This window comes from Thermobia domestica, chromosome 18 (genome assembly GCF_964235325.1).
Source record: "Thermobia domestica chromosome 18, izTheDome1.hap1.1, whole genome shotgun sequence".
NCBI lineage: Eukaryota > Metazoa > Arthropoda > Insecta > Zygentoma > Lepismatidae > Thermobia > Thermobia domestica.
Genome location: NC_137471.1, coordinates 116,782,806 through 116,926,984, shown reverse-complemented (window position 1 = coordinate 116,926,984; position 144,179 = coordinate 116,782,806). Strand labels below are relative to the sequence as shown.

The following is a 144,179-nucleotide window of genomic DNA, read 5'->3' as shown; positions in this document are numbered from 1 at the left end:
GTTCTTCCTGCGTTTAATGTCTTCTCAACTTCAATAGGGTGGATGGTTTCCAGTAATTCATCAACGGAGGAGGGTGGTTATCAACAAGTTCAGGAGATTTCAGGTCTTTATGAGTGGCTATAATGGTCTTAATGGTATGGGCGACTTCCTCAATAATATTCTGTTCTTGTGTGATAAACCGGGGTTACTGAAACTGGATGGATAAAATATTAGCTAAATGTTGAATATTATCTTGTTCAGTTGGTTGATGGACGTTATCGATGATGGTTTGTAGTTTTAGTCTATTCGTGATTTTATGTATTTTTTAAATTTCCAACTAGAACTTGGTGATGTCCTTTTGTAGTTGATTCAATTTCGCAGAAAACGGATTGAGTTGTTCTTCCATGAATACTTTAATCATAATTATAATGGTTCAATTTAGTTTAGTTCAGTGGTGAAACAGTTGAAATTTACAAGAGAATTTATGTTTTCTCCCTAATGGTTCTTTCCAGTTAGTCTTCTTGCTTTTTTATGCTTTTTGTATTTGTCGCTGGCGCCATCGGCATCTGATTGCATATCTCTAACATCGTCCTTCAAATCTGGGTGACGACCAGGTGCAGAAGGCAGCGTGAATGGCTGGGCAGAGCCCTTCATCATTCTTTGTTCAGAAGGAGGTTGATCCCTTGGATAGGTTCCTGGCATAGAAATGTGTCTTTGCGGAGGAATAGCTTCTAATCCTGTGTATTCATACTGTAGATCAGCAGTCGTCATGTTGGATGCAGCAGTTTTGCCAGAGACTAGGATTCATCGTGAAGCTCAATCCCTCCGGGGGCAAATAAGCAGGATAACAAGCTTGATTTGACGAAATAGCGTCAATTTTGATGTCACAGTCCAAGTTACGTGTCTCCGAAACTTGATTAAGATCTAGGTTATTACTTATTTTTTGATGCTAATTCGTAAGAAGTTGCACTTGCCCAAGCGCAGCAAAATCTAGCAGAGTACGGAACAGATAAGTTTGGCACGACTCAGCTTCCCCGATGATGTGAGACCGAAGGCTTGTCTTGATAACGGCGATGTTCTGAGTTCCAGGTTTTTTTTGTGGTCGTTTTGGCTAGCAACGGTGGTGTTCTAGCTGAAGTTAGCCCTAGATGTTGTTATGATCACTGTGGGGGCTGTGGGCGAGCGTAGACCTATCGTATTGCTGGTAGAGTGACGATTTGGCGGAGGATATCATGCTCTGCGTTTTGAAGTTTCTGCCAGAATCGTCGCGAATGGATAGTCATTATCATGTCTAGATGTGGTGTTCCGGTATCTTCATGAAGCTGTGCTACTCTAGTATCACGACTGTGTCCTGTAATGATGCGTAAAGCGTAATTTTGCACTCTCTGTAGCTCTAGAAGGTGAGTTTTCGCTGCATGTCTCCATGCAGGGTGAGCGTATAAGCGCCCAGGGTGGATGATCTGCTTGTAGACAAGAAGCTTTGAGTTGAGGCTAAGTGCTGGCGATCCAAGGAGACAGGTAAGTGCGTGAAGTCGCTGGAGCGTTTTCTTGGCCACAGTCTGTATATGCGGTCCTAGAATGAGCTTTCTGTCCAGTTGCGCACCTAAATAGGTTACGTTGTCACTTTGCGGTAAGTAATGTTGTGCGTAGAATACCGTAACTGACGGTGGTCGATATGCTTTCGTAAAGTGGATCACAGAGGATTTCTGTGGGTTGATTTTGATGCGCCACTCCGTAGCCCAGTATTCGAGGAGATGTAGATGTCGCTTAAGTCGGTGAGTTGCGAAACGGAGATTATGGTGAAAAGCAAAGAGAGCTGTATCATCTGCAAAGGTTCTGACAGTCGTAGTTGTAGTAGTGGGGAGATCAGTGGTGTATAAGTTGTAAAGCACAGGTGATAAACAAGAACCTTGCGGGACACCAGCTGTCATGCGATAAGGATCGGATAACGCTGAGTCTTGACGTACTTGAAAACTTCGTGCATCTAAAAGGGAGGCGATTAATGCCGTGAAATATGTAGGTAAACCCATATGGTATAGTTTGTACATCAGACTCGCGTGCCAGACGCGGTCAAACGCTTTTTCCACGTCCAAAAAGCTGCTAGTGCATGCGATTTGTTGTTAAGTTGCTGAACGATAGCTTCCACTAATCTGGTGAGTTGGGCCGTCATGCCGAAATCTGGTCTGAAGCCAAACTGATGCACAGACAGCAGATTGTGGTCCAGAGTGAAAGTGAGAATTCGACGGTATAGTAGTCTCTCCAGAACATTGCTTAGATGATAGAGTAGGCTTATGGGTCGGTAATATTGGGGAAAGAGATTATTTTTCCCCGGTTTCGGAAGCATACATATAATAGTCTTTTTTCAGGAAGTTGGAAAATGTGAATGTATAAGAAAGGCATTAAAAAGGCGACATAAGAGAACAACAAGTTTCCTGGCGGAGTTCTTTAAAGCGGCAGCAGGAATAAGATCCGGATCAGCAGCCTTTCCTGGGTGGAGGTGTTTGAGAACTAGATTAACTTCTCGTGGTGTGGAAAGAAGATGATGAAGTAATGGTGTTACTGGATGAGCGTGAGCGAGAAAGCGATGTACTCGACGGATTATGTCCTCATCACTGGGTTCTACATTAGGCTGGAATTGGACGCTCAGTTGTTCAGCAAAGACTGTTGCTTTCTTCTCATGTTCGTAAACAAGTCCCTGAGGGCCATGAAGAGGTTTAACAGAGCGGGTGGTATGTTTGGAAAGTGTGCGTACCAAGCACCAAAAGGCCCTAGTAGATGCCTGGATGAATCGAAGTTTGTCATCCCATTGTTGGCATTTGATTCTTTGTAGCCTCTTCTTGAGTTTCTGATGAATGTGGTTATATAGCGTCTTGAAGGCTGGTATACGGAGACGTTGCCAAATTTTGCGCGCCCAGTTCTTGAGATAAATAAGAGCAGAAGTACGTTTGGCATCAAGAGATCCCTGTGAAGAAGAAGTTCTTCCGGTGGCTTGGCAGTAAGCGCTTTGAAGAGAAGCAGTAACTTGAAGAACAGCGTGGTCGATATCAGCGAAATTTTGAAGTGGCATCTGGGTGTTAAGCATATCGTGAAGTAGCCGACGATAATAATTCCAGTCTGTAATGGAGGTCTGTGGGATCTGCGTTGCAGGCAAGAGATGATGAGCTTGGATGGAGAAGGTAACAAGGTTATGATCAAAGTTCAAGGCTGAAACGAAGATCGGAGCTTCAGTGAGCGTGACGTTGGCGAATAAACCCATATCGAGTACAACCGGACGACCCCAGTATTTGGGGAAGTATGTGGGATCCCTAGGTGTGGTGGCGAAGAAATCTAATCTTTCCAAGTGAGCTTCCAATGTCTGGCCGGCGGTGTTGGGGATTTTCGAGTGCCAGGCATGATGTTTGGCATTGAGATCACCAGCGATAAGAACTCGGTCTCCTAGTTGCCGTAATTTGTGAAGGTCATCTGTCACTAAGGTCTTCGGAGGTTGCTTGTAGGGTGAAATAAGACAGATAGGTTCGTTAACCGTTAGTACTTTGATTGTGGTAGCTTCTAAGGAGTTCATTGCCGGGGTCCTTATATCTTCATAGGGGAGATGTCTCTTGATGGCTATTGCTATGCCGCCTTTCGGTGTATGACGGTCGGAGCGGATGATGTTGTAGTTTCTGAGTTTTCAGGAAAGATGTGGCATGAGAAAGGTTTCTTGAAGCAGAGCAATATCAATGTGATGCGAGTCTAAGAAATGTTGAAATTCATTGGTTTGTGCAAGTATACCGTCAGCATTCCATGTTAAAATTTTGAGGTGTCTGCTGATGCGTTTAGTCGCAGCCATTATCTATGAGATCAACAATGAGTTCATCAGCTATTGTTAACTTAGTGAATGTATCCTGTGCTTGTTTGAATTTGTGAAGGCCGGTTTTTAATTTCTCTAGAAATTTGGCAGCTGAAGACCTTTAAAAATTTATAGGACTTCCTTGAATGTGATGCCAAAGTCTGATGTAGAATTTTCAGTAGACGGAGTAGAAGATGGATCAGCGGTCTGTTTCAGTCTTGATGCATAATTACTTGGTGAAGTCAAATCAGCCTGGCGATTGGGAGCGGTTTCTTTCTCAGGAGGATCAGTTGGTAACGTCGGTGTAGGCGGAGTTGGAGATTTTTGTTTTTGTCTTCTTTCTTTTACGCGAAGGAAGACCGGGCAGCCTCTGAAATTAGCTTGATGGTCTCCAGAGCAATTAGCACAGCGAGCTGGTTGAGTTTGGTCGGTTTTGGGGTAATTTCTTGTATGATGTTGACCTGAGCATTTGACACATCTTGGAGCCGCATGACATTGCGATTGTGAATGACCCAATCTCTGACAGTTGTAGCACTGTAGAAATTCTGCTGGGCGATATTGATCCACCTGAATCCTATAGCTGAGAAGATATGATGTTTGAAAGATGGTTTGACTCTTTTCGTTGCGAGTGAAGGTGGCTAAAAACAAAGGAAGAGGTGCTTTGTCTTCAGAGAGTTTTGTTTTCCCCCGAAGTTGAACTACAGATGAAACAGGAAAGTCATGATGACGGAGATCCTCTTTGATGTCTTCTTCTGGAGTGTCTAGGGGAAGTTTCCTAATGACAACCTTGAGAGGTTTGGCCTTGCGTGGAAGTTCAGTGGCATATTGATATTTTTCATGTTTGCAGAAGCTTTCAATTTTCTCATATGCTTCGGTGGTGGAACACTGGAACCGTATGTAGTCGCCTGTTTTTGATGCTTTAGGCCCAACTCAACATGCTTGAACCAGAGATTTTGTGAATGTGTATTCATCTCGCATGCCGTAAACGAAGATAGATTTGGGTCTGATCATCCCTTTCTTGCCAGTATCTTTCTGTGTAGGAGTGTCTTCCATTTGGATGTCCTTGGATGAAGAGTCATCACTAGTGAGAGCTGAATCTTGAGCGAGTGCAGCAAATCTGTTTTTATGTTGAAAACCCACTATAGATTGGATTCCCGAAGAAGCCGTAGACTTCCGACTGCGTTTAGCTTTTTTCGTTTTTGGTTTCTTAAAACTATTGTCTTCTGCGTTTGAAACAACGTCCATGTCACTTTCTGTACAATCTGAATGGTCAGTGTTGGAATCATGAGGAAGAGGCTTTCTAGATTAATCTGAAGACATGAGTGTCGTGGCTGAGGCAGACGAAGTTGAAGAAGCTTGCAGTTGCGTGATCCTTGAAAGAGCCGTTTGTCCTAGCTATTCAGGTTGACTTCCATCTGGAGTGAATGTATAAGTTACGAAGGTGGTACCCGTACTGGTAGTTCTGTATCCATGGTGGTAGATGACGTATCTATCTTGGTAGATGAGTTTGGAGCAATTAAATTGCCCGAATTTGCAATGTTAATACTTTGATTCCACAACGTGTGTGATTCCGAGTCGCAGATAATCTAGTTGGCTTCAGTTTAGACGAAAATCTTCGTAAATAGCTTGAAATCTTAACAAAGGAAGTGCGCGCGAAGTTAACGGAGCAACAATTATAGTGACTGCACTGTTCTAACTCAGCTCTTATTATCAGCAAAATCCAGCAGAGTACGGAACAGATAAGTCTGGCACTACTCAGCGTCTCTGATGATGTGAGACCGAAGGTTTGTCTTGATAATGGCGATGTTCTGAGTTCCAGGTTCTCTAGTTAGATCCCTTGTTTCTTAATTCAATGAATTAGTAATTGAATGATAAGCAATTGAAAAAATGAAATCAAATCTTTGAGTTTTACGTCCCACAGATATGCCGGTTAGGCTAAAGGAGACGGTGATGATGAGTAATGAATGAAATGAAGGATTGAAGAAAGTGGGAGGAGACGGAAGAACCCCGAGAAAATCCACGCACACGGTGTTTGTCCACCACAAAGTTCACATGGCGGGGGCTGGGATCGACCTCTACCACTGAGCCACCGCGGCCACCTGATGAGCAATTGAATGCAAAATTAGAGATGCAACTGTCGCAATCTCTGCTAAATATGATGATGGATCTAAAGAATTTATAGTGATGGATTTCTAGTAAGAAGAACAAGATTGGCTGGTTTGTATTCTTCGGAGAGAACGATTGGCTGGTAACTTGTCCAATTGGTGTTGTCCGGAGTGGCCCTCATAAGGGAGTGGTCTTGTACTTGATTTCATGTGTTAAGGTTTCAATGGCTGATTTCTTCTATTATCTCACAAATAATGAACAATTTTGTGAGAGTGTCTGATGCTTCCATGAGGAGACTAAGTCTGCTTTGGAGAGCTTGGAATAGTTGAAATATTTACGGTTCTTGAAGGACTGCCAAGGCGTCTTGGAGATTGGGTACGGTTGAATTTGGATCCGAAGTTGCTATAGAGTCATTTGTTTGGGTACTGGGTGGTAAAGCCTTCTTTCGAGAGTTAGTCTTCTTTGCATAGGTTTCAGCGGCAGGATTCGTAGTAGGCATAGTTGGCACTAGTTTTGATGGGTCAGAAATTAGGGCTGGAAATTCTGCAGCTGTTGGAATTTTCTTAGGTGGTGTCCGTCGGGACAGAACTTTGTATATATTCGGAGAACGGGAGTAGTTACCTGGGTGCCCTCCCCCACAGTTTGGCACTTCACTGCACTATCTTGAGTTTTCCTGGCACACTCCTATTTTAGATGACCAACAGCACATTTTACACACCGGGGATGAGCATGACACGAAGATTGAGTATGTTCTAAGCGTTGATATCGATAACATTGAATGTAAGGCTTGCCTTTGTATATTTCAATTTTGACTTTGTAAAATTCTAAAAATTCTAAGGAATAAATATATTTCACTTTATCTGTTTATTTACAAGATAGAGGGGTATAATGGAACCTCCTCTTCCTTTCATTTGTTGTACTGAGATAGTGGGATAACCACGATTTCCTAAGTCAGTTTTGATATTCACTAGTGATGTATCTCTAGGAAGTTTTCTAGTGACTGCTTTTAAGAATGAGTCTTTCTTGATTTTTTCAATGCATATTCTAGTCTATACTGTTCACAAAAATGAATCAAAGCATCGTAGTCCTCTTGATTGTTGCACTGAAATTTAATGCGATTTTGACAAACTGCAGAATACGGGATCTCCTTACAGACAGAAGTGGCACCGTGTGTCAGCTGATATCCTTTTTCTTTCGGGTAGTCATATATGGTAAGAGATTTTATAGTCCTGGTGAAGCCTTGAGTAGACTTTGTCTGAGAGGATGCTTCAGAGGTGGAAACACTCTTAACAGGGTCAGCTTGGGAAACTTCCATGTTCGAGACTGATTTGTCTTGTAGGTTAGCTGGAGAGTCAGTGAGTCCTAGTGGATGAAATCTGTTGGCTGTAGGTAAGGGTATGGAAGGAACAGATCTGGGTTTGAGGGTATTCTTTGCTGCTTTAAAAGGCGGTTCATCAGATGAGGAAGAACTGCCGCTGGCCATTTGATCGTGAAAAGAGCCTGAGGAGAGTTGGCAATTACTTTTGGAATCATTTTCTGTGTGTGTAGCATTATCTTCGTCCATATCAGATGCGTCCGGAAAATCATAGTCAAATCGGTGGTGGGAGCGATAATGAGGACCTGAACACCGTTCACATGTAACCGTAGATTTCATGAATATATTCGTATCCAGTAATACTGGATTATCTGGATAAGTAATTTTTGTTTTGATTTGACTACCGTCACTGATAGTAAATACAACTTGGTGTTTCTCTTGATTGTCTGCTACGTCGAGAACACAAGAAATATGCTTCCGCACTCTTTCGACTCAGCTCTTGTTCTAATTATTAATTAATTGATGTGAGACCAACCAACCAACCAGGTATGTGACATTTTGAATGCTGGAGTACCGTGTTTCAAATGAAACCCCTGCCTCGCATGGGAAATAAAAAGCATGTGACGTGGTAGGCATACGATGTAGAAACAGAGACGCAACTGTCGCAGCCTCGAACAGTATATGTGATGTAGGTGGGCTCTATTTGTACTGAGATGTTTCCAGAGCAAAGAAGAGGATTGGGTGCAGATTTGTAAGTGGGGGTTCCGATTGGTCGTCGTGCTTGTCAACGAAATTGTCCGAAGTGGCCCTCATAAGGGTGTGGTCCTGTACGGAGAGATTGAACTCAGTGAAAAAGTGCAGAGATCATGTCGATGAGAACTGACATTTTGGTAAAAACATCCATGGCTTGGGAACGTGCTGACGAACTATGTTCACAAATCTTGAAATATTAAATTCCTTCAGGAGTTGAAGCAGTTCTTTAAGGGTAATGAGATTGTCATCTGTAGGTGGTTGTGAAGGTTCTGCCGTCTCTGATTTAGGCAAGGAAGGAACGTCTGGTGAACTGGTAAGGTTGGCATCTGTTTTTGGCAATGGCTGCCATAGTCGCTGATCATTTGTGGGTCCTGGAGGTGTGGTCTTGGATGAAGAGGTGCGAGATGCAGGCGGCGAGGAAGTCCGTGTTTTGGTCCTGGTTTGTATGAGGCTCTGCATTCGCGGGCATCCAGCGTAGTTAGCAGGGTGATCCCCTTCGCAGTTGGCACATTTGGCAGGGGTTGTTTTATCTTTTTTCGGGTATTGAAAAGTCCAGTGTGAACTAGCGCATTTAACACAGCGTGGCTGAAGATGACAGGTGCTTTGGGCATGGCCCAGACGTTAGCATCGGTAACAAATTAGGTAGACCTTTTTGTGATAAGGTTCTACACGACTCTTCATTGAGAGCAACAGTTTCTTCCTTGAAAATAGTCGAGGCACGTAGCGTTTTGCGTAAAGTGACAAGAAACAATGGAAGAAAAGTTTTCCCTCGGCTTGAAGATCGATTGTTAGTATATAATTGAGTCACGTTAAGCACTGGGTAGTCCTTGTCTTGGAGTGCACTACTGATATCAGAAATCGAGGTATTAATTGGCAGGTTCCTGATGACTGCTTTGATGGTGTCAGTCTTCTTCCGAGTCTCTGTGGCGTATTGAAGGTTTTGAGCGGCACAGATGTTTTCAGTAACGACGTAGTCGTCTTGAAGTTCACATTTCACTTTAAGGTAAGTTCACATTTCACTTTCATGAATGAGAAGGTAGGTGACTTCTTGCATTTCTAACTGATGAGTTCGGTGAGAGCGTATCCCTTTTGGTAGGGACAGTCATAAATATAAAGCCATGTGTTAGAAACAGTAGGAGTTGCATCCATGGTATCTTCGAATAGATCGGCACTTGTAAGGGCCGAGTACTTGTTTGAATTAGGTACTGTAGGTGGGGGAGTAGAAGGAGCAGGTTTATACCTTCTTTTTGCAGGCTGCAATCCATCATCTGGAGGTTCCAGCACATGTTTATTGCCAGAAGTTGGAGGCACTGGAACCTGAGGGGGAGAAGATGCTGTAGATGTAGGCAGTGTAGCCGAGGGTGGATTTGAGGTTTTCAGCTGGCACACTAGTTGAAGAATAGCAAGTGCATCGGGTTGTGCAGGAATATCTTTAACAATATCTTCAAACGTCATCCCTCGAGAGGTGGCAATGAGTATGATGTCGGCAATCATTTTGACATCTTCATTCAACGAAGCTTGCTTGTAGGCAAGATGGATTGCATCTGGAGTGAGAAGGTCGTCCGGATTGATAGAAGACAGTGTCGTCGATTGGGTAATTACACTGTTCAACAACGAAATTGTAAATTGAACAAAATCAGCTAATTCTTATTGATTTTGTGGTGCTGATCACGAATTTGAAAATTATTTTCGAATATTAGCTCTACTTTTCGTTTTACAGCCATGTCTAATAATAACGCTTTAAAAATAAATATATTCGCTTCGTTTGGAATAAAATGTTACACTGATCTAGCAACACTGGAGAAACTATATGAACGCTTGGTTTCATTGTGTTCCTTATCTCAGTAGTGTTCTGCTATTGTTAGAAAAGACAGGTTTAGTGCAGTTATCAGCGTTTTGGGTGTGACGTTTGTGTAGTGCAGGACATAAAAATACAACTACAAGTAAGCAAAAATACTGGTATTTCGAATGTATATTTTTAAATAGTTGTCGGAACTATTTCAAGTGACATTTTGAGGATTTCAATAAACAAAAATGCCGCGAAATTGTGTAAATAGTGCGGATAGCTTTGCTATGTGTGCGGGGAAGTGACATTTTCCTCACAAAAGCAGACTATAACACCACCAGTAAGGAAAGCCTATCAATATTACTTTGGTTGTAAAATTGGAGACAAAGATAAATCTTGGGCACCCTACATTGTGTGTAACACTTGTGCCAGCAACTAAGAAATTGGATTAATGGGAAGGGGCGCTCAATGCCTTTTGCAGTGCCCATGATTTGGAAAGAGCCAAGCGACCACATCAGAGACTGTTATTTTTGTATGGTTCCTTCCGTCAAGAAGGGAATTTCCACGAAGAAGAAGCGGGCCTTGATCTATCCTAACATTCCTTCTGCAATGCGCCCTGTTCCACAAGGAGAAGAACTACCTGTTCCTGACCCACATAAATAATACGATCTTTTTTCTGATGACGATCAAGAAGTTGAAGCTCCTGAATCAAGTACTTCGAAGGACCCTACGTTTGTTGTAGAAGAACCTCCATGTGAACCACATAGACTTACTCAAGAGGAACTAAGTGATCTAATCAGAGACTTAGACCTCTCGAAAAGCAAAGCCGAAATTTAAGCGTCAATCTTAAAGCAATGGAATTTATTGCAGGAAAAAGTAAATATTTCAGTGTATCGGAATAGGGAGAAGATGTTCACTTCATTTTTTACTATGGAAGACACACTTGTGGCATGTAGAGATGTAAATGGTCTCATGAGGGCACTTAAAGTTAATTACGAACCTACGGAGTGGAGGCTCTTTATAGATTCGTCCAAGGTGAGTTTACAGGCAGTGCTTTTACATATTGGAAATGAACTTCCTTTAATTCCTGCTGGTTACGCAGTTCATATGAAGGAATCTTATGAAAACTTGAAACGTTTACTTCAAGCCATTAAATATTACGATTTTCAGTGGCTCATTTGTAGTGACCTTAAAGTAATAGCACTGTTGCTAGGTATACAGTTAGGGTATACAAAGTATTGTTGCTTTATATGTGAATGGGACAGTAGATATTTTGGATCTCATTACCGCAAAAGTGATTGGAGTACCAGATAAACTCTTCAGCTGGGAGTGAAAAATGTGCAGCATGAACCACTGGTAGATCGTAATCGAATTTTGCTTCCCCCTTTACATATTAAATTAGGTCTTATGAAAAGTTTTGTTAAGAGCATGAACCAAGAGGGTGAGTCCTATAAGTACCTAAGAGGACAATTCCCTCGATTAAGTGATGCCAAAGTTAAAGAGGGTGTTTTCATAGGGCCACAGATTAGGCAACTATTCAAAGATCACAAGTTCGACGAAATTATTCAAGGTGAGGAGAAAGCTGCGTGGGAAAGCTTGAAGAATGTTTGTTCACAGTTCTTGGGAAGACATCGAGCAACAAATTACAAACAACTGGTAGCAAAGTAGTTATTGTGCTACGAAAATCTTGGTTGCAATATGTCTCTGAAACTCCACTTTCTTCATTCACATCTAGACTTCTTTCCCGAAGATTGTGGAGCAGTGAGTGACGAACATGGTGAGCGTTTCCATCAAGATATTGCAGCAATGGAGAAGAGATATGAGGGAAAGTGGAGTTCTAACATATTGGCCGACTACTGTTGGACTATTGCAAGGGATGCTCCATATGTAACCTACAAAAGGCAAGCCGAGCGAAGACGCTCAAAATAAAATAAACATAATCCTGTACAAGGGATCACTTGAAACTTTTGTCTACATTGCAGTGTAGTTCTTGCACAAACAGGTATTTGTACGTATTTTTCATGTTTTGATGTTAATACTGAATTTTATTACGGAATTGTTAATGTTTAACCTGACCACGGTTACTTTATTTTCTGTATCGCTGTGAAAGTGGTATTTGCGCAATTTTGAAAAAGAAAGTACAAGGGTATAGAAAGCTATAATTTAGGGTACTTCTTAACTCCTCAGCTTATCACATCACAGTGAAATAGATTAAAAAAAAGAGAAATGTAGGTTTTTACAAGGATGTTGCTTAAATGTTCTATAAATATTAATAGATTTGTATATATACAGCTACTGTTGTACAAGGGTGTTTTTTCACAGCCTGAGCTAAGAAATTTTTTCTATTATCATTGCCTTTCATATTATGCTTAAATGAATGTAAAAATCGCAATTTCAAAGAATTTACATACTTTCGATCAAAATTTGTTGAATAGTGTTACCGGAGTAATATCTGCAGAAGCCATGATCTTTGAAGTTTTTTGTTCTTAGAAAAACGCGCAAAATTGCCGAGAGCGCTGGTACAAGACGTCAATCTCATACGAACTCAGCTCTTGTTCTATATTGATGTGAGACCAACCAACCAACCAAATAGGTATATGACAGTTTCAATGCTGGAGTACCGGGTTTCAAATGAAACCCCTGAAAGGCATACAATGTAGAAACAGAGACGCAACTGTCGCAGCCTCAAGCAGTAGATGAGATGAAGGTGGTCTACTATTTGTACTGAGATGTTTGCAGAAGGAGGAAGAGGATTGGGTGCTGATTTGAAAGTGAGGGTTCCGATTGGTCATCGTATTTGCCAATGAAGTTGTCCTTAATGGCCCTCATAAGGGTGTAGTCCTGTATAGTGATAGCTTGTTCGGTTAGTCTTGAAGAGCATTTAATATTTCGCAGAATATTATAAGTTTAGTGAAGATGTCATGAGCTGTCTTGATTTGTTGATAACGTTTCTGGATGGCTGGAAGCAGTCTGTGAAGTTGCAATTCTTGAAACAGTTGAAGTATATCGTGCCAGTTGGCCGCTGATTCCGGTGTGGGAGATGGTGGTTGAATTGGCGATTCCTTGGATGTTGCACTTGTTTTGTCAGCATATGAAGGTTGTGGCGTCTTCTTTGGTTCAGGTTCAGGTACAGAATCTGATGAGAGAGGGGGAAAGTCTTGAGTTGAAGGTAGCTTCTTCTGTGTGGATCGTCTTGATAATGCTCGGTGGTTGGTGGGGCATCTTGGATAATTGGCAGGATGGTTAAATCCGCAATTTGGGCACTTCACTTCACTGTCTGGAATTTTGCGCGTGCATTCGTAAGTGGCATGTCCTCCCGCGCAATTGACACAGCGGGAATTAGCGAAACATGACGATTGGGTATGCCCAAGACAGCGATAACATTGGACATAGGGTCTTACTTTGAACGGTTCATCTTGATTTTGTAGAATTCGAGATATTCCAGTTAAATATGCTTTTTTATAGTGGGCATCCTTTCTAAGGTCACAAGGAAGAGGGGAAAGAGGATTCCACCTCGCCCTTTCATCTGTTGTACAGAGATTGTGGGATAACCTCGATTTTCCAGATCCTGTTTAATGTTTTTCACTGAAGCATCAATGGGTAATGGTCTCATGACGACTTTCACCGTTTTTTCCCTTTTGACTGAGTCAAGCGCATATTGAAGTTTATGTTACTTGCAGAACTCTATCAGTGCAAGAGAACTGTCTTGGTATTGCATTGAAACTTGATTCTGTAGGGATAGACAGCAAAGGAGGGAATCTCTTTGCGAACGGTGCTTGCGTCATGTGTCAACTTATATCCCTTGTCATTAGGGTAGTCGTATATTGTTAACGATTTAATAGATCGTTGAATGTTAACGGTGGAATTAGGCCTACTTTTCTCTGACCGATTGGCAACGTTTGAACAATCAGGAGATGAAATATCCATAGTTTCGGCACCTGACGCCTCAGGGGCGTCAGGGGTTGCTAGTGGAGTGTAACTATTATTGATTTCAACTGTTGGAGGTGTCGCTGGTCTTGGTTTAACGGTACGTTTCGGTTTCTTGATGATTCGTTATTCTTGATTGGGGTTCGTGTGAGCCTGAGAAGGGTCAATGTCTTTAGTACTAGTATGCCGTAAAAATGAAGTAAAGAGGTTGGTATCAAAGTCTTGTCCAGTCATCTTTTTTAATTCATAGGAGAGATGAAACAGATCAACTTGAATTTTACGATAACGCGGAGTGAGAACCTGCGGAAAGTCTGCGACATAAGGACCGCATGGGCCAGGTATCTGTTTGAGAGTTCTGCATCTCGTACATTCCTGCCGTAACAGATCCTGTTGTTTTTCATGTAAGTCTTTGATATTTTTTACTTTATCCGACATTGGAGAACAGTTACACGACGTCTGTCTCCGTCAAACTCAGTTCTTGTTCTAGATAGATTTTCAAGGCTGTGCTCAAGAGAAATGCGATATGTTTTCCAGTCTGCATTATAAAATCGATGTGAGATCAAGTTCCAAGTTCCAAGTTTACTTGATAATTTTCAGTTTTGAGTTCCGAGTCTGAAGACTCTTGCCTCTTATGTGATTTGTGCATGGCTGACTATGTTACGGAGTATGAGTTGTACCGGACGCAACTGTCGCTGTCCTTTGATTTTATATATATATATATATATTGGATGAGGCATTTTGTAGGTGAGACGAGGTGGCTGAAGATGTCCCACTTTGATAAGAATGTTGTGCTGGGATGCTTCTAGACGATGCCAGAAGGTGCGGGAATGCTCGTTCATTACGTCTTGAAGATATGGAATATCCAGATCTTCGTGCAGTTGACAAATTTTTGTATCTCGGGAGTGACTTGGATGATTCGGGTGGCTTCATTTTGTACTCGTTGGATATAAGTTGATGTGATGGTGCTGCATGTTCCCACGCTGGGTGGGCGTAGAGAAGCTGCGAGCGGATGATCATATTGTATAGTCTGATGCGTAAGGTATGTAAAAAGAAGCGAGATCTGAGGAGACTTTGAATGCGGTGCAGTGTGTTTTTCCCCTTGGCTGCTTGACGCTGAAGATGAGTCTTAAATAAGAGTTTCTTGTCGAGATATACTCCGAGGTATTTAACTCCTTCTTGAGGTTGTAGCTGGTGTCCATCCAAGAAGATCTGAGGATGAGGAATACGATATTTTCTGGTGAAGTGGACAAAGACTGTAGTTTGTGCATTTTTTGCAATGCGCCATTTTGTTAACCAGGATTCCAGGGCATCTTTGTGTCTTTGGAGTGCAGTGGCAGCATAACGAAGATTTTTATCTTGTGAAAAGAGAGCAGTATCATCACCGAAGGTGGCTATTTTTGTGCGAGACATGGTAAGCATAGCAGCAGTATAGATGTTATATAGGATGGGAGATAAGCAGGAGCCTTGGGGAACACTTGCTGCAATTGGACGGAGTTGAGTAGTGGCTCTGTTAACTTTAACTTTAAAAGTGCGTCTGTGAAGATATGAAGCGATGGTGGAGATTATTGCTTGTGGAAACCGGTAGCTATGTAACTTATAAATAAGCCCGTTGTGCCACACACGATCAAAGGCCTTGGCCACGTCTATGAAAACTCCTAGAGTGTGAGCTCTTGAGCTGAAGCCGTATGTGATGTGTTCCACAAGGCGGGTTTGTTGGGAGACTGCACAGAAATCTGGCCGGAAAGCGAATTGGTGTTCTGGAATAAGATTTTGTGCTGCCATATGGTGTAGCATCTTTCGTTGTAGTATTCGTTCCAGGACTTTGCTGACACGCTTGAGTAGACTAATCGGTCTATAGTTTTGTGTAAATTGTTTGTCCTTCCCAGGTATGGGGATCAGAATGATGCAAGCTTCCTTCCATGGCTGTAGGAAGTGGTCGAGACGTAACATGGCATGATAGATGTTGCAGATGAAGATAGCAAGTTTCCTGGGTCCGTATTTGAGAGCTTGAGGACGAATTTTATCTGGGCCGGATGCTTTTCTTGGATGTAAATGATGAATAATTATTTCTCTCGGTGACGTGACCAGTGCAGGTGAGAGAGGTTCTTGTGGAGGTTGATGTTGTCGATTTTGAAGAAATCGGTGAACATGTTCAATGTGTTGGTCATCATAAGGTTCATGGTTGGTTTGAAATTGATCCACTAACATGTCGGCCAAAACATCTGCTATGTCTTCATCAGTGTATGCTAAGCCTTGTGGACTATGGAGAGGTGGCTGGCAAGTTGAATTTGAAGTCTTCAGAGATCTGACGAGATTCCAGAATTCGAAGGTTGGAGTGGTGAGTGATGCCAGTTTTTGATCCCATTGTTGAATTTGAAGACGAAGAATGCGTTTGCGGACTATTGTTGTGAGTTTGTTTAGGAGATCTCTGAAAGTAGGATGTCTGGTAATTTGCCAAATTTTCGAATCCAGCGTTTGAGGTGAACCAGTAGTCTTGTACGTGACGCTTGAGCCGGAGAGTTGTGATCAAGACCTTCTTGTTTTGTGGTTGTCAACTGATAAGCGCTGTCGATCTGTGCCGTTAAATTTCCTACTGCTTTGTCAAGAGCTTGTGGAGTATCCATTTTTGTACGGAGGTCAAGACTGTTAGTTAAAATTTGGCGGTAGGCATCCCAGTCGGTGGAGCACTTTCAACTGTGTGATCATGTCTAAACTCGACGTACACTGGATTGTAATCAGAATTTAAAGCATTTACTGATTCAGGTAATATGGTGAGTTGAACGTCCTAATAGAGGATCATGTCCAGCACATCGGGAGGACCTCCATTGTGTGGATAGTGAGTAGGTTCTTCTGGAACTAGTGGAATTAATTGGATACGTTGCAGGGCTGCTTCCGGAGCTTCTCCTGCACGGTTATTTCTCTTTGCATTCCATAGTGCGTGTTTGGCATTTAAGTCACCTCCGATGATGGTTTTGGAGTTCATTCTACGAAGAAGGATGAGATCGTCTGGATCGATAATCATTCTAGGTTTCTTGTAGGAAGAGATGAAGTGAATTGTGGCATGAGGCGCGTGGAGAGCAATTCCCATATCTTCTATGGATTGGAGTGGTGGTAGAGTTAGTAGGGTGTACGGAAGGTTTTTCTTAATGATCACAGCAAGACCTCCTCCTGGTGTGGGCCGATCTTGACGTAGAATATTGTAATTCTTGAGTTTGAAGTCGGTGGAAGGTTTTAATTTTGTTTCCTGGATGAGTGCTATGTCAATATCTCGTTCATGAAATAAATAGGATAAATCAGTTTTTTGTTTGATGATTCCATTTGCATTCCAGTAAAGTAAGTGTATATGACGATTGATTTTGGGCTTAGTCGCTGCCATCGTCAAAAATGTCAGCAACCATTTCTATGAGTATTTGAAATTTAGATAAAGCATCATTTGCAGATTTAAGTTTCTGAAGCCCTTTCTTCGCTTTTTGGATCATTGCAGCAAGATTCAAGCCTTTGAATAGTTGAATTAGTTTTTTAATGCCACTGAAGATGTCGCTGGGCAGTTTCTTCATTTGTGTCTGAAGTTTTTTGACTTTGCAGTCGTTGTACGTAGGTGTTGGTCCGTTTAGGCTTGGTTGAGAATGTATCCTCGGTGGAATTTTCAGCAGAGGACGGTGTTTCCTTGGAGTTACTACATTTGTTATTGTTTTTATTGGTTTCTCTACGAGCTTTCTCTTGCTGAAATAGAATGCAGCCTCTGAAGTTGGCCGGGTCATCCCCTTGGCAGTTACAGCATCAAGCAGGTTCTTCTTTTTGGGACACGTTTGGATGAGATGTTTGGCAGCGCATTTGAGACATCTTGGGTCAGCATTGAAGGATTCTTGGCTATGACCTAGCCGCTGGCAGCGGAAACATTGAAGGAATTCCTGTGGTTTGTAAGGTTCCACGGTGACACTGTAACTTAGGAAGTATTTCAGATCGTATATGGTTGGGGTTTTTGGAGTTTTGTCCAGGAGTACCAGAAATAATGGGAGAAAAATTCGTTCAGTAGAATTTTTCCTCTTGCCTTTAAGTTGTTTCAACTCCAGGGCAGGGTAGTCACAGGCTTTTAAGTCATCTAGAATGTCTTTGACTGGGGTGTCCATTGGTAATTTTCTGATAACGACTTTGAGTGGTAGATCTTTTTTGTTGGTTTCAGTGGCATACTGTAATTTTTGCTGTTGACAGTATGCTAGCACCGTGTCGTAGTCGGATGCATCCGTACTGGTGAATTTAATAGAGTCCTGAACCTGTTCAAGCTTGGCTTTTTTCAGTGAAGGAAGAAGAGATTTTGTGAAATTGAACTTCTTTTCAATCCCATAGATATAGATACATTTTGGTTTTTGATTTCGTGGTGAAGATCCCGAAGTAGGGTTTGATTCAGTATCTAGAGCCGCTTCATCTTGAAGTGGTGCTTATTTGTTCTTGTTTTTGTAGTCCACCAGGGAATAGATGTTGTCTCCTATGCTTCTTTTTGTAACTTTTTTCGGATAAGTAAAGTTCTCATGAGAACCAGCTGTGTTGTCTTCATACTGCATAGTGTCATCAGAGTAGTCGGAGTCTTGTTGGTTACTTAGCAAAGGGGCGGCTCCTGAGGGAGGGGTGTCCCGAAGAAGAGGTGTATTTGCAGCCGTTGTGTTCAAATTTGGTGAGAATTGCTGATGAATGCCTGAGGAGAAGGCTTAAGGATTGCTCAGTAGATGTGCTGGCCTCAGTGGTGTCGGATGTCCCAAGTTTGTGAAAATTGGTGGATAGGCTTGATCATCTTGCAATGGCGGCGGCGTTGGATTCGGCATGTTAGATTGTAACTTGTAGTTCAGAGGCTCTTCTGAGTGAATATTGGAAATTTGAGCGGCTGAATAAGCCGTATTCGTTGAAATTTCACTTGGATTTATCAACGTGCGTCTTTCTGAGAGCGAAATTGTGGAGAAATTTTTATTTTTAACTTTATTTTAGTGTTTTACAACACAATGAACGTTTTGGCGCGAATTTCCTAGCTGACTGACCCAGGGTCAGCCTCGGTTTAACTCAGCTCTTATTATGATGTGAGACCGTAGTCGCGGAATCTGTTTTGTTTTGGTAATTGCGTGTGTTACCGAAGGTGTGCGTAGCCGAGCTGGTCCTATGAAGTGAACCTGTACTTGTGGTCCCGCACTGAATGTGGGAGTCTGCCATGGATGTTATGTTGGATGTAAAATGGTGATATGTTTGAGGGTTATTATGAGTTATTTGCTTAGACGTAAGTGGTGGGAGAACGTGCCTAGGTGGTTGGAGGGCATTGATTGTATGTTTTTTTACATTGTTTGGATAGAATGTAGCGTATTTCGAGGGGATTCGTTAAGGTTTTTTCTTCGTTCGTGAAATTGTGGTTAATGAACTGTTTTTGCAAGATTCTGTCTCTGTATCTTCTTTTGAGTTGGACGATTACATTCTTGAGTGGTAGTAGTCGAAATTGTTCATAATACAGCTTGACATCATCTTGAAAATTGTTGGAGATTTTCCTAATCCAAAAGCGCTCTACTCTCGATACATCGGCTATATTATATCTGCAATACAAAGGATGTCCATAAAGGAGCATGGAACGAATGATCATTTTGAATAGATATATCTAGTTTTTAAGGTTCACGAGTGATTTATGCCATTTCTGTTGAAGCCTAAAATGCTGCGAATAGCTTGCCTTCTAACATCTTGTACTTGGGCGTTAAGAGTGAGTATTTTATCAAGCACAACTCCAAGATATCTGGTTCTAGTCGTGATTGGAATATCTTCGTTTTGAATTTCGATGCTATTAAAATGTCGATGGAATGAAGAAAATGAGTTGTGTATTTGGAGGATTAATTTGCAATTTCCATTTGAGAAACCATTTTGCAAATTGAGCAATTTGTTTCCGTAATCGGATAAGTACATTGCATGTAAGTAACGCGGTGGTCCCATATGCAGTGTCATCTGCGAAGAGGCCAAGTTCTGTTGTAAACTTCGGATTGATGGGTGTGTCGTTGAGATATAAGAGATAGATCAAAGGTGCGATTGGTGATTCTTGTGGAACGCCACGTTGGATGGAGATATTGTTGGAGTATTTGTTGTTAAGTTTAATCCCGGTGGTTCTATCAGAGAGAAAATTATGTATCCATCGAATAATTGTTGTATTTAAGTTGTAACTGGTTAGTTTGCAGAGCAGGCCATCGTGCCAGACGGAATCAAACGCATCCATGAGGTCTAGGAATGCTGCACCAGTGTTCTCTTTATAAAAGCTAATTCAATGTCATGGCAAATCCTCGTTAGTTGGTCGATGGTGCTGTGTTGAGGTCGAAAGCAAACTTTCTGTGGGATTAATAGGTTGATGCTGTTGAAGTATTGATGAAGCCGTTTGACCAGTATTTTTTCCATGATTTTTAAGTACTATTGGTCTAGGATTGCTGGAGAGATTAGCTAGTTTGCCGGATTTAGAAGGGAGAATGGTTTGTGATGTCTTCCAGGTTGAGGGTACATATGCAGTGTAGAGACTAGCGCGGTATAATTCAGCAAGTTTGACATGTAGAAGTGCTGGACAAGTTTGAAGATGGTAGGTGGTGATCTTGTTAATTCCTGGAGTTATGTTCTTCCTGCGTTTAATTTCTTCATCAACTTCAATAGGGTGGATGTTTTCCAGTAATTCAGCAACGGAGGGAGGATGGTTATCAACAAGGTCAGGAGCTTTCAGGTCTTATAAGAGTGGCTATAATGGTCTTAATGGTATGGGCGACTTCCTCAATAATATTCTGTTCTGATGTGATAAATCGTTGTTCCTGAAACTTGATGGAGAAGACATTAGCTAAATGTTGAATATTATCTTGTTCAGTTGGTTGATGGACGTTATCGATGATGGTTTGTAGTTTTAGTCTATTCGTGATTTTATGTATTTTTTTAATTTCTAACTAGAACTTGGAGATATCCTTTTGTAGTTGGTTCAATTTCGCATAAAAGGGATTGAATTGTTCTTCCTTGAATGTTTTAATCATAATTTTAATAGTTCAGTTTAGTTTGTTGAGTTCTAGTTTTGTAACGGGTGACCGATATTGATTATATGTTCTTTGGAGATAACGCTTATGGCGTATATGGTTGAGGATTTATTGTGGCATCCGATCCAATCCTGGAATAATTATTGTAATTGGAATGAAGTTCTGGTCTGCTTGGTGAAAGGTATTTGCGATTGTACTTGCAGCCTGTCGATGTATTGCTGAGTGTGTAAGATGTCAAAATTTTGAAGGTCCATAGTTAAGTTAGCTTTATTACTTTCCCAAATTGCATGTTTGAAGTCCTTAATTGTAAGATATTCAGCTGGATGTTTAGGATTGTGAAGAGTAATGTGTGCAGCTAGATGATAAGAGTAACTTTGTTCAGTATGAATGGTTGGTCTAAATCTCAATATTCCAGTGCAGCAGAAAATTTTGTCTGGTTTGATATCAATTTCTTCCGGTCGTTGGACAAGGCGTGCTGGTTCTGTTATTTTGAGCTGGATTAGAGAGCTACTGATGATACATTGGAGTAATTTTCTGCCGTTTGTATTAGTTGTTCGATCACCAAGGCGTTCGTGCCAATAGTTGAGGTCAAGAGCAAGAAGATTAGGTAGTGTAGCAAGGTAATTAAGTAAAGAGAATGAATTATTTACATCGGTACTGGGATTTTTATAAAAGGTGGCGATAATGATAGGAGTTTGGAATTGATTTTGATTACTAGCGATGTAGTCGTAGCATCTTGAAGTTTTGCAAGAAAAGTGCTCTCTGTATGTTTTCTTTTTTGCGAATTATTGCTCTTCCACCTGAAACAGTTATACAATCATGTCGGATGATATTATAACCTTGTAAATGGACATTGTAGGTTTTAGTAAAATTCGTTTCGTTGATAATAACAATATCTATCTTGTGATCCTGGATGTATGTCAATAATTCTACCAGTTTGGTACGAAGTCCTTGAATGTTAATATACATAACTTTAGTGATGGATGGTGTATGCGAGTCATTTCTAGTTCCTACTTTAGTCTTGCACATCTTGTCATGTTGCAATATATTTCGGAGTATTTATATAGGCGTAGCGCTGAGTTTCGAATATTGATTTTTTCGTGGAAGATGACAGCAGGGCTTTCTTGATGGATATATGTAGAACTTGATTTTCTGCTGGTTTTATTATCAATGTGAGAACTGCAGTGACCCAATGGATGATATTATGAATTATTTCTACGATAGCTTCCTTGGTTTCATTGGATGGAGTTGCCGATGAAGTGGTAGATGGTTCAGCTGTAGCGGTATCATGAGTCGGTTCATTCTGTTTAGCATGATCAGTTGAATCTTGAAGAGTCTTCAGAGGAGCTTGTCTGAGTTTGTCCGTGGGATATATACTGAGTGGAATGCAAGTATCATCGGTAGTGGCGCTTCGGGCAGGTGCTGCTTCCAGTTTCTGGCCTTTGGTTTTAAGGGTTGCACAAAAAGGTGAGTTCTCATTAATGCGACACTTGAGAGTAGGAGTGCGGTGTAACAGTGTTGCGTGGCGTTACAAATGGATGAAAAGTGCCGATATTGAAAGCATTTAGACCATGGCAGAGGTCTTCCCTGGCTCTTAGAGGCTTTGTCGATGATGATCCCATTGGTTATAAGGTGACTAATTTGTTCTGGTTTATATGAAAACAATCTAAGGAGGGATAGGGGTCCTCGATCAGACTTCATATGGATTACGTTGTAGAAATCAATATGCTCATTTGTGAGTTCTTCCTTGATTTTTCCAGTGAATAGCTGAGTCCGTCTTCTTCCGTCATTGGTGTGCCAAGATTTATCATAGCTGAAGTCCGAAGGTTCGTGGATGTGCAAGAAAGGTTCTTTATCTGATGGGGGCGAGCAGCAGGAGCGCTTCTCAATATATGATGGAATTTTTAAAGCGGAATGCCATTGGTGAAGTTAAATGAGGATGCTAAGTTGTAATGGTGCTCTAAGTAATCAATATACAGTATGCATCTTGTTTTTCCTTGTACATTCCTACGTTAAATGACCGCCAGCACATTTTACACACCGAAGATTGGTATAGCAAGACGATTGAGTGTGCCATAAACGTTGGCACCGATAACATTATACATAAGGTTTGCCTTTGTACGGTTCAATTTTAATTTTATAGAATTCGAATATTTCTAAATGGTATATGTCTTACTCTTGGCGTCTTTTGTAAGGTCACAAGAAAGATGGGTATAGGTGAACCACCTCATCATTACATTTGCTAAACAGAAAGAGTGGGGTAACCACTGTTTTCTATATCTGTTTTAATATTAGCTATTAATATATCGACTGGAAGTTGTCTGATAACCACTTTAATCACAGAATTCTTCTTGATCTTGTTCAAGACATATTGTAATTTAAACTCCTCACAAAAGAGAATCAGTGCCGCATAGTCTTCTTGGTCATTGCATTGAAATTTAATACAGTCTGGAATTATGTCGCAGTACGGAATCTTCTTACAAACCGAACCGGCTCCGTGTGTCAGTTGATAGCCTTTCCCTCTTAGATAGTCATAGATTGTAAGAGGTATGGTAATACTGTTTAATCCGTGAGTAGGCCTGAGCTTAGAGCACTCTTCTGAGGTGGGGCCAGTCTTAACAATGTCAATTTTGGATACCTCCGTAGCAGAAGCAGATGTATCTTGCATAGTCACCGTAGGCTCGGTGTGCTCAAGTGGATTAAATCTGTTGGTTATGGGTACAGATGATGACTGCACAGATCTTGGTTTCATAGTATTCTTTGCCAATTTGAAATACGGTTCGTCAGATAAGGAAGAACTGTCACTTTAGGTTTGGGCTTGAAAAGAACCAGATGTAGTCTGTGGATTATTTACTGTATCTTGAATTGCAGGTGTCTTGCAATGTGATTTTTATCAGATTTATCTAGAGATCCGTAAATAAATCTATAATGAGTTCTGGCGTGAGGCCAACAGCACAACTTGCATCTATCTTTAGCATTCGTGTTTACATTGGTATTCAATGATACCGGATCATCTGGGATTCGGTCGGTCGGTCACTCGGTGTATGACAGTTTTTATTTCTGGAGTTCCGGGTTTCAAATGAAGCCCGTGCCTCACATTTGCAGTATAGAGCATAGGAAGTTTTAAGCATGTGAAGTTAATATGGAGACGCTACTGTCGCAGTCTCGAACGGTGGAGTATTATTAGATGTGATGATGCACACTGCAACTAGACGAAACAAGTCACAACAGGTTTTTGTTCGGGAGTCTTCTTCTGCGTGTATTGCCGAAGTGGAGTGTTGCCGATGTATAAAGACTTCCATAAAGAAAAAAATGGTCCTCTACCGTGGGCTTGTACTGGGCTGTGGGAGTAAATTCTTGTTTCTGCAGTAATCTTGAGCTACTGATGTGGACTGTCTTGTTCTCGTTATGGATATCCGAGGAGAGCGCCAAAGCAAGAAGCGTACTATGTTCAAAAACATTGGTGACGTATTAATGCTGTTTGTTGTGGATGAGGTTGATCAATGTTTGAGTGTTGTGTTTATGTAATGGTAGATGAATTTTCTGGTGAGTTCCTCTGCATGGGTGGGAATAAGTTGTTGTGAGTAATGTAGATATTGCCGTGGGTAGTTGTAAGAATGTTGTTTGCAAAAAATTTGTCGAGTGGCTTTGGTGATGTCTTGGTGGAGTGTTTTTTGTCTAGGGGGTCGGTGACTACTGTGAAGATGAAGGCTACCCATTTCATGATTGAAGTAGTAGCTTGCTTATTGCTTCGTGATTTTTTCCTTCTAAGTCTGTACATTGGATGAACGGTTGAGTATTTGGTTCTGCTTTTTCTTTTTCATCTTCAACTATAGGGGTCTGGTTGTGAGTCTTGCAAGAGCTGGAGCTCTCGATTCTGGCAGAGCTGGAAAGTCAGCTGTATTTAAGATGTTTGGAATGCTCTGTCTGGTTTGTGTGTGACGGGGCCTCTGAGGGCAGTCGCTACTTCCTGTGCGATGTGCAATGGTCTTACAAGTGGCACAAAAACATCTATTGACCGGTTTTCCACAAGAGGAGCTGTGCTTTTCTCCACAACGGAAGCAGACTCTAGGCCGAGGACAAACATGTGTTGGGTGGTCGTAAGTATAGCATGGTGTAGGTCTTGCTATGGATCTTGAGGCTTCTACTCGATGCGTCTTGTTGTGAATGTAATTGCCATTAGCGACTGTTGATGGTGTCTGCACTGGTGGAGAAAATTCTGATCAGCGGTACTGGACCAGCTGAGTTTCAAATTCTGGTTATGTTGCAGAAGTCAATTTTTCTTCTTAAGAGTTCTTCTTCAATATCTTCGATTGCAATATTGACATCTACACCTTTAACTACACATGTGTAAGTATGTTTGCTGTCGTTCTTACGTTGCTTATGGCTGGATGATGGTAAGAGTCCGTCCGCTTTTGCAATGTCTTCGGCAGTCAAGATAGTTGTCATTCTGGTTTTGAGTCTAAAATCACTAGGTTTAACCTTGTTTTGAAATTCCTCAGTGCCTCCTGGGTTTCAATGATGATATGATATTCTTCGTTATTAGAGATTAGACGACCGCGGAAAGAGAGTTCGGATCCTGGTAGACCGTCTAAGATGTAATCATAGAAGACTTTCGGTTCATAGAAATGGGCAGCTAAATTGGTGAAAACGTAATGTTTTTTGAATGCGAACGTGGTAGTTGAGTATTTAGTATTCTTTTCTGTGTGGTGAAGAGGTTGTGCTGTGTTTGTGGTTGAGGTGTCTGTGTTCTTCTCCGTTTGTGCTAACTGACGTGAATCTGTATCTTCATGTGAGGTGGAAGTGTCTGGTTTCTTGCTGATAATTTTCTGTGAACGTTTACGCCCCATTATAGCAGAGTAAAATGAACGCGAGTCAAGTCAAGTACTGTTATTTCCTTCTCGTGATGAGAACGAAGGATTTCTAGCTATAGCTACTTTATCCAATAGAAAAAAAGTATATTTGTGTGTGACATGAAACAAGTCAGTAACGTTTTGTTGGCACTGTGTTTCTTGAGAAATTGTCTTTTTTTTGTATGTGTGAGAGAGTTTATATTTCAAATATATAAGGAATAGGTTTGTGAGGAAAGGAACGTTTGGGAATAAGGAAACACTATTCAAATTCTGCTAATCTTCTTAAAAGATGATGTTGATTGTGTCACGCCACATCTCCGGATTCCGGACCAGTCAGAGATCCGCCATTTAACCCAAAAACAGAGTTGAGAAGGTGTATTGGTTGCGTATTTATGCGTTTATGCGATCATAGTAATAGTTGGTCAACGCTTGTAGTATTGTCGTTGGGTTGTGTTCCTACTGCTTATCTTCAGCCGTAAATTGCTTTGTGCTAGAATTCCTTTAGTCGTAGTTTTTCAAAGTATTTAAAGTTTAGATTGTGTATTGTATGTTCAATCGGTATTAATCCTGCTTGTTCATAGAGGTTTTCAGTGTTGCCCTCAATTTTTAAAATTTGTCGGAGCCAAAATCGTCCCGTTTTAGCCACTTCTACAATGTTGTCCCTGTTATAGATAGGGTGTCCATAAAGTAGTATTGTTCGTATAATAAGTTTGTAAATGTGACTTTTAGCTTTTGGTGTTAAGGTTATTTGAGCGATTTTATGTTTTAGTTTAAACATAATAAGGAGTGCTCTTTTCTTGGCATTAGCTATATTATTTTTGAGATGCATTCGGTTATCCAGAGTGATGCCCCAATATTTTACAGTCTTTCTTGGAAATACACGTGTAGTATCTATAATAATTTATTTGTGACGATCTCTCCTTGTGCCTTTGCCATTAGGATAAGAGTATTTGAGTTTTTTGTGGGTTTAGTTGTAAAAACCATGGATTACACCATCTCTGAAATTGTTTGCCTTTACGTTTCAATCTATTTAATAGGAGTGTAGTGTTACTGCCATACGTCCAGTAGGCCGTGCCGTGAGAAAAAGTGCGAGGTTGCATGTGTTATTAGATAAAATTGGTGAGTCATTCACATATAGAATATATAATAAGGGAACAATGGTTGTGGCTTGTGGAACGCCACGATGGAGTTGAATTCTATCGGAAAGTTGTCCCTTCATCTTGATGCGTGTTTGACGGTGTTGGAGAAATTCCAAATACGAATAATGGTGGTAGTAGGAAGGTTGAGTTATAGCAACTTGGTTAGAAGACCGTCATGCCAAACGCAATCAAAAGTGGAGCTAAAATCGAGAAGCATTACTGCAGTTTTAAGTTTCTTCTTGATAGCTTTCTCAAGGTGGCTGTGAAGACGTAGGATTTGGTCTATACAGCTATGCTGGGGACGGAAGCCAGGATGGTTGGGTGTAATTTGTTGGGTAACTTGAAAATATCATTGGAGCCAGTCAACTAATAGTTTTTCTAATAATTTATACATAACAGAAGTGAGGGTAATGGGTCGTATTTAGAAGATAAGTAATTATCTTTTTCATGTTTTGGAAGTAGGATGGTGTAAGATTGTTTCCAGAATTCGGGTATATAGCCTGTGCTAAGGCTGTATGTCAATATTTGTGCTAATCCTTGGAGAATAGAATCAGGACCGTTTTGTATGCAAATATCGGGAAGTTCGTCAGGTCCGGGTGCTGTATTTTTCTTCTTTTTGGCTGCTTCTTTAATTTCGATGCGTAAGATATCTTGAAGTAATAATTCCACATTGCCAAGGTGTTCATATACAATATCTTGGGTTCACATATCTTGCTTATATTGGAGGAACATTTTCATTTTGTTTGCAAGGTTTTGTATAGGGTTTTGTTTCCGATTAGTAGTAGATGGCTGATGAAAGTGATGTTGTAGCTTTTTAAAAAAATATATATAATTTTTGTTCTGTGCTGAGAAAAATTTGTCCATCAATGTTGGTTGGAATATCCACACTGAAAGGTTGTTTGTATGTTGGTCTTAATTCTTTTCAGAATTTTGAGGATGTTTGCATATATACATTTTTAGGTGCTCACATTTGTTAGTTAATTGTTCTGCGAAGAGATTGATATTTTATTTCATGGTTTCATTTGTTGATTATTCTTTTAGTATCTTGAGTAGGATTTTTCCGGTAAAGTCTCTATAGAAATCTTTTATGATTTATTTTTTCAAGCAAACTTCGAGTTCTTTCTTCTAATGTGTTAACAGTTTTGGTGGGAATATGTTTGTTGAGTGCACATTTTATTATAGAAGTAATTCAGGGGTAAGCTTGTGAGATAGAAAGCTCATTGTTCTGAATTTCAATCTCTGATAAAACCGGTTTATGACGTCCCTGTATTCTTCCCAATAGGCTTTCTAATAATCCTTAAAAGTAATATTATGTTGAGCCAAAAAAGGAGTATTTGTAAAAGAAATTTCTATAGCTCCATTATCTGAGGGAAGGTCATATTTTATATGAGCCTCTTGTATAATTAGAAGTAACTTACTTGTAATCTAAATTTTATCAGGATTGGTATCCTGTTCAGTAGCTGTTTGTGCACGTCGTGTTGGTTTATCCGGTTTAACAAGGAAGAGCGAGCTGGTTGTAAGGTAAGTAAGAATAGTTTTCCCATTTTTATTGGTAATTGGGTCTCCAAGTAACTGATGTTGAGCAATTAATTCGACTAGTAGAACTGAATATTGAAATCTTGAAAAATGCGTTAATAGTGGTAAGCTTTAGGATAAGTCTTGGTCAGATTGATTATAAAGTGTGACCAACATGATCGGAATATGGAGATGGATAGTAATAGAAAGTGGAGTAGTGTTCTCATCTTGTAGTCGTTTTGGTATGTTGTAGATTGAGAATAAAAGTTGTGTTCTTATAAGAATAGCATTACTTCCTGATGGAGAGTTTCGATCGTGGACAACTGTCCTGTATTGTGCAATTTGAAGAACATTAAATTTGTTTAATTTGGTTTCGTTGATAACGATAATATCAATTTTGCGTTTTGTAGCATAAATGGGTAATTCCATTGTTTTCCTACGTAGACCATACATATTGATGAAAATAAATTTGAGATTGGTAGATTTGTTACGCTAACACAAGATAGTCTTCTTTTGAGATTGATCCATTATGAATCAGAGTTTGGTTGCGCTGTTGAGTTGGTTTGTCTTGATGTAACGCATGTATTTTTTCCTGTCCTATGTGTAGGTCTCATTCAGTTGAAATTAGTGTATTAATCCGTTCGTTGAAGAATGTTTCTGTAGCTTGTTTTATCGCACTCTGAACTACATCAAATTGCAATGTTTGTGCATCTGAAAAAACGGAGGTCATCCATTTGATCATTTTGTTTTTAAGCTCCTGAATTTTCTGATATGTGGTATCTTGACAGTACATATGAGTTGTGTAATTATCGTTACGGGGGCTGCGATTATCAATTTCGTAATGCTCATTGTAAAAAGTGTCTTCTTGTTGTAGTTGAATATGACTGACATTTGTGGTGGAAGGATGCTTTGGAAGTTCGGAGTCTTCAAAATATAGATTTCTTGTAAAATTGACTGTAGGTTCTGATCGTCGGAAGATACGAGTGATGTTTAGTGTCTCTTGAAATGATTTGTAAGGACGTTTTGGACATTTACTAGCCCCCGTCCGATGACTCATTATATGGCAAGTCAAGCAGAAGTTAGAGTTGGCCCTTTTTTGACAGTTTTTGTTTTCGTGGGCAGAGCCACATTCATAGTAAATAGACTTGTGTTTCATGTCGATAGTGAAAGCATGTATTTCATGAAGTTGGTCTTCCACGACTCTTAGATGGTTCCACTCTGAATCGCTGCATACCGATTGTAATGCCATTAGCAATAAGATGGCTGATTTGATCTGGATGTGATGAAAATAATCTGATGAGTGGAAGTGGTCTATTTTGGTTTTGAATCCTAATAATGTTAGGAAATATTACTGTGTTTTCTATAGGGTCCTGTTTAATTTCTTCAATCTTAGTTCTGAGCGGGATTCCCTTAATGACACAGGTGAAAACTTTCCGTCGTGAATTCATTGGTTGCGTAGGAGAGGAAGTTTTTTCATCATAAGTTTCCCATCGAGCATCTGGACCAAAATCTGAAAGTTTAAATTTATGCAAGAAGCGTGTTTTGTCTTCCTTAGCTCTAAAGTTAATTCTTAATCCATTTGTTCTCGGCAAAACATATGTAGTGAGTGCAATATTGGGTAGTTAGTCTCTTACCAACTTCTTAAATGAAATGGGATTGCAAAGATCGTTCTTTATATGGTTAATTACAATGGAATGAATGAAAAGTGAGTCTTCTTGGTTCCTAGTGTGTGGTTTATGATTATCTTCTGCTGGAGATTGTCTTAGTGTGTGTGGATGTTGACCTGGAGTATCTCAAGAAGCGAGCTTCCTGAGAGTCTGGTTAATAAATTCAAGAGAAGGAAAATCATCTTCAAATAAGCGCTGACATCTGGTATTAGTTCCACCCAAGTCTAATGGTCACGGCGTTGGGTTGTGGCTTCCCCATTGCCCGACTCCTTTTTCGGTTCGCAATCAGCCACTTGTCCTCCAGGTTGGGGGTTGGGTTGGGCCAATCACCCAATCTGTCAAACTATCGATCGCAGCAGCAACCACCATGCCTTGGATGACGCCGGACGGATTTTCTGAATTCATCCCTATGTGGATATGGACATGATATTTCGTTTCCCTTTTAGGACGGCGCCTGTACCCTGGATCGTCCGACCGAGGAGTGAAGCGTGTTTGCACCCAGCCGGACCGGACAAGGGAAAGCTGGGTGTTTGCAGCACGGGATCTCTGACGAATAATTGATCTCTTCCTCAGACACGGTATGATATGGTTGTTCTCCTAAGTACCCATCAGTCGGTGTTTCAAGTAGACCTGGCTCCTTGTCAATTTGACTCAGAGTCACAGCTCAGATTGTTGACAAGGGTGGAGCAGGAAGGATCTGCCCTCGAATGATGACGGGGAAGCCGTGAAGATCTTGGGTTTCATTTCTCCATGGATCTGCATCACTCACTTTCACCAGCACCTATTGAGCGAAGCAAAGTTACCACAATGCCGAGATATCTTGTCATTCAAGATAAGTCAGAAGCGACAGCTGGTTCTTTGCCTAAGTTATCACCGTTTGTTATTTTCAGATTTGCCATATTGCCACGGGCACTTTCCCGGATGGCCACATAAAGAAGCTACGAATTGGTTCGTTGTTACTGCACACCATTACCGATAAGCAGTCCACTCTTGTTTCGAAGTGTCACCAGTTTGGATCAGTTCCTGTTGTTCAACCCCACCGCCAGTTGAATATCAGTAAGGGTGTGATTACTTGCAGAGACTTGTACGATGTCCCGTTGGAGGACATCCTTGAATAGTTACGCGATTCCAACGTTACTGATGTGCATCGTATCTCTGTGAAGCGTGATGGGCAACTGGTAGCCACCCATTCCTACATTCTGACCTTCGATTTGCCTACATTGCCGCCCACTTTGCGTGCCGGCTATCTATAATTGACGATTCGACCGTATATACCATTGCCGTTGCGAAGTTTCAAGTATCAACGCTTTGGAAATTTTGCTCCCACTTGTAACGGCGCAGTCACTTGTGGTAACTGTGGCGTTCCTTCACATGGTTCTCATACGTACAATGTATCCTCTAAATGCGTTAATTGTACTGGCGTTCATCCTGCCTGATTAAGGGACTGTTCTAAGTTTACAGAGGAGAAGGAGATCAAGGAGCTTATCGTCATTGAAAAGATCTCTGCTGCTGAGACTCGACGTCATGTCATGCTCAAGACACCTGCTGGTAGCAGCTATACTTCCAGAGTGACTTTGCCCATGATTAGCACTCAAACCTGCCATGTAATTACCCATACTACCTTTGCTGCTACCTCTGCTGGCCGTACTTGTGGAGCGTCTAAACCATGTTCTCGCTCGACTAAGTCTACAGGTACTATGCCTCGTTCGCAGCCTTCTCCATCGCCATCCTCTCCTGCAGTATCTACATCACCTCGCTCTCGAAGCGAAAAATTTCTGAAACCTACGCCAACTGATACTTCTACACCTCCGAAGCACAAGAAAAAAAGGCTCTCAATCAACATCTGTTTCCGCAGGCTTCTCGAAGGCGGCTCGTCCGCTCTCTCTCAGTTCTTCTAACTCGGAGAAGCCTAAATCCTCTTGCAGTCCTTTCTGCTGATGATGTCTCTTCTATGGATGGGGTGGAGAAAGACGCCTGCGATGTTTTTCTCGATGTGACTCCACGACGCCATAAGAAGGGTAATGACAAGTTTCTTCTTATCGATTCTGTTTAAACCATGTTCTGCTTCAATGGAACCTCAATGGCTTTTTCCCTCACTACGAGGAATTTCGACAGCTTCTCTCGCTCTTGGATCAGCTTATCTTCTGTTTACAAGAAACTCATTTCCCCCTTATCACCAACTGTCTTCTTCGTCTGTCTATCGCCTGGATTAGCTGACAGATGGTCGTGCTGTTAGCGGTGTTGCCATTGGTGTCTCTGCGCTATATCATTCTCCTCTGCTCCATCTGACTACGACCCTGCAGACGGTTGCAGCAGGAGTGTTTCTCCAGCTTCGTCTATCTATCTCGATCCGAGACCTTTATTGTCGCTGATCTGGACAACCTCTATAGGCAGATTCCAGCGCCTGTCATTCTGGTTGGTGATTTGAACGCCTACCATGTCTTGTGGGGATCTCCCCGTAGTGAACCTTCTGGTCGAGCACTGGCTACTTTCATGGCAAACCGACACTTAATTCTTTTGAATGATGGCAGCCCAAGACACTTTGCCACTGCCACGGGGACCTTTTCACACATCGATCTGTCTTTGTGTAGCCCAGGCTTAGGAGCTCAGCTGGTGTGGCGAGTACATCCGGATCTTTGTAGCAGCGACCACTTCCTCATTGTACTCACTGGACTTCAGATCCCTCTGTCGAGACCGTCTTCTTGCTTCAACTTGCGTCAGGCTGACTGGCCAACTTTTTCTGCCAAATTTGCTTTCGCAACAGATCCTATGTAGTCTGTGAATACATATTGTGCGGCTCTTCAATCCAGCATCCAGACGGCAGCCGATGCGGCTATTCCTGTCCATCATGGTCTTCCTCGTCGCCGTGTTGTACTTTGGTGGTCAGCAGAATTTAGCCAGGCTATTTGTGCCCGCCGACGATCCTTACGTGCCTTTAGACGTACCCCTAGTGATGTCAATTTAGCTGAGTCCCGCCGCCTGCGTGCTCGAGCACGCTATTTGATCAAGCAGGCTAAACGACGTAGCTGGCGTATGTATGTCTCGTCGCTTTCTGTCCAGAGCACCATCTCTGAAGTGTGGTGTAAGGTTCTTCGTCTCAAGGGCATCTCTCATCTACTGATGTTCCAGCATTGTTTATAGATGGCCATCTTGTAACAGAGCAGGATTGCATTGTGGCGGACTTTGGCGGCCATTTTGCTGATGTATCCAGTTCTGGACTCTATCCTCATGCCTTCCTGCCTGTGAAACAGCGTGCGGAGCATAAGCCCTTAGCTTTTCGCTCTGATAACGAGAGCGACAATGCACCCTTTAGGGACGATGAACTGTCTTCCGTTCTACGCTCTACGAAGGATACTTCCCCAGGTCCAGTAATATTCACTATGCTATGCTTCGCCATCTCCCTCCATATGGTCTTCACCATCTTCTTGCTCTATAACCGGATCTGGACTGAAGAGGTTTTTCTACTGCCTGGCGTGAAGCCTATAACATCCCGATCCTGAAACCTGTCAAGCTAGCAACATCTTCTGCCAACTATCGGCCGATTGCTCTTACCAGCTGTCTTTGTAAACTTCTAGAAAAGATGATCAGTGCCCTGTTGGTTTGGTTTTTGAAGCATCAAAGCCTTATTTCAAATTTTCACTGTGGGTTTCGTCGGTATCGTTCCACCACCGATCATCTCGTTCATCTTGAGACTGATACCCAGGACGCCTTTCGACATCAGGAACATCTTGTCGCCATCCTTTTCGATCTCGAGATGGCCTACGATACCGCCTGGTGCTATGGCATCTTGCGCCAAGTGCACGCGTGGGGAGTGCGTAAACACATGGGACTTTTTCCAGCATTTCCTCCGCGAGCGCTCGTTTCGAGTCAAGCTTGGATCCACACTGCCTATACCTTTCTCTCAGGTCACTGGTGTACCGCAAAGCAGTGTGCTCAGTGTAACTATTTGCTGTAGCTGTGAACGGTGTCATGGCCGATCTTTCACCTTTTTGTGTATGGGCTGCTGTATGTGGACGACTTCACCATCTATTGTCAGTGAAATGACCTTCGCACCATTGCTCGTCAGCTATAACTGACGCTTAACCACTTTTACCATTGATCTTCCCACACAGGCTTTCAGTTCTCCTCATGAAGAAGAAATGTGTCCACTTCTGCCGTCTGAAGTACTGTGCTTTTAATCCGGATTTTTCCTTGGGCCATGTTCGTCTGTCTTATGTGGAGAGTGTTCGTTTTCTAGGTATGAGTTCGATCGCCGTCTTGCTTGGACTGCCCAAATTCGTCAGCTGAAATATAGTTGTCTCCGTGTGATGAATTTACTGCGCTTGGGCCCCATATCACTTGGGGTGCTGCACGTGTGCTGCATCGACTGTATCGGAGCTGCATTCGATCTAAGATGGGCTATAGATGTGTGGCGTATGGCTCTGCCCGTTTTTCTGTCCTCCGTCACCTGGACACTCTACACCATCTGGGCCTTCGCATTGCGATTGATCTTATATGTCGAAGCCAACGAACCATCCTTGGACCATCGTCGCCAGTTGTTGCAGCTACGATACTTGCTTCACCTGAGAGCTTCTGTTGACAACACGTCTAGTTTCACCCTGGAGGCTAGTGGTCGTCTTCAACGCTATCAAGCTCGTCCTACTTGCACCCGGCCTTTTGTGCATTCATGCCTTCGAGCTTTTAGCCGCGCTTGACGTCGATCTCCCTGCGCTTTTTCCGCTGGGTTTCCTGCCTCTTCTAACTTGGCAGCTTTTGAAACCTGTGATCAATTTCCACTTGTTGCGGTTCAAGAAGGCGGCTACTACCGATTTGGAATTTCGGCAACAGTTTTTGTCCCTCTTCGACTCTTATCGACGCCACCGTCTTATCTTTACTGGTGGCTCCAAGCAGGATGATGCTGTCGGAAGTGCTTTTGTCCTGAATGCTCACCGTTTCCGATTCCAGTTTCATCCATTCTGCACAGTCTTCACGGCCGAGCTGGTTGCCATCCTAGAGTCTCCACGATATCCGTCTTCGCCATCGTCGCCGTGCTGTGATCTGCTCTGATTGCAGCAGCGCCTTACATAGCCTTACTGACGTCACTTTTACGCATCCGCTACTCCAGCACGTCCTTCTTACTTGTTATGCACTACTTACTGAGGGCTATGTTGTCACGTTCTGTTGGTTGCCTTGCCATGTGGGAATCCCTGGCAATGAGTTTGCTAATGCTGCTGCGAGGAAGACTGCTGTTGCTGGTCGACACTTTCTTCTTCCTGTTCCTAGCTCTGATGTCTGCTCTGCGTTCACTCATGTTCTCCATCGGCGCTGGCAGTCCTCTTAAGATGAGTAGATTCACAATAAGTAATTCACAGTGAAGCCCCGTCTTGGAGTCTGGTCAACGAGCTCCCGCTATTCCCGCCTGGAAGAACAGACTTTGGTCCGCTTTCGGATTGGACATAGTCATCTCGCTCATGTACGTCTGCGACGTACGCCTCCGCCTATGTGTCGACATTGTGCTCAGCCCCTGAGTATCCGTCACCTATTTGTGTACTGTGTACTTCTTGCTGCTGCCAGAAATTTGTTTGGGCTGCAGGCCGCTCTTGCTACTGTTCTCGGCTATGGTAAAGCCACGGTGTTGAAGCTGTTCCACTATCGGCGGCATCTACATGTTTTGACTTCGCTTTGACTTTCCTCTGTTTTCCAGTGCTTGCGATCTGTGATTGTGCGCACGATCTTCACTCTTGTTACTTATTTCTTAGTTTTATATATTGTATTGTGTTTTTCTGTTCCCTTTTGTTGCTAGCGAGTGACAGTTTTACTATGTGATCTTCATGCACATGCAGTGACTAGTCTCTGCTTTTTGCACTGTCTGTGTTTTTGTAGTTCGTATAACTTCGCTTTTTACACGACCAGTGACGGGTGCAAAAGACCTTTGTTGTCCAGGCACCCTCTCCAACCCTTTTTTCCATTGCAAGTCTAATGGTTGTGTACTTTAAAAAATCTGGATTCTGCTCATCCGAAGATGCAGGCTAGGTAGATGGATGACCAACCCCATGAATGGGATGACGACTACTAGGATGATTAATAGTACGTTGTCCAAAATCTCCCTGATGAGCGTCGATGATGAAGTCGAAATCGTTAGAATCTTTGGATTCAAAATCGTTCCCTTGCGGTGATGGATGATCAGGATACTCTGTAGGAGATGAGCGATCACTCTGATTGGAAGAAGGTGAAATACTTGACGTGCGGTCGCTCTCAGCAATCTCCGGCGAAGGTTCAGGTGAATGATCATTGTGTCCGTCCATATTAGGCGACTGGAGTACCGGACATTCCTCTACTTTATCTTCTTCAGCTGAAGGAGGACGTGGTGGAGTAATCTTGCCGATCATAGTCATCTGAGGTAGCTGTATTAATTCTTGTACCGATGTATGTGCACGACGTGGTGCATGGACTTCTGCCCTGGTCACCGTGACGTGGAAAGAGTCTTCTTGCGATTGCTTGTGTGATGATAGCTCCTTCTTCTTTGTACAGCGGAGGGTCGGCTGAATATGCGGAGTTTAATTTTTCCACTCATCGTCTGTTTAACCATGGGAAGTACTGGATGGGTGTAGGATTATGAAACTGAATACGGCCGGTGGTAAGTGTATAGTGTGCGAATGAATAATGAAAATAGGTTAGATGTTAGAGTATTAGCAGACATTTGGTTAACACAGCAAGGTAGCCAGGTCGCCTTTGTTGTATCGTATGATGAAATGTATATGTAAATGAAGTGAGGGTCGCTAGTTCAACAGTCCCGTTGGGATTGATTGAGTCCAATCGTTTCCCGGCTGTCGGCAAGGCCTGTACAATCTAAAGTTCCTACTCAAAGCTCGAGAGCTCTAGAGGGCCAGGGAAACTTATTGTCTTAACCACGCGTCAGCAGTCACAGAGGAAATAATTTTAGCTCTGGCCCTAGAAAGAGCCAAATTCACTTAGTACAAAGCTATTCTAAAAGAACAGAGCACTAATTAGAGTCAGTCTATGTCTGGCCTTAAGAAACGTTTGCAACGATTAATACGATGGGTACGTGCAAACGTTCGAGTCAGTATGTAAAATGTATGGGCCATGTGGATAATTCCTTGTATGTATAGTAAGCTGTTCCTTCAGCGAAGAACGAGATTGGTCGCTGGCGAAAACTGAGTATCTTGATTGGTAATTATGATAGCAAATGGAGTTGTCTGGAGTGGCCCTAGTGAGGGATGTAGTCCTGTACTGAAAAACGGAACTTTATTGGAAAATGGAGATACTATGTCTGTAAAGATGGACATTTGGTGAAGTCGTGTGTGGCTTTCTTTATTTTCGGAACGTGTTGGCAAAAAATTCCATGAATCTGAAAATATTCATGTCCCTTACTAACTGGAGAAGTTCCTTAAGTGTATTGAGATTATCATCTGAAGTAGCTTTTGGAGACCCTTAAGTCCCTAATTCTGGCCATGAAGAACGTCTGGTAAAGTAGCAATGTTGTCGTCAGTTTTCTTCAATGGTGGTCAATGGCGTCGATCATCCTTAGACACAAGAGGAGTCTTTTGTGCTGAAGAGGTGCGTGTGTTGGCGGTGTGGAAGTGTGCTGTTTGGTCCTGGTCTGAAGGGGCTTCTGAATACGTGGGCAGCCGAATAATTGGCGGGTTGGTCCCCTTGACAGTTGGCACATTTGGCAGGTGTAAGTCGATCGGGTTTGTAACACTCATAAGTCCAATGTGGGCTAGAGAATTAAACACAGCAGGGATGGGTGTGGAAAGCACTTTGGGCATGATCCAAACGCTGGTACTTATAACATTGGAGATAAGCCTTCTTGTGGTAAGGTTCAACACGAATCTTCGTCGACAGTAAAAAATCTTCTTTAAAAAATAGTGGCCCGTAGGGTTTTCCGTAAGGTCACTACAAACAATGGAAGAAGTGTTTTCTACTGGCCTGATGATCGATTATACGTGTACAGTTGAGTGATGTTAAGTACTGGGAAGTCGTTTTCTTGAAGGGCTTTGCTGATATCAGAGATCTTTGTATCCAGAGGTAAGTTCCTGATGATCGCTTTAATAGTTTGTTTTATTTCTGATTTCAGTAGCGTACTGAAGGTTTTGAGCAACACAAATGTCCTGGATGATGGCGTAATTCTCTTGTTGAGTACGCTTGACCTTGATGTATCCTTTCATAAATGAGAATGTAGGTGGCTTGTAACATTTCTGATGTTGATCTCAGTGAGAGCATATCCCATGGACAGGTATGGACAGTCATAGATATAAATCCAATCAATCAATAAATCAATCAGGTATTTGACGGGTTTAAGTATAGAGTACCGGATTCTGAAAGAATCCTTGCCTCGTATTGGATGTCTTGGGTATGTGAATTTAGTGCATATGAAATATTATCAAAAGAGCGCGGCGCTGTTTCTATAGTATTTTTATCTTGACCTTGCGTGTAGATGATTGAGCAAGTCTAGTGATAGTAGGTAGCAGATGCAAACAGTTTGACAGATGTTGTAGATGTTCGCAGGTGGATGTGGGCAGGCATAGATGTTGCGGTGAGTTGTGATACTTGCTATTTGACGGAGTATGGATGATCTGAATATTGCAGCTGAGACCAAAAGCGTTTTGGGTAGATTTCCATCAGTTCATCAAGGTTGATGAGTCCAAAATCTTCTCGGAGTTGGGCGATGTGTGTGTCATAAGAGTGGCCTGTGATCACTCGAGCGGCATTACTTTGTATAATTTGAAGCTTTCTGGCGTGACAGTTAGCAGCATGTTGCCAAGCTGGATGTGCGTAAAGTGAAATGGGACGGACAAGTAATTTGTAAAGAAGCACTTTCGTAGAAATATTTAGCGCGAAGAAGACAGGTAGTCTGACGAAGTTGTCCAGCAGCTTTTCTAGTAGTGAGCTGAATGTTACTACTGAAGGTAAGTTTACGGTAAAGACAAACACCAAGGTATGTTGTGCTGGTTGCCTGGGGAGTAGTTGATCATCATAGTAAAGATGTACTACTGGTTGTCGATGCTTTTTGGAGCACGGCACAATGGTGGTCTTGTCCGAGTTAATTGTATTGCGCCACTGAGAAGTCCAATTTTCAAGTAGCCGCAAATATCGTTGTATCCACAAGGTGGCAAATTTGAGGTTCCGACTGGTAGCAAGTATAGCGGTGTCATCGGCAAAAGTGGCAACTGTAGTATTCCTGGTCAACGGAAGGTCTGCCATCTAGAGGTTATATAGTAATGGCGATAAACATGATCCTTGTGGAACACCAGCAAGGATAGCATGACATGAAGAGAGCATCTTGAGCTTTACTGCTTGAGGAAATGCTGTGAACGGTAAGTCTCGGAGTATTTGAATGAGTTCTTTCATGATAGAGCTGGAGTCATCAGAAGTGGAGTCCGATTTGTAAGTCGGTGATGTACGCCGAACTGTAGTTTTGCTTGCAAAAGTGGTCGACAATGGTGGTGTCGTGTTCGATTCTTTGACCTGCGGTGGAAAGTCCACTTGAGTGAGTTAAGGAGCCGGTGGTGCCCCTTTGGCCTGCAACTTTTTAATGATCGTAGAAACCCATAGTAATTAGCGCGATGACCTTGTCCACAGTTTGCACATTTAAGTGGAGTGTCTGTCTCTTGACGATTACATTGATAGGTGAAATGTTCGTCACCACATTTCATGCATCTTGGCTTGGCGTTATAAAAAGATTAGGTGTGCCCTAAACGCTGACATTTGATACATTTTATGAAGATCTTGGTTCTACATGACAACTCAGATCTTGTAAAATTCCAAGTAAGTAAGTTCGAATAAAGCCTGGAATGTCGGTGTCTTGGCTAAAGTAACTAAAAACAGAGGAAGTAAAATATTTTGTTTCTCTTTCATTTGTTGAATATTCTTGACTTCGTATCTTCTGTTTGTTAGGTCTGTTCTGATATTGTCCAGCTGCGTGTCTATGGGAAGGTGACGGATCACAACCTTGAAGTGGCGATCAACAAGTACTATTTCCAGTGAGCACGATAGGTTATATTCTTGACAGAAGTTGATCAACGAATAAGTCTTCCTCGGTGGTGCACTGGAACTTCATTCCGCTTTTAGTAATGGCACAGTAAGGTATCTCTTTGCAATAGGCAGTTGCTCTGTGGCTGAGATTATATTCTCTCTCAATCGGATAGTCATAGATACAAAGATGGTGAAGGGTTGGAGACGCATCAATCTTAGTTTGGGTATCCTCTGTGTGTCGAGACCAACGACCAACGATCATGACAATTTCTAGTTATGAGTACGTCGCATGGGAAGTAATAGTATATGACGTATTTGCATGTGCTGTTTGATGAATACGTGGAAGACGGACCTCTGAAGTCTTATGACTATGTACTGACTGACTCATTATGTAAAGATGATAGGTTGGAGATCTGTTTCTTGACGATGACGAAAGTAGATGCTTGCTGATGTTGAAAATTAGTACTAGTTGTTGAAGTGAGGGCAGCTAGGAGTTGTTCGTGAATTTTTATGGTGGTCCTGGCATGGGGCATGTGTATCTAGGTGGCCAATATCTTGTAATATAGGTAAGTCGGAATGCTTAAGGTGATTCCAAAATTTGCGTGTTTCGATTAAGATGATAGTCCTAAGATGTGGAAGATCCAAATCTACATGAAGTTGTGCGATGCAAGTATCGTGCTTGTGGCTAGTGATGAAGCGTGTAGCTCTGTTTTGGACGATTTGAAGTATGTTGCGGTAGGTTGGTGCAGCAATACACCAAACTTGATGTCCATACAGCATCATGGATCGGATATACAACTTATAGGGATGAACTCGAGTATAATGTTGAAGTTGATGGGAGTGCAATAAGCTATAGGTGGCGAAGAGCAGCTGTGTGGCCTTTGTAGCGATTGTAATGAGATGCTGTCGGAATGTGAGTTTGAGATCTAGGTAGATACCGAGGTAGCGAACTCCAGGCTGAGATATGAGGCGTTAATGATAAAGAGTTATATTGAGTGCTGGATGAACACGTCCTTTGAAGAAGTGAACTAGGGTAGTTTTGTCTGCGTTGATTTCGATGCTCCATTTGGTAGTCCAATCAATCAGAAGATCCAGATGTCGCTGGACCCAGATTTCAGCATAAAGTAAGTTACGATGAAAAACAGCCGTGTCGTCTGTAAACGTGGCCATCATGGATGTAGGACTGGTTGGGAAATCTGTAGTATACAAATTGTACAGCAGAGGAACCAAAGAAGATCCCTAGGTACTCCGGCAGTAATTGGACGAGACGTGAAGATTGCTGTGGAAAATTTAACTGTGAATGTGCGCTGATCAAGGTAGGAAGACACAACGTTGAGAAACTGCATTGGAAAGCGGTGAAAGCGAAGTTTATACAATAATCTTGAATGCAAACCTTATCAAAGGCTTTCTCCACGTCTAAAATAGTCCAACAGAGTGCGCCTTGTCATTAAAATGGTAACAGATTCTTTTCACTAGACGGAGGAGTTGAGAAATAGTGCTGAATCCGGGGCGAAAGCCAAACTGATGATCTGGCAGTAAAAGATAATCGAGGACATGATGATGTAGGCGACAATGAAGTAGATACTCAATCACTTTGCTAAGGTGCGACAGAAGGTATATGGGACGTTAGTTCTGTGGAAATTTGTGTTCTTTACCTGGCTTTGGAATCATGATTATTCGGGCGTGTTTCCAGGCTGTGGGAAAATGGCCTGTACGAATTATGGCATTGTAAATAGGGCATATTTGAATGGCGACTTTTCTGGATGCGTTCTTCAAGGCAGATGCAGGTAGATGATCAGGTCCGGCGACTATATGAGGTTTCAATGAACGGAATAGGCGACTGAATTCATTCGGTGTGGTAGTCATCGTGGGGTTTAGCGGAGAATCTGGAAGATACTGATGGAGTGTGTGGTGAACTAGTCGAATGGTATCTTCATCATAATGATTGGCATAAGGCGTAAATTGTAATCCCAGTGTGTCAGCCAATGCTTCATCTTTTACTTCTGCGTAGAAGATAAGGCCTTGTGGACCATGAAGCGGCATGTTGCGAGGACTAGGATTCTGTGAGAGCGACTTAGCCAGAATCCAGAAATCTCTGTTATTTCGTGTAAGGGAAGCTACCCTTTTATCCCAGGCTTGGATTTGTAGACGATGAAGACGTTTAGTGAGACGACATTTCAATCTGTTGTAGAGTTGCTTGAAGCGAGGGTGATAAGTGCGCTGCCAATTTTTTCGTGCCCAGTGTTTTAAATGAATTATTAGCTTCGCGCGGAGGTCGTCGCCAGAAGTATTACTGACCGTTGAAGGTGAAGAAGTTGTAGCTATTTTGCCAGTGCTGTTTACTTGGGCAGTAAGATGGAATAATGCTTCATCAATATCGGTGATGCCGTGTGTAATGGTGAGCGCATGTTGACCATAGTGGTTAGGGGCTGGCGATAGATGACCCACTTGGTAGTTTTGGGTGGTGGTGGAGCAATATGTTGGATAGTATCCAAATGGCTGACGGCAACGTAAACCGTGTTATGGTCCCAGTCGAGAGCATTAACAGATTCCAGTTGAGGAAGAAGAGTGATATTGTTGTAGAGAATCATATCTAACACATCTGGCATCCCTTTATTGGACGGAAAGTGAGTTGGTTTCTGTGGTGCTAATGGAATGAGTTGAATTCGAGGTAGAAATGTAGCTAATGCGTTGCCAGCGCAATTGGAGCGACGAGAATTCCAGGAGAAATGTTTGTCATTAAGATCACCATATATTATGACTCTTGGTCCCAGGATGCGAAGTGCAATGAGATCTGGGTGGAGAATGGCTCCTGGAGGTTTGTACACTGAAATAATATTAACTGATGAGTTCGGTTTCAAAAGTTGAATGCCAGTAACCTCAATGGTGTGTGGTCAAAAGTTGAACTTGCTGATATGAAAGATGTTGCTTGATGATGATAGCAGTGCCTCCTTTGTTAGTGTGAAGTCGATCTGTACAATTGGCGTCATAGTTTCTGAGAGTGAATATGTTTGAAAGTTTCAGCCAGGTTTCAGAAAATAGGGTATCTACGTTTCGTTCAAGAAGAAATTGTTAGAAGGAAATTTTTTGACGATTAAGACCTTTAGCATTCCAAAATATTATGTAGAGTTGTCTCTGGCTCCTAGTCTGAGTCATCATGAAATATGTCAACAACTAAGTCCATGGTGATCATGATTTCTTGTATTGCAGCTGTGGCTGCTTTGAATTGAGTGATTCGTTGTATAAGCTTGGGAAGAATTTTTGATAAATGTAATAGTTTGAATAAGTCCAGGAAATTCCTTAACAGTAGATGCAAAATCACTGGTTGTAGCAGTAGTAGTGAAAGTCGACTTAGTTGTGGGAGGCGTTGTTACTTTCTTAGCATAGGTAGATGAAGTTTTGGTAATTGAACTTGAAGAGTCAGAAGCATCTATAGATGTAGGATACGGAAGATATCTTGACTACTTTGTCAGATTATCACTTTGGCCTCTTGACGTCTTTCTTTCTTTTTTTGAAGGTAATGCAACTTCTGTATTTAGCAGCGTGATTCTCACCGCAGTTAGAACAATAAGTATTATCAACTCTGTTTTATCTTTGGATAGGTGGAAGTGAGATGCTGTTCTTTGCATTTTAGGCAGCGAGGAGTCGAGTCACATGTTTGCTGACCATAGCCAAGGCACTAGCATCTAAAACATTGGAGGAATTCGGCAGGTTTGTACGGTTCAATTTATACTCTATAACTGAGGACATATTGGCAATTGTAACTGGATTGTACTTTTTTGTTTCTTCCAACGAGACGAGGAAAAGGGCAGAAGAATACGATTCCCATCTATTTTGCTTTTTCCTTTCATTTGCGTAACTTTTAAGACTGGAAAGTCTTGGTGTACTAGGTAGTTGTAAATATCTTCAGTTGTGGTATCACTAGGCAATTGGCGTATTACAGCTTAGACTAGCTGATCAGTTCGTCGACTTTCGGTAGCACATGAGATTGTTTCTGCTCACAGAATGCAACCAGTTTATCATAATCTTCTTTGTTGTTACATGTGAATCGTACAAAGTCCTGAGCTTGAAATTATTTAGGTTGTTTTTTGCAAACTCCCAACAAACTCTTTGTGAGATGAAATTTCTCCTTGACACCATAGAGGTATAGACATTTGGGAGTATTAGGTGGTAGATTCTTGTTTGGGCGAGCGGCAGCTTTCAGTGCGGAATCCTCAATTGTTTTGTAGGATCTTGAAGAACATCTGTAGGTGAGTCAATGGTCTTGCTGAAAGGGGCAAATTTACTCCTATTCTAGAAGTCAACTATGAATTGGATTCCAGATGATGGATCAACATGGCGACGACGGCAGGTCTTCTTAGGTCGGGGTTGTTTGAAGGATGCATTCTTGGAGCATCTGTATCCATTTCTTCAGAAGAGAGACCCACGTATTCTGTATTGGAGTCAATTTGAGTTATCATTGCAGATTCAGTTGGATCTATATTTGAAGATGCAGTATTGGATAGAGTAGGTCCAGATGAATAATAAATGTTCATGATGGTTTCAATATATCCTAGCGTAAAATAGTCGTATTGTAGCTTGGGGTCTCGTAAGAGGGACGATCTTGAGGATTGCGAAAGAATAGGGGCGGTAATGCCCTGAATTTCCTTACTATTGCCTTTAATAATCATTTTCTATAAATCCGAGTTCAAAACTTTTGTAAATTTACTTGTTTAATGATGTCTTTCTATGTTAATATGATTTTCGCGCCAAATTTAATGAACAGCGATATAGGTACTGCTCTGTTTAAACTCAGCTCTTGCTATGAGAGTCCACACCTGGTGGGACTAGGTATGAAGTTTTGTTTGAGTGTGAGGCCGAAGTCGTATAATGCGGGAGTCTTGTGACTGCTTGTTGGTTGGTTGTTCATAAGCTGTGGTGATTGCAGCTAATCTTGAGGTTCTTCTTTCGTGTCGAGATACTTTAGTACCGTCCGTGAGGAAACCTGGACAACTTCGTCAGATATCTTGTCTTCTCCGCTCTCCGAGTCTAAATATATCTGCGAAAGTGCATCTCTACTACTTACTTGTCCGTCCTATTCTACTTTACGCCCATCAAGCTTGGAAACATGGTACCAACTTTTACCACAGGAAGCTCCAAATTATTCAAAATCACGCCGCTAGAGCGATCACGGGAGACTCTTATGATACTCGCATTTCACAACTCCACGAAGATCTTGGGCTTCTCTACCTCGAAGAGATTATGGAAATCTTCTCAAAACGATTATGGTCCCAACTACTGCACTCAAATCATCATATACTCCGCCAGATAGGAACTATACCAGCTCATCTTAACGTTTGTGCCTGCCCTCATCCTCCTGAGTACATGTAGAACATCTTCCACAGCACGCTTCAATCCTCTGCCTACTTTTGCCAAGTCCAAAAAAAAAAAAAAAAAAAAAAAAGAAAAGAAAAGAAATACTACGGAAATTGCGCCTTGATTTTCACATCACATTTCACATGCACCAAATTCACATACTCATCACTTCCAATTGGAGGTAAGGATTACTCCTGAATCCGGTATTCCGTAGTAAACTTGTCAGATACCTGATTGATTAAGTATAAAAGTGTAAGACCTGATGATCTAATTGAAAATCTTTGCGTTTGTGATGGTTTAGTAGTAGAGATCATTCAATGATAATTATGGATTTTTTTTACATATATAGTACCTGTGTGACTGATGGGTGATTTTAACTGGTCCTTGCTGAGGGCTTTTATCCGGTTGCGTGTGTATGTAATGTGTATGTTACCATGTGTAGAGGTGATGATGCCTTTATTTTCTCTCCGACGGCTAACGTTTCGTTAACAATTTAATCTGGTGCTCTCTATATATTGCTTTGGTTAGAGTGAGTTGTGCGTTGAAGCAGTTCTCAGCGTAAAGATGAAGGCTACACATTCTCTGATCTGAATTGCACTTTGAATGGCTTCTTGGGTGAGGATATTGGCTGACTGCGTTCCTTCTGCTGGCTCTTTCCTTCCGTCTTGGTGGAAAATGTTTTAATAGTGGTGTCTGGGATTTCCGAGAATCTTAACTGGTGGTAATTGATGATTCATTTATTTCCTTTTGATGAGTTTATGGATGCGAAGTCAGCTGTCAAAATTGGCCAGCTGGTCACCCTGACAATTTATACATATTTGATATTTGACGGCGATGTTTCTTGCTTCGTAAGTCCAGTGAGTTCTAACACATTTCGCGTATCTAGACTGTGCGTGCCAGGTACTTCGAGAGTGACAAAGATGTTGATACTTGTAATATTGTACATAGACGTTCGCCTATCAGGTGCAATGCGAATCTTCATGCTAATATTTTAAACACACCAGTGACTCGAATTGTATTCTTCGTTGCTACCAAAAGCAGGGGAAGATGGGTCTTCCCTTCTCCTGTTTCTGAATTACGGGGTGCAGTTTAATACCGGAGAGTACATGATAACTTCTATCCTATAGAGCAAGAGTGAGGTCTTTGATATTAGTGTCTATTGGAAAATGTCGGACAAAAACTTTGTTTCATTCTTTCCCCTGATTTCTGTGGCGTACTGTAAATGGTGTTCCGCACAGATGTCTTGGAGAACTTCATAACTGTATAACGTGGAAGTGCACATTTTGAGATATATGTTTATAAAGTTGAAAGTGTGAATTTCTTTTCATCTATTACTCATCAAGTTCGTATCTCTTTTGGCAGGGGCAGTCGTACACATAAATGTATGTTTTAGAAAAAAATGTAGCGGTTTCCAGCGGGGTAGTTTCCACAACCTTTACTTTCTCATTATGCGCAATGATGCCTCTAGTGGAATCTGTTGCTGGATCACCGATGACACTTTAAAAAAGCTAAGAATTTGAAATGGATAATGGTTTAAGTTTTGTTTGTTATGGGGCGTCTTGGCCTCTTTCCTGGTTTAAATTTCTCTGATGATGTAGAAGGTTGATCTTCCCCTTTCTCCATTAAGTTAGATAGCACAGAACAGTGCATGTTTGTATTATTTTCCGGTGGAGGTTGATGTCCCGTTTAATAACGTCCAGTGGAATTCCTTGTTGTATAGCTATATCAATGTTTTTCACTACAGTGGAAAAATCGTTCTGATTATGCGCATTGCTCAACGTTATTTGTAATACTTGGCAGTAAAAATTTTTCTTTCTGTGTGGTGGATATATATTTCCCTTTGAAGAATTATTATGAGTGGTAAATCCAGGAATTTGTGTTTTTTTTCTTTCAGGAAGAGCTGGATAATTGCGAGCCATTATCTTTGATTTCGAAGTATTTTTCCTTTGTCCAAATGCGCAGAAAAAATCAATGAGAAGTGAACGTAGTTACATATATACAGACTGCTAATGCTGCTATTCCTGAATAACTGGAATGTGACAGTTTGAAAGTATTGAGATCCGGGTCATAGGACCCTTGCCTCACATGTGAAATGTTATAACGTATAGTTTGAAAGGTATATGAATGTGGATAGGAGACGCGACTATTGCAGTCTCTCTTATATATGATGACTGAACTATATATGATGAGTATATGATGACTGAACTAAAATTAATAACTTTACGCTGCAATGAGCAGATGGGCTTCTAGCAATTAATGCTATATTGCCCAGTACAATGTAAAAGTAGTATGGCAAGGAGTTTTCTGCTCTGCTCGGTATATGACAACTTTTTAGTGTGTGAGTTCCGGGCTACGCAAAGCGCCTGCCTCGTATTTGAAGTGGATTTCATATGAAGTGAAAGGCATTTGAGTTGATGGTCCGAATCTGCAACTGTCGCTGATTCCGTGGAGCATTGATAATGTACTATAAGATGTGATGTTTGCTACTGAGTTCAGGTGATCCATGATTGCTCGGTGGCTGATATGACTGAGTGACGCTGGCGGTGGAAAAGATGAATCGTGAGTGGTAGTTACTTTAGCCAATCAGGTTGTCTGGAGTAGCCCTCATAAGCGAGTGGTCCTGTATGTAGATAATTCATAGTTAATTGAAGAACTCGGTAATCATATCAATAAATATAGACATCTTAATTAACATGTCTTTTTCTTCCTTAAATTGTGGTAAATATTTCCTGAGAATTGGTAATAGCCTGGATAAGTTAAATTCTTTGAGTAGTGAGAGGAACTCTTTGAAGGACTTTCCATTATCTTCTGGTTCTTTAGTTAAGGAAGATTTTACATTAGAAGGGTCTTCAGATGATCTGTCTCAGAAATTTTCCTGGCATGTCTTTAATTATGTATTGGTCTGTGGTTCTGTCGTGAATCGGTAGTCAGCGGTGAAAGTCTGCTTCAGTGAGGTTGGGAGCCGGTGGGGCCCTCCTAGACTTGACCTTTTTAATAATCGGGTATCCGTAGAAATTTGCACGATGATTTTGACCACAGTTTGCGCACTTGTATGAAGAATCCTTTGAACTATTTGGACACTGATAAGTGTAGTGTTCTGCTGCACACTTCATGCATTTGGGTTTTGCCCCAGAATACGACTGAGTTTTCGAGACAAGTCACTGAATTTGTTGCTACGTTTATTGTGTGATTCCGATGTTGTGCGTCACCGAAGTATAAAATAATATGGTCGCTGTAATGCCTCTGAGGCTCGGCACATGTGGCTCTGAGTTTATTGAATGAGGTTGCTCTCGTTTTTTATGTGTGCTAATTTAGCTGTTATAATTGTATGAAGGTTGGCTTAGTAATGGGCGTATGTGATTTTTAGGGAATTAGAATGGTTTTATTTGGTTTGGTTGAAACGACGGGGTGGAGAACGTGCTTAGGTTGGGTTTATGAATGGATTATTTGGCTTTTTTACATTGCTAGGAGAGAATGTTGATTGGTTATGGGCGGTTTAGTGGGAGTTCTGCCTTCCTTAGTGAAGTTATCGTTGAAGAATTTTTTTTTTTCAGATTTGTCTCTGTATCTTCCATTTAGTTTGATGATTACATCTTTGATAGGTTCAAGCTTGAATTTCTCGAAATATGGTTTGATGTCATCTTGATAATTTTTCGTGATTATCCTGAGCCAAAAGCGCTCTGCACGAGATACATCTGCTATGTTATCTCTAGAGTATAGTGGATGGCCATAGAGGCGCATAGGGCGGATGGCAATTTTGTATAAATATATTATGTTTTTGATGCTCAGCGAGGAATTCATACCTATTTTACTGAGAGCTAAGATGACGCGGATAGCACGTCTTGTATATGAACGTTAAGATTAGGTTGCTTGTCAAGCAGCACTCCCAGATATTTAGCGACGTCTTCGAGGTATAATGAAGAGGATGAGTTGCGTTTTCCGAGGATTGAGTTGCAATTTCCATTTGCGATACCAAACCGCAAATTCAGCAATTTGTTTACGTAATCGGCTAAGTATATTACGCGTGAGCAGACTGGATGTCCAATAAGCGGTGTCATCTGCAAATAACCGATGTTGTGTTTTAAAGTTTGGATTGGTGGGTGTGTCGTTGAGATATAGAAGCAATAGTTGAACCTTGTGGAACGCTACGTTGGATGAGAATGTCGTTGGAGTATTGGTTGTTTATTTGTAATTTTGTAGTTCTATCAGTAAGAAAGTTGGGGATCCACCATACAATTGTTGTAGGCATATTATAATTGGTAAGCTTGCATAGGAGAGCATCATGCCATACAGAGTCGAACGCACCCGTGAGGTCCAAGAATGCAGCACCTGTATTATGCCCTTTTGTAAATGCTTTTTGAATATCGTGGCAGATTCTTACTAATTGATCAATGGTGATGTATTGTGGCCGAAACCCGGCTTCCTGTGGAATGAGTAGGTTGATAGCGAGGATGTATTGATGCAATCTAATAGCCAATATATTCTCCATTAGTTTGGAAAAAATGTTTGTGGGTGCTATTGGTCGGAGATTACTGGAGAGGTTAGCTGGATTCCCAGGTTTATGAGGGAAGATAGTATGAGATGTCTTCCAGGCTATGGGTACATATACAGTATAGAGACTGGCTGTATACACTTCAGCAAGTTTTACGTGAAGAAATGGTGGGGCGGCTTTCAAATCTGTGTGGTTTTCTTCTCCGGTCTGGGTGCTGTATTCTTCCTTCGTTTTATATCATCATAAACTTCTAGTGGGTGAATAGGTTTCAAAAGGGCTGTAACGGTTGGTGCGTTATTATCAGCTAGATCTGCATCAGATAGGTCTTCGTATATGGCTATGATTGTCTTGATATTATATGCGAGTTCTACATTATGCTGTTGAGGTGTGTTTGCCGGTGGATTTTGAAACTTGGTGGTAAAAACATTAGCTAGGTGTTGAAGGTTTTCCTGGTCAGTAGGAAGATCAACATTGTCAATAGTGGTCAGGCAGTTGAAATTTAGTAGAGGTTTTATAAAATTTTCTAATTACCTGGCAAAATTTAAAATTATTGTCCCTTTGTAGAGCGTTCAGTTTCGTACAAAAGATGTGGACTTTTTGTTCCCTGTGTGCTTTTATCATAGTTTTGATAGTCTGATTAAGGCTGTTAAGTTCCATTTTGGAAACTGGTGATCGATATTTGTTGTATGTTCTTTACGGGAAGCGTTTGTGAAGGATATTGTTGAGTATTTCTTGCGGTAAACGATCCATGCTAGGAATTCAAATCGAGAGCAGGAAGGAGATTGGGAAAGGTTGCCAGGTAATCTAATAAAGGAAAGTAGTATATGTCAGTGCTAGGATTGTTGTAGAACGTGGCTATATGGAGAGAGGTTTGAAGTTGGATTTTAATGAGTAAAGGCATGGTCATTTGGTCATAGATGTTTGCAGGTATTGTGCTGACAGTATATTTTATGCCTTTTCTCGGAAATATTGCTGTGCCGCCTGATGCAGTTATTTGGTCTTGTCTGATGATATGATAGCCTTGCGAGGAGACTGAAGGATTTTGTAAAATGGATTTCATTGATAATTCCAATATCGATGGAGTGATCTTGAAGGTATGCCAAAATTTCTGCCAGTTTACTGCGTAATTCTTGAATATTGATGTATAGTACTTTTGTAGTAGGTGATATAGGTGCAGCCTATCCCAATCGAAGTCCAGTCCTACACATCGCGTCTTGTTGAGTTGCATTTGGGTATATTTATGTAAGCATAGCCTTGCGTAGAATTAGCGATTTTGTTTTTTTTTCGTTAAAGATGGCAGCAGTGGTTTTCTTGATGGAGCTATGCAGTGATTGAGTTTCAAATGGTTTCTTTGCTAATGTAAGCACAGCAGTGACCCATTGGATAATATTGTGGGTAATCTCTTCTATTGCTTTTTTGATGACTTCATTTACTGGAGGTGCCGGAGGAGAGGTAATTTGTTGGGTGACTGGATTATTTTGATTTGATGTCTGTTGTTCGGTGTGTGAAGCAGTGTCTTCAGGAGTTCAGGAGCATTCTGAGGTGCTGTCTTCGATTTACTTATGGGATATACTTTAATTGGAATGCTGGGATCCTCATTAGTAGCTGAAGTGGGCCGTTTCGGACAATTACTGCTTCCAGCATTATGGCCATTAGTTTTACAGGTTGCACAAAAAGAAATGTTGCCAATGATACGACATTTGTGGTTAGGAGTGCGATGTACACATTTTAAGCAGTGTTGTATAGCATTGCAAGTTGCTGATAGATGTCCATATTGAAAGCATTTAGAGCAAGGGAGTGGTCTACCTTGGCTCTTAGAAGCTTCGACTCGATGATAATAATTGTCAATAACAACACTATTGGTGATTAAATTGTTGATTTGTTCGGGGTTGTAGGACAAGAGTCTCAAAAGTGGTAGTGGCTCTCTCTCGGACTTAATACGAATGACGTTGTAGAAATCGATAGATTGATTTTTGAGTTCAGCTCTGATTTCATCCAAGGAGTAGCTGAGGTATACGCTGGTGATGACACAGGTGAGGGTAGCTTTGGTGCTTGTGTGTTCCGTCTTCGTCCTTCGTTAATGTACCGTGCTTTAACATAGCTTAATTCAAAAGTTTGCTGAAGTCCCAAGAACCGTGATTTCTCTTCCATGGAAGCGAATTTAATACGGTTGCCACGAATACTTTTGACGAAGTATATGGTATATTTGAGATTGGCTGTCTGTGAGTAATCTTTTTATTTAGAGTTTTCTTCTCATAGTATTCGAAGCGAAGATTACTAATGGTGACGCAGAAATCATCAGTTCCTTGAATGGTAGTTGATGTAGTAGGTTAATAGGTAGATGGTGTTGCATGTCTCATGACGGTCTGTGGAGGCACCACTTCTATATCCTCTTGTTGAGGTTCGACACGATTGCTGTCATCATCTTCATGTGAGTTGTTACTTTCTGTTTCATATGTAGTTGGTTTACTAAAGTTCCTTTGATGTTTAGGTCTTGGAGGTGGAGAATCGGGATCAGAAGAGCTAGTGCTGCTGCTGGTGCTACAGAAGTTGTCTTGATTGGTTCCATACCTGTTTACTAGATATTTTTGTCGTTCATTTTGATGGCAGAAAAGAATTGCATTAACATTCCCAATCCTCGCCTTCATCAAATGGAAGGAAAAAGATCTTATCATTAGCCATTGTCTTACGGCACGAATGAACTCAGTTTTGCAACATCTTAGTCAATTTTAGTCTTTTCCACGTGGAATGTAAATGAGTATATGGTGTTATATATTTGAGAAGCGCTTAGGTAAAATGAAGAGTTGTCAGATAAAAGTTTCGTATTTGAGTCCTGAAACAATTTCTTCACAAAATCGTTCAGATAAATGTGAATGTCTTTGACTTTATCCACATCTTGTAATACTTATCTTTGTATTTCATCTTTTACCGGCAGGTGCATCTGTTGTTTCGGTATAGCTGCCTGGTTGGTGTGAGCATATTGCCCTGTACAAATGTAATGTACGCAGCTCTTTCGCAGCAAAATCTTGTTTCAACCTCATGGACACCTACAAAGAAAGAATTAAAATGCCTTCACTGTGAAGTCAGAAAAGCAAAGAAGGAAAAATATTTTGAGAGAATAGGCCAAGCTACAAATTATTTAGTTTAAGTTTTAAATCAGGTTTTTATCTCAAGTTGTTTATAACTGTTGTCTCTCTTGATTGTGGAACGTAACGTTTATATGTTAGAAACGGGCAATAAAACCATCTTTTATAGTTATGAATTACAAATTACAATCCATATTTCAGAGACGTAGATCAAGCGAAAATTCATAGTGAAAAAAATCTATTTGTCACGGAATCCAAACCAAAGCCGAGCCTTTTTTCTCACTGTACCTACGTTATTAGTCTTTCTGAACAGAAACACTTTTATATTCTAATTGTACACCAATAAAAAAATTTACAAAATGAGTTTTTACTCCATTTGTAATAATATAAATCAAACGCAATTGTCATAGACCATTAATGTAGATATTATGTTGTCTAAATACGTAGTAAAGGTCTTGAATAATCTGACAACTGAATATACAGATTCAAGAATGCGATGAGTGGCTGATCAAAGGCAAGTTTCGATGGAGTAATACCTAATGCACCGGTACGGAAAGCTATAGGCTCGGGTTCGATTTCGAGTCCAGCTGTAATTTTTCAATTGTTGACTGAAAGCATTCATAAGGTAATAACATACAAGGTTGTAAGGTTGTTTCCTGGAAATGACAATTACGTTTTTATGTGTCCACGCATTATTACTTTTCAATCCTTCATTTCATAGAATTGTCAAATGAGAAGTAATTAAACCTAGTTCCTCCCTCTTCCCTGATATGCAAACAACTGAGTTGTTTACAAAATAATTCCAATGATTTTATTTGGAATATTTACTATTTATTACTAGGAGAAAATAATTTTCAGAACAATCAAGTATAACTTCCGCTTTACTATGTTTCTTAAGTACTTTATCTGAAATGATATTTCTACTGTAGTTTAAGATATCACGTTTATTCGTCGAGGCTGAGGGAAACTGTGATGATCATAATGAAAGAAATGAAAAAACTGGGAAGAAACGAGAAAACCACGAGAAAATGTATGCACATGGTGTTTGTTCTCTACAGAGTTAAATTGCCGCAACATGGGACCGAAACAGAGACCCCAGACGAAAGTGTTCTACCGCTGAGCCACCGCACTCGCCACTATACATTATCTGAGTCTCGTGTTCTTTTCTCTCGTCTATACTGAGAAAAATACGTTATCCGGACAGCGGTATATTGTACAAATATATAGCATCCTCGTGCTTACTACAGAAATCAGTACGGAGAATACGTTATCCATATAATACATTCGCACTGCCCTTAGATGTTACATCATGCCGTTGCAGGATGTCTGACATCTAACAGTCTTCCGTATATTACATATATATACGTATGTTATCTTCGTCAGTTATATGTTATATACGTCCAATTGTACGTGAGATCCTGAACGCCTACATTGTTTCATACGGAAAGTACGTATAGATGGAACACTTATACAGAAAGTATTATAAAACATGCGTTTTCGTTTATACGTTTTCTGTACGCTAAGTCCAAATACTACAGGATATATACATGTAACTTTCATTTTTACGTATGCCACATACGATTTTTTTCTCATTGTATTCCAGGGATAAATAAAAATAAACCTCGAGCTCCACCGTGGCTAAGCGGTTAGCGTACGCACCCTTGGCGCGGGAGACCCGGGTTCGATTCCCGGCGGGAGCTCATGTGGTTCGGATTCCACGTTAATCAGTAGGTCCACGTCTCACATAGCCTCGCTGCTGAAAGGGACGCTAAACTGAAATTCAACTCAACTCAAAAATAAAGCTCGAAACCACTTTTTTTATGAATGGCGGACGTTGCCCCAAACGGAACATTAACCTTTCCTTCTTACTATTCTTTGCAAACCGGAGAAAGGAAGCTCTAATAAGCCTCATTAACTTGACAAGTGCCACATTTTATTTTATCTTCTTATACGGTCATTTTCGGATTTTTAGCTTTCTTACATCATTAGTTACAAGTGGAATGTGCTTGACTGTTAGAAGACAAACAAGAGTAGATACACTCTGTTACTTAGTACTTTTTTTTTTTTAATATAGGACATAAATAAATATGTATTCCAGCAGAATAAAACAAAGGAGGGGTCCGCGATGCCTCAGTAATAGAGCGCTTATCTCTGGTTCGGTCACAGCTCTCGCCAAGTGGACTTTGTTGTGAAGAAGATAAATAGCTTACGTCTCGTTTCTTCCCACTTCCGTCATTCCACTTATCAAGCATTAGATCATCACTATCTCTCCTAGCCTTCGTGCATGAACGCGTCACAAAGTAAAAACGCAAAAAGTTGGCAACGAATGAGAAAATATTTAACGCAAGAAAAATTAGTTTGTATCTACGAAAATATATCATTCTGTTGGATTATATCTCATTATTCATACTGAACACTATCCCTTTAGAGATCTTGGCTTTTCGGGCTATTTTTTAGACTTTCAGTTAAGCAGCTACTGCATCGTCACTATTTATGCTAGGATCATGGTTCATACCTCATTCTCTTCAGAATAGACCTGGCTTTCAAATGGTACCACTTGCATGCCCATACCATATACCAGGAGAGGGAAAATTGATGTCAAAGGGAAAATTTTGAGGGGGAAATCTTTATGTCCAACTTTGGGCACCCCTGGCCCCTCCCTGTGTGAACGTAGAGACCTCCAAAAAATTGATAAATAGTACTTGGTAAACTAAATGCGTGTACCAAATTTCAAGTTTCTATCTTGAATAGTAAGGGCGGGAGAAATTTTATCAAAAATTCCCACTATGCCCAAAATTCCCACAAAACACTATGATCTCAGGGAAAATATTTCCTGAGACATCCCTAATTACCCTAGGGACATGTGTCGCCCTTATTCTCTTCTGAATAGAACTGCCTTTCAAGCGGTGCCATTCACATGTCTCCATCATGTATCTAAGCCGGGAAATTCCAGAAAAAAGGGATTTTTGGTCTAAATTTCCCTTTTTTAACTTTTAGCCCCTCTGGACCCCTCCTGTTTTAACGCAGAAATCTGAAAAAAAATCTGTTAAATGCTACTCGGTGGACTGAATGTTTGTGCACAATTTCAATCTTCTAGGTGCAAAAATAAGCCCGCCAAAAAAAAAAAAAAAAAAAAAATTCAGAACATTCCCCATGTTACAATCTACAGAAGTATATTTTGAAAAAATTCACTGAGACGTCCCTAATTACCCTAGAATAATTATTCGATCGTCATTCTCTTCAGAATGGAACTGCCTTTCAGACGGTATGACTCACGTGTCCCCATCATATATGTGAGGTGGGAAAATCCTGAAGAACGGGATTGTTTTGGTAAAAATATCCCTTTTTTCAACCCTTTGCCCCTCTGGTTCCCCCCCCCCCCTGTTTTAGCACTGACATCGGAACAAAATAATCTAGTAAATACTACTCGGTGGACTGAATGTTTGTGCAAAATTTCAATCTTCTACGTGAAAAAATAAGCCCGCCAAAAATATTGAACATAAGCTTCATAAGGGAAAATTTATATTTCAAAATTATGACGTCATCACCTCCTATGTCTGGACGCAGGACGGTCTGAAACCATGCGTAATTTCTTCTACAATGTATCTGGACTTGAAAAACAAAACAAAAAAAAGCGGACGAAAAAGCTCAAATAGAAGAGAAATAACGCAATGTACGATGAAAAATGCGTATCGTACAAAATGTACGATAAGATCCCCAAAGGGATATACTGTTTCTAGTGTCGTAACAAAACACTTAATCAGGGATTTAGTACTATTTCACAAATAGATGGCGGTCATCGTACATCAACTTTTCAGTTTAATTCATTTTTCTTGAAAGCTACACACGAAGATGCACACTCACATATATTTCATTCAGTTTCATAAGATCATTCGATTGGTATGTGTTTCATCTTTGAATATTTTTTCCTTTTTAAACGTTGCGGATATTAAACGTAGAAGCTACCCACTTCCAATGATATTAATAGCTATTGAAATTACCTTTTTTTTTACTGTAGTGTATTATGGATAAACGAAAAATGTTCCTTAGGATGACCTTTACTAGCCAATGGATCTTTATTGTTTAACAACATAAAATCTCCTATTCCTATGGAGAGATGATCCCTCTTAAAAAAAAAAAAAAAGAAAAAAAAATCACAAATTTTAGCAATTATTTTAATTACTTAAAATTCTGATACCTGAAAATATCTTACACTTTCTAGCTTTTAGTTCTCCTCTTGAGCTTTCTTGGATAAAAACAGAAGAAAAAGTAATTAAGAAATCAAGGAAAGAAAAATAATAAAAAAATGAAATGAAATCTTTGAATTTTACGTCCCACGGTTATGCCGGTTAGGCTAAGGAAGACGGGGATGATGAGTAATGAAAGAAATGGTGTAATGAAGAAAGTGGGAGTAAACTGGAGAACCCCGAGAAAACCCACGCACATGGTGTTTGTCCACCACAAAGTTCACTTGGCGGAGGCTGGGATCGAACCCGGGACCCAAAGCAATAGAGATGTGAACGCTCTACCACTGAGCCACCGCGGCCCTGGGAAGAAAAAGAAATGGACTCAGTAGTAGATTAATGTGAAAATGCGTTATCAATAGGTGCTGTCTATAGACAAACGTTTTCGCACTACTCTATCCTAGTGAGTCCATTACCTTTTATTCCTTTGATGTATTTATTGCTTTTATTTTACCTTTAACCGGGGACAAGGCTCCAGAAAGAGCTATAACCTCAAAAATGTAAGATATTTGCACACTCAGAATTTTAAGTAACTAGTAAGTAAGTAACTATCTTAAAGATTATAATAAAAAAAATGTAAAAACATATCCTTGCGTATTTGCTTATTTTGTTGGATTATTATCTATGATAGTAAAACATTAAGCAAATACACAAAGGTATATTTCTTTAAAATTTTTATATTATATATAACAGTATATTAAGCAAAAATGAAGTCTATCTTTCTAAGTAAAATTACTTGAACAGAATCAAGTAATCTGCTCCTCTGGCCTTTTTTCAGTACACTTTTATCTGTGAATATAAATCTAGTACTCCGTGGATGCCAAAAATAAGGATATCGAGCACTTAACTGACGGAACAACAACGTATCTTAGGATGAATACATATCTCATTTATAACGCTTGTTTCTTTTCTCAGAATATCGTCTGGTGACTTGTGAAATGTGTATATGGGATGGAAAATACTCGTGAAATATACATATGGGATGGAAAATATCATTTTTCTCAACAAAATGCGTCCGGTTTCTGGTCTGTAGTTACGCAGTATACTATTAATTTCTTAAATCGAATTCTCGAGTTGTTTGAAGGGGCACGGTCGCTCAGTGGTAGAGTGCTTACCTCTGATGCGTTCTGTAACTGGTTCGATCCCCGGCCACGTAAGTTTGCGGTGGACAACAACATCGTGTCCGTAGGTCTTCTCGAGGTACTCCCCTTTCCTCCCACATTTCCATTCCACCAATTATTCCATCATTATTCATTTCCCTTAGCCTAAAGGTAGTCATGGAACGTTAAACTGAAAGATTTCATTACATTTTCTTTTCTAGAGTTGTTTGAAGGAAGAACAAATCTATTACAATAAATTCAGTGTCATCACAAAAATGACTTTAAAGAGACAATTAATGACCCTAATTCTGATTAGTGTTCAATGTTAAAAGATACGTAAAATAATGTTGGAAAAAGGTTAAATAAATAAAAATTTGGTTAGTTTGGAAATCTCACTGTCATGAATGGGAACTTAACGATGGCTATTTATTAAGTATAATCATTCGGCAACTTTTATTTGTATACCTACACATAAAAAGAGGACTGTCGAATTATTCTAGTTTACCTAGTGTCCTGTGCTGAAATGGGTAACAAAATTGACATTACTAATCAATCGAAACCACATTGAACCCACAATATTAAGCATGAGTGGACCTCAGTTCATTAATAGCTTATTATGTGAACATAATAACAATCGGTCATAGCCTCTCTGTAATTAGTGATACAGCATTAGTAAGCCTACCATTCAACTCGCACAAACATTTTCTATGGAATGAGCAGGCCCGTAGCCAGGGAGGGACTGGCTCCCTAAATTATTGTCTGACCCATCTTAAAAAAATACGCTGAAAAGAATTTTCAAACTGACTGAAAACCAGTGAAATTCTTCCAATTATATTTACCAGTTTAGTGTAAAACTATATGTTTCTTGCTACATGCACCAAACATCTTCCATTGCCTTTACCCATTTCAAGAATTTTAAACCATATCCTATTACTGCTACCATGACAAGCATCCAAGGATACCTGGTGCACTTCCATACATCACTATCATAGTCCACAACATTAGTTGTGAATATAACTAAACTGTAGTGTCTCGCTTATTTTGCAAAGTAGAAGATTGAGTGCAAACGTTGAATAAAACATATACTTGTATTTTGTATTGATATAATCTACAGCTGCTGCAATAAAATTTTGTTCTAATTTTTAAAGAATAAATACTTTAATAATTAATATGAAACAAAGTACCTCACAAAGAACTCGTATTAAGCACACAAAAATGAAAATATACGGTTTCGATTATACACATATAATAATGTTCTCTTTTTTCTTTGGACTCAGTATTTTTATCTCATTTTTTAAACGTTAATAGAAAAGAACTGTAGTAAAAGCTTACGAGAAATTAATAATTTCCAAAACAATATTACAAAACAGCCCTTACCGCTGGACTAGTGAATAGAGCACGTGTATTTGAACATGGTCTCGGGTTTGATACTAAAGGAATTCTTGAAATTCGAGAGCAATGTGGTGGTTCGTATTCCACTTTATACTGTAAGCTTCGCGTTTTTTATAGCCTCGGTGCTGAAAAAAAGATGCTAAATTTTAACAAACAAACAATGTAAAAAAAAATAGTGTTTTTTAAAGTAGACAGAAACATAATAAATCAGTTTTAATGAACATATAATTGTGTCACTATACAAGATAAGTTAATTGGATTCTTTCGTTGTGCCAAAAAATCTACGTCAAAATATTATGTTTATAATATTTTATTTTCTGCAAATGGAACAATCTGATTAATGGGACGTGCACTCACTCTTAACGTCCAGTTAATTAGATTTCGTTTAGCGTAAATGCGACGTACAACGATGATCCTCACCTACGTTTACCATAGCACTATATTGTCCTAAGCACCTCAGTTATATACCATTGTTTTTTGCTTTTTTTTTAAATTTTTGTATATTAATGATCAGTGTTATTAATCTTGAATTTATGTACTGTAATATTGTCGGTATGGGATATTATGTATAAAAGAAGTTTTAGCTGTTACAGATTTTGTAAATAAATAAATATATAATTTTATGCTGTTCTTTAATGTCTATATCAGTGTCCCTCAATATTCATTTCTCCCACCATCATTCCCTTTGAAAGACCAGGTTGGCTACAGCCCTGGAAATGAGGTATATAAATATATGAAGATTAAGAAATATACATGATACTAAAATTGTAAGGGATAATAGTGAACACATTTATAAAATAACAGAAAAGTGTGTATCTAAACTTACCATGCAGGTACCAAATTTAGTCACATTCTGTCCATAATATTTTGGCCCGTGAACACAACGGAATTTTGTATTCTGTTCTACTTAGGTTTTTAAAAGGCAGTCCGAAAAATTTAATAGGAACATCTTCTGTTTCAAGACTGAATAACACATGTTCGTCTGAAAAAAATATAATTAAATAAATCACTGTTTAATTTCAACAGCTTAATCTTTCATTGTGAAAATAATAACGAATTTATATATGAAAATATACTAAAATTAAATCTGAGTAATTTAATAATACAAATACAAGATGATTAGTTTTATACTGTCACGCAAAACTGCATGACATCGTGTAAAATTCACGGTACTGTGCCGTGAGCTTTCAGTAGAAACTATTTAACTCTCATTTTATAAACATATGCAGTCCGTCGGTTAGAAATTTCAGTTATTTCTGTGTCCAGGACACAGACTAATCTTAACCACATAATTGGACATATCAATATTTTCTTATCTCTCCGGATTAATACAATGTACCACATGCCACATTATTGTCATCTATACAGTATGCACCGGTAATGATTGAAAAATACGTATGAAAGCAGGTATGAACACGTATGGTCTTTTCAAAAAAAAAAAAAAATCCTTTTGCACTTCGCTTTGCTCGTGATATTTCAGGATCCATTCTTTACGTTACATTTATTTATTTAGTGATATGTATTCCTTGTTTTATACCTTTTATCTCCTAAAACACAACACACTGAATAAGGCTATGTGATAATATGTAACAAAACACATATCAAGTAACAGTTTGGACACAATAACTGTGTCTTGACAGAGAAGGAGTGGAAGTCTGATGAAGACACAGTTATTGTGTCCAAACTGTTACGTGATTGTGTTTTGTTACATATTATCACATAGAATTGCTCAATGTGTTGTGTTTTAGTACAAAATGGAAAGAAGGCCTGATAGAATAGTTAGTTTTATACCCTATCCGTTTTAATCCTTTTTACCTTACCACTGAGGACGGAATGAGCTCTGAGTTCCGAAACGTTTGAAAAATATTTAGGCTTTCCAAGGGAGGATTCATTGGTAAGTAGCCACTTTTTTGTTAATTTGAATCATCCTCTCATGCGCCCATATAATTGTAAGAAGTGTCGTGTTTTTCTCGAAATTAAACTCTTTATTAAAAAAGAAAAAAGAAAAGAAAAGAAAATTAAAGTCCACTCCCGAAGTCATACTTTCGTGATTTGGAGATTAGTTACGGAAGTCTGTAGAGCTGTTCATTTTAGCATGTGTTTGAATCCTGTTCGCTGGAGATTATTTTTAAAGTGAAGAATATGCATTTTATAGCCAACAACACTCATGTTTCATGTATCATGTATGAATGCAAGAATATTATAAATACGTTATAGCTACGTCATACAGGAAAATAAATAATATAGAGGGTGTTTCAAAACAACACCGACAACGTTTAAGAGGTGATTCCTGGCACGAAGATAAGACAAAAAATATAGACCATCCTGGGTACACAAATGCTTTCTTTCGGATTTATAGGCTGCCGAAAAGATGAACTTTAGAGGTCCATAGCTCCAAAACTATGGGACCTACCGTAGTCGGGTCAAGACTTTACTTAGGAACAATTATGTGTCCTATACAAAAATGCGTGTTTGAAAGTCCTAAGGTGCTTCCACAACACTTTTTTTTTTTTTTTGAGGAGTTTGGCTACGGGCATATAATTTGAAGTAGTCTCCAATTACTTCCATAAAAATTTTGTGAAACATGGATATTTGGATAGACTACATACTACTTTCTACCTGAAGTCTTGATCCGACTACGGTAGGTCACATCGTTTTGGAGCTACGGACCATTAAAATTCATTTTTTCATGTTTTCGGCAGCCTATAAATCCGAAAGGAAACATTTGTGCACCCAGGATGATCTATATTTTTTGTCTTATCTTAGTATCAGGAATCACCTCCCAAACGTCGTCGGTGTTGTTTTGAAACACCTTGTATATTCAATTAAATTATAAATCCTTTTCGTCTTGTTTTTAATGTGCACGTGGTATCTAATGAGCAGAAAAAGTAATTTCACAACTACTTACTTTCATTAATCATCCGTCTCCTTTAGTCTAAAGGACAGTCGTGGGATGTTAAACTAAGAAGTTTAATTTCTTTCTTTCTTCTTTTTTAATTTTCTTTTTTCTTTATTATATATTATTGAACAGAAAGCAATATGGAAAGATGTTAACCAAAAGAAACCACTCATTCAGTTGTTACAGTTGTTCAGTATTTCATTATGTACGAAAATAAACTAAATTATGTCTATATTAGAAGTTATTTTATCACTAGAGACCTTGTCAATTACGTTTGCTAATGGAACGTTGGCGTTACTTGGAATCTCTTAAATACTTGGAAAAGACAAAATAGACTTTGATCGAAAATTCGACATGGAGCAGTAACGTAGAGTTGATCTTTATGTTCATTTACTTTCAAAGAAGATTCAGTATCCACCATTTGATTTCTCAATGCTTATTATTATTATATACAGACGAAAACAATATTTTCGGCTATTTAATATGTCAGAAAAACTTAAATTCAAGAAATATCAGAATTCATCGATATTATTAAACTTTTAATAGCAACGAATACAATAAACGAATAAGCAACAAAAAGTTTGACAAAACCCCTTGTTGCCGGTTTTGATAGATGAGTGGTCTGTAGCTTTCGGCTACAGATTATAAGGCGCGGTTTATCCTGGATTCGAGTTCCACTGAAAAGCATGTGCATTTTTTCACTCCCCTATTTATGTTATGTTCCTGTCTTTTGAATAATATTAAAAAGTAAAACAAATGTCAGTAAAGCTAATGTTATAAGAGAAAATGCGAGAAAAATTAGTTTCAAAATAAAGCAAGAAAAATTAAGTGGGTGTATTTAGTGCTTCAGGTTTTGCTTAAAAATAAAAATAAAAAAGAAAGTGGCTAATGCATATATCTTTAGTAAATGAGTTTCTTAGTTCAATTTCCAGTGGTTGAATTGGAGATTGGACCCCATTTCAGAACCAAGACTATAGGAGACATGGATTTATGGAGACATAGGAGACAGAGCAAGATTTTTCCAAACGCTGAAACATGTGTTCTCTTTCAACTTACGAGTTTATATACCGAACTTCCCATCTTCAACTTTAGTTAATTCTCACATTACGCATTTCCTGAACAAAGAATGGGAAATTTGGATACTATATAACTGATTCAACTTTTCCTTCTTAGAAGAGGAATTTCGGAAAACGCTGAAACACATATTTGCTTATTCTTCATTTAAGGGTTTCTATATTAAATTTTGCACCTGCAACTTAAAAATAAATCATCACATTCCGCACTTTGTGAATAAATAAAAAAGAATTTCAACATGATTGAAACTGCCCTCTCATTCCACTTAGAAGCGGAAATTTCAGAAACATAATGTATTCCTTTATTTTTAATTAAACTTCTATATGCTGAACTTCAGCAAATCCTCACATTCTGCACTTTCCAAGTAAACAAAGGGAAATTTCAGTATTTTATAAATACTCCACTTTCTCCTTTTGAAACGGAATTTTGGAAAACGCTGAAACAAGTTCCTTTACTTGAAGAGCTCATATGCCGAGTTCCATATCTCTAACGGCGGTGATTCGTACGATACACCATTCTTGGTGAAATACTGAGCCCCTGAAAACGAATATTTCCAAAAATCCTTCCTTATCCCATATTTTCGTGACAAAAGGAGTATTCTCTCCAAAATTTACATTAATGTCTATAGTAGTATCGATTGAACGATGACAAGTCACCCATTTTACTCTTTTATAAAGTAGTACAGACTAAAAAAAAAAAAAAAAAAAAAAAAAAAAGCTTTTAGTATTAATATTTTGTGGTGGATAAGCCCGTGTGGTGAGTTTTCTTTGGGTCTCTCGTTTTCCTGTATTCCTTTCCTCCATCATTTCGTTCATTCTCAGAATCTCCGTCTTCCTTAGCTTTGGAGCATAATGGTAAGATGCTAAAATAATACTAATAATAAGCTTAGTAAAGTCTTAGTCACTAATCTAGTAAATTAGGTAAGCCTTTGGTGCATGGGTTCCTGGATTTAATTCATGATTAACAGCTTTGAAATTTTAACGCACTACGGTGTATCGCGTTCAACAAAACGTGGTTCTACATCTCATATAACCTCGGCATTGAAAGGGTACTCTGACCTCTCCAACCAATCAATCAAAACAAGCAAACTCAAAAACATACATCAGGTCACAACAGTAGTCAGGTCATTATTTAAACTTCACCTTGGAGAAATAATTTAAGGAAAGAGTTAAATCTCGCCTTGTTAACGAGAAGTACGAGGCGAATCCAGAAAAAAAAAAACTTTCCCATGCGTTCCATAGCTACGAATCCGTATATTGTGCGAAGCGACTGTACGCACGTGAGAGAGTAGGGTCCTAGCCTGACGTATGCGCCTGCGGAACGTTACTTTATGGATGCGTCTCGTACTTTGCTTAATTCCCGTGGCCAGCATTTCTGATTACTATTTTTCCACCTTTTGCCTAACTACGGATGATTCCATACTGGGAGCAAGTACCTAAGAAAAAAACTATATATGGCCTGAAAGTTCTTGTCATGAGAAGTACGAAACAGTTTTCAAATCACGGGCAAACCAAAAACCTGACCCTATAAGGGAACAGTTTTTTCCTGTTTCTGACATATTGGACTGAAGTAAAAATGAATGTTACGATTCATCACGCGTAAGCGCCTGAGCCCATCATGTTTCTCTTTGTCTCATTGCTAGAACATGACTCAGGCAAGGTTTTGATGACACCACTTTGAACTCGGAGTATCCATTTTTTTTCAGTGTTGCCAACGAATTGTAAATTCAATGTGGCAGATGATTTCTGTACCACTGAATATACAGGGTCGTATCCAGAAGTAGTAGGACTGATTTTATTATTATTATTATTATTGAACATTTTGGTACATCTTCAAAATAGGCCCCTTGAGCACTTACACACTTCTGGTAGCGAGCCTTCCAGGTCGCGAAGGCCTTCTGGAAGTCGTCCTCCGGGATGCCGTTCAGCGCCCTCGTCGTCGCCACTTGGACCAGTTCCACCGAGTAGAAACGATGCCTCTTGATACTGGGGAACAGGAAGAAGTCCGCCGGTGCCACATCAGGGCTGTAGGGGGTTGAGGCAACGTGGAAACGCCGAATTTGGTCAGGAGATCCCTCAGAGTCTACGCGCCGTGGCACGGCGCGTTGTCATAGTGGAGCTTCCACTTCCCCACCAGGTCTGGTCGCACGCGTGTGATCCGATTTCGCAGCCGTGTGAGCACTTCCACGTAAAATCTTGCATTTACACTCTGTCCAGGAGGTACAAACTCCTTATGGACACTGCCACGACGGTCAAAAAATGCAATCAACAACGATTTCACTGTCGATTGCGAAATTCTGCCCTTCTTTTTACGGAGTGATTGTGTGGCTCATGGTATCCTCCTTGTAGGCCTGCGTACGCATGTCCTTGGTTTCGGTCGTTGATTTTCCTAGTTTGACACAAAACTTGATAACGTACCGCTGCTCCAAATTTCGCTCCATCGCAACTGACGACGAGGCGTCACAACAGGAGGTCACTAACACAGTGGTCTACACTCAACTAACGCACGCAGGCGACTGCCGCCGGTCGAAACCTGTTCCCAAGGCTCTCACTGTGCAGCCCCCCTACATTGCTCCGCGCACGCGGGAAAAATCAGTCCTACTACTTCTGGATACGACCCTGTATATCCATGAAACGGGGCATAAACATCATTCGTCACTATAGAAAATATACTGTGGAAGTATTCCTCTCCCAAGGACTCCAGTTTGTTAGTGTTTCCAACCAAGTGTAAAAATGAGAAGTTGTAGAACCGGTTCCGTACGATGAGACGTTTATATATCAAGCGTGGCAGATACATCATGCGACACTACAGCAAAAAGATGTTGGACGTGACCGTCTCACAGCCATTCTAGGTTGTCATTGTTACCAACCAAATGTAAACATCACAATGTTGAAAATAGGGTGCGTGCCACTCAACGAATATATAATAAATGTGACAGAAGCAGCATTGGACAATCGAAAATATATTGTGGGTGTCCCCTTCTCCCAAGCACCCCAGTTTCCCAGTGTTGCCAACCAATGACAACATTCAAGATTTTCGCAGGAAGTCTACAGCATTGGCGGACATAATTAGACTGTGACCCATACTAGGTTTATAGTATGTTAGTGTGAACTCACAAGCATTCATGATGTCAGTGTTTCCAACCATTCTAAAATACATTTTCTCAAAAGATTGCCTGGCCGTTGCATGCATAGAGACAAAACTTCGCATAAACCTCATTCGACACAACAGCAAACATACTGTGTTTGTTACCATTTCCCAAGCACCCTAGTCTGTCAGTATTGCTAACGTTTTCAAAATAAAAATTCGTCAAATAGCAGTATACTAGCTTGGTCATATTTTTATATTGTCTAATGATATGAACATGTGGCTGAACATATATCATGGGACATGAGTATTAACCACGCAACAACGAATAGCACAGGTTAAGAGTTCGTATAGAAAGGAAGGGTTGGATGGGTCCTGCATGCATCTACGTATTCACAACAGCTTCATTGTGACATATAGAGAGCCATTGTGGGGAAACCACGATTTGTCTTCAGAGTTTGCTCATCATACCAAAGTATGTGATATGCCAAATGCTAGAGTTGGGCCACACGGATCCAGGGTCATTTCAAGTCAGGTATTACGTTAGTAGCATTTACGAAAACTCTGGCAGAAAAACTAATCAATTTCAAACTGGTAACGTATGTGTTTTTTTCCGGCATCGCAGGGAGTTGACATGTCGCATAATATGGAAGGTCATGAAAGTAACTAATCAATATTGGTACGTTCTAATGTGCATATGTGTTACCTTGATCAAACTAATGTATCTACTTATTCTGTTAGGGTCCCACTTGGTGAATTTTATGAGTTCAAGCACTCTATTCATGGTAAGGCTTGAATAATGAGATTGAAATGTCTGGCTAGATGTTGTTCGCCAGACACCCACATATATTTTCGACTGTCTAATGCTGCTTCTGTCACATCTGTTATATATTCGTTCAATGGCAAACACTCCATTTCCAAAATCATGAAGAATACATTTGATTGGCAGCATTGACAACCTAGAATGGTGAGAGACGGTCACGCTTAACATCTTTTTGCTATAGTGTCGGGCGATGTTTCTGCCAAGCTTGGTGTATAAACGTTTCATCGTACGGAACCTGTTCTACAACTTCTCATTTTTAAACTTGATTGGCAACACTGACAAACTGGGGTCCTTGGGAGAGAAATACGTCCGCAGTATATTTTCTCTAGTGACGAATGATGTTTACGCCGTTTCATGGATATATATTTAGTGGTACAGAAACCATTTGCACATTGAATTTACAATTGGTTGGCAACACTGAAAAAATGGGTACTCCGTGTTCAAAGTGATATTATCAAAGCCTTGCCCGAGTCATGTTCTAGCAATGAGCTAAGGAGAAACATGATGGGCTCAGGCGCTTACGCGTGATGCATCGTAATATTCATTTTTACTTAACAAACTTCCCTCTTATAGGGTCAGATTGTGGATTTGCCCGTGATTTGAAAACGGTTTCGAACTTCCCATTACAAGAACGTTCAGACCATATATAGACCCTTAGGTACTTGGTCCCGGTGTGGAATCATCCCGTGTTATTTTCACAAATAATGTGATGAGCTGATACCAAAAGTAACTACATTTCAACCCGACTTCTCATCAAAATATACATTTCAATTTAAGTTCTTAAAAATGCTGAAGATTTATATTAAAGGAAAAAAAATCACGGAAATTCCATCGCACGTGAACATGAAAATGACTGAAAGTGACCAAGATGTGTTAGGAAACAGAGTTTATTAGGTATGAAATAATGCCTACTGACAAGTTCTTCTTCCGTCCATAAGACGATGATATTGGAAACGTTAATACAATTCTTTTCTGAAATCGAAGGGCATGACAAAAACATCTAATAAAAAGATATGGAGAAGTTGGTGTTATGGACGCCACCTATGGCATGATCAAATATTCCTTACCTTTATTATTTTCTTGTAGTTAGAACTAATGTTGATTTCTCGGTTGCAACTTTTGTTATTGAAACAGAATCAACAATATGCATTGGTGAAGCTTTAAATATTTTCAAAGAATGGAATCCTGATTAGTAGTCGAAATACTTCGTTACAGATTACTGTAAAGCTGAAGCTATTGCAATATCCTAAACGTTTAACTGTACTGCATACGTTTGTTCGTTTCATCGTAACCAAGCGTGGAATAAGTGGTTGAGTCGAACAGGAAACATCCCAGGGAATTTTAAATTAGAAACTAGCAATGTTGTGGAGGAATATCGCACACTTAAAAACAGAAGAAATATCTCAAGAAAAAGTAAACACTGCTAGAAATAGTTCTGCAAAGAAATTAAATAAGAAAACTACTCTTTATTTTGAGAAAATATGGTTGTCAGAAAAGAAAATGTAGGTAGGTAGAAAGAAAATAACAACAAAAAATTATGGAATAGAGGCACAGAACAAATCGTTGAAATATTGGAACTTGAAAGTAGCTTTGACAAAACCCTAACAGGCGTTCTGATTATTATTGTTGAAAAATTTGTAATTCATTCACCGTGTAAATAATGAATATATATATATATATATATATATATATATATATTAAACGTCCATCGTAAATCGTACAATGAAGAGATATTCCCATTCTTACATTATAGGCCCACATTTTTTAATTGAACCTGTACTTATGTGATATATGAATGCAAAGCATATCTGTCAGTCGTTTCGTATTTATATCAGAAATGGCGTATTTGAAGTGCAAAGCGAGATCTCTCTCGAAACGTATTATAATGTTTATTTTAATATTACCTATTGCATTGTCATGATTTCGTCCAATACCAGCTACCGTGCAAACATATGTGTGTAATCTCTCTTCACAACAAGCAATATGATTTTGAACATATTCCAGTTAAATATAGTCACGATAAGTTAGTACGTAATATTGCGAGAAGTGTTGAGGGTTTACTAATATTTCAACCGAAGAACATTTCACCGAACGAACGGAAACGAAATAGAAAATGAAGGAAGCCACTACCGATCAAAACGGGGCCGCGGTGGCTCAGTGGTAGAGCGTTCACCTCTGGTGCATGGGGTTCTGGTTTCAAACCCTGCTCCCGCCAAGTGAACTTTATGGTGGACAAACACCGTGTGCGTGGGTTTTCTCGGGGTTCTCCCGTTTCCTCCCACTTTCTTCATTCCACAATTTCATTAATTACTCATCATCACCGTTTCCTTTAGCCTAGCCGGCATAACCGTAGAACGTAAAACTCAAAATTTCATTTCATTTTCACTACCGATCAAAAGGATAAAAGAACACTGAAAGGTAAAAGAAAAATTGGGCCTAAAGCAGATATTCATAGGCAGAATAAAACGTTGCAAGTTGAGTCCGTTGAATTACTTTAGCACTAGATAGGCATTGCAGGTGGCTATTTAAGCAAATGGATAACATGCGTATTTTGTTTGTTTCTAGTGTTTAAATGTCACTAATAAAAAAAATGTGTAAATCTTGTATTTGGTATTTTATACTTAACACAGAAATGTGTAAGCACTGACATTCTCCACGTAGATATGTCCGTTATGTCCTTGACATTATTGTTACATTGCAATTTTTTTTATCACATTACCTCGCGAAACTATGCAAAATATCAGGTTAAAGGTTAATCTTTTAATATTGGAAAAATTCAAAAAAACATATTAAAATTAAATGGAATATTTGTTACTACCTTGTTAATAAAAAAATAGTTCTTTAATAGCTTTCAATACAACGTGGCTGTTCTTCATTCGATATTTCCGATATCGAATTAACAAATTATTTTTGAACGCAATGAGAAAAAAAATTCTCACTCCTCTTCTAACATGCTCTACTAATTTAAATTCTTATATTTTTCACACAAGATATGATCTTGCACAATTATGCAGTGCTGTAGTTACTTTTGTCCTTATAAAATCATCGCGAGTTACTAGCGAAACAAGAATCACAAATGAGAATCATCTTCAGCAATGAATAGTTTGTTTTTCAAGAATGATACTTATTTGCAATTCACGTCTCGCTTCAGTATCGAGGTAATATGAGACATAGACCTACAGATCGAAGTGGAATTCAGACCTTTTTAGTGCATTCAAAATTCTTCCATTAGTAAACGAATACGAGATAGTTCACCACAGACACGATCGCTAACCAGTAAACGAGCTAGGATTTTTTGAAAGGAACTTCGTTGTTCTGTATAAACAGTAACATTCCTATCAAATCTAGTTATGGCGTTTAGAGTTTCTTTGTGCAAACTTCATGAAGATTTGTTCAACATAATTTGAAACTCTTCAAATACAAGTCTTTCTAATTCGAAATTACACGCATAGATTTTGTAGCAATAAGTAATAATTAAGACTCACCATTATTGAGAGATTTCGTATTATTCTTTTGACGTTCTAAGATGTAACGAGCTCCTATAGAAGATATGACATAGACTAGAGAAATAAGATATAAAGAGCGAGGAATTATTTATTAAAAAAAAAAAAGAAGAAGAAGAATCTCCGGATTTACCTTTAGCTCAGTAAAAGCACACAACCTTTTAATGACACCATATCCCACTAACACCATCCTGGCTGGAATGTGACAGAATCACTAAGAGAGTAATGCTGCTACATCAAAACTATTTTGCGCGTACGTTACATTGAACAAAAATGTCACCAACCAAATTCTGTTTTCTTACCTAGCTGACTTGAGTCTAAATTCAAAGTTGTCGTTGGCCTTAAAGAATAAACATTCTTAATGTTCCTTTCGACATTTACACAAGATCTACTTCGATATTATACATGGTCTTCAAAAAGTCCTGCAAAAAAGTAAAAAGCTGTAACTTTGTAACCATTTATTGTATTTGTACAAGACTTTTAGTGGACTTGTAAGGAAGTCTGAAATTTTGTTTCCAAGCAGCTTTTCAACGCCAAACCTCCAGCTAGGCACCATTTACGTCCAAACATTGCTGACGTCTTTTCGGGAATCCAAGAATGGTATTTCACAAAACTCACTTCTTATGTCACAGTCTTCTGTCAATTCCTGTACAAGTTTCAACTTGTAAGACTTTTCCTTTATTTTCTTACAAACGATATTGTGTATCGTTGTCATTGGCACTCGCAGCTCCAAGGATCTGCGTTTCAACGATTTCTTTGGACTTCGCAACACGCTTTCCTGCACGGACTGAATCACATCAACACTAGTTGTTGGCCTTTCGCTACGAGACAAGTCCAAGACACTTCCGGTAGCTAGGAACTTATCTCTCTGTACCATCTCTTGATACTTGAACCTGCAGGTGGTTGTTTCTGATATTTTCGTCGGAATTTTCTTCTCACCAAAACACTAGATTTTAACTCACAAAACCACGCCACACACTGCGCTTCCTCTTGAATAGACGCCATTTTTGTCACGTGATTTGCTGTTATGACGTCAACTTACATCCGCTCATTGTTGCCAACAAAAATTTTAACATTTCCACTAAATATTACAAACAAATCACAAAATTGTAAGTAGTGTTTTCAAAGTTACAGCTTTTTACTTTTTTCCAGGACTTTTGAAAGACTCTTAGCTGATTTGTGAACTAGTTTCATCCAGTAATCCATTTTTGTTTAGCTAACCTGCTACTAAACTCAAATGTCGGTTGGATATCCTCTGTGTGTATAATGGATATCTATCCTTCAATTCCTTTACATTTACGAGTATATTATGCAAGATTTTATTAAAACTACAAGATTACTTTGAATTTAGACACAGGTAAACTTTGTAAGGAACTAGCGTTGATTACCTGCTTCGCTGGGTTGAAATATAAATTTAAATGCAAAACTTCTTGTGTCATATGTTTGAAAAAACGAGCAAAATTTAAATATTGCTATTGTGGATTGAATTTAGATTTAAACGGCATCGAAGTGTCACCCTTCATCTCAGCGACGCAGAAAACTATGGACTCGACACTAACATAGGTCATTTTCGATTAGTTTTATATATATCTCCCTCCTCCAACTTGCGGGGCTGGATTTAGATTTAAACTATATCGTGTCACTATTCATTTTAACGACCCCGAACACCATGATCGACAGTAATATCTCAATTTCGGTCATTTATAAATATCTCCCCTCCTCCTATATTGTACCATCAAAGAGAAATGATAAAAACACTTCCAGGCCCGAACCTCATCTATGTTCAAAATTTCATCGAGATCGGTTGGGTAGTCCAAGCAATGAGAACTCAAAAACATTGTCACTTTCATTTATATACTGCATATATATGAAGGGCTTAAAGGATAAAGGTGTTATGTTACATTTTTTGAAACGCTGCATTCTGGCGGTTCATGCATGTGTTATATGTTAATCATGCTACGTAACACCTTATTTAGTGAGTCCTCCTCTTAGTGGATATTTAGAAATGATCAAGGTGGTATGTTAATGGACGAAGTTATTAAAGTGAATTTTTCCGTCATATTCAATTTGTTACATAATACCTTTGTCCTCCAAGCGTTTCATATATATATATATATCGATATATAGATAGATAGATAGATAAAACAGTTCTTGATACTTGTCTTACGTATAAAAAAAGCACGAAAAATTGAATGCTGTAATATTATTTCTTTACATATCTTGGCAAATTCCAGCTAGCATGCGGAAGAGAGATTACATCTCCATGACAAATTAATATGTGAAACAATTCTGGATAACTTGAATGCTAAGATATATTTTATTTATTTAATTTATTTACTTAGTTCTTTGTTCTTCTCTCTCGTATTTACCAGCTATCTCCTGTAGGTGATACTCAATACTACTTGAAACTTCGAGAGAAAATTACACAACCCTTGAACGATGAGTTTTCTAATTGTTTAAGTAGCAATTCTTCCAGTTTGTTTTGAATTATGTAAATATGTTTGTGTGTGTGTGTTAATAGATGTTACGAAAATTCCGTTGTTTGGTTATTTTATTTAATCGTCCTGCTCTTTTACCTTGAGCAGTAAGTTCTGTCATTACTATGAATACCCTGAGCATTTTCATATGCCTATGCACACCTATTACATCATATCTCCATATGTGTAATTCTTTTCTAAGTTATCTGGAACAAAAATGTGCATGTGATACCTTATTTTTCGTCACTTATTTTCAAAGTATTTAAGACACTTTTTCAGTTTTGACATCTCTTTTTGTAAGGGATTTTGTAATGTATTTCTTGCATCTAAGTATGAACTATCGTAGCCAGGCAAGTAACTCTAATATGTTATATGTTTCCTAATATTCATTTTCGGACGAGATTTTGAATGCTTTTTAGGAAGAAATCTCTCACATAAGCAACCACATTAACTTAAGTTGAGTGGACCATACATTTTGGGTAGTAAATGACTGATTTTTGTCACACTGGAAAGTTGTTTCCAGACATCAAAGAATATATTTGAAACGACTTACTGAATGCAAATTCCAAACTGGAGAAAATTACACACGGTACAAGAGAGTTGTGAAAAACTATGCAATCACATCTATCTTTGTATTTTAGAAGAACTTACAAAAAAATTTAGAATCTACAAAAGTTAAACATATACGAAATCATACGTAAATGCTCAGGAAGTTACACAGGAATGACAAGAAAGAAGGAAAAAAAATGACCATAGATCAAAGAGCACACAACATTATTTACATATCTATTACATAAAACATACAATTTATATTACATAAAACATACAATTTAAGAAAAAAGGTGTCTCACATATTTCAATAATGTAATATTAAAGAATTGTGCTGAAGATTTTTAGAATTCTATCAACGAAATTCGCACGAAGGAAATCATAAATTCTAAATGACAGTTACTAACAAATTTTATAAAGAATTTCAGATGGAATAGGATTAATATAATTGTGTTTCCTTGTGGTTAAGGAATTAACATACTGGATTTGCCTTTGTTCACAAAATTCGGTAGTTCGGGACTTCATATTAAAATGTAGGCCTATATTTATCTGGCTCTAAATGTAACAGATTTGGTGTAAATATTCCTTAAATGCAATAATTTAAATTTATTCTCAGTTCAAATTAATTTTTCATTAACCGAGAATCATTTTTACGGATAAATGAAATTACAATATTAAGCAAATGTATACAGTAAATAATAACATCATAATGTAGCTATTAAGAATTGTAGATATCAATTGTTTTCTAGTTTTTTTATTATACTCAATAAACACCATTTTTAAACAATATATTCCTTAAGGTTCAATTTAAAAGATAAACTTTTTCTTTTTCTTTTTTAATTTTTATCTTTGCTGAAACATCCATTGACGGAAAAACATTTAAGTGAAAGTTCCCAAAGAACGAACTTCTTCACATGCAGAGAGGTAAACTACTAGCTTTTCTATTATTGTAAAAACGTTTGGAACGGTCGGTGCATTATAATTAACTTTGTTCGATTTACAAATAGCTTCTTTCCTCAGTCATCATGATCGACATACAAACATGTAAATACTGAAGATAATTTCACATCGTTTCAAATATTGCTAAGAACTATAATAACCTAAATGTAAGGTTGTAAATGCTCACCACTGAAACGAATTCAGCTCATTTCAAACCCATAGTTTAAACGGAGACTTAACTCACGCTCAAACTCAAGCCTTTTAAAAGGAAGTTGCTAAACTCACGCTTTTTTTTTTTTTTTTTTTTTTTTTATCTGCGCTCAAGTTCACGCTCAATATAAGGAAACATGCTCTGATAATTTAATAAATCTAAAAACATTTAAATGGTGCAGATTTAGAACGATCCGGATTATAATTCGAAACATTAGGGTAAAATATATTATAAATCTACTTACAGATTTCTGTAATTCCTAAATTTATATAGTTCTAAGCTTTCGATTCTTTCCTGGAGTCTTGGTTGCGGAAGTTAGAAACACGAAGAAAAAGAAAAGAAACATCAAGGAATAAAAGTGCAACGGACTTACAAAGGGAAGAGCTGTGTTGTACAAAAACACGTTGTCAATTGCGTCGGCGATCTCCAAATGACGTGAAGCGAACTAAAATATGGCGGAGTCAATTGGCGTGCCTTTCCTGTCCCTTAGAAGGTTGTTAACTCATGTTGTTATATTTATTGGGATGCCAATGCTGTGAAAATGTTGTAATTACCGCCTCCCATTTATAATTCAACCATCCCTTATGTAGGTTTATTTTTATTTATTTCTTTAATGAATAAATATTTTTATAAACTAGTTTCTCTACTGCTTTTCTAGTTCTAAATAAAATTGTTGCATTTTCTATCATGTGTTGTGTTTTTTTAAATGTTTCGATAAACCTAATATAGGATTTTCCGCTTTTGAATCTCTGTGTTCTTTTACTCGTACTTTTAAATTTCATTTCGTTTTGCCTATATTACTCTCTTGGCAATTGCATTTTATTTCGTAAATACCAGATTTTTCATTGGGATCCGTGAAATTACTTTTAAATTGGGTGATGTCATTCCTAAAGTGATGGGGGATTTTAAGGCTGAACGGAAAACGTATTGTGTATAGATTCTATTTAATGCAGTTGTCAATCTGGGAAAGACAGGTAATCCAACCCATTTTTTATCCTTTATGTCGGTTTCCTAGGAAAAATATGCAATGCTACCCATTTTTTGTCTTTCATGTCGGTTTTAGGTTTATCGGGACATAAATTCCTTTTTAACTGTTTATACCAATTAATTAATAATGAAACTGGATACCTGTTCAAACTAGCCAGTTTCATTAAGTAATCAATATCTGTTTTTAAAAAGGTAAGTCATGTGACACGTAAAATAAAATTCTTCCAAATATTTGATTTGGTACTTGTTGAATGAGCAGATTTATAATGTATGTACTGTGTACCAGCTGTGGGCATGTATTTAGTAGACACCAGTAATGAATTTGTTGTTATGCCTTCTTATGTTGAGGTCTAAATAAGTAAATCTGATTTCCTTTTCTTCCTCAACTGTCAATTTTCTTGTACAACAAAAGTACGTTGTCAACATACTGTATCTATAATAGCGTACTATACCGACTTTCTGCTTTTTCAGAATCTTACTTTCAACCATATGTCGTACTAAATTGGCTAACAATGGTAATAGTGGGTTTCCATAGCCAGACCTTTAACTTGGTGATAGAGATTATCTTGGAAATAGAAAATATAGGTACCGGTAACAAAGGTTCTTACTGTACAAAACGTTCGTAACTGATTCAAAAACGAATTGGAAAGGAATGAACGGGTACATGTCAACAACGTCTATTGAAGCCATTTTAATGTTATTTTGCATTGACTAAACTACATACTTATTGTTTTACTTCGAAGCTATTTTTTTACGCAATTAGTAAGGGAAATATTCAAACACATAAAATAGTTGACAAGCCATTTAATCAATTTACACGTGGGAGGGCGTTGACCTATAAGTCGAACAGGAACATTTGCCTCATGTATCTTTGGCAGGCCACAAATTATAGAAAATATAAAGAATATTCAGGAATTACAGAAATCTGTAAGTAGAATTATATTAAAATATATTATTTTACAAAGAGAAAATAATTTTACAAAGAGAAAATAATGTCCAAAAAACACATTTATACAATCGGCAAATCTGTAATTACAGTAATAAGGACGAACGTGACCTCTAAATGTGCCTTCATAATAGGAGCATTATACATATTTTATGTACCCGGACACCTAATAAGCACTTGACTGACGAACTGTAAATTCTGTGACTTCGAAAGTACCTGCCCGTGCATATTTGGTTCCTTTACATTCTGCTCCTTGGCTGCTTTTCTCCCTTAGTCCTTGCACGTCCCTGTATGTTATGAAACAAATATCCTTACCCAGTAAGTTCAGTGAAATGGCAATCTGCTAACAGAATAAATGTATTTAAGGCATCAAGAGATTTGTTTGATCAAAAGTATGCACTAATATGTAGTAATATTTTATACGCTAGGCAGTTCTTAACCTGTATGAAGAAATTAAATATATTTACTTTGTGCATGATTTCAAGTACCAGAAAAAATGCTTTAAAAATTGGTCAATCCTTATGAAGAGTTACTTGGGATCAATGACAGTTGCTTCACCATTTTTATCTTTTTTTATATATACATTGGTAGCACAAACCTTTTTTTTTTTCCTTTTCTTTTTCTTTTTTTCTTTTTTTTTTTTTTAAATTTCAATCCCTGCCAGTTTGTGAGTGGCGGGGTCATTTTCGTTGAACACTTGGTGACAATAAATGACTTTAAACACATTTTCTTCAGCGTTTTCTCGTCTTTAATTTTGTCCCTTAGCACAAAAAGCCCTAATTGAATTCTAATAAGTGAAAACTTCCCTTTAAGTTTAGTATTAAAATTTAACAAATTCTACTTTTTAGAGTTGAGATCTGAAATAAAGGGATGAAATATTGACAGTTTTTTTATCTTTTTATAATTTCATATGGTACTATAGTTACTATCACTAGAATAACAACCCTGATACAATTTTTATGATTTTTTAACATTTTAATTTAGTAATTTCTGCAAAGTTTGAAGTATGATACTAGGGTGCAGCGTTTTACCACTTTTTTTTCGGAACGAAATGTAATACCAGGCAAAAGTGGGCTGCCCACATGGACATTTCAGGTATAGATTTTCTTTCAAATCGGATAATATCTTCTGTGAGAACTATTGCCTCAAAGTTACAAAATTTCATTGAAAACTACAAAAAATACCAAAGTTGTTCATTAATTTTAGTTATGTTAAAGTAAACATTTTTTGGTTAAATACATGTCAGTTGCTTAGAAAACTGACATTCAAGTATAAAAATGCCAGTTATGTGTCCTTGGGGGGGATCGGGATGCCTCCTCTGGGACCAGAAAAGGGGGCAAATTCAGTACATTTAAGCAGTTGTCAGGTCCTCGCTCACCTGGTCATATAGCCTGTCCAAGCGTCCCAGAGTCTACCACGTGGAGGTGGCTGCACCTAAGGCTGCTGCGCCAGCCCTATCCAACCAACTAACCATACATAGGGACGGATGAACTAATTCAATTCGTCACTGTCAGGAAAAATTGTAACAAATTGGGACTTTGATTGAAATTTAGATAAAGCTTGCCTAGAAAGTAAGGTTGACCTGATCACCCCGTCCCTAGCATCACTGCCACATACTTCAGAGGCTGCTTCAGTGACTAATTTCACTATCCGTTCTACTGCCACCGTGTGGTATGGATAGACGGTGGAGGACTATTCTGGCACAGTGTTGTCCGAAAGTGAAAGTTTTGTCCATGAGCTATTTGTTTGATACCGTCCTTAGAACTGGTGGTACAGTTATTGACACATCAGTGCTTTCCCAAAAGATCATTTCAGTGTAATCTTTCGCCTCAAAATTCAGTATGGGAATGATGTTTTATCTAATAGTGTTATGAAGATTCTCTGCTTCGTGTTTTCAAGCACTAAGAATCTTATGTAAATCATCTTGTCGGACAGCAAGTAGACCATCAGTCATCATGGCGAAAAGAACATTCTCTGGGAGTGCGAGAAATACATTCGTCTGAATGGATGAACGGATTACAGCCTGGTATTCATTTGGTAAGTATCTAGACCTATGAATGGTCTCAAAGACGTGACGAGGACCATTAGCAATGGAAGACTTGAAATAAGTATCTCAGGTCATTACTGAGTTATCTGAGTCTTCTGACTATGATGAGGTAAGTCACATTTTATTGGTTTGAATCACACCACTGGAAGCTTTTCACAGTCAGATAGTTTTGAACCTATGGGACCTGTGTAAGAATAGAGGCTTGAATTAGCGCCAATATGCGTGAAGAGAGCTCGGGAAGGCAGTTCATTAAAATGCAAGAGAAAAATAGCCTGTTAGTTCCTTTAATTTTCGACGAATACCTCCCTTCCAACCAGTGTTAGTGTTTGTTCCATCACACCCAAGAACCTCAAGAACCATAAAACTTCATCAAAGCCACCTTCGATTTGGTTCATGATGTACTGGAAAATAGCCGTGGTCTCGTCATGGCCAGAGCCAGAGGATGGTGTCACGTCACCAACGTACTGAGAGTTAGGTTCAGCCACAAGTGATAAGTGCTCTTCTCTAACGATGCCTGCGTGTGTTTAAGTGTCTTCCCTTTGACCATCAAAGTATAAGCTTTTAATGGGATCATCATTTCTAGAACTTTCTTTTAAATTCTGAGCAATTTTAATTTTCGCACGCCTTATTTTGCTCCTGTCCACAATTAAAGCAGATTTTATGTCGCTATATTGTTGAGATGTTATAATTCCAGCCTTTAAAGCTGCCTGAAGCACAGTTGATGTTATATGTGCCGCAGCACTTTCGCTTACAATGTATCTCTGAGCAGTCATAGCAGTTTCAGTCAAATCTAGCTTCGGTTTAGATGTTCTGTCTTTGGGTTCGATCTCTTCCTCAGAAGAGCTTTCCTCTGCTTTCTCTTCAGGGTCTGCTTCATTGTCACTGAAGTCATTTTTGTGATATAATAAATAATACTGACTTTTTAAAAAAAAGAAATACAGAATTTTCTGTGAAAATAGTGTTTAGCAAACTATTATCTGTAACGGTCAATTCATATAAGCTGAAGGCAACAGTAACCAAATATAGCGCTTGAGAAATGGCGCCCAATTTGAAGCATATCCGACTCGTTCCTGATAATGACGCTGAGGTACGCAGATCGGGATAGGAGAAGGGCGATGCAGTATTGTGAGGTGGAGGGGGAGTGTCATGGTGAAAAATAACAATGCTCTGCTACCACCATGAACCACCAGTAGAAGGAAAAGGCAAGGACGAAAATAGCTGTAGAAAGACTTAATTGTACTGAATTTGTCCCCTTTGCCGGCCCCAGAGGAGGCACCCCTATCCCACCGCAGGGGCATATAACTGACATTTTGAGACTTGAATGTCAGTTTTCATAGCATCTGGCATGTAAAATCCAAAAATATGTTTACTTTAACATAACTAAAAATAATGAACAATTTTGGTATTTTTTGTAATTTTCAGTGAAATTTTGAAACTTTGAGGCAATAGTTCTTACAGAAGATATTATCTGATTTAAAAAAAAAATCTATACTTGTAATGTCCGCGTACATGGGCCACTTTTGCCAGGTATTACATTTCGTTCCGAAAAAAAAGTGGCAAAACGACCCACCCTAGTATGATACCTCTGGTGAGACATGGAGTAAACACACACACACACACACACACATATATATATATATATATATATATATATATATATATATATATATATATGAGAAAAAGAAAACTATAGTAGAAACTTTAACTGTGATATCTGATTATGAATGAAGTGAATTTTCATAAATTATACGGAAAACGTATGTTTATGCTATTCTCAATCATTTGTTTCTGAACTAAATACTTAACCAACTTGAATCACAGAATACACCGTTTTAATTTATTATTTCTATTTTAATACTGAATGCCTTACATCTTAGAATAAACCTACAACAATCAAATAAAAGAGCTAATTTTTAAAATTAAATCAAATTGATTACCAATAACAAATAAGAATAAAATAAAGGATTAAAAGAAGAAAGAAATTAATAGAAAATTGAAAAACATAAAACATTATTATAATTGAATTATGATTAAGTACAGTAGGTAAGACCATGTCTCTGCACGTTTATTACTACTTTTCGGATGGAAGATACAGCCAATGTAAGAATAGAAAAAAATTCGAACATTAGCAACTACAAAATATATTTTGGACTAGAAACTAAATTCTTTTTTTTTTTTTTTTTTTTCATGGAAAAAATGTCTGCAATGAAGTAGGAGGCATAACAAAGGGTGAAGTTAAGTAAAGTCACCTTGCAAAGAAAAATAGATCAAATTCTCAGTATAGAGAAGATGTTCGATTTCTGCAAATAAATCATTAAATGTTTTATCAATTTTCTCGCTGTACATAAATAAATTCTTACCCGTATTATATCGACCTTAAAGCCTGCGAAACTACAATCTATTACTACATACAGTGTTGGCCAAATTATTATGGTAATCGCATAGTTACGAGAAAACCTGAAAAATAACTTGAATTCTAGAGTAAAATGTGAAGTTACGTAAACACTGATTTGAATATCTGCATAGAACAAAGTAAAAAAGATAGATACATACTTTTGGTGCACTTATTACTTAATAGGTCCTCCCCCGGGTCTTGATAACGGCCAATGTTCGCTGTGGCATGCTCAACATATTTGTTTGTATTATTTCCTTAATTGTACCGTTCTGTGTTCAAATTACTATAATCCTGTACATTGACATCCTTTTATTTGTGCAAACTTCATCGTCGTTGATAACATCCTTTAAAACTTTCCATATACCCTCGATTAGTTTAAGATCTGGGCTATTACCAGGCCAGGGAAGCACTTGCAAACAGATGGTGGGGACCCCCGGGGGAGGTCCCCGGTGGAGACACTCGGTCGAAAAAGTGTAAAACGCTTTTTCAGGCCAGCCACCCTGAATAAGATTTTCCTGGGTTTTTCTCATTCACACCAGGCAAATCCCGGGGTGGTACCTAACTTATAGGTCCCAGGCCCTTCCCCCATCCTTTCTTCTTTCCCCTTCCCCGGATTGTGTGCTCGCCGAGGGAGGTCATCCCTCAAACGTGAAGGACTAAATGGCCTTAGATGCTGAAAGCCCACAAATCTAAATCCTAACCTAACCTCAAGCTTCGATGTACGGTGGTTCTCAGCTAGTCTCTTCGTTTTGACCTAGCAATTTTCTGTTTTAATACTTTCCTTTAACTACAGTCTCCTTTGCGTTCCCCCCTCTCTTGTTTCCTTCCACTACATCTCCTAGGACGTCTCTCAAAATAAACTTCCTCCTCAGCCAATGTCCCAACCACTTCCTTTTCCTCCTCTTAAGTACATCTAAAATAATTCTTTTCTCCCCTATTGCTACTATTTCTAACTCCTCATTCATTTTCCGTTCCACCCAGCTAATTCTCTCCTTTTTCCGAAAGTCTCCAATATATTTTTCATCGCTTTTGCGTAATGTCCATGTCTCTGTTCCATAGAGTACATATTGAAATCATTAAAACAAAATCTAAATATTTAATTGGAAGTTTGTTCAATACAAAGATTCTAAGCGGTTAGCGTACGCGCCTTTGGCGCGGGAGACCCGGGTTCGATTCCCGGCGGGAGCTCATGTAGTTCGGATTCCACGTTAATCAGTATCCACGTTAATCCACGTCTCATATAGCCTCGCTGCTGAACGGGACGATAAACTCAAAATCAACTCAACTCAATACAAAGATTAGCTCATCTTTGTTCAAAATAAAAAAAAATAAAAAAATTGATACGTTTAGAGTGTAAAAAATTTTTAGCAATTCATGTTATTTCAGTAATCTGTGCCGTCTTGATTTTCTTTCATGCGTCACAAGGGTAGCCCCCCTCCTCCCGCCAATTTTTGGGAACCAATGAAGTATTGAATGTTAAAAAATATAAAAAAATCACGAAACGTTGTAATTTATCTTATAAGTACTGAAGAGTGGGGACCCATTGAAAGAAAAAAATAAAGGTTATTGCCTATGTTGTATGGTATCAGGACATTTGCGGTACAACCAGAAAAGCAGTTTTTCCGGGACATTTAGGGTACTGATCAAAACTTTCTCTTAGTGGCATATTTGCGGTACATACCGTGGAATGTGAGCCAAAATCATCCATTTCAGACCCGTTAATCTAAATTAGAATGAATACATTAATAAAGGGGATGGGTATGCAGATATGATGGGCTCATTTTAGTAGGTTACGGATATATAAGAGGAGATCAGGCAGGCTGCCTAATGAAAATTATCACAGTAATCGAAGCCTCTGAGAAGAAACCATGCGCTTTTCATCAGGGTTTTTCAGTAGAGACAGTATCGAAATTTCAAGAACGGAAACATAACTTAGAGGAAACAAATATTGTCCCTTTGATAGTAAGACATAGAGGGTTTTTTTTTTTTTTTTTTTTTTTTTTTTTAAGTTTGGTGAAGGCTAATATTATAATTGGAATCCGAAATTAAGCAAATTACATTTCGAGCAAGCCGTAATAACATCTCTAAGAACATTGTTCTATGAAATGCACATTAGTACATGTAATTTCCAATTTAATCAGTGCTTGTGGAGGAAGGTTTAGGAATTAGGACTCATAAATGACTATAAATCAGTTCCAGAGGCGAAGCTCTGCCTCAGAATGTGTTTTTCCCTAGCATTTCTTCCTATAGATGATATCAATATTGGGTGGCCTTCCATTATCGAAGATGCATCACATCACGAAAGACTTGAAAGGTTTATAGATTATCTTGTACAGCGGGGGACACTTCTAAATGGTACAGCCATATGGAGATTTACGGCTAAGGTGTACCATTTAGAAGTGTCCCCCGCTGTACAACAGTGGTTAAGTAATAATACCTGTTAAATAATTTCGTATTGATATCTTCATGTGGAACTGCTGGAGTCAAAAGCGCAGAACGAATAATGTTGTTGAAGGTGGAACTACAGACTCAAATCATTAATAGGTAAGTCAACTCCTAAGATGTACTGTTTGTTAAAGCATTTATTAAAAAAAAAAAAAAAAAAAAAAAAAAAAAAAGAGAGAGAGAGAGAGAGAGAGACAGAGAGAAACTGTGTACAGCGACAACTTGCATCAAAGAAGACCTTTAAACATTGAAAGAAAACCGTAGACGTCATTACATAAAATTGGACGGAAGAATAGAAAAAGCATAAACTAATTATGTAGCCTCAAAAGACGTCAAATTCTTGAGGAAAATGGCACACATTCAAAAGTTGGAGTAAGTTGGAGTAATTGTTGTTTGTTCCAAAAGAGAAGCTACGTTGTTTATTGTTTTTATTATTGTCATTATAAGTTGTCTCAATCTATCCATTATAATTATCTGTAGTTATTGGAAAACTATTAATGAAAGTTATAAAAGAAGAAAAATATATAAATATTTCTCGAAGTTTCCTTTGAATAGTATGGACAGGCGTTTGATCAATGAGAGATAAAGATTTGTTTACATCTTTCGGATGTGTCTACCGTGTAACCTAGTAAATTAATTTTTTTATATATTTTTCTGTATAACTGATCCTTATATTTAGGATTACTTGTTCTTAGTGTTTTGAGAAAAGCTTGTACGTATGCATTGTGAGTTAATAATGGTTTCATATTCTGAAAGATTTTTAGGCTGCTTTTAGTATGCAAAAATAACCGAGTCTCATAACAAGTCTGTTATTTTCCCCTAAAAACACGTACTGGCTACTGACAAGTTTTTGCCTTCTTCCATCTATTTTTATAATATATGGATAACACTAAGGTCCACCTCCTGAAGAAACCAAGGCAGACAGAAACACGAAACCTTTTAGAACCTTCAAGGGACATAAAAGGCAACATTATGCTGAGAAGGAGAATCCCCCACAAGGGGGGGGGTTAAGGGGGTTACTGGGGGTAATTCAAAAATTTTAAATAGCAACTCCCATCGTGTGGTACCTCCTTTGAAAGGTAATAACGAGTAAAGACCACTTGTGAAAATTGTAAGTCGCTAGCATGTCCGTAGCCAACATGGCGGCCATCCGTAAAGGACGGTCCAAGTGCGTTCAACGAATAACACTAAAGCTCGTCTCCAGAAGAAACCAAGGCAGATAGAAACATGAAATCTTTTGGAACCTTCAAGGGACATAAAAGGCAACATTATGCTGAGAAGGAGAATCCCCCACAAGGGGGGCTAAAGGGGGTTACTGGGGATAACTCAAAAATTTTAAATCCCCCATCGTGTGGCACCTCGTTTGGAAGGTATCATGTGTATTGACCTGTTCTGGAAAGTGCATGTTGATTGCATGTCCGTAGCCAACAAGGCTGCCATCCGTAAACTATGATCGAAGAAACATTGCAAACCTGTAAGCAGAGAGTAACATAGTATGATTTGGAACATACCTCATTAATGCAGGAGATGCTCGAAGTGTGCACCGCCCACTTCCTGGCAGTAATGTAAACGTTGGACGAACTCCTCCCGAACACGGGTAAAAGTCATTACCGGAATAGAATGATATCAACTATGCGTTGGCGCAACTCCGCAATGCTGTTCGGCTGCGTGCGGAACACTATAATTTTTAAATAGCCCCATAGAAAAAAGTCGGGTGGAGCAAGGTCTGGCGAACGAGCTGGCCATTCAATGGAGCCGCGACGACCAATCCATCGTCGCGGAAACTCACTATCTAAATAGTCACGTACAAGGCGGTGAAAATGGGCAGGACAGCCGTCATGCTGAAAAAAAAGGCGGAATCTCTCCAAATTTTTGCGGATTCTCTTCCATTGTCTCGACAATCAACGGTGCAATAAAGTCTTGCAGCAGCGCCAGGTACTTCTCACTCGTTAATATTCCATCGATGAAGAGGGGCCCGATTATGTGATTAGCTAAGATACCCGCCCAGGCATTCAGCGACTCTGGGTGCTGAGTGTTACCTTCACGAAATACATGAGGGTTTGTGTCACACCAATATCGGCAGTTATGCCTGTTGACCTTGCCATTCAAGTAGAACGTACTCTCATCGCTGAAACACACGTTTGTCAGCACAATGGTCCCACGTGCCAATGCCTCACACATCTGCTCACAAAACTAGATATGCATATCGGGATCATGTTCACTTAACTCCTGGACCATATGTAGTTTGTATGGATGGAAGGTATGTTTTTTTAAGATTCTGTATGTCGTTGTGCGTGACACACCACACATTTGAGCCACAGTTGTTATGGACTGTTGAGGATGCACATTCAGCTCCGCCAACACTTGTATCTGTGTTTCTTCCGTAGCAACACTAGGGTTTCGAGGCTTTGGGGCATTGGTCACACTGCCTGTCGTAAAGAATTTGATTAATAAATGGCGTACAGAAGAAACACTAATTGGGTTGCGCACATGTTGTTCATTGAACAACCGTGCTGTTGCACTGTACGAAGGATTCGTAGAACAAAAGAGTAACACAATTTCAATTCTCTGTTCAAGAGACCACATTATGTATGCAATGTAGGATGGTCAAACGCACCAGCACAAACACACGTCTACGTCCTTCAGACCTACTGTTCCGGGTTATAATGTAGCGCACTGTTGGTCGGAAAAGCACATTTGATAGTGGTGCACGAGTAAACAGAGTAGCTTTGCTAAAGTACGTGTGTCCAACACCAAAGCGCCACCACGGGCAACTCGTCATGAACTACATCTCCTCGTCCGTAAGAGTAGCAGTTCGACAGGTGCGCAATGGTAAAGTGTTGGTTCAGTACACGTGCGGTCCAGGGTTCGAGCCTCGGAGGGTTCAGATTTTTCAATATTATGGTACTCTCTTTCCTATCGGTTTCAGTTCAATTTGCATGTTTTGTATTTGCAGTACTGTTATAGTGTTAGTTGTGTGGTATGTGCATTGTGCATTCGTTCCGAACTAGACCTACGTTAGACTTTAGAGTTTGTTGTGGACACGGTCTGGTCCCTATACGCGATTACTTTTCCAGCGAGGTGCCACACAATGGGGGTTGTTGTTCAAAATTTTTCAGCTACAACCAGTAACCCCCTTTAGCCCCCCTTGCGGGGGATTCTCCTTCTCAGCATAATGTTGCCTTTTATGTCCCTTGAAGGTTCCAAAAGGTTTCATGTTTCTATCTGCCTTCGTTTCTTCTGGAGACGAGCTTTAGTGTTATTCGTTGAACGCACTTCGACCGTCCTTTACGGATGGCCGCCATGTTGGCTACTGACATGCTAGCGACTTACAATTTTCACAAGTGGTCTTTACTCCTGATTACCTTTCAAACGAGGTACCACACGATGGGGGTTGCTATTTAAAATTTTTTAGTTACCCCCAGTAACCCCCTTTAGCCCCCCTTGTGGGGGGTTTTCCTTCTCAGCATAATGTTGCCTTTTATGTCCCTTCAAGATTCCAAAAGGTTTCATGTTTCTATCAGCCTTCGTTTCTTCTGGAGACGAGCTTTAGTGTTATTCGTTGAACGCACTTCGACCGTCCTTTACGGATGGCCGCCATGTTGGCTACTGACATGCTAGCGACTTACAATTTTCACAAGTGGTCTTTACTCGTGATTACCTTTCAAACGAGGTACCACACGATGGAGGTTGCTATTTAAAATTTTTGAGTTACCCCCAGCAACCCCCTTTAGCCCCCCCCAGTGGGGGATTCTCCTTCTCAGCATAATGTTGCCGTTTATGTCTCTTGAAGGTTCCAAAAGGTTTCATGTTTCTATCTGCCTTCGTTTCTTCTGGAGACGAGCTTTAGTGTTATTCGTTGAACGCACTTCGACCGTCCTTTACGGATGGCCGCCATGTTGGCTACTGACATGCTAGCGACTTACAATTTTCACAAGTGGTCTTTACTCCTGATTACCTTTCAAACGAGGTACCACACGATGGGGGTTGCTATTTAAAATTTTTTAGTTACCCCCAGTAACCCCCTTGTGGGGGGTTTTCCTTCTCAGCATAATGTTGCCTTTTATGTCCCTTGAAGGTTCCAAAAGGTTTAATGTTTCTATCTGCCTTGGTTTCTTCATGAGGTGGACCTTAGTGTCATTCGTGGAGCGCACTGTATAACTCCAATGCAAAACATAAATCGCAGGAAAAAAATTACTTTACTCCCAAAAAGTAACTTTTAGTCACTAACTTGAAGAAAGCAACTTTTAGTTAAAAGAAAGTGACTTGCTATGAGCCCTGATATTTGGTAGTGAAATATTAACTTTGAATTCCACTTAAGCACCCATTTTTGTAATTCGATGCCTAGTAAACATTTAGAACATGATCAATTTTAAAGTATGTTTGCTCTGCATCTACGAATTATTTTTACAAAAGACGAAGTGGTTTATTCGAGTAAAAAATTTTTATTAGTTTTATTTTGCTGTTAGCAAAGTAGATTTTTTTAAACCATAAGTACTGAATAAAATAACATTACGTAGCCCAAAATAGCAATGTAAAAATCTTCCTTAACATATTAATACCAACGATGATGACAAGAAGTCATCGACAGGTAGTAAACTAAATTATAAAACAGGTGCTTAAGTGCAGTTAAAAGTTAGGATGTAGCAAGTTATTATGAAATCAACTTTCCAGGAACTGTAGCACTTATTTACCCGAACCGAACAATAAGTTTCAACATACGCATAAAGTTAATCCCCTACGGGGCAAATTTACGTGTTCTTTTTATACTCATTGAAGGAAAATGTACAGTATTTTTCAATTCTTTGTTTAACAATTAAAACCGCCCGACAGTCACTCAAATACATTTGTGCTTAGTGTAGTGTTCGGTGTTCACCAAAGATTGTGCATAGACAGTGTTCCTATCTGTTGGTCAAACAATGTCTGTTTGCTTGGAACTCTCTGTTCTTGGTGAAAATTGTGCTTCCTCGTGTTTCAAAACTGTGTTTTATTGAGTAAACAGGGATGATCAAAATAAACAATTGCTCGTTTGTGAATTACAGAAGACTAATTTTGAACGTTATATGCCAAATAACACTCATATTTTTATTTGTGTTAAAACGTATTTGAGAAAAAACATGTAGAATATACTGTACATTTTACCATAGTCCCGTAGAGAAGTTCTACTCCGTGCAGTATATTTTTTCTTGGATTCTGGTTGCAACGCGGTAAAAAAAAAAAAAAAAAAAATCTGTTTTATGTCCAACGATTATGCGGGCTAGATTAAAGGACATGGTGATAATGAAAAATGGCGTAATGAAGAAAGTGTGATGTAGCAGGAGAGACCCCAGAAAATTCACGCACACGGTGTTTATCCATCACAAAGTTCACTTGGCTTGGGCGAAGATCAAACCAAAGATCCCATGCACCAGAGATGAACGCTCAACCACTGAGCCACCACGGTCCTGCAGGTAAAAATGAGTGGTAAAACTCTTTGTGCGACGAATATTCTTCCTTTTCTTGAAACTGGAAAATATTAGATATTGAAAACCTGAGTGACAACAAGGATAATATAGCAAACCAACACAAATGAGAACAAAACTGAAAATGACGTGTGTTTTAGTGAGGAAGTGTAAAAATGCACGACGTAGACCATCTTCCTACTCATGATGGTCGGGATGAACCAACCCGTTGCAACTATCAGATATACAGAAAGTTCAGGTCTCACTTTATTTGTCAAAAGAGAACAAGTACATTTGTGTTTAAACCAAAAAAAAAAAAAAAGTTTCTATGAACTCCACCAAGTGATTTCTTATGGTGCGTAATCACAAAAGAAACGTTTCTGTAGTACACTTTTTCATACTCGAAAACCTAGTACAGTGTTCAGAAATTGGTCATTTTATGTATACTATATAGAAATGCTACAAGGAAAATGTACATTATAATGTACATTTTGAAAAATATATGTAGATGTATATATTTTTAAAATTTTCATTATAAAGTACCTTAAGGATCCAAACTAAATGTTAAGACGAACAATTATACCAACTAAATTAATACGTATCCCTACAGCATACCTAAATTCGATATACAGTATACTGTACAAATCCACTGAGGAGGTTAAAAAAAAAAATCATGGGATATGCGTAGAAGTGTGAAGATAAGATCTGTGAGCCTTATGCTGAGTCGTTTTGGCGTAAGATTAGCGTCATACTAAGACCTTGACTATTGCAGGAAATTTATGTTAGTCGAACTTTTTAGCATGGCAGTAATCACACGTCAGATAAACTCTGCATAAGGCCTTGTATGTTTAAGTAACAGGGACATTCATTATACTGTTCACAGCATTTTGTACTTTTGTACAATTTATTGTTACGATTCATGCTTTTGTCTCTCCTTTTATCTGGTACGAACTTCTCACCATTGACTCCTTCCTTTTTTGTAAATATTTTATATTATTATAGTACTGTATATAATATTTATTAATAACTTACTTCTCGATTCTACTTAATAGTGTGTAATTTAACGAAAATTATTGTAAAATTTGGAAATAAATCAATTAACCCTTAATTACAGCACTGGGGAATTTATTGAGAATTATTTATTGTAGTACCTTCTTTATTTATTATTAAACTTTTTTTTTTTTTTTTTTTTTTTTTTTTTTTTTGGTCCGTACAAATCTACTTCGCAACACTAGTTTACCAATGATGACTAAGCACATTTCAGTTTGCGCCGATAAACTTGCAGTGAACAGTGGAAGTGTGTTTGGAGTCTGACATACCCCAATGTTATATTTGTGGTTGCATTTACTAAACGAGTATGTTTGAGTGTGATTTTAGTTTTTCCTCTAAATGAGGAAAACCGTTCCAAGTAGTATAGATACAATAAGCCAGATACTAGAAGAATCTCATGATAGTTCAGCCGACAACGAAAATCTATTTGGTGACGATTCAGACTTGGATCGAGATTTATGTTTCAGAAGAATGTGAACATGATGACGATTCAAGTACACGAGATGATGATAGTGCTGTATTAAGTATCAAGTGTTATACGCTGTAAGTAAGAACAAAAGTAATTTCCTTAAGCAAGAAAACAATAACGTGAAGTTTGACTTTTCTTTCTGTTTACGAGAATACTTTAAAAAATTATGTAAGTATTCCTCGTTTATACTAACAGATAACGGTAAATGCGATGGAAATTCAAGCCTGAGCAGAAGTAAAGTAACTCAAATGTATTTGGTGTCACATGTTTTGTATGAAAGTGCATATATTAGCCTTTCGTTTTGGTAATGTGTGTATTTATTTTACAAAGAATTTTGAATGTAACAGAAATAGAATCAGCCCCTTACGTTTTACAACAATGGAAGTGCACTACCTAGATATAATCAACTTCCTTGACTACAGATACTCAACATTTTCACCTATGCTATCAAAATATATATATAAAGTGAACCTATCGTTTCTATAAAATAATTGTTTACATAAAAATGTATTAGTATCATCATGAGAATGAAAAACGATAGTGGGGTTCCTTCGATCCCAATGTTATATTTAGAGATGCAAAAAAGCCGGCTTTTTTGAATCGATGATTTTTTTCACATAAAAAGCCGGCTTTTTTGGGAAAAAAACGAGAATTTTGGAAATTTTGGCTTTTTTCAACTTCATGATTTTTCTATCTAAATAGCTTTTTTATAGTATATTCTATAGTTAGATAAGAATTCCATGACCTGAATGTGATATTTCGCTCTGAAATTCACCATCAAGATGGATAGAGCACGTGTTTTACGAATTAAAGCTAACATGAAGAATGTAGTATTTGAGGGTAATTTTAGAGGCTATTTAACTTTATTTTAACTTTTGAGTTATCGACATCTCTTTTCTTCTCTAGTTTGTCATCCGTGTTTCATTTCTAAGAGCTTTTAGTACTCTAGCTTCTAGCGCAAAAGTTAAACTTGCCCGTTTTTCTATTTATCCGTCAAAGCGTACGTTTTTCAATATATCCGTCAAGCCGTACTTCCATATTTCTGTTATACTGTAGTTGTGAAGTGATTTAGCAATAATTTTCCGGACACAACCTTGAATACCAATTTATACAAATAATCAGTAGCGGATTTAGAAAAGTACTTTAGGAGGGTTTTTTCTGATTGTTTCGTTTCCTAAAAAGTCCTAATTTTATTTGGGAAGTGCTTGAAGTTTATGAGTACAGGCATAATATTTCGTTTCGTTTATATGTTTAGCAATAATCTTCCGGATACAACTTTAAAAATCATTTTATACTGAGAATCAGTGGCGGATTTAGAAAAGTATTTTGGGAAGGGTTTCTTACTAATGTTTAGTTTTTTTAAACATTCGTAATTTTTATTTGACAGGAGCTTAAAGTTTGAGTAAAGGCATAAATAATAGATATTTCGTTTGTTGCAGACATTCCGTAACTTTAGGGAACGGGCTTCAGTCCGAAAGACCGCCCCCCTAACCTTCGCAAAACCGTCACTGCTGGTAATTAGTAATAATAACGATTTAAAAACAATAAAAAAGGAAGTCGCCCAACTCACAGTACACGCACTATTTCTACATTCACAGATGGAATGAAGAGAAGCTTTGTCAGAATGGTCGAATGCTGGTTGAATCCCGGACTTCCCGATAGAAGCGCAAAAGCTAATCACTCAGTCATGTTTAGCTTAACTTAAATATATTCCGTAGTTTTTTTTTTTTGGGGGGGGGGGTCCGTAATGATATGTTGAATCCCTCTTGTTAAAAATTCAGAAAACTTGAGGATTGGGTAAACTGTGATGGTGGTTCTATAAAACTTAACTGTAGAATTTCAAGAATATACAGAACCAAAAGCTCTAGATGTGCAGCCTTTACGTGTATCATATAAATCTAAGTATTTCTCTTATGTTTTATTTTAATTTTATTTTGTTTCAAAAAGAGGGTATGGAATATTTTGAAGTAAAAATACTACATACTATTTTGCTAGTTAGGCCTATTTGTGTATTCTTTAAAAAGAAGTGGGGTAAATGTGCCAGTCCTCGACCACCTAACTCATTTTCTTATCGTCCTTAATCGTTTATCACTCAATGGAACAACTTAGGAGGATACAAGTAGCTCACGTGTGTTCCTAAAACTATATTTTATCTATACTTTATCCAAGACTGAGATAACTTATACCATTTATGTAATATTAGTCGGAGAAACACCAGTAACTGATTTCTTTTAGTGTTCGACCATTTTTCGTTAATGTTCGACCGCCTACTGTTTAGTCATCGACCACTACTCGGTTAATGTGCTTTTAATTACAGTATGAAGGCTAAAGCATAACTTTACTAAACTAATAGCATCTGTAGATGTTACATAATTAGTTTTTCAGTATCACTTCGCAGTTTCGCACAATAGTCGGTGAGGTTAAGTAATTTTGTGGTAGTTTTGTCAAGAGAGACACTACCAAATTCGTTTAAAGTTCAGTGGAATGCAGCACCAAACATGCTTCGTCTTCTCTGGGTTGAACGAGTATAAACCCCATCTTCTAAATTCGTTTTTAATTACTAATTGTGTTGCTAATTTGTATATCACTCTTTTAATTAGTGGTACAGAAATAACTCGTGTAACAATTTACTCAGTTTCCATGTAGAACTCTCGAAAAAGGATTTGAACATCGATACGTCGCAGGGTTGAAAAATATGTGTGCTGTTTTGTGGAAGCCAGTAGAGTACTATAGCATGGCTGGAAAAAAATTCGTTGACTTCCATTGCCAAGTGAGTCTTGTGGCCGTCGATTAGCAGAAGGACTGGTTTCCTAATAGAGGGATCATTCACCCATTTTAGGAAGCCGTTTGCTATCCATTCATAGTGTTTCACTTCGCATCCAGCCGCTATCTGACCTGACCTGGCTATGAAAATCTCTGAAGAAACTGCACTGATGACGTCCTTTGGAAGATGTCTTACATACAGATATACGACCATCGGGGATACAATTTCTCCTGCTGCGGAAAAAGTGCAAAGCAGTGTTAATGTTTCTTTCTCGTTGCCCTTCACCTCTTACATATTTTTCCACGCTTTGGACCCCAACGCCTTTCCTGATTTGTGACAGTTAAAAGGTGGATTCATCAGCATTAAATATTCGCTCAGAATCATTTAGAATATCAGATTGTCCCGTTTGTTTCAAGTATTTCTCAAGGTCCTAAAACCACAAGCGAATGTTTCCCTCGGTTACAGCGTATCGCGCCTTGTTCAAAGTTTAGGGACACGATTTGTGGGTGCCTCCTCAAGTAAGTGTAGTACCAGGTTTCAACAGCTCGATTGTCTTTGAATCGAGCTGTTGCGTTTTTGACAATTTTTTTAAACACCGTTCAGAAGATCGTATTTCTTCTGTAGAAAGCCCTTATCCTCATATTAAGGAGCCAGTTTGTTAATCCCTCTTCTTCTTTCTGTGTTAGGTATGGTTCTGGATCTATTTTTCGCTTTTTGGGACTGTGACCATGAAATTTATCCATCAGCGTTACCCGAGGAATTCAATAGATTACTGATGTCTTTTGTATGGAGCGCTTTTTTTTTTTTTTTCGACAAGCCTCCAGAGCTTTTTGTAAATACTCGTTTGAATAAGCTGGCAGTTTAAGCTTAGGCCTACTCACGCATTATCTCTGAAAGAAACAAAACTTCTTAAGGCCATGCAAGGAAAACAGATGTATTCCAGATGTAAGCTGATAGTAGCTATTCCGCTAACAATATTTGAATGCGTTCCACGACGAAGCGAGAATAGTGTAGTTCAGTATTAAACGGATTTGACCAAATATAATAAATTTATTATTCAAATTAAATGTCATACCCTAACAGTGTCGTTAATTTTTTATGAAAATGTAGGGAAACTACATAAATATTCAGTTACTTGAATTTGAATTTATTTTATGGCCTTTAGGCAACTACGGATCCGACCGGGATAGGTTGGGGGAGAGGATGTTGGAAGTTAGACGGCCAGGGCCTATTTTGATGATACCATCCCAGCATTTGTCTGGTGTGACTGAGGAAAAACTTGAAAGAACTCGTCAAGATGGTCGACCGCTGGGATCGAACCGAGGACCTTCCGAATGCTAAGCCAACGCTTTACTATTTTTTCAAAGTTCGTCTCAGCCGAGACATTAAGCCTGAATGCTGCTACAGCCAATTGGAGGTAATCCAATCCTGACAGGGACACGAACACAGAAATGTCGAGGACAATTAAAAATACCCTTGCTCTTGAGAGGGATTCGAACCCTCAGTGGATTGCCTCTTCACCATTATCACTGAGCCACGGCCATTCGGTGAATATTCATGTATTAACGGTAAGACTCAGCAGATGATTATGCAAATGTAAATTGATCACTGAATTAGCGTTTGAATCAAGAAATTTTACGAGAAAGTACAAATACAAAGCATGGTCGGACACTGAGAAAGAAACAGCTAATCTTCGACCAGTACAAATGTATTACGAAAAGTAGTGGTCGAACACTAGTAAATGTTTTCGTATTCCATTATAACTTCAGAATTGGTAACTAGGTACTCATTTCATGCAAATGAATCGAAAATCAGTCGTTATTGATATTTCTACTATTTTTCAGTGCTCGACCACCCTGTGGTCGAACACTAGTTAACAAAGAATATTTCATAAGTCATTGTCCGACCACTACATTTTATTGATTTATTCTTCATACCTGACAGTTATCACTAAAATTTAATTACTAAAATGTGCTCTAAAGTTCCATGTAACAGAATAATATGTGCATTTCTTACCTGCTGAGATAAAACTATGGAAAAGCACGAAAAACAGGGTGCTATCGTTCCCATTTGCAACAGATTAAAGTTATCGAAAACTCAGTGCGTCTTCCGTAGGCATACATTTGATTGGCTATTACAGAATGCTTGTGCAATATATTTTGACAGTATCTTTGTGGTTAGTTCAGAATAAGCTGCAATTCAATTATAACAGAAAAGCATGCGTTTTTATCGGAAAATAAGCCTAATATATGGTTTTAAAGTGAAAAGTGGTCGGCAACTAGGGGGTGGTCGAAGACTGGCACAACCACCCTGTTTACTTTTAGGGTTGGCTGGTTTACACCAACTTTTTTTTTTAATAACTGGTTTAAACCACAAAAATAAAAAGAATGAAAAATGCGAATCGTGTGAATTTCATGGTAACGTTTCCAGATATCAAACCACCTGCAATAGTTTTATTTCCCTTTCACCTTTTAATCAAGGTGTCCCATGTTCAATTCTCGGTCGAACCACAAACCTTCTTTCATGCGTAACCCAAGTAGCGGTTCGGATGTCAGTTTAAGCGAAAGTCTTCTCCTTGATAACCTCGGTATTTCGTAAGGATGTTAAGCCTAAATATACGAAACAAACCAAATTGTATATTTCTGCATGCCTAAATGCGTGTTGTTTCATAAAGAAGCCAATAGTGCTTAAATATATTGATAGAAATTGGCAAAATTTATCGATTGCCTACGTAGCTTCCAACATTAGCTTGGATTAGACTTTCAATGATATCTACGTACCGGTACTAAATTTGTAATTTAATACCTCAGTTTTAGCGTACTGATTATGGTACGTTGACCTTTAAATTTTACATGCAAAGCAATAACAGGATTTTCCCGTTATTGTCTTACATTTCAAGTAATGACGAGATTTTCCCAATGGCTAGGGCGGGAGATTTTCAAGTTAAGAAATTTATTGACCTCACTTCTTTAAGCTTATGGGAGTTCTTCCGGCATAACCCCGCTGTTGCATAATAACATCAAAGCGAAACAAACTTATTTCTGTGAATATGTAATATAAATACATAAAGCAAAAAATCTAAGTCAAAAAAGCCTGGTTTAAACCAAAAAAGCCTGGTTTAAACATCCCCCAAAAAACGGGTTTTTGGCATTTTCAAAAACAACCACGGTTCTTGCCAACTCTGCTTACTTTTGTATATAGGAGGTTAAAAAATTCTTATTATATACATTGGTTAACTCTGTGGAATTCATAATGTAAATATGTTGAAGAAAAATTGTTTGAAATATTTTTTCGAAATACATAGTTTATTTTCGATGTTTTATATTATTATCAGCATCAACCACTAATTAAATGATTTTTTGTGTTATAGAGAAGCGATACAAAGTCTGTTTTATCAATTTAAAGCAGTATTTTGAAAAAGCCCAAAATTTCCCAAGCAAAAAAGCAAAGCAGAAAAAACCGAGTTTTTTTCCAAAAAAGCCGTTTTTTTTCCGAGCCCTTGCATCTCTAGTTATATTTACGTGATAATTTTTGAAGTATTATAATTGAGGTTTAAGTTGACCATTGTGTACAAATTTACACACGTTTCAAATTAATCGTAAATATGAAGATTAAAGTGAAAAACTGTGACTGAGCTGAAGATCAAATCTGTCTCCAACATTATTCCAGTCTGTATGCAGAGCAGTCTTGACCTTCTACGCTAGAATTAATGCTTGGTCACTCGGATCACTTCAACTATAGGACTTTGTTCAGTTCAGTGTTACCTTTCATTTATGCAACACAAACTAAATTTTAATTGTTTGGGACACTCTTCATAGCTTAACCTTGCTATAAGTAAAATAATAGGGTTGGCGGCTTGCTTTGATAGTTTTTTCTTCCGCAGCTAGTTTTAACTGCATTATTGTTAACATTATTGATATATATAATAGTATAACTTTGTTTACTCCACAGTTGGTGCTCGAAAAAATTTGTTCTGTGTTGCTTCAAAGCATTTGCTTTTCCGTATACTTCGATGCTTAATGTGGAAAAAAAAATGATTTGAAATTAAATAATTTGATTTTATGACATTTTTTACAATTAACAAAAGTATTCTTGAGAGTGGCAGGTGAATAGGAACAGAATGCCTCGAGATTACAAACCAGATCCTTGTGCCAAAAAATATTGCAAATACCCAAAGGAACTAATCAAAAAGGCTATTAAAAAAAAAAAAAAAGACATTACCGTTCGCAAATTAACTTAAGAAAGGTCACTCCATATGAAATCAATACAAAAAAGCGCACTCCTTTCCATACATTTTCCGATTTTGATGATTTTTAGGTCACATAAAAATTCCCATGAAGAAATGGGAATACAATACCCCGGTATATCAACTATTTATTGATTTTAGAAAGGTTTACGACTCGGTTAGGAGAGAAACACTGTACAATGTCCTTACAGAATTTGGAATTCCGAAAAAGATGCAATTAAGGTGTGTTTAAAAGAATCCCAAAGTAAAGTCTGGGTTGAAAATTTTTGTCCATGAGCTTTCAGGTTGAGAATGGCCTCAAACAAGGAGATGCGTTGTCGCCATTATTATTCAATTTTGTCCTGGAATACGCTATAAGGAAAATCAAAGATAGCAACCAGGGCCTAGAGTTGAACGGGGTTAACCAGATTATGGCTTATGCTGATGATGTAAGTTTAATAGGAGACAATAGGAGAACAATAGAAAGAAATGCAAAGGTCCTATTAAACGCTTGCCGTGACTTGGTTATGGAAGTAAATGCAGACAAAACTAAATGCATAACAGTGCGTCGGGACTGTAAAACTGCAAATGATGGATAACAGACAAAAGCCATGTTCACGAAGAAATTAAATGTCGATTAAAAGTAGCATTAAATGTCGATTACATGTCAAATTCGTGTTATCATTCAGTTTAAAATCTCTAGTCTTTGCGAATTCTATCGAAGAATTTGAAGCTTAAAATATGCAAAACGATAACCATGCCTATTGTCCTGTATGGTTGTGAAACATGGTCGCTTACTTTCAGGGAAGAACATAGACTGAAAGTATTTGAGAACAAGATCCTGAGGCGAATATTTGGAACCAAGAGGAACGGGAAAGGGGAATGGCGGAAACTTCATAACGAGGAACTACATAATGTGTAGGGTTTACCAAACATTGTTAGGGTCATCAAGTATAGGACATTGAGGTGGGCAGGTCATGTAGCTAGTATGGAAGAAAGTAGAAACACTTTCAAAAACTTGACTGGAAGATCAATCGGAAAATGACCTTTAGGAAGACCTAGGCGCAGATGGGATGACAATATTAAGATGAATCTCGCAGAAGGAATCCAAAGTAGAAACTGGATCCAATTGGCTAAGAATAGAAGTCAGTAGAGAGCTTTTGTGAACGAGGCATTGAACCTCCGGGTTCCGTAAGCCATAGAGTTAGTTAGTTGAAGAAACCATAGTAAGATTGAAAAATTCCAAATTTCAGCCTTCTAGGTTGATTAGTTTTCGAAGTTTTACAGTTCAAAATTTCCAATTTTCGTAAAAAAAAAAAAAAAAAAAAAAAAAAAAAAAAAAGCATATATTAGCTTATTTAGTATGATATGTCTCGACTCCTACTTAACGTACCTAAATAAGACTTACATCACTGCAAACATATTGTTTTAAGTCTTTTTAGATATATAAATCAATGGGGTGTACTATTTTTTCGACAATTCGAATTTCTCGAAAAAAGACAGTTTTAAATTTGTAAAAACAAAAAAAAAAAAAGCACATATAAGTTAGGCCTTTATAAAGATACGGTCAAATATAATTTTGGGATCATGATGGGATCACGAGTTACAAATAACAGAAATGAACCGGGTAAAGTTCTTCCACCAGAAAACGCCAGCGCCGTCAAGGAATTCAATTAAATTAATGACATTTCTAGGATTAAGCCAGGCATAAAAGACTGTCTTTCAGTAAGAGAAAATAGTGGGAAGAAAGTTAAAAATTTCTGAACTTGTTTAAAGAGCAGTTTGCTTATAAGAGCTGTTTTTCCAAATTTACAGAGCTTAGCCAAAAAAGTGTTAACTGGAGCTAATGGAACGCCCACTGTTTGCGTTTGTCTGACACATCAAGAGTGAAGATAGTGATAGAAAATGCCAAGTTAGAAACCCTCACCAATGGTTCCATAACAACTTACAATGATGCCTACACCTCATGACGTGTGAACTTGTGTCTGACGACTGTTCCATAGGAATTTGCTTTTCTTGTCCAGGAACTGACGTCATCAAAACTCTGCTAGAAGACGCCCTAGAGGAAAATTTAATCGAAACTTTCTATCAATGGTTCTTCAGAAGCCATCATCAGAATTTATTGAGCTATTTTTTCAAAAATTAAATGCTCTTTATCATGATTTCATAGCAAAGCAACAACCATGTTAAAGGAAATATTTCTGAAAGTGAATTTGTTGTTTGTGACTTCGTGGAAAATTATGATTTTGTTGTACAAGACGAGACACAATCATTTCACTGGAATACCAACCACGCTACAATCCTCTCCTTCCCTTCGTCATTTATCACTGAAAATGTAACAAAAATGACCAACATAATTTGGTTATAATATCTGACTGCTTTGAGTACAATACTGTGGCATTCTACTCTTTTCAGAAGAAGCTTGTAGAATTCCTACGAAGCAAACATAGTACTGCCCCTGAGAAAATTTTCTACTTTTCGGATGGTTCAACTACACAGTATAAAAACCTAAGAACTTTCTAAACTTATGCTTACACCAAGACTTCGGAATACAGATTGAATGCCGCTTTTTTTTTTTTTTTTTTTTTTTTTTTTTTTTTTTTTTTTTTTTTTTTTTTTTTTTTATCACAACCTATGATAAAGGTCTATGCGATGGTATACGAGACACTGTGAAAAGACTGGCAAGAAAAACAAGCCTCCAGTGCCCATTCTCAGATCAAATTTTGGAACGATTACATGACTGGGAAAAGAAGAGTATGTCAAGAATTGAGTTCATATTTGTTGCTCACTCAGAATTTGCTGCGACTGATGAATTTCTTAAGAGAACATTTCGAAGATGTTCACGGAATTCCAGGGACACAAAAACTCCATGACTTTGTTCCCTGTGGTAGAACGTCTGTAGTGACTAAGCCCTTCTTCTTTTCTTTAAAATTCAACATACATCAGATACTGACATCCAGGACGCTCCCATTAAGTGAAATGCATGGATAAGTGACTACAGTTTATGAAGGAAATTGGTGGTTCGGACATGTCGTCACTACTAATCAAGAAGATGGCTAGGTAAGGTTCAATTTTTGCAACCTGCTGGACCATCACCTTTACTTTTTTTTTTTTTTTTTTATCCAAATAAGGCGGACGTACTGTGGGTTCAGTCACGAGATATTCCATCCAAAGTGAGCCCAGTGGCACTTACTGGTCGTGTATACCGTATTCAGGGTTCTTATAAAATTACTTTTATCATTTTCCCTGACTTTTCCCCGATTTCCAGGTGCAAGACCAACCATTTTCTCTGACCCAAGACATTTAATAAGATAATGGTGAACTGATGATGAATGCCTGTAAACGCTAAATAAAGAGTTGGGCCAGTGATTCTCAACCTGTGTGCTCCAAAAGATTAGCAACTTTCCGTTTGTAACACTATACAGTAGACACAGAGCCATACAAAAGGCTAATAATAGTAGACAAGCAAACCAGTGTAAGCTAACCAAATCGCTATTTGATCTAATGAAGAAACTTTATAAGACATCTTCAAATAATATTACTAACGTTAGATTTCTTTAAAAAAAGAAAAAAAAAAGAAAAAAGAAAAACTAAGAAATTGGCCCCCTTTTCCTCAATGAGTAACTGTAACTTAAGAATTCTTAAAAACATGTCAACAAATTGCTTCTATTAATTTGGAAGAAAATAGGGCGCGCACTCCTAAAAATTTAGTAAACAAACGAAAAAATAATACTTTAATGGAATTTCTCAATATTTCTTTGAATTCAATAAAATGGGAAAATAAAACAATGAGATACTTTTCAAAATAATATGTACATGTATATGCAACTGTGAGAATGCAAATTGTGATTTTTTTCCCTCAAACGCAAAACATATTTAAAAGTTTAACATAATGAAAGTTATAGGAAGTGAACATTATAGTTGCCTATGCCAATTCCCTAACCTCTATTTTCTTGTACCGACTTTTTCCAATTATTGCAGTAGATAATAATTATTGTCATAATAAAACATCAATATATTGCTATACTATTATACAACATATTAAAAGGTAACAAGATTTTTTTTTATTTTTTATGTATTTATTTATTTATTTATTTTTTTACGAAATAAGCATATCAAGTGAGTTAAGTGATAGTTTGGGTTGGCTACACTATACGTAGTTCTCCAGATATAAGACGTACAAGAAAATTTTTGATTGAATGAAATATATTGGACTTCTTGGATCAGGGGCCACAGAATTTTTGAAAGTTTCCTAAATCGAGTTTTCGTACTTTTTACGGAATAAGCACATCATACTGAGTTAAGAGATAGTCCGGGATTGGCTACACTACATGTAGTTTTCCAGATATGACTTACAAGAAACTTTTTGCCTGAAATATATTGGACCTTTTGATCCAAAAGTAATTTAAATGATGTTAAGTACGTAGGAACACACCTTGAAAGCTTTAACAATAATAACTATGATTACTTGTTTCAGTTACTTAGATTGACTGCTTTAAAATTTTAATCTCACTTTCAATTTCTTCTGACTCCAATCGCTGTTTTTCTTTAGGTCACTTCTCTTTTTTTCTAGTTCTTTTAACTTAGCAATTTTCCTTTGCTTCAGATCTCTCATTTTGTCTTTTATTTTCTCTTTTCTTCCAAAGCCGAATTGTATCTTGTTCTCGCGCCTTTTACAGAAGTTAAGAGTTCTGGATCTGAAGCATTGAGACATCTAATTCCACCAATATAGGCCAAACAATCTACCAGTTGTCGTTGGGTTACTGAAGAAGGCCTTTTGCAAAGTTTTTACCAATAAACTTTTGTTAATAGAAATATCACTCTACACTTGCATTTTCATGTGAAATAATTTATGGCATTTTCACAAGACTCCACAAGTGTTTTTATTCACTTTTGCACTTAGAACTGATTTCTAAAACTCATCAAAATTTGTTTTGCTTCTATCTGCATTAAAATAAGACGTCAACACATTTTTTGGCGGCTGAAGAAAAGATTCAAACTCTTTCTGAACTAGCTCTGCTTTAACATCATTGAAACGAAACGACTGATGGAGTATTTCAAAGCACTTCGTCATCCTTATCCGGTCAATTTTAGGTTTATGCAAGATAACCTCAGGATCAAGGCATGAAATGGAAAAGTAAGAGGATATCTAAGAGGACATTTTTCGAGCATTTTTTCAGTAGTGCCTATCGACAAATTTTTGACGATCACTGAAGAAACTGCACTTATATACTTCCTTGGCATCTTTAAGCTTCCAGTGGATTTTTTTTTCTTTTCTACCTCGAATCCTATAGCTACATTGTTTGGAGTTTTCAGATTACTTTTAACTTCTTGAGCTTGCCTTCAGTCTTCTTCATTGGACATCGGCATTTAAATGTTATTAATGTTTACAATCTATTAAGGTGTGAAAAAGCATTAAGGTGTGAGTACTAGCAAATTACCCTTATTTACTTAACAGTACTTCTACACTGCTATGTTCCCAACAGAAACTAATGTTAAAATTTATAATGTGAAGTGAAACAAATCAAAATATCTTCACATATTACATTCTTAATATTAGAAATAATGTTGTATACAACTGTGCATGAAGTAACTAACTATTTTACTTAACAAGTTTATATACTATAAATACAATTACTAAAATTTAACAAAAATCATTTATTTGTAGTGCTTCTTTCAACAAATAATGATTGAATTATTGGTTTATCTTAAAATTAGGTACGACGGACAATAGTTTCATTTCCTGAGAAAAAAAATCCCCAATTTTACCTGATTTCCAGGTTAAGAACCATTTTCCCTGACATTTGACCTTCATTTTCTGTTTTCCCAGTTTTCTAGATTTGTAAGAACCTTGCGTATTCCTACAGATGCGCTACAGTTAAATAGTTTCAATGATTGCCAAATGTTACAGCGCAAGAAAAGTTCAGTAAACACTATGCAAATCATGTAACACATTTTTTCCTTTAGTCACACAATTTCCTTCGAAGTCTGTATCTCTCAATTCCATAACCACCCCAAAATTATATTTTGAACTTATCTTTATAAAGGCCTAAAGTACATATAAGATTTTTTTTTACAAATTTAAAATTGCCTTTTTTCGAAAAATTCTAATTTGAAAATTCAAATTCCATTTTTCGAGAATTCTTTTTGGTACACCGTATTGATTTATAATGTAAAAAGAATCCGAGATATATCAAATTATAAAAGCTAATATATGTAAATTTTGACCAAAATTGGAATTCCGAACCCTAAAGTTTCGAAAACTAATCAACCTAGAAGGTTGAAATATATTCATGTGACGTAAAGTCATCAAAATCTGAAAAGATCAGTATAAATGGTGTGTTGAGTTGATACGGAATGACCCAGGTCTTAGTGAAAAATATGATATCCCCACAACAGTTTTACACAGGCATGTCATACAATCTAACGTGAAGCATCAAGAAGGTGAAACAATTTTAACAAAATATTAAGAAGAAAAGGTTGTTGATAGATTTCAGAAGTGTGCAGAGTAGGTTATCCCTTAGAAGTGTATGACGTAAGACTGATGATCAAAGGATATCTTGACAAGTGTGGGAAAACAGTTCCAAAGATCAAAAATAATTTTCTAGGGAAAGAATTTGCTTGTAGTTTTCTTCAACGTCATTCCGCAAAATTGACAGTTTGGCTAAGCCAAAACATCAAAAAAGCTAGGGTTTCAGTGTCCCCTTCAGTTATAAATTAATATTTTAACAATCTTGAGGAGGACTTAACGGGGTTCCTTTTATATTGTAAATTATGATAACAGTAATCTTACAAATAATCCTGGAAGATCTAAAGTAGTAGTTAAACGCCTATGTAAGTACCCACATAGTGTGATGAATCATAGTAAACCATACACGTCAGTTATGTTTGCAACATTAGCAAGCGGAGTACTACTGCCTCCATACCTTGTCTACAATATAGTAAGCACGTACAATACCTGGAAGCTCGGAGGACGTAAAGACGTAAGACACAAATGTACCAGATAAGGTTGGTTTGACAGTTGCACTTTTGATGACTGGAACTGCTGCCCTCCCATACTTCAGAAAGTTAAGTGGCCCTAAAGCACTCACATCAGGGACAGTCTCTCATCACATCTGTGTGTAGAATCAATTCGTCTTTGCTCTGAAAATAACATAAAATTTATATTTCTTCGATCAATTCAACTCACTTAGCCACCTGACGATGCATTTTTTGCTTCTATGAAGAGGAAATAGAGGGATGTCATTTCCAAGTGGAAAAGAGGCCCTGGGTACCCGGGATTCAGCTCTTCAGAAAGATGTATTCCTTAGGCTTTTTGCACTTTGAGGAGTATTCTACTCCAAATATAAAGTCTGGTTTTCGCAAAGGTGGAATATTTCCTACAGACAGAGATCAAATTCTGCAGCAGCTTCCAGATCCTGAAGCTTCAGGAAATATTGCAGCGTTGGACAGATCACTGTTGGAAATATTCAAGGAAATGCGATGTGGAAGCTGCATTCCACACAGAGTTCGAAGGAAGAAATTGTCTGTTGAAGCCAGAAAAAATGGTTCCCTCAATGATGAAGATCCAGCTGAGTCTGGTTTTTGTGAAAAGGATATGAGGAGTGGAAGCAGCAATCGAAATTGACCTTGAAGAGGAGGACAAGGAGAAACAGAAAACATTCGCGGTAAGAAAAAACAAAAGATAACAATCAGAGAACGACTGGCTGAGGGTGTATTTTCCTATAGCTGAAACATCCAGAGTTATAAGGCCTAGTGTTGAAATGTTGTTAACCAGTAAAGTGGTTTCCATAAGAAATGGATGACTCACAGCAACGTTCATGCATGGCAAATCTACTAGGGAACACAGCGGTTTCGTGTATGGCTATCCCAACGTGCCAGATGTGACCGAATTCTATTTTAGGCAGGTAAAAGAGAAACTATAGAAGCCAAAGCCTTACTGTAAAGGAATGATGTTTCCTGTCAATTGCAATACCGAAATCTGAACTGTAACTATAGTATTGTGTTGTTAATCCCTCAATTATGTTTATCTTTGTGATATAAATGTCTTTAAGTCATTCCTTTTCAAATAAATATTTTTTAAAATTATTTTTTTGTTCCTATTAACATGTTCGGCAGTACAATAGGAAAGTAAGACAAAAATTAATGCTTGTTCTTATTCACCACACCTGGCAGGTGAATAGGAACAACCAATATATATATATATATATATATATATATATATATATATATATATATATATATTTGTTTTTTTAATAAACATGTAATTAAAGGGAAGGGGATTTAAAATTTGTCACAGTTTCATTCCCCCAATAAAGACTGTCATTTTAAGCCAGAACTTTATTTTCATTGGCCAATCAGTTTTAGAACACCGGTAATTTGGTTCAAATTTGGAAACCGTTCCTATTCACCTCACTTTCGAGACGGTATCTCTTGCCAACGCAGTCAATTGAATGAACATTTACAATTGAATTACATATTAGAAATGCAAAGATTTTTTTTTTTTCTTACACCAATTTCCGGTTGCGGCCGACATTAAGAGTTAAAATATGTTGCTGATCTGAGAACGGGGTAAGATGTTTGATGCACCAGCACATTAAGCTGGAGACCAAATTCGATTCCCGACCCAACTTTTGACGTTCACTGAATTCACATCATTGGTGATATTCAGTGAGAAAAAAATATTTGATTCCTTCATTTCTCTGTTGTTGCAACTTTTTCTTTTCTTTTCTCTCTTAATGTGACAGGTGTAAGTTTGTGTTAACTTCTTCCAACTCGATTGAAAAAAAAAAAAAAAACTTCAGTACAGAAACTTGTCCGTTTAAATCACGAAGTCAGTGTGTGATTTCTTTTTATCTGTATTTTGGTTCTGAAGTTACATTTATTTGATTTATGTCCTGTTATCCAGTAACTAAGGAACATGATTGTGTGGAGGATTACTGACCCCATTCCTCGTGTTTGATTTCGAAAAAATCCCGGCATTGATTCAGAACGCACTATAAGCGGTAGACCCACTTACAAGGAAGAAAAGAAGAAAAAAAAGTATACACAATAATTGGAGGAAGAAAAGGAAATTCGTTGATTAATTTGGACTTTAGAATTTCATATCTCTCTTCGCATACAAAATTTTAAACTCCAATTAATCGACCAATTTTATTTTCTTGCTTCAATTATCCCGTAAATTTTGCCTTAGCTTTACTACTTTATAGTTACAACATGTGGAAAGAAATAGTGCTTGTTGCATTACTGTTTCCCCTTTTTTTCCCCATAGAAAACGTCTGAGAGTAAACGGATGCAAAATAATAATAATAATAATAATAATAATAATAATAATAATAATAATAATAATAATAATAATAATAATAAAATAAAATAATAAATAAATAAATAATAACAATAATAGTAAAAATTGGTATCACAGTTGGATGAATTGTAATCCTCCGTAATATTTCGTTATGGCATACCTGCTAACATCTTGCAGCACGTTTTTCTCCAGTGTTATTTACACATTTGAGTTTAGTGTCCCTTTCAGCAGCGTGAATATACGAGACGTGGGCCTACACTTTAACGTGGGATCCGAACTACATGAGCCCGGTCCGGATTCGAACCAGAATCTCTCGCGCCTAAGGCATGTACACTACTTACATAACCATGAGGGTAGCCAGAATGGAAATGAAGCAATTTACTTCGAAATACTGTATTGTAAGGCCGATGAATTTATCATGAATTTTATGAACTATTGCATTTAACATTATTCGTGTTACTGACTAATATTTAAAAAGTAGTGTACTTTATATGCCCTTTTAGTGCACAGGGATATGCTTCATGTGGACGTCATTTGACTTTCAGTGGAGGTGATATAAACCTAAATAATGGTTGGGATTGCAGTTCAAACGTTACGTACCGTCCTGTACAAGGTTGGTGCTGAAACGGGATGTCAATCAACCACTGCAGTACTTTGTAAGTAAGACAACATAATTAACGATATCTATAAATCAGGGGTGGTCATCGTCAATCTCGATCTACTACTTGACCGGAAAGCCGTGAGAGATAGTCCACGGAGGTCTTCACTGTCATTGTTTTAGTTTTGCTCTAAGAAGCTAGTGAATAGGTAATTGACCACCAGTGGTATCTGACATAAAAAGTAGCCTTCAAACCTAAATTTTAGCCATCCTTGTTATGAACAATGAGTTTTGGCCAGAAATAATAAAATTTTAACACTTTAAAAAATCTTTAAGTTTTACGTCCCACGGTTATGTCGGTTAGGCTAAAGGAGACGATAATGCGGAGAGATGAATGAAATGATGCAATGAAGAAAGTGGGAGGAAACGGGAAAACCTCGAGAAAACCCACGAGCACGGTATTTGTCTACCACAAAGTCCACATGGCGCAACCTGGATTCGAACCAGGGACCCAAGCACCGGAGGTGAACGCTCTACTACTGATGCCTACATTCTTTTCATAAAAGTATCTAGAATATTATCGTGATGCACCTGTGACTGAGAAAAAATATTCTTGATGAGTAGGGTTTTTATATTTTATTTTATGCACTGTAGAGGATCCGTTATAGCCTAGAAAAATGGAGATGGTAAGTATAGATATTTACTTAAAGAATTACATATGATGTCCAATCGGGAAGAAAAATCTATAGCACAATTTTGGAAAACTTCAGTATTTGTAGATCAATGCGCTGATAGCACGTGTGTATATATTGGTTAGTTGAGCCACTTTCCTACATGACTGTAGAAAACTGTAGAATGAACAAAGAAAGGGGAAAAAAAAAGATAACATCAACAAATAACTAATCCAATATTTTAATTTTAATTTTCCGAAGCGGCAGAGTGATATACATAAATCTTCGCACGCAGGCTTCATAAAAAAATTTAAAAAAAAAAATGGATACCATTTTAATCGATCACTACTTGAAATTTAACTTTTGTTCACATCTTAATGTTATTGACAGAGCACAACAGATAAAATTATGGGTGAACGGTGCACTTTTAAAGTAATTATATTATATTAGTACTATAAGGATTAGGAAATAAAATAATCGAATTAAAAATTATTTTGGAAAATGAATTAACAGGGTGTCTACTCAAAATCCAAAATGAAATTTCGTGACTTTTTCATGACCTTTTCTTTCCCAAACCATAAAATTTAGTAACATTCTGAAGAGCGAATTTGGGTGCGGATTGGGCCAAATTTTCATGCATGCGATAGAAGCGTGCTTTGCTTGCGCTTTAGTAGGGTCTAAAGCCGAAAATAGACATTTTTGGTGGTGGATTTTGAGGGTTTATAGAACAAAAATTCCAGTCTATACCATATTTCTCCATATATATATATATATATATATATATATATATATATATATATATATATATATATAAAATCATGACCTAAAATAACTAAAACTGATGTCTTGTGTATATCGAAGCATTGGCTGAAAAAAGGAGAAATAGAAACAGTTTCACTCACAGGTTTTACACTCTCTGCATACTATTGTAGAGAAAATATATTCCATGGTGTTATTGCCACATTCGTCAAAGAAGACCTTCGTATCAAAATACTAAGGAATACCCTTACATTGAATGTTGAGAAAACTTTCGAATCTGTATCACTTGAAACTTGTGATCGTAATTTAATATTTATCTGTCTCTATCGTACGCCAGACAGTAATGTCAATGATTTTTTTGAATATATTATAAAGGCTTCTATGTGAATTTTCATCCTCTAAAAAGTCATTAGTAATTTGTGGTGATATTGATTTTTTACTAAATAATAGCAAAGAAAAAGAAGATATCATTTTGCTCTGCACATCATTTAACCTGAAACCTGTCGTAAATACTCCTACCAGAATAGCCAAACAAAAGTCTCCGCTCTTGACCAAATTATAATACCACGTGATGATTTAATATCTCATGTTGATGTACTAAACCTACGCCATTCAGGCCATAATGCTCAACTTCTTTATTTTTCCACACAAATAATTAATGAGAAAACAAACGTGGGTGTGGAATGGTCTGAAAAGCGTTCATTTACACCCACTAATGTGGCATATTTCAAATACTTGCTGAAAACTGAATCGTGGGAAGATTTTTATAATGAATGTAATCTTAATGATCAATTTAATTCTTTTTTTGGGTAATTTTTACTCATTATTTTAATATTGCTTTTCCTAAACGGATTAGGATTTTTAGATTTCTGGGCTCTCAGCATCTAAGGCCATTTAGCCCGTCACGTTTTTGAGAAATGACGTCCCTCGGCGAGCACACTATCCGGGGAAAGGGAAGGAAGGAAGCGGCCTTGGACCTATAAGTTAGGTACCAACCCGGCATTTGCTTGGTGTGAATGAGGAAAACAAAGAAAAACTTCATTCAGGATGGATGGCCTGAAAAAGCGTATTAAACTTTTTCGACCGAGTGCTCCCACCGGGAATCGAACACGGGACCGCTCGCACCGATCCCGACAATTTAAGATAAATAAATCGGTAAATGTCAGTTTGAAGTGGAAGACTAGGAATAACGGTTTCTCTAGAAAAAATGCGCTATTTACATCAACTATCTCAACGCTGACATACTCTCGTGTTTAAACGATATCATAAAATGTAGAGACGAGTTTTACATAAGGTCATAAAACAGGCAAAAATCTTAGAAAATGATACATTAGGAAAGCTTCCAATAAAATGAAAGCTACATGGCACATTATTCGGAGAGAATCTGGGGAACGAAAACCCTACTTTAAGATAACTAGCGTTGCTTCTCAAAATAAATTTATTAAAAAAACGACTGAAATTCCAAATGCTTTTAACGATTACTTCACGAATGAAGTGGAAAACCTTATCACTAATAACGTGAACAATGAGCTACCTAGCAAACAATACGTTAGTAGACACAATGATAATACTTTCGAAAAATCATTGTTCTTACATCCAGTAACTAGTCAAGAAATCTTAAACACTACACTGAAAATGAAAAATAAAGAGTTCTTCTGGATATGATGAAGTTCCGGATAAAATTCTAAAGCAATGCTCTTATGAGATTGCTGATATCTTATGCTTCATAGTAAATAACTCATTTAGTAGTGGCGTTTTTCCTGAAGCATTGAAGTCAGCTGTTATTAAACCCCTAAGTTAGCAGTTGTTAAGTGGCAAGAAAGATCTTACATCGAACTACAGACCAATCTTGTGTCTATCCACCTTCTCCAAAACTTTTGAAAAACTTATGTATATAAGACTAGTTAGTTTTCCAAATAATTTTAACTTAATATCTCCTGCTCAAAATGACTTTAGACTTTTCTATTCCGCTTTGAATTCACTAACGCTAAGAAGTATGCAACCAGCATATTTCTTGATCTTAGCAAAGCTTTAGATACAATTGATCATGAAATTTTACTTAAAAAATTACAAGATTATGGTATTAGGGGAAATGCTCATGAGTAGTTTAAATCGTATATATCCAAAAGAAAGGAAACTGTTGAAATTAACTGTCTAACTCGAGACACAGAAGAGTAAGCAATTGTTATTCAGATACCAAAGAGTTAAAATTTGGAGTTCCTCAAGGGTCTATCTTAGGTCGTATTTTATTTCTAATATATAAAAATACTTGTCACAATGTAAAACTATTCTGTATGTTTACGATACAAATATATTATTAACCAGAGAAACTTATGTTGAGTTATGTAATGCAGCAGACTCCACCATGTCTGCCGTCAGTGACTGACTGGATAGAAATAAACTAATACTAAATACAACAAAGTGTTCGTCTATGTGCTTTCACGTAGTGAAAAACGAGATAAAAGAACGCGCTTGTGTGGCAATCAACGGCAAAACGTTGAATAACGCTTCCGATATCGAATTTCTTGGTCTTTGGGTGTCAGATACATTAGACTGGAAAATTCACTAGTAAACTATCTAGTTAACTGGCTCAAACCTGTTACATGTTAAAACTTTTACGAAATAGTGTCAGTCAGCATGTTCTGCTCGCAAATTATTTTGGACTTTTTCATTCTAAATTGAAATATGGTATTCTGGGGATCTACTGCACTGCTAAATTCCATATTCGTTTTACAAAAGAGAGCTTTAAGGTCTATGACAGGAAGTAAACCGCAAACTTCTCATAAATATATATTTAAATTTCTTGAAATCTTGCCTCTTCCATGTTTATATATATCTGAAGTCCTAAAATTTGTTTAAAAAAAAAAAAAAAAAAAAAAAAAGATCTACAAGCAGCTCCAGATTGAACTCAGATATTCATTTGCATAATACAAGACATGCTTCGGATCTTCATGTTTAAAAGCGCATAAGAATAGTACATGTCCTATAGAAGTGAATATTTATAACAAGCTTCCTTCCACTTTAAAACACAAAACATTCAGTTTCAATAAAGGAATCAAGTACTACCTACTCGAGTATTGATTCTATTCTGTAGAAGAATATCTCGCAAATCCATAATAAGTTATGTCAAAAAAATGTCTGTAGTTAATAAGGTTTAAAGAATATACATTTTTTGCATATCTATAATGTCAGGGGTTTAACTGTAATTTTGTTTTTATATCGTTATATTTAAATTAGAATAAGGAAAAATTGTACTTCTTTAACTTAAATTGACACTATTTTAATATTGTATGTAAGATTTAAGTGTATAAATATGTACACATTCCCATTGAAAGGCAAATCAGTTATATATATATATATATATATATATATATATATATATATATATATGCTAAACTATCAGAATGTGGTTCCTATGCCGGTACCATCATTCTGATATCAATATTTGTAGACTGCATGCAGTTTTGTGTATGAAGTGAAATAAATAAATACTGAAGGCAAAACTTTGTACAGGGACATTATATTCGTATGTTAAACATATATTTTTGCATGTGATGCAAAGTATCCTCACCTACGGGGTTATTTCGCACCGGAGTTTATATTTCTAAGTTTGGTCATACTGAATATTTACTAATAAAATTGCACAAATGTTTTCCTTATATATCTAGCTAATACATATTTCAAATACAGTGTTCTAAATCATTACGTTTGTACGTTATATGTGATTTTCTTCAAAATACGTTAAATCTGTTCTTACGGTATTTATTTAAATTTTATTGCACGCATATTGAACAGGCGGCTAGAAAATAAAATAGGAGAGATGTTAGAATATCAATTTGAATTCCGGAAAGGAAAACGCACCACAGATACTACTGGGTTGATGAGAATTACATCAGAACGAGTTGTTGATGTAAAGAAGAGTTGTGTTTGTGCTCCATTGACTGGCTAAAAGCTTTCTACCGGGTCACTTGGACGACACTTTTGAAAATACTTAAAGAAATCGGAGTCGATAATTTCAAGTATGTTGGAAGTATTTTTAACAGAGACGCTTATTGCACCAAAAACATCAGGTCAAAAATTGACATAGCCAAAGAATGATTCAAAAAGGAAAGATCACTCTTAACTAGTAGGCTCAATATTGGACTTAGGAAGAAGTTGATCAACTGCTATATCTGGAGCATTGGACTGTATGGTTCAGAGACTTGGATATTACAGAAGTTAAAGAAAAAATATTTAGAGAGTTTCAAGATGTGGTATTGGAGGAAAATGGAGTACATAAAATGGACAGAAAGAGAGCAACAAACGAAGAAGTTTTAAAACGGATAGGAGAGACGAGGACACTTCTAGCCAGCATCCTTCCTAGAAAGGCCAATTGCAATGGACACATATTGCGAAGAAATGTTCTTCTTCATACAAACATAGAATGATAGATGGAAGGAAAACAAGGAATAGGAAGGAGAATAATACAACTGATCAACGGTTTGAAAAGCAGACGAAAATATTGGGAGTTAAAAGAGGAAGCTGAAGATCGTAAAACGTGGAAGAAACATCTCAAGGCTTCGATCTAAAATTAAAAAAAAAAAAAAAACTAGAACTTATATATATATATCTAGTCTTACCGTAAAAACTATCAATACTTTGGGGGGTGGCTGTACTTCCGCCCGTACAAACCAGAGACGTCAAAGGAGGTATCGTGAAGCGCGGGTCATTGCTGGATGCAAGCGATGTCAGGAGCGGTACTGTGAACTATGAGTTACTGCTGAATGAGCTGAAGAAGTGTAAGGGTGTCAGTTGTAAGTGTTTAAGATGGAATGGAGCGTGTACAGAAGATAGGCAAATCACCAGAGGAGACATTTAAAACCTTCTAGAAGCTTCAAATTAGTAAAAAAAAGAATCATTTACCGCACTGTACAGTGCTTTATTGAGACTAGTACAACGAAAGATCACCTATGGTACGGAAGACCACCCACAGTACGAATACCGGAACTTGTGAAAGCAGTCCGACGGAATCCAGTTAGTAAACCTTCAGTTATGGCTCGTGAGCTGAAGATATCGATATGTCTCGCACATTAAGCAGTAAACTGGAACTCCATGCTTGCAAACAATGCAAAGGACATCTTCTTACAAATGAACTGAAGTTCTAGAGGCTCCTAAAAGCAAAGCGCTTACTTAAATTTTACGCAGCAAATGGATATCGTCGAATCCTTTTCATTGATGAAAAGATTTTCAGTGTTGAGGAGACTTTAAATGCTCAAAATGACAGGATATGTGCCACATCCTCTTCTCGAGAAGCAGGTAAAAACGGTCCGAGGATTCAGACGTATCAGCATCCTGCCTCAGTCATGGTGTGGTGGTACACAAGATATCTCCATTTCTGTGAAAAAGGGCTGATAACATCAGCCAAAGTGCACCAGGAGACAGTGCTTGTGAGACCATTCAAGAATTTCAACACCCTCTTCCATGGACAGAACTGGAGCTCCCAGCAGGACTCAGCACACGCCACACAAAACACGGACAACCCAGCAGTGGCTGGAGGTAAATGCTACGAAATTCATTTCCAATTTATATTGGCCTTCTGCACTTCTGTGCCTAAACCCTTTGGACTATGCACAAATTGTCCCAGCTTCAAGAAATTGCTTGGAAGAAGAGACATCCCAATTTTGAAAGTTTAAAGTGCTTTCTTCGGAAACCAGATGTAGATTTTCCAGTTGATGTGTTGCGTAATGCAATTGATGAGTGGCTACAAAGAATTAAGGACTGTGTGAATGCTAATGATGGCCATTTTGAATAATTATTTGCAATTTTGGTTCATAATGCATCCATGTAAACCATTCTGTGTCAATGTACTTAAAACTTTGGGACGGTTTCCATGGTAAGACTAGGTGTATATATAACTATACACACTTAAGCATTTACACTACTCTTAGTGAAAATTTCTACACTTAGGAGAGCTTACGGGAACAAGTTTAAACTCACGAATCGCACAACATAATGTGACGTCCAAACGATTGCAAATTCAGTGGTATAGATCACGGGATTACACAGTAATGTTTTAAATTATCCATGTGTAACTAAGTTATAATAGAAATTTGACTTCACTTGCATATATCCTCGTGTTGAGATTTTCACAAACAACACAACATATTGCCGGTCCAATGCCAAAACCGCGAATGTATAAATTTTGCTATTTTCACCTTAGAGCAGCTTCATGTTATTTGGGGCACACAGATTTCAATACCAAAGTTCCATTTGTGAAATATGAGTATATTAGAAGTTATTGTCAATTTCTAAAACATGTACTTAAGTCTATATACTGGTTTTTCGGGGTAAGCTAAATATTAAAATGCTTGTAACTCAAAGTTAAATTTAGCACATTCGCGGTTTTGGCATTATCAAAAAGGACAAATTATTAATGCTGACAGTTGAGCCATAAATCTCTATATACTACAGCTGCAACAAACAATCATGATTAGTCTTTAATCTTCATTCTTGCAGAAGATTTTTTATCGAAAAAAGGCTTTCCTTCATTTCCATTAGAATATCTTTGCAAAAGTGAGTTGAGTTCTGAGCAAAAAGCTCAGTGGACAGTATTTTGGAAAGGCACAATACTGAAGTATACGACCTGTTTGTTTGCTTGTTGATTCCAATCCTATGTTACAGATTTGCCTTTGGAAAAGTATCAGAAATACTTGTCTCGTTACTGAGAATAAGGAACGGACCATTTTCTTGTCTTTTAGAGAGAGAAAATATTTAACCTCACTAAAACCTGTAGTACAATTCTAGCTAGGATCCCTTATCACAACAGATCTTGTTCGTCAAGAATCCTGTGTAGCTAGCCCAAGCACTGATTTGATAAAAGAATGCGTTTTTAAAAAGGAAGGCCAAGTTGAGCTACTTTTGAAGTGCGAAAAGCAAGACACTCAGTGTACAGATTCCACTTAAAATTCAGAGAAAAATTAGCCATTTACCGATACGTGAATTTTAAGCATGAGCGTAATGATTCTATTTTCGGGTCTATATGTCTAATTGCTTTTCAGAGTTTACAGTGAGAACATGATCCGTTTGTTAGTACTTCTAAAATCATCAAAAGTCTTTTCGTCCATGAAGCTACATAAAAATAGAACAGCTAAAAACAGTAATTTGCTCTTTATAATAATACTCCCTCACTCTTGAACATAATTCTTTAAGTTAAAGTATACCCACAGACGTTTTTAGAAAATTTGTTATTAACAGAGTCGAGAGAATAATATATATATATAGGGTCATTTCACGTCAATTCAACACAATTTCAGAGGAAATTCTGACTTGACATCTCAGATTCTAAAGATATTTGGTACGATTGTTGGCTTCATAGACCTATGGAAAAATATTAAATTTTAGGTCTCTTGCTCCATTCGTTCTTAAGTTATTTAATTTTGAAGTTTGAAAATTTCGAGAAAATTGGACACGTTTTGAAATCTTTAATGAAGTGCAGAGCAACAACCAATTAAGATACAGACATGAGAGTGATATCGTTTACAGTGCCGGCAAAAAAAAAAAAAAAAAAAAAAAAAAAAAAAAAAAAAAAAAAAAAATCTTTACATTGTGAAATAAATCAGAAATCATTACAAATTCATAATATTGAAGTATTTTATTGTGGCTAATACTTCACAATCAGTATTTTGTCATATCGTCTTTACGTTTTACCACCATCTGCAGTCGTTTAGGCACTGATTCAGCCAGGCTGGCGAAGTATGTAGAGTCCATGGTTATCCACAGTGTTTTGATTGTTCCCTTTAGATCCTTGATGCTGTTTGGTCGTGTTTCTTGAACCTTGTTTTTCATGTTTCAGGCGTTTTCGATTGGATTAATGTCAGGAGAATTACCTGGCCACTCTAACAGAGGAATATTATGGTCACTGAGAAACTTTGCACGGCCTTGGATATGTGGGTCGGGGCCCCATTATGCATAAAATAATTACACTCATGAAATCCCAAAAATGAGGTAATATAATTGCTTGCTTTCATGGTTTCATTCTTGGGAAGAAAATACAATCCTCCTCTGCCCTTGTTACCACTGAATGCCCCCCACACCATCACACTATCAGGGTATTTAACGATCTTAACTGTAAATTTCGGGTCATACCGTGAAGCAGTACTCGGACGGCGCACCATCTTGGATCCATGCCAGATCAACCTAAAAGTGCTCTCATCACTAAACATTACTTTTTTCCACTCTTCAGGTGTCCAATCTTAATATTTCTTACAGAAGTTGAGCCTTTTTCTCTTCATTGCTGCTGTGAGAAGGGGCATCTTCGCAGCACGGCGACTTGGCAAGCCCAGATCCTTTTGTAGACGGTGACAAACTGTCCTAGTTGCGACATTCTAGAGGAGTTCAGGATACTTGTTTTTCAATTCTACAATTGTTATGAAACGATTTGACATTATTTCTCGCTTCAGAAGTTTATCAGTCCTTGGTGAAGTCTTTCTAGGTGCACCAGAGCCGGACTTCCTACATGGTACAGTTCCAGTAGGCAATGATACCGCTGAACGCTTTAGCCGGTAAATTGTCTCTCTGGACACTCCAAGATCCCTGGATACAGCGATTACCGAATCACCTTTCTGCAGAAGAGATAAGGCCCGGGATTTCTCTGCCATTGTCAGTTTTTTACGACCCATTGTGTGTAGTCAGAACAAAGTTATAAGACCACTTAGTTACAAGAACTTGAACAAAAATCTAGCTGCACAGAGCAAAAAAAAGAACTATCTCGCCGTACAACGCTACGAGGCACACTGAGCTTCTGCTGGGTGAGGGAAGATTGAAAGTGGCGCGCTAATCACTGACGTCATCATCAGGCTCCTCTCATATTTTTACGGCAGGAACGGCGCTTGGCGCCGTTACGTGGAATTTGCATGTAAAGTTTTTTTGTTTTTTTTTTGCCGCACAATGTAAATTTTTTTGAAATTTGAAATTTTTTTTTTCAAAAAGTGACAATTTTAAAATTTTGAAAGAATTATCAAAATAAGTTCATAATGTCTCCTTACATCACCCAAATTTTGTTCTGAGATCTCCATGGGATCAGGAGTTATAATGCATAAGTCACACATATTCAGAAAAAAATGCAAAATATGTGCATATTGCTTTAAAAAAATAAATTAATATAAAATTTACACTTCTATCACTTACTATTGTACACCAACTTATCATTGTACTTATTCCGTTTTTAAGACCACGGGCAAGAGGGGGCAGTTGCTTCCTACTTTTTGAAGTGACCCCTTAATGTGTATAGTTTTATTTGAAAATGTAAAGTTTTTGTATCTATTATTGATTCATAGAAAAAATGGTGTCATATAATATCTGCTGTTTCGTGAGTACGTATTGGTTATTTGTCTTCCCGTGGAGTTGCGTTTTAATTGCAATTCAAAGCAATTAGCATTGTAATTGGCGTATTTCTTTAAATGTCGTAGCATATGCCTGTATTTACTGTTTTTCATTTTCTAACAGTAATAACACATTTAATGGCATGTCTGGAATTAAAAATATAAGTTCTTCATTAATTCCCAGTTTCAATATAACTTCTACAAAACAAGCCTCATTGTTCATTACTATGATTAATATTATATTTTCTATTTATTTGTTTTGCAAATTATTAGACCTATTAAATAATCTGATCACACAATTTTTCAAACGGAATGTTAAGATGTTCATGAGCAAGGAAGCAAATCTCTTCTTACACGTTCGTTGTTTAGGAGTACAAAGGGCTCTAGTACCTACCTCCGATGCTCTTGTCAATTTACTTAATAAAATTTGAAATACGCTATATAGTATTTTAACTGAAAAAGATAATATCCTCTAAGTTATATAACTTTTCGTCAAACAAAGTGTTAGGAGCAACAAGGAAAACTAACATTGATATACAAATATTCAGATCATGCCTCACCCCCCCCCCCCCATCCCCCCGCACACATATATACTTTTAACGTTCAATCACCGCCACTGCTTAAGACTTCTCACCTTTGCAGAATTTCTAATGACAAGTCTTGCCACTGTAAGTATGGACAAGTTTATGCATGTCCGCAACTGACTACGAACTGCTTCTTCCAAACGTACTCCACTGTAATCAGTCAGTGGAGCTTCAGATCTGAAGAAAGTAGTTGATTCATGTGAAGGCATTGTGTTCAGTGATTAGTCCTAGTGAGTTTTGTATTACAAATCTGCAGAATGGATCCTTCAGACAAGAGACAGAGTTTGAATTGTTTTAACCCTTTTAACAAACCTAACCATTCACACGTTAGGAAAGGATTGAGATCTGTGATCCAGTGGATGTGTGCCCGAAAAAGTGACAATTCTAAAGTATGTGATAGTTGTAGGAAGAAACTTTCCAATTTGAAAGAATCAGATATCGCTTCTCATCTACCAGGCAGCAGTCAGGAAGATGCAGATGTTTGTGATTTACCTTATTCAAATACAACAGAGGAACTTCAATCTCTAAACAGTTCTCTTTTAGAGATGAAAGACTCACCTGTGGATCTCGCAGAAGAAAGCAGCAAGGATCAGTATTGCAGTGAAGAGGAAATTGCTGAATGCACCTTCTACCGATGAAGACAGTGACACTGCATGTGATTTCCTAAAACATGTCAAAAAGATATATGCAAGCTGCACTAATAGAAAAAAGGTTATGTTACTGACCCTTGTGCCCGATAATTGGAGTATAAGAAAAACAATGCAGGAATTTCAGGCCCCCACCTACATTGTTAGACAAGCGAAGGCACTTTTGAAAGAAAAAGGTGTCTTGTCGAGCCCTGACATGAAATCCGGAAAAGACCTACCAACGGAAACCATTAACTGTGTCAAAGACTTTTATGCAAGTGGCGAAGTCAGTCGAGTGATGCCAGGAATTAAGGACTGCATTTCTGTGGTGGATAACACAGGTACTGAAGTTAAAGTATCGAAAATACTGATGCTTTGTAATTTACAAGAAGCCTACAAACTGTTCAAAGAAAAGTTCCCACTCAAAGTGGGTTTATCCAAATTTGCGGAACTGAGGCCAAAAAACATGGTAAGAGTATTCAGTCTGTGTGTGCACCACACATCAAAATGTAAGACTCATGATAGAAAACAGCAGAATGAAATCAATTACTAGCGGAGAGATAACTACATACAAGGACTGTCTACAGATGATGGTTTGTAGTCCAGCTTCTATAGGCTGCTACTTTTCAAAATGTGTTTCATGCTCAGGTGTAAACAGTATCAGAACAATTTTGGAGCAGGCATTTGATGAAAGAGGTACTGAGACACTTACCTTTCGCAAGTGGATTTCTGTCGATAGGGGTAACTTGGAAATATTCCAAAAAAACAGTTCTCAAATTTGTGGACCTATTTTGTGAGAGGATACCTACACTACTTCGTAATGACTTCATCGCTCAACAGAGAAACAACAGAGTCCTTTTTTGAGTAATTTGAAGGAACACTTACTGGACACAGAGGTGGTTGTTATTTGTGATTTTTCTGAGAATTACTCATTTATTTTGCAGGATGAAGCACAGCCATACCACTGGTCGAATACACAGACCACAATTCACTCTTTTGTTGTGTATTTTAAACAGGATGGATTACAACACTTCAATTACGAAATCGAATTAGATTGCCTCCACTATAACACTACTGCTATTTACCTATTCCAGACAAAATTGATTCAGTTCCTGAAATCAAAGGTTGAATCATTTCCTGGTAAAATGTACTATTTTTCAGATGGGTCGGCTGTCCAGTATAAAAATAATGATATATATATATATATATATATATATATATATATATATATATATATATATATATATATATATCAACCTGTCATCATAAAGAAGACTTTGGAGTTCAAGCTGAATGGCATTTTGCAGCCACAGCTCATGGAAAGAGTCCATGTGATGGGCTTGGGGGAACAGTTAAAAGACTGGCAGCTAGGGGAAGCCTTCAAAGGCCATATGAAGACCAAATAGCAATTCCCAGGCAACTCTAAATGGGCTGACAAGAATATCTCTAATATAGACTTCACATATGTAAGCCTTGATGAATACATTACAACTGCAGAACAAATGGCCTACCGATACAGTAAAGCTATAGCTATCCCAGGTACACAACAATTCCATGCTTTCATACCCCTACAGGGTGAGACAAAGGTAAATGTTAAATTATTTTTCAATTCAACCATTACAACTCCCTATTCTGTAACAACTGACAGAAAGGGGGTTGCCTTCAGTGATATAAATGGATATGTAACTTCCATCTACGGTGACAGGTGGTGGATAAGCTATGTTCTGGCCAAAGATGAAGAACAACAGATGATACAAGTGTCTTTCCTACACCCTTCAGGACCATCACCTTCATTTTCCTTTACTACAGTACATGATATACTGTGGATTCCCACTGCAGATGTGATATGCACAGTCAATCCAGTCACAGCAACTGGTCGAACATAAATTTACTAGAAAAGGAAGTGAAAAAAACTGTGGAGAAATTCCAGCAATTCAAGGTGTGTCACTAGAGATAGTGATACAAGTGTAAATATTATACTAATTTATTTTTTTTTTAAGCAATACGGTATGTACGTATTTTGAATTTTTTTCCCTGAATATATGTGAGTTATGCACTGTAACTCCTGATCCCATGGAGATCTCAGAACAAAACTGTGGGTGGTGTAAAAAGATATTATAAACTTATTTTGAAAATTTTCCAAAATTTTATAATTGTCACTTTTTGAAAAAAATAATTCTGAAAATTCAAAAAAAAAAAAAAAAAAAAAAAAGAGGATTTCTTCAAAATGACTCTACCAATTAGCATCTCATATGAAAGCCTATTGATAGAGCTTTCAAACGCTACCACTCTCGTCTGTATCTTTATTGGTTGCTTCTCTGCACTTCATTAAAGATTTCAAAACGCGTCCAATTTTCTCGAAATTTTCAAATTTCAAAATTAAATAACTTAAGAACCAATCGAGCAAGAGACCTATAATTTGGTATTTTTCCATAGGTCTATGAGGCCAACAACTGTAGCAAAGTTCATCGAAATCCAAACAGGTGAGTCTGGATGACTGTGTTGAGTTGACGTGGAATGACCCTATATATATATATATTGTAAATTATAATTCGTTTTACTATGTAATATGAATATATTTTATTGTTATTATTTAGTTTGGGCCGAGTCTTTACCAAGGCCGGTGCTACAGGAGGACTCCTAATTAAGGAAGTTATATTTGAAGGAAAGGAAATCCATTTGAGAAGAGAAATAATTACTAATTATATGTTTTATAAAAATGTGTTATTACTAATTTAGTAATAGTAATGAGTATTTTGTTTGGCCAGTTAATTTTTTATTTAAGTTACATGTAATTACGATAGAATGAGCAGGATTCAAAAATCGACGGCCTTTTCTTTATCTTTCATCTTGCTGTAATTTATCTCTTTTCCCATTATGAAACCGGTCTGCATTCCACCAGCTCCGCATGAGAGCCTTGAGCAAGATTTCCACGTTTTTTTTTTCTTACTTTTTTTTAGTTATATTTCCTGCATAAATCGGGCCTTCATTTATCAATGGACCTTTTTAAAGGAACATGTACTGCATTGCAGCCACCATACAATCTTCTATTAAAATTGGAATAATTTTTATCAGTACTAGTTTTCAAACATCTACACACTGATTGTAGTCACTCTCTTCAGCACGAATCTTACACGAGAAAGGATCAATTATTTTGAATGGAATCAAAACCACCTGTCTGGTTTATACCTGAGATAGTCGCTCCATCGACAATTAAAGTTGGTATTAAGAATGATGTTTTGAATGCTAGGGCGTTACTTTCTCTTGTTTTCATTAATCATATGTGGACAGTGCAAGAAAAACTGATACATAGATACACAAGATGAAAAGAATCGTTTTAATGGAAAGATTGATTACAATCACCGTACAGTAAACCTCAACTATAATCAATGGTGTTATTCTAAGATTTTAACAACTGGTTCTCTCTCTCTCTCTCTCTCTCTCTCCCTACATATATAAATGGACAGACATAACTCTCTTAGGAAGCAAACCATACAAGATAGGCAAAAGCAAAGTTTTTACTGGATATCACAAGTGACAAGTAGCAACCTACACGGCATCCTAATATTATTAGGTGGCGTCACGAAATTAGGTAACACTACGAATATCTTGGAGACGAATTATCCAAGACAGATGGTTGTCAAAAAGTATTGGAAAGACTTTAATCCAGCAATGGATCAACAATTATTGATAATGGTAGGTACCCGTTTCAAATATAAATAAACCTCACCACAACACTCATGTGATCCCAGTTCTCACTCTTGATATCTGAACATTTGATATTAAGAAATAAACGCTTACACTTTGTTCTGAGAAATCGTATGTTTAACCTGTCGCTGTCGGACTTTGTATAAAGAAACTAATATTTACTATTGTCAGATATAACTGGGTAAAATTTACTGTTATGTGTGGGTATAACAAACGGTTCTGCGAACTCGACATATTTTAACAACAGGTTCTAGCGAACTGGTGGAAACTGGCTCAATACTATTACTGACTATAGTTAGTTTTCCATTTCAACTATTAAAAAAAAAAAAAAAAAAAAAATCCATCGCTAAATTTCTTTACACTTAGAATTAAAACTTTCTCACAATGTACTCCACTGCAGTGTTTCCCAAAGTTTTCTGGACATGGAACCTACTATTTTTTTATAAGCCTATACCGATGTATGATTGTTACAAAACATTACAAACGAACTTCTCCCTTTGGGTAGGACACATTGCAAAAATCAAATACTCTAAACGTTTGATTTAGTTGATTGGTTGGATTAAGTGTAATGTCACTCTCTCAACGTCGATGATATCTGCCGTTCAAAGGCAAAAGACCGTATCTGATGAAAAACTGGTCTTAAGAAAATCACGATTTTCTATTTAACTAAATGACATAAACTTACGCATACGGTAAGATTTATGATAATAGCTTCTATGTTCTATGTTTTTACTTGTCAGTTAATGCCCCAAAGTCCTATGATTTACCTGCTATTAACTCAATTTCTTTCAAGTCTCCAGACATTCTCTTCTGGTTTTGAATGGCAGATATAAGACGTGAATATACTGTACAACGTGGGATCCAAACCACCGTAATGCGTTCAATTTCACAGCTCTGCCACCGACAATCGAACCCTGAGTCTCATGCACTATAAGTTCGCGCGCTAACCACTCGACCAAACAACTGGTCTACTAACTAGAAAACATCGAACAGATATACGAACTTAGTTACTTTGCTGTAAGAAAACTATCCAATTAGCTATTAGATCCAGACAAGTACCAGTAAGGACTTCTAAATACAAACATACGTACAGCTATTCTGTGTCATTGTGCAGAATTGCTAGTCTACTTCATTGTATACTTTATTTTATTATCGGTATAAGCTCAAATAACCTAACAGAAAGTGTACTAATTTATTATAACGAGGTGATATACCGTATGAAACTGAAGTGGCTCACTATTGCTCAAATAAAGAAAACTTACAATTTTTACTTAAGATTCGAGGTTGATTCACGAAAACTAACATACTAAGCTTGTAAATCTTACGTACAGAGAAATTATGTCATAAAGCCATTTTTGTGACATACTCGTATCTATTTCTTTACAAAAAACTACTATTACATGAATTTCTTTATAAAATCACATAAAATACTTTTCTTATTTTAAGATTACACGCTGTTTTCGCTCTGTCCTTTCTTGTGACATCTCAAACAAAAACCACCTTCTACAAGATAGGTAGGAAAAAGAGAGAGATAGAGACTTGCTTCTTATCTCAATCAGAGCTGGGAGAATTGAGCGACACTGTACATCGACAAGTTCAAATGTAATGTGAAGTGTACTGTAGTATTGTGAGGCACACTCTCAAATGCTCGTGCCCATCAGCCTCGGCCAACCCTGACCCAGACGCGGAACAGAAACAATCCTTCCTTGTAACGGAAATCAGCTCAGACAAAGGCTTGATTTTTTTTTATTTATTTATTTTTTTGAATACGCACCGTCGCTTTGTGCTTGTTCCTTATGAATGCATCTCTGCGCGGGTCCACTACCTTCTCCCTGCCCTGACGCGGAATAGGCATAATTATTCTAGTGACCACCTACCATAGATCGGAGCGTGTTTTTGCATGATTAATCGTTTTTTGGTGCGTGCTGATATTCGCTTGGCGCTGGATCCCTATCGGACACACTCTCACATGGGTCTACAGTTTCACCTAGAGGCTACTTACCACAGGCTGGAGCGAGTTTTAGCATAAATGAATATTTTACCATACACCAAATTTCGCTTAGCGCCTGCTACCTACAAAAGCACTCTCGCGATATAACATATGTCCACCAACTTCGTCCTAATTTGATCTGAAATAGACACTTCTTGCTTGTAATGGCCACATAGTGTTGATACTATTTTTTGCATGAATAATCGCTTTGGCGTATACACACCGTCGCTTACACCTGCTCTCTACTTACACACCTCAGCTTGACTCCAGCAGTTTCGTGCCGGAATATGTAAAAATCATTGCTTGTATGAACAAGAAATTGCAATATATGTGGGCACCTTACCTGTAACATGCGTAAAACGCGAGAATATGTAATACAAATAAAATTAAATCCTTCAATTGAACGTTGAACGATTATGCTCTTTAAGCTACGGAGATGGATGATTTAAGGAAAGTCAATGATGATTGAATTGGTGGAATGAGAACGTGGGAGAAAATAAGAGTACCCAAGGAAACCCACTCCCAAAAGGTAAGAACTCTGTAAAACAAAGTCTGCACTTCCGGACACACAAGTATCAGGGTGGGCAAAAATTATGGTTCTTATTGAAAAAACCAAAATCCTGTTTATTTATTTATTTATTTTCTGATTTAAACCTGTTTTCTTCGGTTTAAATAATTTGCTCTATGTATTTATATTACATGCGGACAGAAATAAGTTTGTTCCGCCTTGATGTTAGTATGTAACAACGGGGTTATGTTGGAAGGTGTCACGTAAGCTTAAAGCGGAATCCAAACCGCTTCCCGCCTTACATCCGAGAGAAACTATCCTCTATTTGAACTCGAAACCGGGACTGATTGGCCACAAATGCGATATGTGTGCCGACCCACTCATGAAGGACTGCTAATAAAAATATGTTGTACTGATCTTTCCACACTTGTTAATATAATTATCAAGAGTCATTTGAGAAGGACAAAAAGATAAACAGTCGCACAAGTGACATCATTGTATAGAATTACATATAAATAGGGAAATTCCAGCCTTAGCCATTGAGAAAATTTTGTTATTACTTTAAGTGTAAAACAAATCCCGCTATTGCTTTGCATGTAAAATTTTAAGGTCAACGTACGCTAAAACTGAGGTATTAAATTACAAATTTAGTATGTAGGTACCATTAAATAAAATTAAACACCAATCCAAACTAATGATGAAAGCTACGTAGGAAGTCAGTAAATTCTGTCAATATCTATCAATATATTTAAGCAACTTTGCTTCATAAAACAACAGGCATTCAGGCAAGCAGAAATATACAATTTGGTTTCGTTTGGTATGTTTAGGTTTAACATCTTTATATAATACCGAGGTTATCAAGAAGAAGACTTTCACTTAAAGTGACATCCGAACCGCTACTTGGTTACACTGACTAAGCAAAACTCATGGGATACCCACGTAATATCTACTAAGGCCCCGTCGAGCGCAGTGTACGGCGTGGAACAGAGTCTGCAAGTCAACGGTACACGTTCAGAGGCAGTTGACACCACACAGTCTGCAGAGCGGCAGCGAATTGTGTCCTGTTCGTGGGTTGAGGATCCAATGCCCGGAGCCTGAGTTCCAGGACATCCCAGATGTGCTCAATCGGGTTCATATCAGGGCTTCTGTGTGGCCAGTTCAGTAGTTGGATCTCACCTGCATGCTCGTCGAACCAATCACGGACGATATTGGTGGGATCTGGCCCGGCATTGTAATGTTAAAAGACCGCAATGTCGTCAGGATGTTGAAACATTACAAATGGGTGGAGATGGTCTCCGAGCAGCTGACAATACCGCGGACCACTAATGTGTCTTCCAGAAACACCATGGAGCTTATTGCATGCCAGGAAAATGTACTCTACACCATGGCTGATACCCCACCGGCCTAGACCACGCCTTCTTGGCATCCGGGATCCAGCACTTCATGTAGTCTGCGCCACAAAGGATGTCTCCCATCGCCATGGTATAGTTGATAACGTAACCCGTTGGACCATATAACTTTACGCCACTGTTGCCGTGTCCATCCGAGGTGATTGGTTGCAAATTCACGCCAGAGTGTCTGATGGCGCTGGGTTAGCAGTGGCACACATCAAGGGCGACGGCTCCCATAGCAGAGGACACTCATGTCCGACTGATTGTCCACTGGGAGACGTTTCTTGCGCGGCCAGTGTTGAATTGGGTCGTGATTTGTTGCACAGTTGCTCTCCTGTCTCTGTTGACTACTCGTCCCCGGTGTTGCCGGTCTCGGTTATTGAGAGCCTCTGAACGCCTGGTATGGTATCTGTTGTGGACTGTGACACCTTCATTCACTTATTTTCGGTACACCCTCGACACGGTTGAACGTGGGAAGCCGAATTCCTGCACCACCACCGGAATCGAATGTCCCATGCATTCGGGCACCCACCACCACGCCACATTCGAATGCCATCAACTTACGACGACGTTGCATTTTACTGGATCACTCATACAGACAATTCCCACAACGTCTTATACAGAGCTGAAGCCTAGAGAGTCGCAGAGAGTCCTACAGGTGACGTTGAGAACACGTGGTGTCCATCTACGAATCAGTGACCTGCTATTATATGAGTTTTGCTCAGTCAGTGAACACCTGGAAGAAGGGTTGTGGTTCGAGCGAGAACTGAAAATGGGAACTGATTAAAAGGTGAAAAGGAGACAAAATTAATGAAGATGGTTTTTGGAAACGTTACCATGAAGTTTACACAATCTAAAGTTATTTTTTTTTTTTTAAACCAGTTAGTCTTGTTGAAAAATCAGCTGCTTTAAACCAAGGTTTAAACCAGCCAACCCTGGTACGTACCGTTAAACATATGAGAAGACATACCAACCAGTGTTTAAATCGTGATTCCTCATAATCGAAGTATGCGAAAAGTGTCTAACTAGTTCCCCGCACTTTGAATTACTGGATACTGAAAACCTTGAACGTTTGAATTTCAAGAAAAGTCTCACATAAATAATAAGGTACAAATAACAAATGCAAAGTGTGCTTTATAAACAAGCCAGAATGAATTGTATGCTATGTTAAGGTATAGAGATGCATAAAGCCGACTTTTTTTGGGGGGGAAATGAGAATTTTGGATTTTTTTTTTTTTTTTTTTTTTATTTTCATGATTTTTCTATTTAAATAGCTTTCTTATAGTATACTCTAAAGTTATATAAGTTTTCATGACCTAAATGCTATACTTCGCTCTGGAATTCACCATCATGATGGATGGAACACATGTTTTATGAATTATAGTAAAAATAAAGTACGTAGTATTTGAGGGCAACTGTAGAAGATATTTAACTTTATTTTAACTTCTGAGTTATCGACATTTTTTTTCTTTTCTACATCATTTCATTTTAGTCATCCGTGTTTCATTTCCTAGAGATTAGTAGGCCTACTCTAGCTTCTAGCACATAAGTTAAACTTTTGTTTTTCAATATATCCGTCAGAGCGTACGTTTGTCGTATATCTGTCAAAGCATACTTTCACATTCTTGTTGTACTGTAGCTGTGTAATGATTTAGCAATAATCTTCCGGATACAAACTTGAATACCATTTTATACAAATAATCAGTAGCGGATTCAGAAAAGTATTTTGGGAGGTGTTTCTCTGCTTAGTGTTTGTTTTTTCTAAAATTTCCTAATTTTTATTTGGGAGTTTATGAGTGCAAGCATATAACTAGTATTTTGTTTTGTTTGTATATTCAGCAATAACCCTCCGGATACAACCTTGCAGACCATTTTATACTGATAATCAGTGGCGGACTTAGAAAAGTATTTTAAGAGGGGATTTTCTTATTAATGTTTAGATTTTCTAAAAATACCTAATTTTTATTTGAGAAGTGCTTGAAGTTTATGAGTAAAGGCATAGCAAATATTTCGTTTGTTTTAGAAATTCTGTAATTTCGGGGTACAAGCTTCACCCGTAAAACATCCCCACTCTAACCCCCTTCGCAAATCCGTCACTGCTGGTAATTAGTAATAACAGCAATTTAAAAACGATAAGAAAGGAAATCGGTCAAAAGTCACAGTACACGCATTAACTCTACATTCACAGATACAATTAAGAAAAACTTTTGTCAAAATGGTCGAATGCGGGGTTGAATCCCGGACTTCCCGATAGAAGCGCAAAAGCTAACCACTCACTCATGGTTGTTGTGCAATTGTGCCTAACTAAAATATATTCTCTCTCTCTATTGCCTATGGAATCCGAAGGTTCAATGCCGCGTTCACAAAAGCTCTCCACCGACTTCAATCCTTACCCAAGTGGATCCAGTTTTTACTTTGTATTCCTATTTCTGCGAGATCCACTTCAATATTGTCCTCCCATCTGCGCCTAAGTCTTTCTAGTAGAAGTTTTCCGATTAGATTTCCAGTTAAAACCTACCCACCTGAGCTTCCTAGACTTGATGACCGTAACGATGTTTGGTAAACCGCATAAATTATGCAGTTCTTCGTTATGAAGTTTCCCTTATTCCCGTTCCTCTTGGGTCCAAATATTCGTCTCAGGAATTTATTTTCAAATACTTTCAGTCTGCGTTCTTCCCTCAAGCGACCATGTTTCACAAACATAAAACACAACAGGCATGATTATCGTTTTATATATTTTAAGCTTTAAATTCCTCGACAGAATCCGCGACGACAAAATAACACGAATTTCCTGGTCCAGTCGGCATTTAATTTCTTTGTGGATATGATTTTGGTCTGGTGATATTGATCCCAGTTATTTGAAAGTATCCACTTTGTTGAAAGTATTATTTGATATTTTAACGCATCCATAATATGCCATATTACGATCCCGGTGAACTTCCATGTATTTAGTTTCCTCTGCATTTCTTTCTATTGTTCTCCTACCATCCCCTATTAAATTTACATCATCAGCATACGCCGTAACCTGGTGAATACAATTCAGCTCTAGGGCCTGGTTGCTATCTTCAATTTTCCTTATAGCGTACTCCGGAACAAAGCTGAACATAATGGCGATAACGCATCTCCTTGTTTCAGGCCATTCTCAACGTGGAAGCTCATAGACATGAATTTTTCTGCTCCGACTTTACTTTGCGATTCATTTAAACACATTTTAATTAATCTAATTAGCTTTTTCAGTATTCCGAATTCTGTAAGAATTTCTTTTTGAGTATTTATCGAATAGTAAATATCTGGTAGATAGTTGATCGATATCCCTAAATCCATACTGATAATCTCCAATAATTTCATCTGCGTATGGAATCAATCTTCTTAATAAAATGTTAAGAAAATTGGAACAGTGATTGATTCTTTCCACTCTTCTTAAATGTATTCCATAGTTTTTTTTTTTTTTTTTTTTTTTTTTTTTTTTTTTTTTTTTTTTTTTAAAGTTTCGTAATATTTTGAATTCTTGTCGTTAAAAATTCAGAAACCTTCAGGACTGGGTAAACCGTGATGGTGGTTATAAGTCTAGGAAACCGCACGATCAGATGTACAGTCTATTACGCATATGATTCATTAACAGATAATTTAGTACTTTCCCGATTCTGAATAAGCTTAAGAAGCAGTCAGTGCATAATAGAATTCAGAATTTTGCAGATTCCAAGCACCTAATAGTGGTAACATTATTACGTATGTGATCAATGAATGAAAAATTTGTTCGAAATATTCGTACGAAATATTCGCAAGTTAATACTTAAAAATTTCAAGAATGTACAGAACCACCCGAAACCAAGCTCTTGATGTGCAGCTTTTAAGATCATCATATAAATGTATTTCTCTCAAATTTTATTTTTTGTTTCAAAAAGAGGGTCTGTAATATTTTGAAGTAAAAATACTACAAACAATTTTGCTAGTTATTTGCATCTCGTTTTTTTTAAGTACCTATTTTTGTGTATAAGAAGTTAAAAAATTATTATATATATATATATTTATATTGGCTAATCCTTTGGAATTCATAATTTAAATATGTTAAGAATTTTTTTTAAAAAAAAACTAACTCACTCACTCACTCTACGGCCTATGGAACCCGGACGTTCAATGCCGCGTTCACAAAAGCTCTCCACTGACTTCTATCCTTAGCTAACTGCATCCAGTTTCTACTTTGTATTCCAATCTCTGCGAGATCCATCTTAATATTGTCCTCCCATGTGCGCCTAGTCTTCCTAATGGTCGTTTTCCGATTAGTCTTCCAGTCAAGACTTTGAAAGCGTTTCTACTTTCTTCCGTTCTTGCTACATGACCCGCCCACCTAAGCCTCCTAGACTTGACGACCCTAACAATGTTGGGTTAACCATATAACTTATGAAGTTCCTCATTATGACGTTTCCGCCATTCCCCATTCCCGTTCCTCTTGGGTCCGATATTCGTCTCAAGATCTTGTTTACAAATATTTTCAGTCTATGTTCATCCCTCAGAGTAAGTGACCATGTTTCGAAACCATACAGAACAACAGGCATGATTATCGTTTTGTATATTTTAAGCTTCAAATTCCTCGACAGAATTCGCGACGACAAGAGATTTTGAACTCATCGGATTCATTTAAACATATCTTAATTAATCTATTTAGCTTTCTCGGTATTCCAAGTTCTGTAAGAACGTTGTATAATGCGTCTCTCCTAACCGAGTTGTACGCCTTTCTAAAATCAATATATGCCGGGGTATTGTATTCCCACTTTTTTTCAAGTATTTGGCGAACGGTAAATATTTGGTCGATAGTTGATCGATTTCGTCTAAATCCACACTGATAATCTCCAATAATTTTATTTGCGTATAGGGTCAGTATTGCTTATAGAATATTTGAAAGGATTTTATAGGATGTTGACAGAAGAGAAATGCCTCATTACAGTCAGTTTTGTCGCCTTTCTTGTGAATTGGAACAATGATTGATTCTTTCCACTCATGTGGCAATTCTTCCTTGTTCCAGATAAGGAGAATGAGTTTGTGTATCTTGTTCCACAATTTTTCACCTCCAGCTAAAATTAACTCAGCCGGAATTTCATCTACACCCGGAGATTTGTGTTTCCTTAATTTCTTTATAGCGGTTTCTACTTCTATGCGGTTGGGTTCTGGAATATACAGTTCTGCTGTGTGTATCTCCTTTTCTCCACGCACACTAGTTTTTGGTTGCATGTTAAGCAAATCGTGAAAGAAATCTTCCCATCTATTTGAGATTCTATCCGTATCAGTGAGAACTGTACCGTCAGATTTCTTTAATATATAAACACGAGGTTGATAGCCTTTCTTAAATTCGCTGATCCCCTTATACATTTCCCGAATGTTTTTATTTTTACTATTATCTTCAAGTTCCTTAATTTTAGCTTTCAGAAAATCGCGTTTCTTTGTTCTAAAAGTTTTGGAAGTTTTACGCCTCATATCTGCGAAATTTTGTGTAGTTATTTCATTCGGATTTTGTAGCCAGTGTAATTTTGCCTGTTTTCTCTTCTCTGCTAGTCTCTGCTTCCTGGTCGAACTATGTTTGATCCTACGTATTTCCGCGTGTCCCAATTTTTCTTTTGCTGAACTTTTAATGCTATCTCTAATTTCAATCCAGGTATCCTCAACACTAGTGCACACCGAATCTTCTGAAGTGGAGAATCTATTCGAAACTTCTATCTGGTATTCCTCTCTTACCTGGCTCTCTTCTAATTTCTTTAAATTGAATCTCTCCGTTTTCGGACAATGAATATTACCTTTATTCAACGATAATCTCTCTCGTATTATCGTGCTACCAGGTAGTGATCAGTGTCACAACCAGCCCCTCTAAGCGACCGGACATCAATTATGCTAGATTGCGTTCTTCTATCAACTAAAACGTGATCAATTTGATTATGTGTTTTTCCGTCTGGTGAAGTCCAAGTGTATTTATGAATGTCGCGATGTGGGAATTTTGTACTCTTCACGATTAGATTTTTGGACGTTGCAAAGTTCACGAATCTAACACCGTTGTCATTACTTTCCTTATGCAGACTTTCGTTCCCTATAATCGGTTTGAAAATATCCTCTCGTCCTACCTTCGCATTGAAATCCCCTAATAAAATTTTCATATGGTATTGCGGGAGTTGGTCAAATATCCGTTCCACTTCTTCATAAAAACTGTCTTTTCTATCGTCATCCTTGTCTTCAATTTGGGCATCTACATTTAAAACAATATCATCACACCACCGACCCTTAAGAGTAATAAAAGAAAGCCTGTCAATAACAAATTCAACGCGCTTGATTGCTGATATTATTCGTTTGTGAACGAAAAACCCTAATTCTAATTGGTGATTTTTATTTCCTTCCCCGTAAAAGAACGTAAGATTTCCGGAATTCACAGATCCATTTCCTTCCCACCTAACTTCCTGAACTCCTACTAGGTCCATCCTGTATTTCTCTAACTCACTCGTTACGGATTTTAACGCGCCCGCCCTATAAAGACTTCTAATATTCCATGTTCCAAATCTCATGTCCATTTTCTTTTGCTGAGGTCGTGCCAAGTTATCAGTCCTTGTCCGAGTTTTTTGTGAATATTTCTGAACAAGTGCTTTTTTTACACGATGAGGTTGTTAGCCTTACCCAAACCCCTAAGCTGGAGGACCACTCCCTCATCTGTCCGCGACTGCTTATTTAGTATATTCGTAGCTAACTCTATATCTAGTCCTTCTCCTCGATCCGCAACCTGAGGACGCGCCATGCCGTGGTGACAGGAACCCACGTTACGAAAATCTTTTCGAAATTCATGGTTTATTTTAGAGGCTCTATATTATTATCTACCACAACCACTAATCAAAGGAGTTCTTGTGCTGTACAGAAGTGAAACAAAGTATACTTTATCAATTTCAAGCAAAATTTTGAAAAAAAAAAAAGAGCCCAAAAGTTTCCAAGCAAAAAAGCGAAGCAGAAAAAAAGTTTTTTTTTTAAAAAAAAAAGCCGTTTTTTTTTCGAGACTTGCATCTCTATTGAGGTATAAGCAGGGATTGAAAAATTCACTCGCCTGCTCGCCAGTGACGAGTAAAGTTCGATCAATCGAAAACGTGAATTCAAGGATAAATAGCAGGCCACACTTGCTTTTTATTTGTAAGACACACGCTAATAAACAAAATAAAAATTATATTGATATGATTACCGTGTTCGAAAGTGATTTTTGTTTATTTGTATAAACACTGTGGCAGCAAAATCGTCTGGCTAGTAGATTTTTGGCTGGCAAGTACTTGCAAGCAAGATTTTCCAACCCCTGGGTATAACGCATATATTTTATACCTTAAAAAGTGTTATTGCACTATCTTTGTTTCTTCAATACCCATTGTCTCTCGTGTGACTCCTCCTTACAGGAGCAGTTCGACTTAGAAATGCATTTTTTACAATTCATTTCCATTTGTAGAGTTGAAAATTCTAAAAGGAATGGTGTTTGTTTGATTGCGATACGTTCAGTCGTTAGCAAGTAACAGAGGAAGAAAGATTTTGTGATGACGTCATAGGTGGGCAAAGAGCGAGAGCAGGCTTACATACTACACAGTGCCAAGCATTTCGTTTGTGAGAGGTGCGGTGGCACGTTCTAAGTGCGGTTTCCTTTTCCAGAACTGATTGCAAAGACTTACAAATATCATCTGCATATAGAAAATGATATCTGATGGTGGGCTGTACAAACGTTTTTATATTATAAAACATATCCTATAAAGCATGAGTTCAGCGTTTCAAAAAAAAAAAAAAAAAAAAAAAAAAAATCGAAACTAATATGTAAATAGATGGCGGACGAGATTGCTGCAACACCTAAGTACTTTTTCTTTAATCATTCTTCCGATTCACAAACATAAGTATGTTCATTTTCACGTTTTGTTGCAATTTTTAACGCTGACCTTATAATTTTGTGCTTCAAGGTATGTACAGGAGCGTAACATATGAGGCAAAAATGAAATAACATCTGTAAAGTTTGCCAGAATACGAAAAACACTTCACCGGTTAAATTTCTTTTATTCTCGAAGCTGTCCACGGAACAACTCTCATCACCCGTTTCATCATCATTGTCACATGATACAGAGAAATTAAACGATGGATCAATGTCTTGAGGAACAGTCATCGTCACTGCTTCCTTCTACAAGCCGGTATATTTCACTCCCTAATTCATATTGTATAGCTTATTTCTAAAGCAATATCTTCAGAATCATGAGTGACATCGTCTCTATTACTCTCTAATGCTTCGTCTTGACTACAACCATCAATTGCGTCTTGTACAATATTTGTATGTTGGTAACTGGACATAGATCGGTGCTTGTTCAATGGCTCGGATTTTAAACCTTTCAATAATATAGTTGGAACAGCATTCTTCATCAGTTTGCGTGTAAATAATTATCCTGGCATTAGCCAGAAGTGGATCTAGACGGTAAAAACTCAGGGGGGGGGGGGAGTCAGAACCCAGACTATGATATGTATATCATGTTTACTAAAAACTTTCAAAAATATCTAAATAATAGCTTAAATCAATTTTGTCACTCAAAAACTGGGGGGCCTAGGCCCCCGGCTCCAGCCTAGATCCGCCACTGGCATTAACTTTTCTTTCAGTAAACTTGACTTCTCGAAGACAAGCTCTTCAAGATGTTTGGAACACGAGTGATTTTATTTGGTTTCTTTTTTTTTTTTTTTCTTTTTTTTTTTCATTGATTTTCTTGGGCCATGATTTATATCGATCTGGTGATTTCTCATAACTTAGAAACGTAAGAAAAGATACTTTACGTCCTCAGCTTTAATTGCACAAGAATTACAACCGAAAACACAGCAGGTGTTAGGCATTTCTACTTCACTTCACAGATACAGCACGCGCTGTACTAACATGTGTTTTCTACTTCACACTAGTGTTTCTTTCAGGAAAAAAAAAATTCCGGGGGGGGGACACATTATTTTTACACAGTACTATTATATTTATTACATTATAGACGTATTATTTTGGTCTCCTCCGGGGGAATCTCTCAGAGCTCCGGGAGACAGTGCCACCCTAAAAACATGTCTGGAAGAAACACTGTTTCGCACAACAAACGTAATTACTGCTCTCTCTCTCTACTCTTTTTTATACTAATGCTATAGGAAAATCAACTAACAGAAACTTCCCTCAAGAAATCAGCACAGAGCAAGACTGCTAACAAATCCAAAACACAATCTATTAAATCCAATGCACTATTAAAGGTTTATCAGCTGCGTACAAGGGAGTGGTTGCTGACTCACATTGAGTTTCTCGCGTCCCACCAATGACGTCACCATTTACGATTCATCAAAAAACAAATGCCTGTAGAAGCTGAACGAGACGGCCTATCAAGATATAAAAAAATACGGGTCTCTTATTTTTTGTTTCTCTTTCTATTGCACCAAACTTGTTTTTAACTCGAACTGCTCCTTTACGGACGTACCCCCATCGCAACAACTCGGGCCCCTGCTACGCTCCTGCTCTGATTCGATTAAATAGCATTCGTGCTTTTTAGTGGCCATCCAACAAAAATTGGTTTGTGTTTTCAAGTTAATATGTGTTTTATATACTGCAGTGTTTGTGCCATAAGAGTACAAGCTGCATTTTTAATTACCGCTGCACCCATTACTACAACTTCTTTCTCAAAAAACGCTTTTTAAGGTAAGAAGAGGCCATTTCCTGCTAAGAAATTTCATATTTCATGAATATAAGCATGTCCGATAAAATGGGATAGTACTCAAACTTCCTTATATTGTACAATTTCGGCGTGTACAGATGAAGTTTAGGCACACCACTCGAGGTTACTGTTAAAAAAATATATATAATTCTTCAACTAGTTACCTTCCTATTGTCTTCCACATGTTTTACACTAGGCATGGCATTTCCTCATTTAGCACATATGAAATTAACGGAGGGTCGTCAAAAGTAATTGTTGAAATTGTATTACCTTTTACAATTGCGTATAAATACAGCGTCTGAACATATTAAAAAAAAAAGTACAAAAACACAAATAAACCTGTTAGGTTGCCACAAACAAGCATGAATGCTATCTAACCAAAACAGGGAAGAGTGAAGCAGGACTTACGGCACGAGAGGGGACGCCTACGAAGGGAGTAGGTGCTACAGCGACGGTGGCTAATTGCGTAAGAAAGGGTAGTACATATAAAGGTGCGGTTTCGCAATGATATGAATTCTAATAGCACTTCTATGCTTTCACACTAGTAACACCACAACTGTAAGCATAAAATACAGCTTTCGTACACTACAAAAATATTCCGCCAGCAGAAAGTAGTAGCAGTATATCCAATATAGTCCTTTGCCAAGGTTCTAGAACAAAGGTCCTCCTCCCCATTTAGCTGTGATAAAGACAGACAACAACGTGCCCTGCGGGGCTCTAACCCGCCTTCACTCTCTGACGCTCGCTCGGCAATACTATATGACCTAAATTTTAAACTTTGGTACAGAAAAGATCCAACCTAGCTACTATTCTATATAGGTAGGCCTGTGTTCTAAAACCTTCCCGTCATCTTTGATATCCACTCACTTGTTTAAACTGCTGCTGTACATCAATAACCCAAAAAATGCAGATAATACTTAGTATTTAGTTTTACCGCCAGCAGAAATGTTCCTTATAAAGATGTAATTCCATGCAGAGGTATTGTTTTTGAATTTTGTTCAGCAGCGAGGCTATATGAGACGTGGACCTACTGATTAACGTGGAATCCGAACATGTTCCCGCCGGGAATCGAAACCGGGTATCCCACGCCGAAGGTGCGTACGCTGACTGCTTAGCCACAAAGGAGCTCTCCATGCAGAGTATTATTTATCTGTATATTTTGCAAAATGTCGTGGGTCTAAACTTGCGTAGCATCGTCTGGTACATTGACATAAAGTACAGTATGAAGTAGCATTGACTTCCTTCTCTCTAATTGGCTATTTTTTACCTACACGAATATTGACGTGTCTTAAGAAAACATTACCTAATGAAACATGATTCTTGATCCTGACAAATCATTCATGATATGCAACAACAAATTACATGTATTGAGATTGTTATATTATTTATACCACACAAACATTTATAATTGTGCCGTATACATTCAGTGTTGCCAGAAGTGGCAAGCGAAATTACACACACTTTTCGTCCAAATTCCACAATTTTACACACAAACTGGAAAACAGTGCACACAAATTTGCACAACACATAACTACCTATCTATCTATATGTATATTAAGTGTGATGACGTACCGTTATCCGCAAAAACAAAGTTCGCATATACTCTAAATTCCACGATTTCATCACTAACTCAGTTTCCGTCGTATATTACTCCTTCTTTGTGCTTTCTTCAGCGGCGTCTTTTATGAGCAACCGAGGCTACCGGCGGTAGTCCTGCAATATTAATAAAGAAAGTTAATATAACACGTATAAATTAATTTAAAATTATAAATTTACAGTTTCTTTATATCTTCGCAAACGTACAGTAAATACGTACTACCCTCGCATTCGTATACACTGATGACTTAGCAACCTGTAAGATACCTCTCTGTCTACTACTGCCAGCAGGGAAAAACGTGAAACTGCTTGCGAGCCCATCTAGGTTAGGGTGGAACGTTTTGCACTTTTGTTGGAAATTCGATGACGGCTTGTTCGAAAAAGGTACCATTAGTGGCACCGACCTTACTGATTTTTTTTTTTTTTTTTTTTGGACAACCCCTTACCCTGCCCCAACGAACTTAAAAGCTTTCTATGTTTTTGGTTAGGTAACACGCACAACACCAATAACAGAAAAGCTACTTGTGGTCGTTTTTAGAGTTACCTTATGGCTGCTATGCCAGTAAATAATTTTAAAATGTTTATGAGTCAAAGTAAAGCCATATTAGCACAGTTTTTGGAATTAATGTCCAAATTTTGTTTGGAATGCCACGTTAACGATGATTATAGGCATAGCCCTTGATATAACACGATTTGTTTTGGGGAACTCTTCACTTGTTATGTACACCGACAGCAAATGTCATCTAGGGGCAGGCGACACAACTTCGTGGTTGCTTACTTTGGCCACGCTCTTCGATCGTCGTCGCAACGTCCGGCTCCGTCCAGACACCATCCGCTCCCCTCGTTGGCTCCAGAACCTACGCCAACGTTTCAGGAATATTCTCGCTCGAAGTTGGGAGGTGGTTTAAATATTGCGTACTTCCACCAACCAATCCAACAGTCCAGTTTATTGCAGCTTAAGCTTTAACGGTTTTAGTTCGCTACTGTTTCTGTTAAGACAGAGAGTTTGTGCATTGTACCTAAAGTTACAGTCTTCTTAGTGCGATACGATTCAGAGATATTTTGTATACTATGCTTTGCAAGTTCGGAAGCAATGGAAAGCAAGATGAAGAAACAGCCTCATAGCAGACCAACGCGGGAAAGTGTGAAACGAGCCTTATTTGGCGCTCCAAGTGAAAAGAGCGAAGTGCAGTTACCCACGTACGCTGACATTATGTGACATTATCATTGGTTTCGAAGTGTTTTAAGTGGTGACGAAAGTGTAACTAAACTACCACTGACTGACATTTGTAAACTATTTGGACAAAGAGTTGTACATATTTGGCGTAAAGCAAGCATTCCTGTGGTTTCAGTTTTTGACATGCTGAAAACATTTTATAATAAGTATCGCACCAAGGAAAAACATTTCAGTCGACAAGGACAAGAAGCAAAACTTCGTGCAGGTTTTGTTGCACACGCGGTAAAGTCTCGTTTTGATATTGCGTCTTGCAAATGTAAAACCACCGAAGATTGCAAGTGTGAGAGGACACGCAAGCTTCCAAACGAGAATTCAATTTTATTTTGCACCAGAGAACATGACGGAAAATGAGCGTTGGTAACATTGATATCCGAACAAGCACATCTCTGTCAAAGATATTTTCCCGTAAAGTGAGCGGATTTAAGGGACAGACAACCAGGAAGGACACTGGAAGTGTTGAAGCAACAGGCCTGTAGCCAGCCCAAAAATGTGGGGGGGGGGCGGCTGAAGTTAGGGGGCCCGATGCAATCATATTATAGTTCATCACCATATTATGGTTCATTTGCCAGTCTATCGTAAAAAGTTTAGGGGGTCAGCCAAAATTTAGGAGGGCGGCCTCCCCTAGACCCCCCTGGATACGGGACTGTGAAGCAAGTCCATCAACTAGTGGGATTAGGAATAGACACAGGTTAAAGATACTGGCATCGTCAGGGTAATCCAGCGAAGCTGTTGAATCAGGAAGCACGTCGGGATCTGACTTCGAGGCGCGACCAAGAAGGAAACATAGCCTAAAGCGCATATGTCTTCAAAATGCTGCCCCAAAATACAGCGGGGGCAGCGTTTAGAACTGGAACTTCAGACAGACAGGTTGCTTTGATCGTTTCTGCCGTAGTTCAGGACGCGAGACTCATAACGCCAGAGGACAAAAATCTTTTTGTTGACAGATCTAAGGTACGAAGAGGATAAGTTAAACTGGGTGAGAAGATTCAGAAAGAAAAGGCTCACCTAGGCCGGGAGATTACAAGTATCTACTTCGACGGAAAAAAATGTTCAACTCTTGTGCAAGAAAGAATTAACGGCAAACTACGAAGACGAGAGATTACAGAAAAACACATCACAGTTCTGTCGGAGCCCGGTTCAGAATACTTGTATCATGCCCACCTGTCAGGCACTAGCAAGGATATTGCCGACTTTATATTGGAGCTTTTAGAGAATAACCAGCAAGACGTGTCAAGTCTTAAGGGAGTCGACAGCGATGGTGATGCAACGAACACAGGATGGGATAACGGCGTAATAAGTCAGATACAAACATCCCTAGGAAAGGAACTGCAGCATCTCATTTCCCTTCTTCATACCAACGAGTTGCCATTTCAACACCTGGTTACCAAATTGGATGGTGGGACGACCGTGCCCAACGCTTTCCAGGAAACAGAAAATCAGGACCATTATCACATTCACGATGGCTTACATTGGTCTGTAGTATTCTTCGCCACTACATCTGTACTGATAAACCTAGTTCTAATGTGTTTCTACTTTGCCAGTACATTGTTAAAGTATACGCTCCCCTCTGGTTCTCAATACGGCGAAATCTTCGTGCGAAATGGGCGCCATGCATCTGTTTAGCATAGTTTTCTGCCAGAAAACTACAACACATAGTTCATTCTGTTCTACAAACAAACGGATACTACGGTCATCATGAAACCTGCTGATAGCGATGACAGCAGATGAAAATCCGCATATTCGAACGTTAGGCTGGAGAAGGATTAAAGAAGTGCCTTAGCGAGAAGACTCTGAGATCAAGCCGCCCACGTGACTTCATTGTTCCGAAATTAAATTTTACAGCTGAAAATTACTACAGCATGATTAATTGGCATAAATGTCTAACAGAGCCGCCAATCACATGAAACATAACGAATCAGCAGCATGAAGAAAACATCCGAACTTCAGCTACTCTAACAACAACATTCCCTTGCCATAGTCAAGCTGTGGAACGCACAGTGAAGCTAGTGTCCGAGGCAGCGTCGAAATAATGCGGCCAGAACAGTAGGTTCCGGGCATATAGTAAACATTCATGAATATTCATGAGTGTTTACTCTTCTGTTATTTTAGCAGTTGGTAATACACGGCCGGTTGACAGTTTGAAGAATGGATACACCTTTTTTCCGCATACTAATGACACATAATATATACAAGTGCGGCCGGAGGTTGTATAGAGAACATTACATATAATAAATGTTTCCGGTAAAAAAGAAATATTAATTGGACAAGCAGAATATAGAAAAAACCTTTCGGAAATAAAATATGCAGATCACACACGTAGAACAATTTAATATAAAGTTGGATTCATTAATATGCATCACATGTAACACGACAGCTGTTGGAGAATATTCTGGAATTGTAATCGTTGGAATGGGATATCACGTGATGGACGAAGCATATTAAATACCCAGTGTTTTTTAGTGAAAAGGAGTTATAGATTGATTTTAAAGCATGGATTTACCGAAACCTTTGCATTTTAGTACAAGAGGTGAAAGTGATCTCTCAGAATCGTTATCTTTGCCGGGAACAGAGGTTGTATCCCAACCGGTGATGATCTCGCACTTTCCGTCATTGGAAACAGAAGTTACTCCGTCTAGAGTGGATGTATTACCGGAAACATAATTTTCATGCCAACCGGTGGTGAGCCCGCAACCTCCGCCAGTGGAAACAGAAGTTACCCCGGCCAACTTGGATGTATTACCGAGAACAGAATTTTCACCCCAACCGGTGGTGAGCCCGCAACCTCCGCCACTGGAAACAAAAGTTTTCTCATTACTTGATGTGGATCATGAAATAGAAGAATATCCCCCTACACCTTCACCAACAGTGAGTAATTCCCCGGTGGAGAATTGGGAGTTGGAAGAATTTTTGAATTTGCCATGTGAGTGTACTGTGGAACGTACATCATTGGATCGTATAAAAGACTGTATAATATACTGGAAACCAGACGATATATGTATTTGTTTTGCTTGCGGGTTCGGAGACGGCAGTCAATGGACACACGATTGTTTGGTGTTGGATACGGAATCTTTTGAACGGAAAGCTATAGATGCTGTAACGAAATTTGAAGTTCGTGAAGAATTGTTATCAATTTACAGAAAAAAGCATGGACAGCCTTTTGCGATTATATGGAATTTCATTGAATGTTTCCGAGATCTTGTGTGGGCTTCGAATATAGACCCATTCTATTAAAAATTTTACTAGAAAAAGATTATGGGAAATACGTGGACATATGGTAAATTGTGTATCGTTAGATTTCCTTCTATTAGTAATCATGTATTGTGATAGTGAGAATTGTGGACAAAACATTAGTGAAAATTGTGTGTTAGAAACGATAACTGTATACTTACGCTCAAATGGAATAAGTGGTATGCAGCATAATCCTGGAACTTTTCTTGAAAAGCACTTGTTGAATAATAAGACTTTAGTAGAACTCTTTGAAATTTTTCATGAACGGCATCGTGAAATTTCAATCACAAACTTTATGTTAAAAACTGGCGAATGTTTAAAAAATACTGAATTTATTGGACAACTTATTCCAGTTGCCGTGGAACGTTCGTGTGAAATTTCAGTTTGCCATAAAATGTATATTGTAGACATACAAGGATTTAAGATTTCCCCGAATGAATTTGTGATACGTGAATTTTGTCTTACTGTGTGTGATGATACATTAAATTTTCATTGTTTCGTAAAAGTACCATGTGAATTTAACGATTCACCAATAGGTTGCCAAAAACAAATCGATTGGCTTACAAACCACTTGCATGGCTTGTCGTGGTCTAGTAAGACTGGCTATCTCGTATCACATATTCGGAATATTATGTATGATTTTTGTGCATCAGATGCAACTTTCCTTTGTAAAGGTGGGCAAAAATCCATTTGGATAAAGAAAATCTTTCCGTTAGCAAACGTTGTGGATCTGGAAAGAAAAGGTTGTCCACCATTAGCAGAATTACAAGGTACCGTTTGTAATGAAATTTGTTCACTTCATAAGCAAGTAGAATCAAAATCGGCATGTGCATATCGAAATGCTCAACAATTGAATTATTGGTGGAAAAATGAGCGATCCACAACCCTTAATAAGGGCATAGCAAGTTTAATGTTTTCATTATAATCTTAAAATTATTGTAAGAAAGAGATATTTTATGGAGAAATAAAAATATAAAAGTTAAAAAAATTGGTATTTATTTATTTCTAAAAATCTACAAACATCTACTTTTTTCTTTTTCATTA

The 144,179-nt window shown here is 38.1% G+C and overlaps 1 long non-coding RNA gene across 6 annotated transcripts; it reads right to left on the bottom strand.

The window, feature by feature from the left end:
* Positions 1–50,629: 50,629 nt before the first annotated feature.
* On the bottom strand, positions 50,630–138,500 carry LOC145675927 (uncharacterized). 6 transcript variants are annotated; one of them, XR_014129241.1, is made up of 5 exons: positions 138,378–138,500; positions 77,247–77,317; positions 60,362–60,517; positions 56,801–56,925; positions 50,630–52,760 (listed from the first exon to the last, which is right to left on the bottom strand). It is a non-coding gene; the product is annotated as an uncharacterized LOC145675927 (long non-coding RNA). The 6 variants fall into 6 exon arrangements; XR_014129240.1 differs by lacking the exon at positions 56,801–56,925; XR_014129243.1 differs by lacking the exon at positions 56,801–56,925 and having other exon boundaries at positions 77,247–77,370; positions 138,378–138,492.
* Between the last annotated feature and the right edge of the window lie 5,679 nt (positions 138,501–144,179).